Below are 142,765 nucleotides of genomic sequence, written 5' to 3' on the forward strand. Positions count from 1 at the left end.
TCCGTGAGTTCGAGCCCCGCGTCAGGCTCTGGGCTGATGGCTCGGAGCCTGGAGCCTGTTTCCGATTCTGTGTCTCCCTCTCTCTCTGCCCCTCCCCCGTTCATGCTCTGTCTCTCTCTGTCCCAAAAATAAATTAAAAAAAAAAAAAAACGTTGAAAAAAAAAAAAAAAAAAAGACCAGGAAACGAGTGAGTGAGAAGAGCCCCTTCCCCCCCCCCCCCACGAGTTGCCCCAGGGCACTTCCCTGGGAGCTTCCAGGCTGTGGCACGGATTTGAATCCTCTCAATAAATGAGGAGACAAGTAGACAGCAAATCAGTAATTTGGACAACACTGTCCCCCAGCTTGACCTAATTGACATGTAGAGGGTGCTCCCCCCACCCCAAGAGCCGAACCCAACAGGGCCTTGGGCTTTGGTGGCTCCTGGAGACCCAAGGGGCGCTTGGGGGTACAGAAGAGACACAGAGCACATAGCTGCCGAAGAGACACAGAGCACATAGCTGCCTCGGGCGCCCTCTGGTGTTCCTTCAAGGTGGTGGCGGCTCAGCCGGTTGACAGCTTCTCCCCTACATCAGAGGGAAGCCCCTCTTCCTTCAGCCCGCGTTCCCTGCTCTCTGAGGTGGGGAGACCTGAGCTGGAGAGGGACTGATGGGCTGGTGGGGGAGGTTCACCTTCTGCCTCACCCCCTTTTATTCCAGAGCCTGAGCACCCAACCCACATCACCCCAGGGGCTACCCTCCCTCCTGTTGAGTCCTGTATACCCTCCCCACTCCTATGGTCCGGGGACAAGGTTACTTCTCAAGCCCAGTTCCAGGGGAGCTCCTCCACCTCACCCCCAACTGGATCTAAGAAGAGGTGATCTGAGGCCACTGCCTGGCCTCTGGGGGCGCTGTGCCAGGGCAGGGAGATGCCCCAGGGTGAGACAAACAAAGCGATATTGACAGAGATGGGGAAGGTATTTGTGGGAGGTGGAGGGAGAGAGCCAGCTGTGAGGCAGACTATCAGCGACATTCCTGCCCCAACTCTTTGTCCCAAATCTTATATTGAGGGCAGGCTGACAGGGGGACAGTCGGCCAGGGTTCAAGTCCCTGTGTCAGTCAAGGCAATTCCCTAACCCTTTTGAGTCTCAGTTTATTTTCCTCTAAAATAGGGGACAACAAGGGACGGTGGGTTGAGCGTCCAGCTCTTGATTTTGGCTCAGATCATGATCTCAAGTTTCGTGAGTTTGGGCCCCAGTGGGGCTCTGTGCTGACAGCTCAGAGCCTGGAGCCTGCTTCGGATTCTGTGTCTCCCACTCTCTCTCTGTCCCTCCCTGCTCAGGCTCAAAAATAAATACACATTAAAAATTTTTTTTTAATTCTTTTTAAGGTTTATTTGTTACTGAGAGACAGAGAGAGACAGAGCATGAGCATGGGAGGGGCAGAGAGAGGGGGAGACACAGAATACGAAGCAGGCTCCAGGCTCCGAGCTGTCAGCACAGAGCCCGACGTGGGGCTCGAACTCACAAACCACGAGATCATGACCTGAGCTGAAGTCTGAGACTTAACTGACCTAGACACCCAGGCGCCCCTAAAAATTTTTTTTTAACGAGGACAACAAGAACACCAACCTCTTGAGATACTTGGAAGACCGAATGAGCTTAACACAGAGCTTGGCACGTAGGAGTGCCCGATAAATGCTAGCTATTGTTATGCCAGAGGAGAAATCGGAGGTCCAGATTAGCACGCAATGTACAAGTTATAATTATGGATGACTCAGACGTGGTCCTGCCCTCCATCACAGTCTAGCGGAAAAGGACAGCCCTGCAGACTGACGATGGCAGTATAATAGAGGAAGGGCCGCAATTGAAGGACCAGGTGAAGTCACATCACAGAGGACAGACGCGGGGAGATTTAGAGAGAAGCACGTACCGCACCAGTCTGTGCCATGCTGTGCCATTAGTATTTCACACAAACTCTTTTCGCCCTTGTGCCACCATAACGAGGTAACCACTATCTCCAACTCGTAGAAAAGGAACCTGAGCACAGTGCTTAGGCCTCTTGCCCAGGGCTACACAGGTGACATTGAACCCAAACGTCCAGGTTCAAAAAGTTCCATAACTCTGGCATCTGTGGATGTAGAAATAACCCCAATGCCCCCCAGAGTCTTCCAACTAATCAACCCGATAAAGGATGAGGTCATCTGCATAACCCCTCACCCAGGCCCACACGGACACAGGCAAGCATATGGGTGTTGGGTAGATATCCAGATATCACGTTTACCCAGGTGGACACATTAGTCTGTCCTGCCTGTGACAAGTGCCCAGAGAAGCCTCTGGAACCCCCCCCTCCCAAGTATGGTGTACATTGTTGGGGAAAAACAATCTGCCCGAGTGAATTCACAGACACACGCATCCATGCGCGAATTGGTGACCCCTGCCCAAGCCCTTGAGTGAGCATGGTGCCTGTGTGGGCGTGTACCGCGACCCATTCGTGCGCACACCAGCCGGCGTGTAAATTATTATAATGGTGTGTTTGTGGACGCATTGAGACCCTCAAGAGCGTATTTGCCCTGACTCGTATTGCCTCTCTTTAGCAGCTACATTTATTGAGGATTTGCCGTGTGTAAGTAAAAATAAAGCTCAGAGGGGCACCTGGGTGGCTCAGTCGGTTAAGCGTCCGACTTCGGCTCAGGTCACGATCTCGCAGTCCGTGAGTTCGAGCCCCGCGTCGGGCTCTGGGCTGATGGCTCAGAGCCTGGAGCCTGCTTCCGGTTCTGTGTCTCCCTCTCTCTCTGCCCCTCCCCCGTTCATGCTCTGTGGTTTGCCCAAGGTCACACAGCTAGTAAACGGCTGGGATTCAAACCCTGGTCCTGTAATACTGGGCAGCGGTGTCTGTCTCCACTGCCGAGCAGATGTGTTCAAAAGTGGGCAGCGCCGTGGTTGAATTTCCAGATGGACATTCCCTGTGACCTCGGACACATCATGTCCTGTTACAGGCCACGTCTTCACGTGTCTAATCACAGGTGTGCTCCGTGGGCTGGAGTGGTGGTGGGGCCAAGTCTCAGCCTGGGTTGGCATCACCAGGGGCCCATGAGCTTCCTGCCCCAGCCTCACCAAACCTCAAAGCCCATGACTCAAAGCCAAGCCCCGGGCACCAGGCCATCAGGAGTCTGGTGCTGGAAGAACCCATAGGATTTGATAAGCATCTGGCCCAGGACACGCGGTCAAGGCAGGGAGAGGGAGGGAGGAAAACAGGATATTCACCAGATGTGTGTCCAGGCGGGGCCCACAGGCTGAGTTCAGCAGAGGAAGAGTTGCCAGGCCTCAGCATCTAATACCCACTCAGTGGAGACTTGTGTGAGGGAAGGGGAGAGGGCAGAGGGAGGGATCGGGGCTGCGCCTTGCCTGATACTGGAGGCCCTGAGGGAGGCGGGGAGGGGGAGCGGGAAGGGTAATAAATAGAAGATGGAAAGAGGAAGGAAGCGAATGTATCTTCTCCACCGATCGTGAGTGCCCGCCCTGGGCTGGGCACCACGGGTGCCGGGTGGACTGAGCCCTGCTGTTGCAAAGCTCAGAGCTCACATGACACCAGTCAGGCCAGGCAGCTGGGAGGGCCCAGCCAGTCTGGGCAGTCATCAGTGTGCCTGCAGGGAGAAGAGTGTGCAAGAGGGGTGTGTGTGTGTGTGTGTGTGCGCGTGCGTGCACACACAAGCACCTGCGCAGCCTGGTGTCTACATGTGTCCTGTGAGCATGAGCGTGGCCTCGTTTTTTCCCCTCCCCAGGCCTCCGCCTGACCCCGTCCTGCCCCTTCCAATCACAGGACAAAGGCTCCCCTCAACTCAGACCTCGGAGCCCAGGGGTAAAGGTTTGCATTTACAGAATAAAAAATGCCCAGCAATTCTGAGCTTTTATGATGCTGAGCACTTTCACATTCATTCATTCTAGACAATCATTCACTGAACACCCAGTAAGCCCCCTCCCCCCCACTCTGTGCTAGATATAAGGATGCAACATTGTTGCTTTCTGGGTTCTTCCTTTCTGGTGGGGGCAGGAGGGACAGATGATACACAATTCACTACACAGGGAGAGGTCATCTCAAACCTTGGCAAGGGCTGTGAATAAATTAAGACAGGGTTACGGAATAGAGACAGACCCCAGGGACTGGGGCAGACCGATGCTTCATGAGTGGTCAGGGAGGGCCTCTCTGAGGAGGTGACATTTGACCTGAGACCCAAAGGAGGAGGAGGAAGCGGGGAAGATGTGGAAAAGTTCCAGGCAGATGGAGCAGTAAGGATGAAAACCTTGAGGCAGGAAGAATTTGGTTTGTACAAACTAGAAAAAAGGGAGCGCGGGGCGCCTGGGTGGCTCCGTCGGTTAAGCGGCCGACTTCGGTTCAGGTCATGATCTCATGGTCTGTGGGTTCGAGCCCCGCGTCGGGCTCTGCGCTGACAGCTCAGTGTCTCCCTCTGTGCCTCCCTGTCTCTCTGTTCCTCCCCTCCTCACACTCTGTCTCTCTCTCTCTCTCAAAAATAAAGATTAAAAAATTTTTTTAATTAAAAAAAAAAAGCACAAGAAAGGGAGCTGATGCTCAGAGAGGGCAGATGACTGTTCCAACAACATGGCTGGTTAGAGGCTAAGCGAGGATTCGAACTCGGGCCCGGTTAGGCTCCAGACTCAGGCATTTTTTTCCTTGACCGCAGGCTGCCACAGAGATATACCATCCGTGGAATATACACATCAATATACGCACATGGGCACGTACACGCTACACGACTCTGCCTGCCTCCCCCCACGACGAGGGGGTGTGGGCTTGACCGTCACTAAGTGTCAGAGTAGCAGAAATAGCCTACGATTCTATGGTTTTCTCCGTCTTGTGGGGCCAAGTAGAAGGGCTAGATGTCACCTTAGCCCAGCATTCCAGAAGCTCTGGGCCAACAAAAGGTCAAATGACAGGAAGAAGGAAGAGGTTTCCTAAGGGAGGGGGCAGGACCTTTGGGGTGGCCTGTGGAGATACAGACACCCTGGCCAGCCCACGAAGCACGTCTGGAGGGAGGGGGAGGAGAGAACGGAGGAAGCAGAGGGAGTTGAAACTGTTCTTAGAAGCCTAGTCCCTGCCAGGCCAACACCTGGCCTCCTCTTACCTCTGCTGGGTCACCTCCCAAGACGGGGTGCTCAGCGCCCAGCAAGGCAGGTGCCGGCCCTGAGAAGTTCCTCTTCCCCATCCGTCTTTGTGCCTGTAAAATGTGAAAAGATTCGTCCATCAGAACAAGAGAAACATACGGAAGCTGCGTGAAGACACTTTCGTTTTTCTGAATCAGATGAGTAAAGATCGAAAAACGTTGATAAGGCACTGTGCTGTTGAAGTTGTGGGCAAACAAGCAGTCACACGCTCTGTTAGCAGGGGGTAGATTGGCACACTCTCGATGGATGATCACCCAGAAAGTTCCATTAAAAGTGCAAATGCCCAAACTTTAAAAAAAAATTTTTTTAACGTTAACGTTTTATTTATTTTTGAGAGAGAGAGTACGAGCGGGGGAGAGGCAGAGAGAGCAGGAGACAGAATCCACAAAGCAGGCTCCAGGCTCTGAGCTGTGAGCACAGAGCCTGATGCAGGGCTCGAACTCACAAACTGTGAGATCATGACCTGAGCCAAAGTCGGACGCTTAACCGACTGAGCCACCCAGGCGCCCCCCAGGAAGTTTTTTTCTGAACCGATGTGAAATAATCCCCAAGACAAATTGTCAAATAGGAAGAAAAAAAGCAATCTGAAGGAGCGAATGTATGCTCCCGTCTGTATTTAAAGGGGAAAATAGTCATCCCTTACGTCTTTAAGGAAACATGAGAAAATTGGTTGCCCCCAGAAAGAGGCGGTAGGCGGCTGGAGATAGGAATGGGAGGGAGACTTTTCAAGTATTACCCCTGGTACCTTTTGAGTTCTGAGCCAAAACAGAAATAAATACAAATATTTAAAAATCTATCCTCCTGGGGCACCTGGCTGGCTCAGTCGGTGGAGCCTGCGTGACCCTTGATCTTAGGGTTGTGAATTTCAGCCCCATGTTGGATGTAGAGATTACTTAAAAAAATAAATTAAATAAATCAAAATCAAAATCTATCCTCTTGAAAGTGCCACATTCCTACACGCTCCTTGCTCCCAGCTAACTTCTGTCCCCTTGGACAGAACACCCTGGAAGAGAAAAAAAGACAAGAGGCCTGAGTGTGAATCTCCGTTCCATCACGGACGCACAGTGCATCCTGGAGCAAAATGCTTTCCCTCTCTGGTTCGTATTATACGGCACCCAGACCATGCCTCCAGCTCAGGCATTCTGTGTCCTCCTGCTGGACCCAGCACCTAGAAGACGAGCACCAGGTCTCCTTGCGTCTTAAATCATCCAATCCACCTAAACGGAATACCTCCTACGTGCCAGATTCCGGGGTCCCCGTTTCTTGCCCTACAAGCCCCCAACTCCAGTGCCCGGGCATAGAAGTTGGTACCCCGTAGAAATTCAGGACAGGTTTCTTAGCTTCCAAGTGAGGAAGGGATATTGGGATAGATGCATGATGGATAGCGTATGGTAGACGGCAACTGAATAGATTCATGGCTGAGTCGCAAGTGGATGGATCTTCAAGACAATGGCCTTCACTTGATCCTACAGCCCTCCCCACAGCTACCACTCATTTTTTTTTAGCCCCCTTTTGGCAGCAAAGGTCTTTGAAAAGGTGTCTATCCTCTCACTGTCTCTAATTCCTCTCCTCTCTTCAATCCACCTCAATCATGTGGCTACCTGCCCACCCCATCCCACACCCATTGAAACGGCAGTTGTCAAGGGTACCACGACTCAAAATTCAACACTCAATTCTCGGTCTTCATCTTCTCGACTGATCGACAGCCTTTGATGGTTGACCCCTCCCTGCTCCCTGATACATTTCTCCTCGCTTGGTGTCCAGAACTCCACACTCTGATGGCTGTCCCCCTTACTTCCCCGTCCGCTCCTTCCTGCCCATGGCTCCAGATGTACGTCGTCAGCCTAGTCCTCTGCCCTGAACTCCAGTGCATACATCCGATGGCCTGCCCAACGTCTCCTTGAAGACGTTGGGACGACATCTCAGACTCAACACAACCGAAGCTGACCTTCCAATCTGCCACCTGGCCCCGTTCATCGGACGGCAGATTCACACTTGCAGGTGTTCAGGCCCAGGAACCTCGGAGGCACCCTTGAGAACTCTCGTTTCCTCTCCGTATCTGCAACATCAGCGACCCTGCTGTCCCCACCTTTTACATATATCCAGAGTCCAATCTCATCTCACCCCTGCTCTGCTCTGAGCCACCAGCGTTTCCCAACGGAATTATTGCAACATCCGCTCCTTTCTCCCCAGAGTCTTCTCGAAGGCCTTCAAAGCTCCAGATGGTCTAAATCTGTATTAGCAATGACGTCATCTACCACCACCTCCCCTCACCTGTTCCACTCCAGCCACACTGACCCCCTTTGGCCTCAGCAAACCAGTCGAGCCTTCCCTTGAGAGCTTTGCGGAAGTGATTCCCTGGCCTGAACAACTTGTCCTCCAGATAGTCTCGTGGCATCCGGGGGACCACCTTACTGATTAAGATCCTCAGGATCCTCTTTACCCACAATTCTACTTTTACTTCTTTCCCCTAGCACCCAGCACCTTCCAACATGCCCTATCGTGTAAGCATTTATTGTGTTAATTGTTCCTTGCACGTCTTCTTTCTACTGGGAGATAAGCACCGTTTTTATCTGTTATTGTCACTGAAATATCCCCAGCCTTTAGAACAGTGCCTGACATAGAGGTGGGTATTCAATACATAGTTGTTGAATGAATGAATGAATGAATGAATGAGTGAATGAATATATAAATGGTTTGATTGATGCTGGAAAGATATGTAGCTGGTGGATGGATGAATGGATGGATGGATGATGATCAAATGGAGGGTGGATGGAAGGATGGAATAATGGTAGGAGAAAGTTGAATGGATAGATGGTGAGGAATAGGTCATAAATAAATGGTAGATGGATGGATGAGGGATGTATAGATAGGTGGAGGGATTTAATCCATTTCGCTACAATTTACTGAGCACTTACCAATATGCTGGTGAGCCCAACCAGCAGGTGCCTGCCCTAAAGGAGCTTACAGTTTCATGGGGGAGACAAACATATATATGTAAAATATATATGTGATGGTATCTAATTAATATATTTAATATTAATACATAATGATTATGTATAATTAAATACATGTGTAATTCCAAATTCTATTGTGTGTTATGAAGGGAATAAAGGATGTTCTGAGAAAGAATGATGTGGACGAGGGATGGAAAAATAGGCGATAAATGGGTAGCTGGAGGTGGATAGGACTTAGACCGGGCTGCTTTGGCTCAGTGGTCCTGGCCGGCCACACGCACCATCCATCTCCAGACCCCGGGGTCTCCCCACACTTCACCTGCAGCTCTAATCTCAGAAAGACTGTCCTCTCTCTCCCTGTACTGACACGGCACCTGCCCTAGCCCATCCCCTATGGCCCTGCTTGACTCCATGTCTTGCCCCCACCCTGCTGAGTCACAGTCTTGGGCTACTCAGAGGACACCTCCATGGAGCTGTGGTTTGTGGTTCAATCCAGCCCTTTGGCCGTCCTCAACCTTGCAGGGGGGCCGGCGGGGGGGTGGTGCGGGGAGGGGATGTGGTGGTGAGACTGCCAGAAGGGAGACCAGCAAGTGCCAAGCTCTTTTTTTCTTTAACTTTGTTTATTTATTTTGAGAGAGAGAGTGAGAGTAGGGGAGGGGCAGTGAGAGAGGGGGAGACAGAGTGAATCCTGAGCAGGCTCCAGCCCAACGCGGGGCTCAAACGCATGAGCCGTGAGATCATGACCTGAGCCGAAACCAAGAGCGGGACGCCAACCAACTGAGCCCCCCAGGCACCCAAGTGCCAAGCTCTTGACTTCTGGGCCTGAGCACCACTCTTGATTCTTGACAGACCAGGCCTAGGGCTCCAGTTGGGGGTTTATCTGGGGGCACTGGAGTCAGGAGTAAAGGATTAGAGCTAAGTCTGCCTGGAAGATTGTAACTCAGTCATGAGCAGGAATCGCAACTTAGGTCAAGGGTCAGGATGGGAAAAAGTGGGTGCCTCTTCAGTGACCAAGTCAGTGCTTGGTTTGGGGCCAGGGTCAGGATTTAGCTGTGGCTGTCAGCAGTGATGGGGGCTCAGTCTCCGTCCAAGTTTTTAGGTCAGAGTTCAGTAAGAGTGTAAAGTCTGGAACAGGGCTCAGTCTGTGACCAGAGTCAAGGATCAGGGCTCAGTCAGTATCCAGGGCACTGGCCTAGTCTTGGCTTTCTCCAGGGACAAAGTGGATGGGTTGGCTCCGGACCAGTCTAAAGTGCCATCATCCAGGTAGATGAGTAGCACCTGCCCCGAACCCTGTCTTCCCTCCTGCCACTCCATGCGGGCCAGGCCTGGCTCAGTGTCCCCACAAGGCCTAGCAGTCCTCATTCTGGCACCCAGGAGACCAGGGTCGGTGTAGGGGCTATGGGGCAGGGCTCTGTGCCCGACCTGGGAGGGCACCTTGCACAAGGCTTTCTGATGCAACTGGCAGCTGGCTGAACACCTCAGTACCCCCTCCTGCTCCCCACCCCGCTCCTCAAGCTTTTCCCAGAAACGGAAGGGCTGGACAGTGGCCTGATTCAAACACACGATCCCTTTCCTTCCTGGCCCTGACGGCTTCAGAGCCAGCAGGAAGCAGGCAGGGGGGAAGGAAGGCAGGGCAGGGATCGGATGACTCAGCAAAGACTCCAGTATTGGGAGGACTCGGATCTGGGGCTCCCTCCTCCTCCCAGCGGGAAGGCAAAGAAGAGAATGAGGATCTCTGGAAGGTTCCAGAGCCCCACCTCCAATACACACAAAGCCGTAATTATGTGGCTGAGCCCGGAGAGGGACTGGAGGCTGCCTAAGGTCATCCAACCGGCAGCTGCAAGGTCAGAACTGCAACCCAGCTTTCCTCCTGCCGTCTCTGGCTCCTCCTGCCACCAACTGGGGGAGAGCACCCTTCACCCTTTGAGGGAGGCATGGGACTTCCCCAGGAACTTCTGACCGATCTGGTGGAGGCTCCTGAAACAGCCAACGGCGAGGGCTTTGGAACCATACAGACCTGGGCTCAAACCCCTCTGGCTTGCTGTGTGATCCGGGACTGGTTACTTCTCCTCTCTGACACCTGGTTTTCTCACTTGTCAAAAGAGCATAAATTCGTCCTTAGCTCACAGGGTTGTGGTCAGGATTGTATGAGAAAGCAGACGAAGGGCACAGCCCAGGCCGGCCACATGGGGGATGCTCAGGAAATATGTCCCTACCTCTCCCTTCACCCTCAGCTCTCCAAGGGTGTGTGTTGGGGGGGGGGGGGGGGGGCGGGGAAGGGGTTAAGAGATGGCATCTTAGGCTTTGTGGAAACTACCACTTTGTGGTAAGTTAGCCACCTACCATCAAGTGCTTACCCTGTGCCAGGAACTCTTCTAAGCACCTTGTATTAACTCATTTAACCCTCCACTGAATCCAGTAACAGTTCCCAGCTGCAAGATGCTGTTCAACACCCCTCTCAGGAGGATAGATGTCAATTCCATTTTATAGACGAGGGCTCTGGGTCTCAGTGGCTAAATGACTTGCCCAGGGTCATACAGGTAGGGAGAAGGCCAAGGAGAAGGCACAAAGCCGTAGACAAAGGACACCTGGGCTTTGAGCCAGACTGACTGGCTGCTAATCTCACTACCTCCATAGACTAGTGATGTCACCTCTCTGAGCCCCAGTTTCCTCATCTGCCTCCAGGCATGAAAACAAGAACTGGGTGGGGAAGTTTCAGGGTGCAGTAAGATGATGGAAGGGGAGCATCCACACAGGGCCACGCTGCATCCAAGGGCAAAGAATCACACTCCCAAGCTCAGAGGACAGAGCCGGATGGCCCAGCAGGGCTCTGACTGTCAGTGGACCCCTGCTGGGCTGATGTTGTGCCCAGGCACTGACCTTCCAGCCTTTCCTGGGGCCCGGCCTGAGACAGATTCAGATGATGAAGGATCTCTGCAAAGCCCCAGAGAAGAAAGAGGTGCCCAGTCGTCTCCTAAGGGCTCCCGCAGCAGAGCTGAGAGCTGCAACCTTTGAATCAGCCACCGCCATTCCCAAATCCGTTGGCCCAGATCCGTTTACCCATTTGTATTATGGGTTCTGTAAGGTTTTTCTTGCAGTCAGCTCATTTTTAAAAACTTAGGGATGTATGGAAACCAATTTGGCAATAAGTTTCACGTTAAAAACTAAACTAAACTAAAAATAAATAAAATAAAAATGAAAAAAAAAAAATAAAAACTTAGGGAAATTTCTTTCAAATGGAAAATTTTAATCACTAACCTCAAATGGAAAGACACTATCAGTTTCCATAAAGAGAAAGTGACCGTAAAACTGAATATAAGAACAAGCAAGAAGAAGATTCTTAGATTCTAGCTAAGTCCTGTCTCTTGCTGAAGGCTCTGAACAGAGCCTGCTCTCCTTTCCTTAACAAGTGAGGCGTCAAAGACATAGAAGCCGTTACATGAGACTTTCTCCCTAGTAATTGGAGGAACAGGAAGAAAATCAAAAGGAAATGCCTATATTGCGATAGTCGGTGTTATGCCATAGAGTCTTGAGACCCTAAAACCCCATTGGTGTACGTTTTATGTTTTGGAAAACACTGACCTAATCCAACTCTCTTTTCCTATTTCCCAGGGAAGAACAGTAAGACCGCCAAAGGGGATGTGACTTGCCCACCATCTCACGGGATCGGGATGGGTGGCTTTAGCCAGACCTGGGATCCAACCAGCGCGCTAAGGCATTTTTCCACTTCTGTGGGAGGAACTTTTAAAGATGGAAGCTTTAAGGACACCTGTGGTGGGATTTCAGGCATGTGGCGGGCACCAGCCAGCTGGGGTGGAAAGGAAGGAGGCCAGCAGCTGCTGTCATTGGCCCTTGGACCCCCACGCCTCTTCTCCCTTGGAGCACAGCCTCTGTGTCCCTGCGCCCAGAGCTGAGGGCCAGCAGAATTACAGCAAATAGAAACGCAGCCTCCTTGGGGCGCCTGGGTGGCTCAGTCGGTTGGGCGACTGACTTCGGCTCAGGTCATGATCTTGCGGTCCGTGAGTTCGAGCCCCGCGTAGGGCTCTGTGCTGACAGCTTGGAGCCTGGATCCTGTTTCAGATTCTATGTCTCCCTCTCTCTGACCCTCCCCCGTTCATGCTCTGTCTCTCTCTGTCTCAAAAATAAATAAACGTTAAAAAAAAATTAAAAAAAAAAAAAAAAGAAACGCAGCCTCCTTGGGGTGCCTGGGGGCTCAGTAGGTTGACCATCTGACTCTTGGTTTCAGTTCAGGCCATGATCTCACTGTTGGTGGGATTGAATCCCGTGTCCAGCTCTGTGCGACAGTGTCTCTGTGCTGACAGTGTGGAGCTTGCTTGGGATTCTCTCTCTCTCTCTCTCTCTCTCTCTCTCTCTCTCTCTCTGCCCCTCCTCAGCTGGTGATCTCTCTCTCTCTCTCTCTCCCTCTCAAAATAAATAACAATTAAAAAAACCTTAGAAAAGAAAGAAACACAACCAGCTGGGCTCAGAAACCAGGGTAGGGGGATGTTCTAAGCCTGGAGAGAAGGAAATTCACGAAAGCCAAATTCTCTCTCTAGGAAAGTGCCCACGGTTTGCATTTAACTGGGGGAAGGGAGCTGGTCACCATTTATTCTCTTTACATTTTAACGAATACTTAGACAGCATTTATATTCCAGACACTTCACAGGTATTAAGTCATGTGATTCTCATGACGAACCTATGAAGTAGGTGCTATTATTATCCCCATTTTGTGGATGAGGAACCTGAGGCACAGAGAGCTTAAGTCATTTACCTAAAATCTCATCACTTGGAAGTGGTGAGATTTGAACCCGGGAAATGGGATCTGACTTGAGGGTGCCTTAGTGCATTTAATCCTGAGGACTACCATGTTAGGAAAGGTGTAATTAATCCCACTTTATAGGCGTGGAAACTGAGGCTCAAGGCTATTTGGCATCTATGCTGTAAACCCAACAGGTCTTAACTTCTTTGCTATTCTCCCTGGATCAGGTACCAAGAGTTCTTGCTCTAGGGTGCTACTCATTGTGGTAGCCGTTTACTACACGAAGCTATTGAGCATTTAAAATATGGCTAAGAGGCTGAAAATTTGCACGTGATTTAACTTTAATTTTAAAGCAAGTAAAACATGTTGTCCACTAAACACAATTTAATTGTCTTGGTAGAACAGCATTTTACTTTTTTTTTTTTTTTTTAAATTTATTTATTTTTGAGACAGGGAGAGACAGAGCATGAACAGGGGAGGGTCAGAGAGAGGGAGACACAGAATCTGAAACAGGCTCCAGGCTCTGAGCTGTCAGCACAGAGCCCGACGCGGGGCTCGAACTCACTGACCGAGAGATCATGACCTGAGCCGAAGTCGGACGCTCAACCGACTGAGCCACCCAGGCGCCCCACAGCATTTTACTTTAAGCCCTCACAATTTAGCTTCTGTTCCGATTTGTTTCCAAAGTATAAAACACCGGATATTGAAGACATTAGCGGGGAAAAAAAATTTTAGAGTATATCATTAATAATTTCGTAATTATTTGTTGAGATGATCACATGCTAGATATATTGGATAATTGAATATATTATTAATGTTAGTTTCACCTGTTTTTTTTTTTTTAAGATTTTTTTTTTTTTTAAGCAATCTCTACGCCCAACATGAGACTCGAACTTACAACCTTGAGATCAAGAGTCACAAATTCCGCTGACTGAGCCATCCGGGTGCCCCTCACCTGTTTCTTTTTATTCTTCTTTAAATTAAAAAAAAAAATTATTTGAGAGAGAGAGAGAGAGAGCAGGGAGAGAGGGGCAGAGAAAGAGAGAATCTAAGGAAGGCTCCATTATCAGCTGAGGGAGCTGGAGGTGGGGCTCAAAGCAGGGCTCCTGCGGCAGGGGGAGGGGGGCCCCAATCCCTCCACCCCAGGGATCATGACCTGAGCCAAAATCAAGAGTCAGATGCTTAACCAACAGAACCACCCAGGTGCCCCTCTTTGTATTCTTTAATGCATGACTAGAAAATGTAATCCTACATTATGTGGCTTATATTTTATGTTCCATTGGTCTAGAAAACCAGGATTTGACACCCCCCCCCCCAAATGTGACAAGGCCCTCCTGAACCTGGGGAGTCATTCCCAGGGTGCAGTTCCAGGAGCCATATCCACTGGTCCAGGTGGAGGCTGCCGGGTGGCAAAGCTTGTAAAATGTCCCTGGACGGTATAAGCATTGGCATTAGCTGCCCCAGGTTCAAATCTCAAATCTGCTTCATACCACGAGGTAGGTGCTTTTGGGTAAACCTCTCACCGTCACTCATCTGTAGAATAAAGGTCATAGTGTTCATCTCATGGTTCATTAGGTGCCTCGGGGTCTTTGCGGTTACTTTTTCTATGTCCCCTCAGATCTTTGCATCCTCAGCCCGTCTCTTCCGTAAGATCTTAGTGTAAACATCACCTTCTTGACGAGCCCCAATGAAAATAGCCACCCCTCAGTCGTCTGTGCTACAGAACAAATCTATCCTCTTTGTTTATTCAAGAAAACACATGACATGTATACTGAATTTTAAATGATCTTGGTTACTGATTTCATTTTCTTGATAATGGTCTGTCTTCCCACTGATTTATAAGAACTGTGAGGGCAGGGATGGGTCACTCTTGTCACTGCTGAGTCCCCAGCACTTAGAACAGGGTCTCATACAGCATGAACAAAGTAAGGAATGTATGAGCAAACCCAGCACAGTGCTGGCTGCACAGAGAAAACAACCAATTCCACTTTTCTTTGTCCCTTACTGCTGAGGGATTTTCGACCTGAGTCTAGACTTCCCAGGGGTAGAAAATGAGTTCACTAGTTCCTCCCTGGCAGGGGAGTCTCCAGGGTTAAATGAGATCCCAGAGTCCCCTGGTGTGCCCTGAAATTCCTGAAACACAGGTGAGCTGGTCCCTGGGGTTCTGGAACCTGAGCAACCGAGGGAGCTTCACCCACCTTTCCAACGCCATCCAACCTCTTCCTGGAGAAGCTATTTTTTGACACTGGTGCGTTCAGAGACATCAAGACCTAAAAGGGATTTCCAAGAAAGGTACTGGATCCCTGGGGCTGCACGGGGATGCTTCACCAAATAGGAAGTGGCACCAGGGTCTCTTAGGCTTGGGGTGTAAGTCCTGTTATGGGGTGACTTCCCCTCCCCGAGCCTCTATTCTATTTATTGAACACTTAGGTTGTGCCATCTAGTTCTAAGCATTTTGTCCAAGCGAAAACCTTATGAAGTGAGTACTCCTATAAGCCCATTTTACAGAGGAGGGATTTTCGGCTCTAGCAGGGTTTTAAGTAACTTTCCTGAGGTTGCACAGTGCGTCGGCGCAAAGGTGGGGTGCGCTCTTAGGCAGGTTGGGTCTAGGGCGCTGGCTCTTAATCATTAGGCTGCGCTGCCTGTATCCAGTGGACGCTGTGACGCCTGCCCGACCCCAGGCCTCCCCGGGGGACCACATCGGTTCTTCTGAGCCCCGCGACTCAGATCCTAAAGTCTGAGGTCTTTGCAAAACTCCCGGGCTGCTTTCCCATGCATGGGCCTCGGGCTAGGATGGGGCGAGCGGAGCTTCCTGCCTGCCCAGAGTCCTCCTAAAGGTTAATAAAGCATTGGTGGGAAGGTACTTTATAAAACAGGAAAGCACCCGGGGAACTGTCACGGTTTGCTCTTTTTCTCCTCTGCATCCTGAGAAGGAAGGACGTTCTCCCCATTTCGCATATGGGGAGACTGAGGCTCAGAAAAGCAAAATGCTCTTTCCAAGGAAGGAGGGAGAGCCAGTGGCTGGTGTCTGCGCGGGGCAGGTGGGGGAGGGGGTGGAGCCGAGACACACGTGGGGGGCGGGGCGCGCCGGGGCGGTGACCCCCCCCCCCTCCCCCAGGGGGCGGAGCGCGCGGGATGTTGCAATCTCGGGCTGGAGCGCATCAGGCGACGGCGGATTAGCGCAGGTTTGCATCACCCGGGCCCCGGCCGGAGCCGGCTCTGGAGCCGGGAGACACTTGCAGCGGAAGCGGCGGCGGCTCCACACGTGTCCGGCTGCGGGGACCGGGGTCCCGAGCGCAGCCGAGTCGCAGCGGGCCCCCGGCCACGTGGGAGTGCCCTGGAGACTCAGGATCCCGCCGCACGCCCGGGCAAGGTACCCTGCGGGGCCGGAGAGGGGTCGGGCCGGGGGTCGGGGGCGGACGGGTTGGAGGGTGCGGACCCGCGAAGGTAGAGCATATCCTGGGGGGCGGAGGGAGCAGGGGACAGAGGTGCGGGCGTGTGGCCCCGGGAGGTGAGCGTGGGGCGGGGGAGGCGTGTGTGTGAGGGGCCCGCGGGGGACGCCGGGGACCGCGTAGGGTCTGTGTCCCTCTGGGGTGTGTGTGCGGGATCCGCGTGGGCCTGCGGGGTTGGAGCGGATGTGTCTCGGCGCACGGTCAGAGCCGCGAGGAGCCGGTGGCAGGTGTGGGCTGTGCTGGGGCCGGGCTTGGGTACCTTGGGGGCAGATGCAGGGGGAGAGGGAGCGAGGGTGCAGCGCGCGGGGTGCGGGACCCCCGGAGCGTGCGGGGCGTCGGCCGCAGGTATGCACCTGGCGCTGCGGCTGCGGGTTGCGGGTTGCACCGTGCGCGCTTGCGTTTTGTCCCTGCAGACTCTGGGGCGTGAGGAACGAGGAGGGCCCCGGTCCGCCCCTTCTCACAGCCCTGGGGCCCAGCCTCCTTTCCTCGCCTCTCCCCCTCCCGCTGCTCGGTTTCCGCTGAATCTTCTGCCTCGGGACACCCGCGGCCCGCCGCTTCCGCTCCCACGGGAGGAGCCCGGCGGCGGCAGGCGGGGCGGGGCCGTCTAGGGGGTGGGGCACGTGTCAGACCTTGCCTGTGACCTTACAGGTATCGGTCAGTGGTGAGTGGGAGAGTTGGGAGGGCTCTGCGTGTGTATGCCTGCCCGCTTGCCCAAGGACGACGAGGTGTGTGTCCCTTAATGATGTGTGTGCCCCTCTCTGCCCTGGATGTGGTGTCGCAGCTGGCCGGCTTGGACAAACTGTGTTTTTGAGGGGCGTGTGCACAGCTGTCTGCTCTGGGTTCTGTGAATGTGTGTTTGGTATGACCTGCCCTTATTCCGCCAGAGGCGTCAGGGAACAGCAAGAGGTGGGTGTTAGGGGCAGCCTCCATTGCCCAGGGCTACCCCTGCCAGGCCGGGTCTGGGCCAGGATTCGAACCTGGGAATGTCTGACTACAGCCACCCGCTGTTGCATGCTTACTACGTTGGGATTATGGCCTTGCACGCCATTTGAGGTCTCCCTGCCTCCCTCCCAAGGCAGCCCACCGCTCCCTCGGACTTGGGAGTAGGTGGTCCTCAGTCTGAGAACCGACTCTGAGTGATGTTTCCCCATTGATCCTGGCTCAGACCTTCGGGAAGGTCTTTACCGGGGCTGAAGTCTATCTCCCTCTAATGTCTTATACCTTGGCTCCGTGTCCCTCATCTGGAGCCTGAATGGGTAGGCAGATAGATCCAGGAGAGAACCTCCCTGCTCTGGCATGCCAGTGCCCTCTCCTCCACCCACCACACAGTTATACAGCTGTGTCCCCCCCCACCCCGGGGGGAGGGTGGCTTCCTCCATAACTGAATGAATGAATCTTACCGCCTTTGAGAGACATCCCCTCCTTGCCTTACTTCTTACCTGATGGTGAAACTGCACTGTCTATTGTTGACTAACTCTGGACCTGTGATTCTGATAGCTTTGAGTCATCAGGCAATAGTAAAGTTCACATTTGAAAAAACAAAAAAAGAAATACACTCATTTTTGAAATACTCAAGCCATAAATGAGTGCAGGATCTTTATTTTAAAATACTGAAATTGAGGGGCGCCTGGGTGGCTCAGTCGGTTGAGCGTCCGACTTCGGCTCAGGTCATGATCTCGCGGTCCGTGAGTTTGAGCCCCGCGTCGGGCTCTGTGCTGACAGCTCAGAGCCTGGAGCCTGTTTCAGATTCTGTGTCTCCCTCTTTCTCTCGCCTCCCCTGCTCATGCTCTGTCTCTCTCTTCTCAAAAATAAATAAACGTTAAAGAATAAAATAAAAAAAATAATAAATGAATAAATAAAAATAAATAAAAATACCGAAATTGAAAATGCCCTTGCCTTTCTACCAAATCCCTTCCTCTCTTGGGCCTCCCAGGAGGCCAGGAGCTACTGTGGCCGGTTTAGTCTGGGTCCTTCCAAAACTTGTGCATTTACATACCGACATATAAGCAAGTATGGAGATACATTTTTTTTTGATATGCTGGTGGCGTTTTTTACATGAATGATATCGTCTCAATCATCTCAGGGTATATCTGTCCTATAGCAGCTTGCTTGGTGCACTGGACAACATATCCATTCCAGAGCCCGCATTCATATGTACATTCATACCTTCCTCATTCATTCATCATCCCTCCCTCCCTGCCCCAGGTAATAGCTCCCTGCACTACACCACTCAGCAGATAGAGTGCAAAGTCTCTCTTCCTCTCACCGCCAAGGCCAATTCTCCACTTTGCTTTTTTTAAATTCCACTTAACCGTTCACTCTGGAGGTTTTTCTAATCAGCACATAAGGAGTTTCTCTTTCTTTCTTTTTTTTAGGTTTATTTATTTTATTTTTGAGAAAGAGCGTGAGCACAAGTTGGGGAGGGGCAGAGAGAAAGAGAGAATCCCAAGCAGGCTCTGCACGGTCAGCGCGGAGCCTGATGCGCGGAGCCTGATGCGGGCTCGAACTCACAAACTATGAGATCATGACCTGAGCTGAAATCAAGAGTCGGACACTTAACCGACTGAGCCACCCAGGCGCCCCTCTCTTCTTTCTTTCTTTCTTTCTTTCTTTCTTTCTTTCTTTCTTTCTTTCTTTCTTTCTCTTTCTCTCTTTCCCTCTTCCTTCCTTCCTTGCTCTTTCTTTCTTTCTTTCTCTCTTTCTTCCTCTCTTTCTTTCCCTCTTCCTTCCTTCCTTGCTCTTTCTTTCTTCCTCTCTTTCTTTCCCTCTTCCTTCCTTCCTTGCTCTTTCTTTCTTTCTTTCTTCCTCTCTTTCTTTCCCTCTTCCTTCCTTCCTTCCTTGTTTCTTCCTTCCTTCCTTCCTTCCTTCCTCTTTCTTTCTTTCTCTCTTTCTTTCTCCCTCTCTTTCTTTCCCTCTTTCTTTCTTTCTTTCTTTCTCTCTTTCTCTTTCTTTCTTTCTTTCTTTCTTTCCCTTTCTTTCTTTCTTTCTTTCTTTCTTTCTTTCTTCCTTCCTTGCTCTTTCTTTCTTTCTTTCCCTCTTCCTTCCTTCCTTTCTTTCTTTCTTCCTTCTTTTAGTAAGCTTTTAAAATTTTGGGTCTTGAATTTACGACCCTGAGATCAAGAGTCACATGCAGGGCACTTGGGTGGCTTGGTCGGTTAAGCATCCGACTCTTGGATTTGGTTCAGGTCATGATCTCATGGTTCAGGAGATGGACCCCCATGTTGGCCTCTATGCTGACAGCACAGAGCCTGCTTGAGAGTCTCTCTCTTTCTCTCTGCCTCTGTCTCTCTCTCAAAATAAAGAAATAAACTGAAAAAAAAAAAAAGTCTCATGCTCTACTGACTGAGCCAGCCAGGTGCCCCTAAAGAGTTTTCTTAATCTTAAATGGCTACAGTTTTTTCGTGTACAGATGACATATAATTGACTTAACCAGTTCCCCAATGATGGACATTTAGTGGTTTCTATCACGTGGGTGCAGGATAACCGTGTACTGACATCATTATATTGGTGTGTACAGGGCTTGCTGGTCCCTTTCCGGGGCTGTATAATATTCCACCATGTGGCTTGTATCATGACGTTTAACCAGCCCCATACTGCTGGACGTTTGGGGGTGTTTCCTGCCTTTTGCTATTGGATGCAAGGCTCTGATGAACAGCCCTTGACATGTTTAATTTTTTGGTGGGCATTTTAATTGGAGGATAAATCCCCAGAAGCGGGACATGCAGTCAAAGTTAAGGGCGTTTGTCACTTTGATGCACACTGCCAAGTCCTCCTCCATAAAGACTAGGGAAGAGGGGGGGCCACCAAACAGCCTCACTTCAGTGCTTTTTCCCTTCTTCGCAGATGCGAGCCACCCCTCTGGCTGCTGCTGTGGGTGCCCCCTCCAGGAGGAAGCGGTGGGAGTTGGACAATGACCTAGACACCGAGTGTCCCATCCGGAAACAAGCGCGAATCGGGCCCCAGCCCAGGCTGCCCTCCTGCCCGCTGCCCCCGAGCCCACTTCCTGCTCCAGCCCATGCCTGTGCTGGGACCACTGCCTCCCGTCTTGGGCCCTATGTTCTCCTGGAGCCTGAGGAGGGTGGCCGGGCCTACTGGGCCCTGCACTGCCCTCAGGCACCGAGTACACCTGCAAGGTACGTTCCCCCAGGGTCATTCTCCCCCAGCATCACAGGGGGCCTGGAAAGGGCCTTGGCTCTAGAGGATTGCCAGGGCTGAGGGGTCCTTATATTACTTTATTCCTGTGTTTGTTGGGGAAGCAGCCAGTGAGCCTCCAGCTTTCCCCATCGCCTAGGCTTTTCTGGTCAGTGTGTAGAAGGATCACCGGCCTGTCTGTAGAGGATCACCTATTCATTTATTCAACAAACCTTCACTGAGCACCCTGCGTGCCATGCACCCTGCTGTGGCTCTAACACAGACCGAGTCCTGCTCTCATCAAGCCGATGCTTAAGTGGAGGACATGGACAGTAAACAAGAGAATAAGTAAAATATGTACCAGGGGATCGTAAGTGCTTTGGAGAGAAAGCTGGGAGCTGAAAGAGAGGGGGACAGGGATTATGGGGGAGCAGGTGATTTTAGTCCAGGAAGACCTCTCCGAGGAGGTGACATTCAAGCAGTGACTTCCGTGAATGGGGGGAGCCAGCCCTGTGGGTCTCTAGGAAAGAGCATTCCGGCGGCAGGACAGGCAAGTTCAAATGCACAGAGGCAGGAATGTTTACCCTGACTTAAAAAAAAGTAGTCTCTGGTTTTTTTTTTTTTTTTTTTAAATTTTTTTTTTTCAACGTTTATTTATTTATTTTTGGGACAGAGAGAGACAGAGCATGAACGGGGGAGGGGCAGAGAGAGAGGGAGACACAGAATCGGAAACAGGCTCCAGGCTCCGAGCCATCAGCCTAGAGCCCGACGCGGGGCTCGAACTCACGGACCGCGAGATCGTGACCTGGCTGAAGTCGGACGCCCAACCGACTGCGCCACCCAGGCGCCCCAGTAGTCTCTGTTTTTTGAATTCTTTCTTCCGTGCCACCCAGCTGTTTGGTTTTCTTTTCTTTTCTTTTCTTTTTTTTTTTTTTTAAACATATGCTTACTTTTTTTTTTTTTCATGAATTAAATATGTATGCACTTTATTTATTTTTATTTTCTGTGTGGGCATGGCCAAAATAACATGGGAAGGGTTTAAAGGCAGACAAAGTCAGTATACCAGCTCCGCCTCTGGTCAGCTGTATGGCTTCCGACAGGTGACCTTCCTTCTCTGAACATCAGTTTCACCATCGGTAAAACGGAACACACCTTTCAGGGCTGTGGGAGGTTTCCATCTGATGTCTGTAGAGCCCCAAGCACATTTTCCAACACCCTCACCACACTCACCACTGCCCCCTTCCCTCCCCTGCCCCACTCCAGCTGAACTGATCTTGGGCTGGTTTTTCTGAAGTGGCTCAAACACTTTCTTGCCTCAGGGCCCTTGCACTGCCCATGTCCCCCACCTGGAAAGCTTATCCCGTGGGCATCTCTGAATCATTCAGGTCACTTCCCCAGAGTCCCTTTTAGACCACACCTTTCCGGGTAGGTGCCCCCTTCCAAAATATTCTCTCCTCCAGCATCTTTCTGGTTCCTTTGTGATGCTCATGAGAATTTGTAAATATGTTGTCTGTTGGCTTGTTTCCTCGTCTCCTGTATTGGACCGTGGGCATCAGGAGGGCAGGGGCCACGGCCGTCAGCCAGGTTGGATCCCCAAGGCCGGCACAGGCAGTCGCCAGTATCTGCTTGTGGAGTGAATGAGAGGGCGGGCAGGCGGTGCATCCTAGGGAACGGTGTAGCTATGAGCACGGGATGCTATGCGTAAAGTGACTCGTGGGCTATCTACTCTTGTGACTCGTGGGCTATCTACTCTTCTGCATTTCCACGGCCTTGGGCTATTTCCTTTTGGGTTCCCTGTCATTTCCCAGTTGCGTGAAGTTTAAGGGCGTCTAAGGTAGCAGTTGAGGGCACAGACCGTGGAGCACGGATTCACGTCTCAGGCCTGCCACCCGCTGGCTGTGCGGCCTCGCAGCTTCGTCCGGGTGGAGCGGCTTGCTGGAGCGCGTGGCACAGTGCCGAGCACACAGTGCCTGAATGGTTGGCCGTGACTGCTTCCAAGGCCAGGCCGGGCTCCGCTGGGCGGCCCCCACCTGCGCTTACGCCCCGCCCCGCCCACAGGTGTACCCGGCCCGCGAGGCCCAGGCGGTGCTGGAGCCCTACTCGCGGCTGCCCCCGCGGGGACACGTGGCGCGGCCGGCCGACGTCGTGGCGGGCCCCCGCCACCTCTACACCTTTTTCCCACGGCCCCACGGGGACATGCACAGCCTGGTGCGCCGCCGCCGCCGCCTCCCCGAGCCCGAGGCCGCCGCGCTCTTCCGCCAGATGGCCGCCGCCCTGGCGCACTGTCACCAGCACGGCCTGGTCCTGCGCGATCTCAAGCTGCGGCGCTTTGTCTTCACCAACGAGGAGAGGTGAGTGTGGGCACAGAGACCCTGCGCACAGACACGCCTGAGAGGTGAGCCATGCTGGGGAAACCGAGGCCCAGGAGGGTAAAGTAACTTACGCAAGGAATGGAGAAGCCTGGACGAGCACCTCCGCCCGGGTCCCAGGGAAAGTTTGACTCAGACCGAATGCAAAGCCCCTGAGGTGGAGCATTGCCTCTGTGACAGTCACAGTAGCCGACGGCGATGAGCAGCTTGGCTGCCCTGTCTGACTTGGCTGGGATCCTTACGAATAAGGAGGCAGGGCTGATACTGCTTCCTCTAGGTCAGGGAACCAAACAGGCCCAGAGAAGTCAAGTAAGGCCCAAGACCCCCCAGCTAAATATATAGCAGAGCTGGGAACTGACCCCAGAGGTGACTCCAGAGAGGTCCTAATTCACCTTAAACTCGAGAGGCGGGAGTCTGGCTGGCCTTACCTGCTGACTCTGGGTGACCCGGAGCCTCTGGGCCTCAGTTTCCCCACTGGTAAGGGAAAGGGCCAGGTTGTCAAGATGCTTCCAGGATGTCAGGGCCACAGACAACAAGCCAAAACAGGCCCTGAAGCTCCTCACATGGGAACTATTTCTGTGACGCTGAGGATCAGTGATTTTTGGAGGGAGGGAACAGAAAGTGACCTGGCATTCTGTCCCCTCCCCTAGACTCCCCCCGGGGGGTGTACAGGACGTGTCAGGGAGCATGCCAAGCCAATCAGGTGCATGCGAACATCCATCAGGAGCATGAATTTCATTTCAAGATTTTTTTTTGGGGGGGGGTGGGGGGAAGGAGGGTGACCCCACCGTACCCTTTAAACTTTTTGAAATAGTTTTAGACTTGCAGAAAAGTTGCAAAAATAGTGCCAAGAGTTTTCATATTGTTTTCACCCAGTTTCCCCTAATATTAACTTCTCAACCACAGAACAACCATCAAAACTAAGAAATTAACCTGGGTCTAGTACCTATTCACTGAACCACGGATTGATTTCAATTTTGCTAGTTTCCCACTAATACTCATTTCCTGTCTGGCATTCAGTCCAGAAGCCCAGCTTGCATTCAGTTGTCATACTCCTTAGTCTCCCCCCGTCTGAAACTGTTCCTCAGTCTTTCCTTGTCTTCCTTGACCTTGACACTTTAGAAGAGTATCAGTCAGGGGGCGCCTGGGTGGCTCAGTCGGTTAAGCGTCCGACTTCGGCTCAGGTCACGATCTCGCGGTCCATGAGTTCAAGCCCCGCGTCAGGCTCTGTGCTGACAGCTCAGAGCCTGGAGCCTGCTTCAGATTCTGTGTTTCCCTCCCTCTCTGCCCCTCCTGCGCTCATGCTCTGTCTCTCTCTCGCTCTCCTTCAAAAATAAATAAACATTAAAATAAATAAATAAATAAATATTTAGAAGGGCCTTAAGGCCCCCACCCATCTCAGCCCCCTCTCCAAGGCACTACTGGGAAATGTGCTCCTCTCAGAGTCCTAGTTCGAACTGAATCACTCTGTGGCCTTGAGAAATGACTAATGTCTCTGAGCCTGGGCTTCCTCATGTGTAAAATGAGGTCGGTCAACCAGCCTCACAGGACTGGCTCAATTCTTTTTTATTTTTATTTATTACTATTATTTTTTTAAATGTATTTATTTTGAGAGAGACAGCATGAGTGGGATAGGGGCAGGGAGGGAGAATCTCAAGCAGGCTCCATGCCGTCAGCACAGAGCCCGACGCGGGGCTCGAACTCACGAACCATGAGCTCACGACCTGAGCCGAGGTCAAGAGTCGGCCATTTAACCAACTGAGCCACCCGGGCGACCCAAGACTGGTTCAATTCTGCCAAATGCCAGCAGGCACTCAGGAAGTGGGTGCCATTAAGGGTGACAGCGTGGGGCCATGTGGGGGCACGGGGGGCCCAATAGGAGGTGACCCTTCTGTCTCTCCACCTGCCACAGGACTAAGCTGGTGCTGGAGAACCTGGAGGATGCCTGTGTGCTGAACGGGCCCGACGACTCCCTGTGGGACAAACACGCGTGCCCGGCCTACGTGGGACCTGAAATCCTCAGCTCCCGGGCATCCTACTCAGGCAAGGCGGCCGATGTGTGGAGCCTGGGCGTGGCGCTCTTCACCATGCTGGCTGGCCACTACCCCTTCCAAGACTCAGAGCCTGCCCTGCTCTTTGGCAAGATCCGCCGCGGTGCCTTTGCCCTGCCCGAGGGCCTCTCGGCTCCCGCTCGCTGCCTGGTCCGCTGTCTCCTTCGACGGGAGCCAGCCGAACGCCTCACGGCCACGGGCATCCTGCTGCATCCCTGGCTGCGGGAGAAGCCGATCCCCTCAGCTCCACCCCGATCCCACCTCTGGGAGGCCGATCAGGTGGTCCCTGAAGGGCCGGGGCTGGAGGAGGCCGAGGAAGAGGAGGGGGTGAGAGAAGCCGGTCTATATGGCTAGGTAGCCTTAGACTCTCAGCTGCAGCAGTGGAATTGACTTTGGGGTATCTCCAAGCTCTCTCCTGCCTTTTTTTGTTTTTGCACTGAGCCAAACCTTAGTGCCTTCTAGAAGGGAGAAAGGAGGCATGTGTGGAGTGTGCTGTATGCACACTTGTGTGGTTCCGCACACCTGTGCACACAGGCTTGCGCATTTAACAAATCCTGGGAGCTCACTGCGCGCCGAGCCCTGTTCTCGGTGCTGGGAGCGCCGCAGTGAACAAAAGACGAACCTCCTGCGGACGACACATCTCCAGCCCACGGTCGGTGTCCACACTGGGCCCTCTCAGCACAGGTGTCCGCATCCACTCGTGCAGGTGCCCAGGCACTTCCGACCTGGGACAGTGCCTCTCACAAATCCCTGTGCCAAACAAAGGCTGCTGGCCTCTCCCTTGCAACTCAGGACTCCAGAGCCCAGGCTGTGCTGGGAATTGGGCTCCCAGCCGCTCTCTTCTCCGAGCCAAGGACTGGGCTGGAGGAGCCCCAGTTCAGACTATGAGGCTGGTCCTCGCCTAACTCAAGGAGCGGTTTGGAGCGAGGGCCCGCGCCTGTCCACCTCTGGCCTGAGCACCAGAGTTGGGGGATGGAGGGGGCACGGTCATCTCCCCCTGGCCTCCTGGAACGTCCCAAGCCCTGTTCTGGGTTTTGGATCAATACTATGGGTTTTGGATGCCAGAAGAATCTATTTTTACCTTGTGCCTAATAAAGGAGTGGTGAGATAGTTTAATGTCTCCAGGACATTCCTTCTAGCCTCTCACGGAATGGCGGCACCTGGGTGGTTCAGTTGGTGGAGCGTTGGGCTCTTAACATCTCGGCTCAGGTCATGATCCAGCCCCGAGTACGTGAGTTCCAGTCGCGAGTCAGGCTCTGCACTGACAGTGGGGAGCCTGTTTGGGATTCTCTCTCTCTCTCTCTCTCTCTCCCTCTCCTCCTCTCTGCCCCTCCCCCACTCACTCGTGCACATTCTCTCTCTCTCTCCCTGTCTCAAAATAAATAAACTTCAGGGGCGCCTGGGTGGCTCAGTCGGTGGAGCGTCCAACTTCGGCTCAGGTCATGATCTCACAGTCCGTGAGTTCGAGCCCCGCGTCGGGCTCTGGGCTGACGGCTGAGAGCCTGGAGCCTGTTTCAGATTCTGCGTCTCCCTCTCTCTCTGACCCTCCCCCGTTCATGTTCTGTCTCTCTCTGTCTCAAAAATAAATAAAACGTTAAAAAAACAATTTTTAAAAATAAATAAACTTCAAAAAATAAATAAAGGAAGGGGGCGCCTGGGGGCTCAGTGGGTTAAGTGTCTCACTTCAGCTCAGGTCCTAATCTCATGGTTCGTGAGTTCAAGCCCTGCGTTGGGCTCTGTGCTGACAACTCAGAGCCTGCAGCCTGCTTCGGAGTTTGTGTCTCCCTCTCTCTCTGCCCCTCCCCTGCTTATGCTCTGTCTCTCTATCTCTCTCTCAAAAATAAACATAAAAAAATAATAGAAATAAAAGAAGGAAATGTATTTCACACAAAGCAAGAAGTCAGGAGATGGGATGGGCTTCTGGGCTGGTTGATTCAGCTCTCAGAACCGTCAGCAAGGACTCTGGCTCTCCAGGCTCATTCCCTCTCTGCTCTGTTGTCCCTGGTGACTACTGGCACAATGGCCACAGCAAGTCCCAGGTGTCACATAAGTGATCCACGACCAGAGGAGGCAGGAGGGCGGCTCTGTAGTACCGAACAACTCAGTATTCTGGAGTCAGGTTGCCTGGAATTAAATCCTGACTCCCGCGCTCACTGGCGGTTTGACCCTCTGCTTCTTAACCACCTTATTCTATGCCTGAGATGATTCATCTCTGCGATGAGGGCAACAGTGCCTAACTCATGGGAGTTCAATGAGTTATTTCACGTAAAGCACTTAAACCCTCCATAAGAGTTAGCTGTTCCTGTGAGCCCCATAGCTCTCTCTCGGGACGGGCAAAGTTTTCCCAGAAGCGCTCCTAACAGACTTTCCCAGATAGCTCATTGGCCAGAGCTGGGTCACCTGCCCTTTCCTGACCAATCACCAGCAAGGGAAATGCAGTCCCGCTAATTAACCATGCCAATCCCCCAGCTGTAGGTGGGTACAGCCTCCCCGAGGCTCACGCTACATGTGGGAGGGGAGATAGTGGGAGAAAGCGCGAGCACTGAGGTCAATAGCCTGCTGGCTGCAGACATGTCAGGAAAGCCATCCCGGGATCACCCGGCCACCAGTCCGCAAATGCAGAGATCGGTCAGGCCGATGGAGGCCGGAAGACTTGCCCAGCCGACCCACAGAATCATGAGTTAAATAAAGTGATCGTTGTTTTAAGCCTCTGAGTTTTGGGGTGTTTTGTTAGGCGGCGAAAGCTAACTGATAGACTGGGAGAAGTCAGCCTCATCTGTGTGCAGCCAGCATTCCCCGGGGCAGGGCCCAGCTGTGTTTCGGGTCTCATGGGGCAGGCAGTCCCCCAAGCTTTCCTCTTTCCCCTCCCGGCTTACACCTAGAGACCCCCTTTAATTCTCAGGACGACCCTGTAAGGCAAATGCGCCGGTCACTTTACAGGTAAGAAAAATGTGGTTTAGAGAGAGAAGACTCGTCCAAGACGACACAACAGACAAAAAGACTCACCTGGTTTTGCCGCGAAGCAGGAACTTTTTGACAAGGCTGCTCAGTCAACGGACAGGTAAAAATGTAAAATCCACTCTCCCCAAGTAACGCACATGGCCGCAGTTACAGAGCACTTCCACGTTCCATTTATACCCAGATAATGATCATCATAAAACTTTTACAGAATCAAACGTAGTGCAAGTATATTCTGAGTACATCGCGAGTGAGGGGCTCTAGGAAATCTAACTGGGGATTTTCTCTATAACTGGGGGCTAAATACAAACGACAGTATTGCGGCCTGCCCTACCATGTATTCGCTCGCTTAGCCAGCCATTCAACCACTCTTATGGACGGTGGCTTAGGCCGGGCATCATGCCAGATGGACTCAGTCTAATGGAGAAGCCAGCTGTGGAACAAGTAACCACACAAATAAAAAACTAATGACATCTGCGGTTAGTGAGTTCTTTGTGGCTAAGGTAGGGCGGTGGGCGTGCCCAGTACTTCAAGGGCTCCCCTAGCTGCCCTGCCCCACCTTACAATCATGTGACCAGTTCTGACCAATGGGGAGCTGTGTATGCTTGGAAACGCCCACGGTGAGGGCGCTGAGAGGAGGTGAGGCTCCACCCCTCTAGTCCCTAACGCAGGCCACCTCGAGGCCCCGGTGCCCTTAGCTACAAGTTGGAGGAGGACCACCAGATCCACACTGGATTTTACTGAGCAACACACGAGGCTTCCTGTGTGAGATCTTGGTGATCTGGAGTTTGTCTGTTGGGCAGTTAGTGTTAATGACCGCGACTAAGGACAGTTTGCCCCGAGTGAAGGGAGGAAATTTCCCCCGCGCCCCCCCACCCCATAACTAGGCTGTAGCAGTCTTTGTTGCATTGCAAACCCCAAAACTTAATGGTCCCTGATTCTCTGGCTCAGCAGTTTGGGCTGGGCTCAGCTGGCTCACTCGCGCTGTGGCAGGCCGCCAATGCTTTTAAAAAACAAACATTTATTTATTTTGAGAGAGAGAGAGAGCAGGCGAGGGGCAGGGAGAGAATCCCAAGCAGGCCCATGCTCAGCGCAGCCTGACATGGGGTTCGATCTCACAATGAGATCATGACCTTAGCCGAAATCAAGAGTCGGACACATAACCAACTGAGCCACCCAGGCGCCCCAGGCAGCTGCTGCTTAGAGGGGCGCCCAGGCTCACTCAGAGCCCCGTTGTCTGTCAGTCAGCAGGCTGTAGGGACGCCCACCTGGGTGGGTCACCTCTGCTCCAGGAAGTCTCAGCCTCCAACAGGCTTAGCCCCGGGCCCCCTCCTGTCGTGGTCTTGGGTTTCAAAAAACAAGAGAGGGCAGGGGCCAAGGTGCTTGTTGTGCTTGTGTCGCATCAGCAAATGTCCCATTGGCCACAGCGTGCCCCGAAGCCAGATTCAGGAGGTGGGAAAATAGATTCTCCCTCTTGCTGGGAGTCCCTGAAAAGAATTTATGGCTATTGATTGATTGATTTAAATACACAACACAGGATATACTTGATCAACTAACTAAGCCGACCAGACCGCCGTGTGCTTCAAACTGCCCCTGCAGGCTGTGTGTCCCTGGACAAATTGCTCCGTGTCTCTGGGCTCCAGTCTGTTCCCCTCCTCTCTGTGTGGCTAAGCCCTGCCCCTCCTTGGAGGCTGGACCCTCCTTAAATTTTTTTTTTTTTTAACGTTTATTTATTTTTGAGACAGAGAGAGACAGAGCATGAACGGGGGAGGGGCAGAGAGAGAGGGAGACACAGAATCTGAAACAGGCTCCGGGCTCTGAGCCATCAGCCCAGAGCCTGATGCGGGGCTCGAACTCACGGACCGCGAGATCGTGACCTGAGCTGAAGTCGGACGCTTAACCGACTGAGCCACCCAGGCGCCCCAAAGGCTGGACCCTCCTTGGAGCAGGACCGGCCCTGCCCTGCATCACTGACTCACACAGAACAGAGTCTCAGAGGTGGTGGGTCAGTCGCCTGCATCGGTCCCCTGGGGTGCTTGTTTACAAGGCAGATCCCCAAACTCTCTCCTGACCTGTGAGTCGGACTGCCTCGGGTGTGCACCTTAACAAGCTCCCCAGGGCGATGCGACTGAGCAGCCAATTTGGAGAACCTCTGTGTTTGGTGAAATCCTGAACTCCTTGGGGACTCAGAGCTCATTTCGGCTCCTCGCAGAGCTTGTTTGACCCCGGGCCCAGGTATAAAATGGGTCGAAGTCCCACCTGCCTGTGAGGCCAGTCGTCATAGCACTTAGCCCCACGTGGCAGGACACTCTATGTCTGGGACTTTCATGAGGCCAGGGGCTATGTTTTGTTCACCGCAGTCTCCCCAGCTCCTAGAACAGTGCCTGGCGCACGGAGCTGCTCAATAAATGTTTGTTGAATGACTAAATGAAAGTGGTTGCTATATGCCCCGAACAAAGCAGGGCACTTGTTAGGGATGGTTAGTGTTTACTGAGGTCACATCACGTGCCAGGCATGGTTCTAAGCGCTTTACCCGCATTATCTCATTTGACATGTGATGGCTGGCCTCCAAGATGGCCTCCTATGATCCTTGACACATGGAATCCATGCCTTTGTGTAGTTCCCTCCCATCCTGAGCCGGGTCGATAGGTGTAACAAATAGGATATTATGAAAATGAAGGAATATGGCTTTTTTCTTTTCTTTTCTTTTCTTTTTTTTTTTGCTTCCCAGAAGAAGTGTATTATGTCTTCAAGACACTACAACGTAGGCTCTTCTCCCAGAGAAGGATCTTTCCGGCCCAGGGAGCCATCACCCAGATGAGTGGCTCGTCTGTCATTCTCATAAGCAGCCGGATTCTTCCGCTTGGCTTTCACAAACTCCTGGGTCCCCCGTGTGTAGATAAAACACTACAAATGGCGGCACGACATCCAGGCTGCATGCCCGAGTGTGGCACCGCCTGCTGGGGATGGCCTTGCCGAAGTGGTGCGGGAAGGCGGTGCTCGCAGGGCAACAAGGCTGTAGGTGGTCACGTGCTGCACCCGTGTCAGATCCCGAAACTCGTGGCCCAGGGTTGCGGCAATGCCTCAGTCCCGCACAGGGGTCACTCTGCCCTCCCCGGTCATGGGGACCACTGTCCGTCTGAAGGAGGGAGGCTGGGCCATAAAACATACCATGGCTCCTGCCTTGCTCGCCAGGATATCATCTGCTCTTGGGAAAGCCAGCAGCCATGTTTCAAGGACACTTAAGTAGCCCTTAGGGGAGGCACAGGTGGCAAGGAATTTAGACATCCCGCAAAGCAGCGCCAACCAGGTATAAGAGTAGCTTTCTCGAAGGCCGATCTTCCACCCTGGTCAAGCCTTCAGATGACTGAAGCCTCAGCTAACATCTTCACTAAAACCGCTGAGAGACTTTGAGCCAAAACCACCTAAGAAGCTCCTGAATTCTTAAACCCCGGAAACTGTGTGAGATCTACATGTTTGTTGTTGTTCTGAGCCCCTAAATTTTGGGGTAACTTGTTAGACATCAATAACCAGGAACTGAGACAGATCCTCAAAAGAGCCTTACGAAGGAGGGACCATCACGATCACCATTGTACAGAGGGGGAAGCTAAGGCCCAGAGAGGGGGGATCTTGTCCAGGGTCACGTACATCATGAACAGTGGGGCTGAACCCAGGTTTGAATGACCAAAGAGTCTCCCCACGGGGTTGAAGGATGTCCAAAGTGACTGCCAGCTCTGCCCTTGAAGGCCCAAGGGTAAGACAAGAACACCTGAAAGAAAATATCTGCCCTCAATACACATTTGTGCAGGTAACCTCAGGGCTGAAGGGACCACGACCGTCAAAAACCAGCAATGGTCACCAGAGGAAAACAAGGCAACAGAAGTGAAAATCAGCAGAAACAAACACTCAGAGTTCAGATGGCAATATTACCAGACACAGATCAGGGGCACCTGGGTGGCTCAGTTGGTTAAGCGAAATCAAGAGTCAGCCACTCAACCAACTGAGGCACCCAGGCACCCCAGTAGTATATGCTTTAGAAAAAAAAAAAAAATGAAGCCAGGAAGGAGGATATAAAATGCTGGAAAGGGGAATCTGGGTGGCTCAGTCGGTTAAGTGTCCAACTTCGACTCAGGTTACAATCTTGTGGCTGGTGGGTTCGAGCCCCACATTGGGCTCTGTGCTGACAACTCAGAGCCTGGAGCCTGCTTTGGATTCTGTGTCTCCCTCTCTCTCTGCTCCTCCCCGCTCACACTCTGTCTGTCTTTCTGTCTGTCTCTCTCAGGAAATAAACATTAAAAAAAATTAAATGCTGGATGTATGTGGGTATATGAAATTTCAGATAGAGTGAACAGGGAAGGGTTTTGGGTAACGACTAAACTAAAGGGAGAGAGCAAGTCATGACGATACTGGGGTTATGGCACATGCAAAGATCCCGAGGTGGAGTGTGTCTGCCTTATTCCAGGACCTAGGAGGCCAGTGGGTTTGAGTGGAGTGAGCCATGGGTTGAACATTCCTCCCGGAAGTGGAGTGGGGAATCCAGGAAGGGGAGCTCTGACAGGTACCACTGGGGAGGTCGATTACGGGAAGAATTGTCAATTACATACCCCAACAGAGTCCTCAACAGGAAAGACTCAACTACAAGCCCAACAGGGAAAAGATGTGCATTGGATCTCCTACAAGAAATTCACTACCTCTGTAACTCAGCCAATGAGAAAGTGTCATCACCCTGAACTCTTGCTTTTCTCCAATGGACTTTGGCTCAAAACATGTCTCTCAATTCCCTCCATCTCAGTAATGTTTCTATGCGTTGTTAGATTTGCCCATGGTTTTTCACAGCTTGAATGTCCCAAACTGCAACTCTTGGCTATTCCTTTTTTTTTTTTTTAATTTTTTTATTTTTATTTTTTTATTTTTTTATTTTTTAATATATGAAATTTACTGTCAAATTGGTTTCCATACAACTCTTGGCTATTCCTGAATAACCTTTTTTTTTTTTTTTTTGGAAAATAACTGGCTATTTTATTTTTTAGGCTTAAAGTAGTAAGAGGAGGGGAGACAGTTAGCAGCTGTGGAGAGGATCTCGGCTTTTACTTTGCTATGAGAGTGTTGGGAAGAACCGGGAGTGTTTTGAGGAGTGACGCGGTTTGATTTACACTCTAGGGACTGTCTGGCAGCGGGCTGGGGCCCTGTTGGGGCCAAAAGGAGAAGCAAGGAGCCTAATGGGGATAGAGCCTCGGTTTGTGTTTCGCAAACGGAGCTGAGGATGGGGCTGACCCTCCTGGGTGCCGGTGAGTATACAGGGCTGAGCCCCGCCCCCATACCGTCCAATCCCCGCCCCCGGCGGCCACTGCCCCGCCCCTCCCCTCCAGACCCGCCCCCCGCCCCTTCCCGCGGCGGTGCGGGCGCGGCCTGCCGGGTGAGTGAGGGTCGGGGAGTCCCGGATCAGCCCAACAGGGGTCACCCCGGTCAAGGTCCTTGAGCACCCCGGACCACCGCGACCCCGGCGCAGGGCGGGCGCCGCCGGGGACTGCGTAGGTGCCAGTCGCCGCCGGGTGTGCCGGGCGGTTGGGGGGGAGGGTGTCCGGATGTCCCGACAGTCTGCTGCCCCACTTCCGGGGCCTCCACTTTCACTTTCCCTTTCGCTGTAGCTGCTCCCCTCCCCTCCCGACTGTCTGGGGCCGCCCCGCAGGGGAGGGAGTGTGGCTGCAATCCTCGGCGCCAGGGGTGTTCCCAGAAGCGAGAAGTTGGGGGGAGGGCCCTCCCCAGGGACTAACAGCGCCCGGCTGTGCGGCGTCACCCTCATCCCTGCACCAGGTCTGTTCTGCTTCCTCTGTCGCCCATTGTGGGCTTGGCTCGGTGCCCTTTGCCCTTTCATCTCCCACGCAGGGTCCCAGCCGGTTCCCATACCCAGTCTCCGGTGCTTGTGATGTTACCCGATTCCATCCGGGGACACCAAGGCATAAAGAGGGTTCGGGCCGGGCCGGAGGCCACCGGCCGGGACTGAATTACTTGTGGTCATCCGCCCTCTCCCAGGTGACCCAGGGATAGCATTTCTCCGCAGCTGCTGCCCCCGCCTGGGGGCATGGGCTCAACCACGCCAGATGGATGAGAAGACCAAGAAAGGTGGGCACAGCCTGGAAGCGGCTGGGAAACTTCCTTTAGGCGGTGGGCCCCAGCAGGACCTGGCCTCCCCTGCCTTGAAGGGTGGGAAAGGTGGCTTTAACCGCACCTCCCTCTATCCACCTGCCCCTCAGTTTCCTTCTTTGGGGCCTGGTTGCTTCCAGGGGCTGGTCCTTCAACTATGGCGTGTCCCTGAGGCCACCACGAGCCAGCACTGTGTTGTGATGGGGGTGGAGAGCTCCCAGAGAACACAGGAGATCTCTCAGGCTGGTGCAGGAGACAGATCTCAGTTGACCTAAATACCAGGGGTCCTTGCGCCCCCTCTTGCCCCCCTCCACCCAGCATTGTAGAAAATGTCAGGTCATGTCATCACCCTGCTCAAAACCCACCCTGTGTCCCTCTGTGTTCTTAGGCCAGAGCCCTCGGTTAGCCCACAGTTCCCTTCTGGCTTCACTGACCTCACAGTCTTACCCCATTCACCCCCTTGTTCATTCTGATGGAGCCCCACTGGCTTCTTTCTGTTCCCATCCAATCATTTCTGGCTCAAGACCTTTGCCCTGACCTTTCTCTCCACCTGGAATACTCTTCCCTAACTGGGTTTGGACACATCTAGCTTCTCCTGGTCTCAGCTTCAGTGTCCCCTCCTCCTAGAGGCCTTCCCTGATCTCCTTATGCTGTTTATTTCCTTGCCAGTGTGGATCACAACCTGAATTTTTTTCTGTTGTCTATCTCCTTGCTGGGCCAGGAGGTCCATCAGCACAGGGACCCGTTTATCTTATTCACTGCCGAATCCCAGTTTCTGGGACAGTGGCTGGTACACAGTAGGAGCTCAGTAAATCCTTGTCACATAAATGAATGGAAGTTTGGGGGCCTGGGAGTCTGAAGGACAAATAGAACTACATGAACAGGGAGGGGGAATGGGGAGTATCAGAGAAAGGGACTTTTAAGCTGGGTGCTGAAGGATATGTAGGAGTTCACCAGGGAGACAGAGGAAGCAGTAGGTGCAAGGGACCACCACCTCCCTCTCCCCCAGCTCCTGGAAAATAAACCGTGTGCTAACCTGCTTCCATTGTACTGGATTTCAGCCGAGGAGATGGCCCTGAGACTCACCCGAGCAGTGGCAGGCGGGGATGAACACGTGGCAGTGCAGTGTGCCATCTGGCTGGCAGAGCAACGGGTGCCCCTGAGTGTGCAACTGAAGCCTGAGGTCTCCCCAACACAGGACATCAGGTGAGGAGGGCACGACTGGCCTAGGTCTTAGGGCTTCCTGAAACCCAGTGGGCCGCAGTATATTCTTGCCGGTTATTCTCCTTTTAAAAATTTTTTTTTTTTTTTTTTTCTTTTTCAACGTTTTTTTTTTTTTTTTTTTTTTTTTATTTTATTTATTTTTGGGACAGAGAGAGACAGAGCATGAACGGGGGAGGGGCAGAGAGAGAGGGAGACACAGAATCGGAAACAGGCTCCAGGCTCCGAGCCGTCAGCACAGAGCCTGACGTGGGGCTCGAACCCACGGACCGCGAGATCGTGACCTGGCTGAAGTCGGACGCTTAACCGACTGCGCCACCCAGGCGCCCCTTAAAAAATTTTTTAATGTTTATTCATCTTTGAGAGACAGAGCATGAGTGGGGAAGGGGCAGAGAGAGACGGAAACACGGTATCCGAAGCAGGCTTCAGGCTCCAAGCTGTCACCACAGAGCCTGACGCGGGGCTCGAACTCACGGACCGTGAGATCATGACCTGAGCCGAAGTCGGACGCTCAACCGACTGAGCCACCCAGGCTCCCCTCTCACCAGTTATTCTTAATGGCAGGTTCTGGTGTCAGGAGACCTAGCTTCAAACCCGAGCTCTGTCTGTCATCCACTGTGAGATCTATAGCAAGTCACTTCACCTCTCAGAATTTTCAGAGGTTTTTTGATTTTAAAAATGAGGCAATAATAGTAAGCCATCTCATAGGATTGTTAGAAGGTGTATTAGAATGTTAGTCCTCGGGGCACCCGGGTGGCTCAGTCGGTTAAGTGTCCGACTTCGGCTCAGGTCACGATCTCGTGGTTTGCGAGTTCGAGCCCGGTGTTGGGTTCTGTGCTGACAGCTCAGAGCCTGGAGCCTGCTGGGTATTCTGTGTCTCCCTCTCTCTCTGCCCTTCCCCTGCTTGTGCTCTGTCTCTCTCTCTTCCAAAAATAAGTAAACATTAAAAAAAAAAACCAACACATATAGAATGTTAGTCCTCATATAACAGAAAAAACATAGTAACGGTGGCATAAATAAATTTGATGGCAGGCAGTCTGTATGTGGGGGCTGTGCTTCCTGTAGGTCCCCGGAGAGTCAGGCTTCTGTCTTGTTGCTCTGCCATTCATGGGCTCCATTCTGAGGTTCGCTTCATGGTCTAAAATGGCTGTTCCAGCTCCGGCCATCCCATCAGCATTCTTGCCGGTAGGGAGGAAGGTGTGGTGTCTCCCAGCCAGATGGGGGCCCCCAAATGCGGGGCGACCCAATTGGGTAGAAGCTGGCTGTGCAGGCGCAGAACAAAAGAGATAGAACTGTATTGAAGACATCACCAGGGAGCGGTGGGCAGGACAGCAAAGCAGGGACTGTCTGTGGAGGGCTAGAGCTACAGGGGAGAATGAGAAAATATGGGGACGTTTGGAGTTTCCCCTTTTTTGGCCACTGTGCCTGGTGTGAGTGACCCCTTTGTCAGCGGGGGCTTAGGGATATTTCGAGGTGGGTCGCTTAATGAGCCTGTTTGCATTCAGCGCAGTGATGTGGCCCCTTCTGTCTGTCTTACTCAAGTTGCCATTCAAGCCTGTTGGCCAAAAGCGGCCTCTGCAGAAGGGAAGAGGGACCCCCGCTCCCACCCTTGAGGGCACAGCTCAGAGAGTTGCACACACTTCTTCCACTCAGTTCCTGTGGACCAGAAGGTATTCTCACAGCCACGCTCGGCTTGAAGGGAGGCTGCGAAACACGACCAGGCATCCAACTAGAACTCAGGGTTTCTGTTAGCAAGTAGAGGCAAGGGAGAACGGAGGCTGGTCATCTTTCCCCAGGAGACTGAATGGCTCTCGGAATGCTTAGCACAATGCCTGGCACATGTCACTCACTCAGTGAATCGTGGTGCTTATCTCCGCCCCCCCCCCCCACCTGCTTTTTCATTGCTGCCTAGTAACTTTCTATCGCCTTGTAAAGGACCCCGGTCCGTGCTTTTATTTGTAGTCTCTGCTCATCTCCCTCCCTTTCCCCAACCCCAGCCTTAGGCAGCCGCGAATCTACTTTTATCTCCAGGGACTTGCCTACTCTGGACATTTCGCAGAAATGGAATCATACCGCACGTGGCCTCTTGTGTCCGGCTTCTTTCACTTAGCATCACGTTTTCTCGATTCATCCGTGTGGTGGCGCGTATCAGAACTTTATTCCTTTCTGTTGCTCGATGGTAATCTATTGTACGAATATACCACATTTTCTCTATTAATCATTTGATGGACATTTGGGGTTTTCCCGCTTTGGGGCTAACGTGAATAATGATGCTGTGAACATTCGTGCTCAATCTTCTTTTTGAGTTTTACCGAGCTATAATGGACACAGGACATTGTATTAGTTTAAGGTGTTGTGATATTGTGATTTATAATAAGGAATATTTTCTTGGTCTTTGTCCTTTCCTGGCACAGAGCTCCTTGGAACTTCTTACGTTTTTTGAGTGGTAAAGATGCCTTTTGTTGTGCAAATGAGGTGACCTTTGGAACCTCCCTAGATCACTTAAGGATGGGGGCCGCTGCTCACCAGAGAAACCAGCCAGTGTGATTAGAGGGTTGGAGTGTTCAGTCCCATCCCCCTGACCTCCTGGGAGGGGACGGGGACTGGAGGTAGAATCAGTCCCCAGTGGCAATGGTTTCATCAGTCACGCCTATGTAATGAGATTTTCATAAAAACTGAAAAGGGCGGGGTTCAGAGAGCTTCTGGGTTGGTGAACACGTGGAGATCTGGGGACGCTAGAGCACTCCAGAGGGCAGGGAAGCTACCACCCTTTCCCGGATGGTGTGCCTCGCACTGTGCATCTCTTCCAGATTCTTCCATCGGGCTGTCCCCGAATTATGTCCTTCCATAACAAACCAGTGGTCTCGTAAGCAAAATGTTTGAGTTCCGTGAACTGCTCTAGCAAATTAATGGAATCCCAGGAGTGGGCTGTTGGAACTCCCGATTCTGTATCTGATGACTCAGTACCGGCTTACGACTGCCATTTGAGAGGGGGCGGTCTCGTAGGACTGAGCCCGCAAGCTGCGGACACTGCTGCTGTTTCTGGGTAGATCGGGTCAGAATTGAGTTGAAATGGAGGACGCCCTGCTGGTGCCTGAGAATTGCAGGAGCCTCCCTCTTCCCATCCACACGTTGGAAATCGAGTCTCAGAACCAGTTTAGATGCACAACATAATGACTTGGTACATGTGTGTAATTGTGCAGTGATGAACACAGTAAGTTAACATCCATTGCCTCACATACTTACGTATTATTTTTTTAAGTATTCTCTATACCCCACATGGGGTTTGAACTCACCACCCTGGGATTGAGAGTCACATGCTCTACCAACTGAGCCAGCCAGCCGCCCTTATTATTATTATTTTTTTTTGCAATGAGAGCTTTTAGGATTTATTGCCTGCAGTATTCAGATACATGAGGCAGAAATGTTAACGATAGTCACCATGCCTGTACATTACCTCCCTATGACTTGCTTATTAACCTCAATACCATTATCACATCTAAAAAATTAAGAATAATCCCTTAAAATCCCCTAATACAGTTTATAGTATAATTTCCCTGATTATCTCATTGACAGTTTTTATAGTTGGCTTATTCCAATTAGGAGCCAGAGAAGATCTACACGGATCCTTTCTTTCTTTCTTTTTTTTTTTAAACATTTATTTATTTTTGAGAGACAGAGCATGAGCAGGGAAGGGGCAGAGAGAGGGAGACACAGAATCCGAAGCAGGCTCCAGGCTCTGAGCTGTTTGTTAGCACAGAGCCCGATGCGGGGCTCGAACCCATGAACTGCGAGACCATGACCTGAGCTGGAGTTGGACGCTCAACCGACTGAGCCACCCAGGCGCCCTGACATGTATCCTTTCTTAATCTTGTCTTTTTAATTCCTCCTCTTTATTTTTATGCCATTAATTTAAGAACCTTGGTCTTGGACCTCCAGAATTCCCCCACATGCTGGATTTATTAACTGCCACCTCGGGGTGTCATTTAAGTATCTCCAGTTTTTCTTGTGAACTTGTAGTTGGATCTAAAGGTTAGGTTAGTCCGGAGTCACTTTGTACATTTCCAGGAACTCGTCCTCATTTACTGATTATTTCTTGCTGTTCTTGTTCTGTGCTCTGATGTGTCTGTTTCCTTTGGGATCCAGTTCTGGTTTTTTTCATCGTAGCCCTTCCCTTTCATGCTTTTGACCTTCCAGAAATGTTGAAGGGTCCTTCCTTGAGAAAGCTGGTGTTTCTCTGGAATAACACTGGGTTGAAGTCCTGCCTCTCACAGTCTCAGTGTTACTTGGTAACCTCAGCGTAACCTGTCCGTGCCTCGTGTTTTTGTCTGTAAAACAGCAGTGACAACAGTATCTGCCTCCTGGGTTTGTGGAGAGGATTAAATGGGCTAAAACATACTAAGTGCTGGGGCGCCTGGGTGGCTCAGTCGGTTAAGTGTCCGACTTCGACTCAGGTCACGATCTCGCGGTTTGTGTGTTCAAGCCCCGCATCGGGTTCTGTGCTGACAGCTCAGAGCCCGGAGCCTGCTTTGGATTCTGTGTCTCCTCCTCTCTCTGCCCCTCCCCTGCTCATGCTCTATCTCTCAATAATAAATAAATGTTTAAAAAAATTAAAAAAAGAAACATATTAAGTGCTTTGAAGCATCGTGGCATATAGTAAATAACAACGATTGGTGGTTTGGCTAAAGAGCAAAGGAGGGAATGACAGGAGGCTGGAGAGTAGGGAGGGGCCCGGATCACGGAGGCCCCCGTGTGCCGCAGTGAGTCCGGATTGGATTCTCAGAAGAGCGTGGAGCCACCGCAGGGGTTTAAGCAGCGGGTTCTGATTCAGGAGGAAGCACAGGGCTGCGGGAATCCAGGAAAGGCCCCCTAACCCAGACTGGGCGTCTGTGGGCGTGTGCGCGTGTATATGTACACGTGCAGCTGCGTGCACAAGCGTGCAGACAGGTACGTGCCAGCAGCTGGTGGCTGAGGTTGGACCTGTGACCTTCTCCGCAGGCTGTGGGTGAGTGTGGAGGATGCTCAGATGCACACAGTCACCATCTGGCTCACAGTGCGTCCGGACATGACCGTGGCCTCCCTCAAGGACATGGTGAGTTGGGGGGGGGGGTGCAGGCGGAAGTGGAGGGGGTACACGAAAGCGAAACATCAGGGCAGACGCTTCCCATTTTACGTCCACTTCTCTTTACTCTGGTCCTCCCTTTCCCCTCTCCCTCTCTCCGTGTCCCCGCCAGGTATTCCTGGACTACGGCTTTCCACCCGTCCTACAGCAGTGGGTCATTGGGCAGCGGCTGGCCCGGGACCAGGAAACCCTGCACTCCCATGGGGTGCGGCGGAATGGGGACAGCGCCTACCTCTACCTGCTGTCAGCCTGCAACACCTCACTTAACCCTCAGGAGCTGCAGCGGGAGAGGCAGTTGCGGATGCTGGAAGGTGAGACTCTGCCTCTGAGTGGCACGGGACTCATCTGAGGTCGCAGGGCAAGAGGGAGCAGAGTCCGTGGACTTTTGGTCAGGAACTCTCACCAGGAGGACCTTATCCATAGTGCACAAAGGACACCCCAGGAGGGAGCCATTTCTGGAGCCGGTGGTCTGGGGGAGAGGGGCTGAGTCCAGCCCCTGGCCCCAGCATTTATCAGCTGTGTGACCTTGGGCCAGTCCCTTCCTGTCTCCACTCCTCAGTTTCTAAATCTGTAAATTGGATACCATGATAATGATAGCATTTATTCTCAATTTTTAAAATTTTTATCTGGAAATAGTTCAGACAGACAGAAAAGTTGCAAAGTTGTACAAAGAATTGCATAACAAATTCCCAAGGACCTTTCGCGTGTATTCCCCCAAATATTAACATTTCACCACAACTGCTTTGCTTTATCATTCTCTATACACAACTGTTCTTATATGCATAAATACTTCTGTTTTCTGAACGGTTCTGAAGTGCAGACATGATGTCCCTCTCCCCTAAAAATTTCAGTGTGCATTTTCTTTAAAATAGGGTCATTTTCTTACATTACCACATACAGCTACCAAATTTAGGAAACCAACAATGCTAAAGTACTGTTATCTAATCCACACGTTACCCAGATTTGACCAGTTGTCTCACTAATGTCCTTTATAGCAGGAGACCTGGCCGTGGCGTCGTGTCTCCCAGGGTCTTTCAGTCTTTGGTGCCCTAGTCTTCCTGTGACTGTCCTGATACTTGAAGACTCCAGCCAGTTTTTTTTTTTTTTTCCGCTTTTCTGTCCGATGGCCCTTCATGAATGGATGCAGATTCAGGATTTAGCAGGAGCAGGACAGAAGTGTTTGTCCCTCTAGGTGCATAACTTGAGCATAGGAGGCCTGTCTTTAGGCGGCGGGGTTTTAACCCGGGAGCACGCGGGAGCATTCACGGGTGGAGGAGGGACTCTGACTTTGTGGGAGCCCGACACTCAGCCAGGTCTGGGCTCACCTGGCGAACCGAGCTGGAGACCCCCAGGGAGGAGGGAGAGGACCGAGGAGCGGAGCTGTGCGGGGCGCGCGGCTGGCACAGAATGTGCGCCAAGTGGGCTGCGTGGATCTGCCACGCCCTAAATCCTCCTCCCTAGATCTGGGCTTCAAGGACCTCACGCTTCAGCCCCGGGGCCCCCTGGAGCCAGGCCCCACCAAGCCCGGAGCCCCTCAGGAGCCGGGGCGGGGCCAGCCCGAAGCCGCGCCCGAACCCCCGCCGGTAAGCCACCCCCACCTCCGCGCGCGCCCTTGACCGCGCGCCCCGCCCCCGACTCCGCCTCCACGCTCCCGGACCCCTCCCCGCGCGGTGCTCAGCCCCACACCCTCCGACTCTGCCCCCAGGTGGGCTGGCAGTGCCCCGGCTGCACCTTCATTAACAAGCCCACGAGGCCTGGCTGCGAGATGTGCTGCCGGGCGCGGCCTGAGGCCTACCAGGTTCCCGCCTCGTACCAGCCGGACGAGGAGGAGAGAGCGCGCCTGGCGGGCGAGGAGGAGGCGCTGCGCCAGTACCAGCAGGTGGGCGCGGCGGCCTCGGACCAAACACCTGTGGACCGGGCGGGGAGGCGTACGGTGGGACGGGAGGCACCTCCGCATTGCCGCTCCAACCCCGTGGCTGCCTTGCCCCCTCCTGACCCCCCCGCTGCTGTTGACCCCGCACTTGACTGTGGCCCGCCCTCTCCTGGAGGTCTTAAGTGCTGAGACCCTGGTCCCAGGCTGTGATCACATGCCCCGCCCCCACTTCGGCTGTGGCTCCGCCCCTAGCTTTGACACACACCCACTGTGCACACGACTGCCCCAGGCTGTGACTCCCGCACCCTGTTTCCGACCACGCTCTTATCCACCTTCCCCTTATCCACCTGTGATAGTTACTGCTCCACTTAGACATGACCTCACCCTGGACCCTGCTACTCCCGACCCCCTCCCTCCCTGTTGGAGTTCACCCCTGACTTCCTAGGAGCCTGGACCGGGCCCTTCACTGCTCCCTGTAAGATTGGCCCCGCCCTCTGTCCTGCCCCTTCCGTAGTTATGCCCCCCGATCCTGACACAAGCCCTGATTACACAGATGCCAGACCCTGAGTGTCCCCCATTCTGATTGGATGCCCCCCACCTGCTTTCTCCTCGGACCCAGTGCTGCCCTTGCCCCACCCCAGCCGTGACCTCATTCGTGGTCTTACCTACAACCTTGGCCCAGACCCCGTCCTCTCTCCGGTCTTGCTTTGCTCTCTAGCTTTATCACCACCCCCATACCCCTGACCCACTCTGTGACCTTGACGGGCTCCGACTCCACCACCCCCCGCCCTGCTTCTGGGCGGGGATGTGAACCCTCTTAAGACCCCCAGACTACCCCCTCAGACCCTAGCTCCTTCCCTTCACTATTGCCATCACTCCCTCTCGTGGCTTGACCCCTGGTTGCATCTCCAACCTGCCTCTGCCTGGCCCGCCTCCTGTCATTGGCTTCCCCGCCTCCTCTCCTGCCCTGGCCCCATCCTTCCCATCATCTCGTCTCCCGCCCACTGCCAGGCCACCTCCACCCCCACCCAGGGATCCTGACTCTCCCCCAGCTTTGCCCCGCCTCCGGGGTCTGACCTGGCCCCCCTGGTCCTGCCCCCTTCCTGGTCTGACCCTCCCCCGAGACCCTGACCCGCCCCGCGGCCCCGCCCCGTGTGCCCAGCGGAAGCAGCAGCAGCAGGAGGGAAACTACCTGCAACACGTCCAGCTGGATCAGAGGAGCCTGGTGCTGAACACCGAGCCCACCGAGTGCCCCGTGTGCTACTTGGTGCTGGCGCCCGGCGATGCCGTGGTGCTGCGTGAGTGTCTGCACGCCTTCTGCAGGTGCGGCCCCCAACCCCACCCCCAGCAACGCAGCGTTTGTCGCAGCCGCCGATTACCGGAGGGCTGAGAGTGGGTGGGGCCTGTGCGCTTACATCTCATTGGACGCTCACAAAAACCTGCGAGGTAGGCGCTGTCTCCCCATTTTGCAGAGGGGGAATGTGAGGTTCGGAGGCCAGCCGCTTGCTCAAGGCCACACTGCTCAGGCATTCTGGTTCCAGAGCCTGCGCCCTTTGCCGCTCTCTGCGGCAGGCCCAGCCAAGGGCACTGAGGCCCTAGCGCCGGCAGACTGAGCCAGCCCCGCTCTCCGCCTGGCTGGTGGGCAGACCGTCCTTCTCTGAGGCTCCGCCAGGCCACCGGTCCTGGGCTGTGCAGACCATGTCCGCCTTCACGCAGCGGACATTCGCACGGCCCCTGGGTGCCAGGGACTGTGCTAGGCCTGGGGATCCAGGAGGGAACAAAGAAGCTCAGTTCCTGCCTCTTTGGAGCTTACGTTCCGGTGGAGAGAGTCTGATATTAATCGACTAATCGCTGATGGAATTGTAAATTGTGTCAAATGCTAAGCACCAGCGGATTGTGATTAGTGGATTCTGATCAAAGAACAGGGGCCCTGCTCCAGGAGCGGGTCAGGAGAGCCCCTAAGGGGGTAGCATTTGAACAGAGACCGGAGGGTCTGCTGCAGCGGTGTGCCTGGCCTGTCTGTGGCCAAGCAGGCATCAGTGTGGCTGGAGCAGAGATGGACGGAGAGATTAGTTCGAGAGGGCAAGTCCTCAGGGCTCTTGTGAGCCGTATTGAGGCGAGCAGGTTTGTTCTGGGCGGATCCGGAGGCCAGTGTGTTGGGAATGGTGTCGGAGGGCGAGGTGGGCCCAGGGAACCCAGGAAGGATGCTTCTGCTCTGCTCTGGCAAGGAGTGATGGGGGCCTGGACCAGAGCAATGGGGGGTGGCTGTGGGGTGCACAGAAGTGGACGCTTTGGAGATGGGTTTATGGGAGGGATATGAAGGAAGAGGGGAATTGAAGAGAAGCCCGCCTGGGGTCAGGCCTCACTACGTGAGGGGTGGAATCCAGGTGGATGGGGTTCAGATGACCCTAACCTCCCCCTCCCGCCCTTCACCCCCTCCAGGGAGTGTCTGCAGGGCACCATCCGCAACAGCCAGGAGGCCGAGGTCTCCTGCCCCTTCATTGACAACACGTACTCGTGCTCGGGCAAGCTGCTGGAGAGGGAGATCCGGGCGGTAAGGCAAGGGGCGGAGGGCGCACCCTGAGCTGGCAGGTGGGGATGGGGTTGGGGGCACCGGTCTCAGCACACATTTATCCGGAGCCTTCTGTGTGGGCTGCTGAGGGCCAAGCAGTGAACAGGACGGGACTTGGGGGAAGTAGGTGGTAAAGAAAGCACTCTTGGGAAGGAAAGACAGCAGAGCCATTAGAATGGGGAAATTCTGGGGCCATTGGCCTGGGTGACCTCCGGTCAGATCCTCACCCCGTGCCTTGGTTTTCTCATCTCAGCTAGGGTTGCAGTTAGCTTCTTCGAAGGTTGCGAAGAATATAGTAGAGTGTGTGTGTAAAAGACTTCAGAGTAATGGGTGAGCCCTCGTATCCGTTTGCTTTTGCCGCCTGACAAGTTATCCCAGACGTAGTGTCTTCAAACAACCACTGTTTATTTAGTTCACGAATCTGCAAGTGAGTCATCGGGGTTGGACTTAGCCAGATGATTCTTCTAGCTCCAGCTGGGCCTGGCTGGTCCCATGTGGGTTTAGCCGGTGGATCAGCTGTCACGGGCTGATTTATGATGGCCTTATTTGCAATGGCGGGGCGGCTGGGCCTGTTTCCGCTGTGCTCTGTCACCCACCGGCAGGCTGGCCAAGGCCTGCTCCCGGGCTGGTGGCTTCCAGGGTGCCCCGGAGCAGCCAGCAGGGAGCTCCAGTGCAAGAGTGCTTGCCACGTGTCTGCTCTTTTTACTTGCTGCCATCCCCGTGAGCATGCTCGAGCCCATAGTCCCCGCGAGGGCACCATCCAAGGGTGTGGAGTCAGGGAGACACGAATAAATCAGGGCCCTTTCTTCAGCAATCCATTCCGGTGCTGCACACGTCTGCACGAGTGTGTTCGCTGTTACTATTATGATTATCATCAAGATCCCACCCTTCTTGGAGTCTCCATTTCCCCACCTGGAAAATCGACTGCTGGGCCTGATTCGTGGTGTTTAAACTGCTCGGGACTGGCCTTCTCAGAATTGGGCATCTTGGGGTTCCCAGACCAAAACATGGAGGCAGGGTCAAAGTGGCTGAGGTCCAAATGGGAGACCCCCCCCCCCACACACACACAGGCACATCCGTAAGACCTCTGTACCTCCTGCCTCTCCCTTAGGATCCTGCTTCCGAGAACGTCCCTGACTGCACCACGTATTTCCTGGAGCCCAAGGGGTCTACCTCTGCTCCAAAAGGGGAGGCAGAAAGGGTAGAATTTGGGGAACTTCTCCCCACATCCAAGAACAGCCTCATTTTTATCTGTTGTCTGTGGGGCACCGGGGAAGGGCGGCTCTGGGTGGTTGCTGAGGCCTTCTCACTCGGGCCTGGAAAGGCCCCCAGACATAGGGTCCTTCCAGATGTCCCGGCACCCATAGTCATCATCCAGGGGTTTTTTCCCTTGAGGTCCACCCCTGCCAAGGGCATTGTGATGGGGCCAGAGCTCCTTCCAGGGGGCCGCAGGGCCCCGTGCTTCCCCAGAGGCCTTGGGAGTTGACCCAAGACTCAGAATGCTCAGGTGTGGCAGAGGGAGAAAGGGGCAGAGATCAGCAGGGTGACGCAGTGGAGTTTATCTTTACAAAAAACATGCCTAAACCACATAGAACCGGAACAGAAATCAAAGAGAAAAGTCACCCACAACGCCCGCATCCCAGAAAATCCCCGGATACATTTTTTCCGTTTCCCTTGGTGTCTGTGGGCAGACATGATTTTATTCCTTTTTAAATCAGCTTTACTAAGGTGAACTTTGCAGGCAATAAAAAGCGCCCATTGTAAGCATGCATTTGGGTGAATTTTGACAGACGTAACTCTCGTAACCAGCCCCCAGTCAACATGGGGAATGTAGGCATGATTTTTACTTGTGACCAGCATAGATACACCTTTTGCTATGTTGCTATAGAACTTTTCTGAGGATTATTATAAATCTCTATGGCATGTATCCTGCTTATATCTCTTCTCTTAATAATTCCAGTTTCTCAGTTTGTAATGAATGCTTCAAGAACTTTTTGAATGGTGTCTCTTCTTGTACATTATTTTCTTGGGATGAACCTGTAGATGGGGAGTGAGTCCTAAAGGGTCAGAGAAGTTTTGTTGAAACATAATTGCCACACGGCTGTCTCCCAGTGTGATGTACCAGGATACTATTTTAACCACATCTTCGCCAGCATTGCTGGTTATTATTTTTGTTCATTTTTCCTTTTTTTAAAAAAAAAATACATAACAGAATTTCCTATTTTTACTGTTTTTCTTTTCTTTTCTCCCCCCATTTTTACCATGTTAAGTGTACAGGTCTGTGGCATTAAGTACACTCACATTGTTGTGCACCTATCACCACTGTCCATCTCCAGGACTTCTAATCCACTTTTTGAATGGAGTTTTTATTTAAAAAAAAAAAATTTTTTTTTAATGCTTTTATGTATTTTTGAGAGAGAAAGAGACAGAGTGCCAGCAGGGGAAGGGCAGAGAGAGAGAGAGGGAGACACAGAATCCGAAGCAGGCTCCAGGCTCTGAGCTGTTAGCACAGAGCCCGATGCAGGGCTCAAACCCACGAACCGTGAGATCATGACCCGAGCCAAAGTTGGATGTTTAACCAACTGAGCCACCCGGGCGCCCCTTGAATGGAGTTTTTAAACCCTGAGCAGGGCTGGGTTGGACTTCAAGGGTCGAGGGCTTCCTGGAGGATATTTGGTGGCTGGGAGGGCCCTTGTCAGCTGTTCTGAACCCCGAGCAAACAAGGGTGTGGCCTCTCGGCAGCTGCTGCCCCCCGAGGATTACCAGCGATTTCTGGACCTGGGCGTCTCCATCGCAGAAAACCGCAGTGCCTTCAGCTACCACTGCAAGACCCCGGACTGTAAGGGATGGTGCTTCTTTGAGGATGATGTCAACGAGTTTACCTGCCCAGTGTGCTTCCACGTCAACTGCCTGCTGTGTAAGGTGGGGACAGGGGCCCACGCTGTGCAGTCACCCTAGTCCTGCCAGGAGCTCACTGCACCTCGGTGCTTGTTCTCCTGGGAAGGGAGCTGTGACCCCAGCCTGGTCATTTCACCACGGACAGCCGCATGTCGATGGCGGGGCCTGGTCCGGGCCCCAAACTGAGCCTAACCCTTGGACCAAGCCCTGGCTCCCGATGGAACCTCAGCCTAGCCTGAGCCTCGGCCCGAAACTGAGCCCTGACCCTGGCCTCCTAGTCACACACCAACCCGCCCCTGACCCCAGACTGATGCTCAACCCCTGTCCTGAATGGAGCCCGGACCCCAAACCCAGACTGAGTCTTGCCGGACCCTGACCTCAGGCCGCTCCCCGCCCTCATCGTCTCAGTGGTTGACCCCTAACGAGACTGGTCTCGAGACCAGACGAGACGATGCCCGTCTCTGGTCTCTCCAGACTGGTCTGGAGCCTTCTCACATCGAGCCCCTCGCCCGCCACAGGCCATCCACGAGCAGATGAACTGCAAGGAGTACCAGGACGACCTGGCCCTGCGGGCCCAGAACGATGTGGCCGCCAGGCAGACAACAGAGATGCTCAGGGTGAGGCAGGGTCAAGGCTGAGGCCTGGGGATTTGGGTTCTGGGAGGGTTCGGTCCGCGGGTTGGGGGCTTCTCGGTTCTCAGAAAGGGCTGTGGTTCATACAGCCCTGGACAGAGGCTCCGACCCCTTTCTGGCGTCACTGCCATCCAGAAGCGGGACTGGTTAGGACAAGCGGTCAGGGGGTGAGCGGTGGGGAGCACGTCTACAAAAGGCAGAAGAGCGTAGGAGAGTGACCCCACACCCCCAGAGGGCCAGCCGGTTTGTCCCTGCGGTGGGCCAGGGGTCAGGGAGGGCTCTGGCCGGCAGCCGCCCCAGCCCGGCTGAAGGCTGGCACCTGCCGTGCCCCAGTCCATGCTGCAGCAGGGCGAGGCCATGCACTGCCCACAGTGCCGCATCGTGGTGCAGAAGAAGGACGGCTGTGACTGGATCCGCTGCACCGTCTGCCACACCGAAATCTGCTGGGTCACCAAGGGCCCACGCTGGGGGCCTGGGGTGAGTCTTGGGGGCGGGCGGGGGGAAGCAGAGGCTGGGGAGCATGACGGGGGGGCGCCCGTGGGCCTCCCCCCAGAGTGGGGAACAGCCCCTGGGCCAAATCCAACTCCCTGCCGGATCCATCCGGTTTGTAAAGTGAGGACGGTTTTTACATTTTTTAAATGGTTGAAAAGTATCGAGAAAAGAATTTGTTTGGTGTGACACGTGAAAATGATGCGAGACGCGAGTTTCACGTCCACAAGCAGCGTGTTCTGGGAGCACAGCCACGTGCATTCATTGTGTACCGTCCGTGGCCGCTTTTGCACTACAAAGGCCGAGGCCCGATGGCCCCAGACACCTGATGGAAGCGGCACTTTGCAGAAAAAGTTTGCTGACCGCACCCTAGAGGGCAGTGAGTGAGGATTCAGTCTGGGCTCAGAGGCAGAGCGGGTCCCCGGCTCTGGTGCACGCTGGCTGTGTGGTTAGGCTGTTCTGAGCCTCGGTTTCTTCATCTGTGAAATGGAGATGATGGCAGGCGTCTTGCAGGCTTGTCCTCAAAACCAAATGAAAGCATGCAAGGGAAGGGCTCCGCCAAAGGCAGCTGTGTTTATCAGGGCTGAGTTCCTGGAGTCGGGGGCTCATAGTTGTATCCAGGTGGACCCCGGGACGGACGGAGGCAGAGGGAGCGTCTCTTAAGCTGCCAACGTGCTGACCCACCCAGGATTTGCAGAGAGCCATCACGTCCCTTGCCTGCTCTGGGTCTAGGGGAGCATAGACTGGGACCCTGTAATTAGGGGTGCTGTGGGAGCCCAGAAAGATCTTAACTGACTGCCTCTGCCAGGTAGCTGAGGCCAAGAAAGCCATTCATGGCAGGCGGCCCTGCCCGAGCGAAGAGCCGGAGTGGGGGTGTGCAGGGCTTTGAGGGTGTGATGGAGCAGCGGGGCGGGCTGGGGGCGGGGGCACTGTTTTCACCGCCATGACCTTCTCTCCTCCCCATCCTCTAGGGCCCAGGAGACACCAGTGGGGGCTGCCGTTGCCGGGTGAACGGGATTCCTTGCCACCCCAGCTGTCAGAACTGCCACTAGCTGAGGATGGTCCGGTCCCCACGCTGACCCAGCCCCCCATCCATCCCCATGCTGCTGTGGGACAGGGCTGGTGCTTTGGCTCTCATTTGTGGCCTGGGAGATGCCCGTTGTGCTTGGCTGAGACAGAGGCTTTGTGGAGACCAAGGCCTCTGAGCTACGTGGATGGCTTTGTTTGCAAGGGATGTTGCAGCCTGAGCTCCCAGTGCGTGTTGTCCCTGGCTGCATCTGCCCCAGTGCCTTTGCCCTCCCTCTGGGGCTTGCTGGCCAGAACTCTCGGCTCTTCGGAACTCTGCCTGACCCAGACTTAAACACGGCCCTGGCCAGAGGTCTTGCAGGATGGAATCTCTGAGAGCCTCGTGTGAGTCCACACTCCTCGCTTCCACCACCCTCGTCTGCCGAACACGTGTAGCCCACCGCTTCGCCAGCGGCGTTGTGGGGCTGGCTTTTCTCTGCCTTTGCGGTCAGAGGCCTGGGGCCTCTTATAGAACTGCTGCTAGTCCTGTTCAGAGCCCCGAGAGAGACCTGGCGGTTTCTAAAGCACAGCCCATCGGGTTCATCGCCCACGGCTCCCTCTTTGCTGCTGTGTAAGCTAATTAAAATGGCTTTTCAGGAAGGGATGAGTATGATGTCGTGAGAGGGAGTGAAAGGGCGGTGGGCTGGGACCCCTACACGCAGGCGGGATCCCCAGCCATCTGGGAATTGCAGCAGGAAATTGATAGGTTGGCCTCTGTCAGTGGTGGAGCGAAGGCGTGACGGAGCATTGGGGTCCTCGCTCCGTCTAGGCGCCCCTGTGCCCACCTTGAGGGGTAGGATGCTCTTGGGCCAATCGCAACTGGACAGGCAGTTTGCAGGGTGGCAAGGGTGCACAGAGCAGAGTCTGGCTGCAGCCAAGCAGAGAGGGTCAGGAGTACAGAGGGGTGCAGGGCTGGCCCAGGTTCTGGCCTCTAGCACCTTCCGTGCCAGCGGGTGAAGGATCCTAGATGGGCAGACTGCAAGTGCTCCCTACTGTGGGTCAAGTGCAGATGCCTCCACTCCCAAGGGGACAGCCCATTTCCGGGGGCCCTGACCACAGACAGCCCCGTGCCAGCTCACCAGGGCGGACTTGCAACCAAACCCCATGGGCTTTGGACTCGAGCCACCTGCCCGAGGAAGCGGCAGGAGGCCCCGTGGACTTGTGGGACTTGCGGGACAGCCTGTCTCTCCCAGAGCAGGGGAAGCCAAGAGGAAGCCCGCTGCTAAGAGCAGCTGCTGCTGGTACGGGCAGGAAGTGGAGGATGGGCTTCACAGCCCCTGCCGGAGGCGACACATCTTCCTTGAGGGTCTGGGGCGGGCATCAAAGCCACTCGCTTAAAAGGCAGGAAGCTGGAGGCAAGCCCACAGGCCTGCTGGCTCACAAAGGCTGCTGGGCAGATCCCAGCACATGGAAGTCTGGAGAAAAGACTCCGAGCAACTGGAGGGCCTTTGTAAGGACAGGAATGAAGGCTGCAGGAGAAGGCGGGGCAGGGAAAGAAGATAAAGCCAGGCTGAGCCTCAGGCCCCATGGTCTCTTGGTTGGATTTGGCACAAGTGGCTCCGGCCTGTTCTTCCCTGCAGGCACCGCCTGCTCCCTGGGTGAACTTGGGGGTCCTAGCTCCGGGCTGGCTAAAGGCGTTTATGGATCAATAAACGTTCACCCCCACCGAATTAAAACACTCGCAGCGCCTCACAGTTTGTACATTTCCACAAAGCTCGTCTCATTAAACCGCCCATGTGGGATGGGACTATCCCTATTTTACTGTTCTTGACATTGAGTCTCAAGGAGGGTGCAACTCAGAGCAGCTCACGCTGCCAGGAAGTGACACACCAGCCATCATGCCACCATTAGGTCTCTCACACCCAGTCCCAGCTCCCTTCTCTAGGGCTCAGAGCTGTCCCTGGCCTGGACCCCAAGTCCCCTTCCACTGGCATGACCTACTTCATCTCTATAAAACCACCACACTTTTCCCCAGTAAGCTCTCCACCCGGTGTGGGGCTCCAACTCACGACCCCTGAGATCAAGAGACGCACGTCCTCCGGCGGAGTCAGCCAGGCACCCCCCACCCACACTTTAGTCGGCTGTTGTTTTTACACTATTTCCCCCTCTACTCGCCTATCACGTGGCATTTTCTGACACCGCTTCTCCAGTTCCCCAACACCAACTGGCCCAACAATACAACTCAATTCTGACACTACCTGGAGACCTCACAGGTTAACTCGGTCCCACTTCAGATGCAGCCGCAAATGGGGCGCCCAGGCTGCCCACACTTCTCTCCGGTCAACCACAAATTCAAGGGTTTCTACAACACCCCCTCGGGTTCAATACTTTGCTAGAAGGGCTCACAGAACACTTTGCTTACGTTTACCGACTATAAAGGATACAACTCCCCAAACTAAAATGGAAGAGACGCAGGGGGCAAGGCTGAGGGGAGGGAGGTGCAGCGCCCCCAAACCCTCTCTGGGTGCATCGCCTCCTGGCACTGTGAGGTGTTCATCCAGAAGTTTTCCGAATCTCTGAATCCGGAGCTGGTATAGCCATGGCTCCCCAGCTACCGCCCCCTCCCCCCGCCGCCCCCCCCCCCCCCCCACCAGTCCCCTCGCCTCCTTGGAAGTCAGTGGGAAGGGTAAAAGTCCCACCCTCCAAACCTGTCCATTCTGGAAACTCTAGTGATCCCACCTCGTCACCTCATTAGCAGAAACTCACAGGGAATCAAACGGAATCACTGTGAACAAAAGACGCTCCTATCGGGAAATTCCAAGGCTTTTAGGGGACAAAACCCAGTTATTTCTTCTTATGCCACACATACGCTTCCTTCAATGTTGGAAGGACCAAAATTCTCCTCTTTATATTTAACCATCAACTCTGATGAAACGGACGCCAAATCTGCCTCTCAAAACAAGCTGCTTGTTCAATGTAGCAGTCTGATGCCTGAGCTCCCACGGGCGGGGCGGTTCCCAGACAGCCCCGTGCTCTGCGTCGGGTCAAGGGGCAGCTGGCCTGCGGTGGTGGGGCAAGGTCCAAGAGCTGAGCGGTGCCTGCTCCGTCTCGGGTGCCCCTCCCCTCTGGGCCAGGGAAACGCTAACGAGCATCCCAGACAACTCAGATGCTTCCTCCAGGATGGCCCCATCCTCAAGGTGGAGGCCACAGGCACCTGGCACTGCCCTGGGCCCCCACTACCCAAAGGCTGGGAGTGTTGAGGATGTTGGAAGAGCTTGGCAAGAACAGCTGTCGATGGCTCCTCTGTGGCTGGAAATCACATGTGGAAATAAAGTTACATTCACATCAGACTCCGATGAAGGTCCCAAACCAAATGTTAGCCTTGCCTTTAGAGCCAAAGGCATCTCCAGAAATATGTGGAGAATAGGCAAGACGACCCCAGACTAATACCCCACGTGGCCTGCGCGGTGACCAGTACCCCCAGGCAGCACCTGGTGTGCGGCTGAAAGAGAAACAGGGCGGCAGGTAATCCCCAAGCTCCCCAAGCAAGTCAAGGCCAACCAAGAGTCTGCAGACTACAGCGCAGTCCCAGGCCCGAGGTGGAAGAAGGGGGCGCCCCAAGGCCAGGTGCGTAAGGCCAGAGTCTACTCCCCACAAGTGGTATGCAGGACACCATGTCAGGAGACTGATTAGTAACCACGTATGGCTATTTATTTTATACAGGGCTCTGTACAAAATATTTACATATATTCTTTACAGAACAGTAAACCACCTGAAGGTAAAGGATAATGCTTTCCTCTCATTGGCAGGGGGAACCCTGATGTCAGCAAAGCCACAAAACAAACGAACCCCCTCCTTAGGCCATGGCGGGAGCATATGACACTTGCTTCCTGGCATCTAAAGGCCGTGGCCCTGGGATCCTGATCACATGCCCTCCTTCCCTCTTCCCCATCAATTCCTTCCAGGCCCCAGCGCCGGGGTAGCAGGCGTCCGTGCTGCCATCTGTCCCTAAAGATGACAGGGGACAAACTTGCTGGGGGGAGAAGACTGGGACTATCTGTCACATCACCACCTCGGGGGCCTAGAAGAATTTCCTTGGTCTTCAAGAAACCCCCACTGTCTAGATTAACCCACCCACATTACACTCGCCCCAAGTGGGGCTCCTGCTACAGAGAATGACCCATCACTTTGACCTTCTGTTTTAAAGTGCTTAGTGTCACTTCAAGTGACTTGGCGTAGACACCACTCCCCACTGCTCTGGGCCCGCTGGCTGCCTGGCACACTAAATGCCCTCCACTCTGTGGTCTGGGTACGCCGAGGGAGAGGACTTCTGGCATGTTCACGTTAAGAAAACACCTGCCAAGAGAACAGTGCCCCAGAGACCAGGGAAATGAAAGGACATTGCTGCTTCATACCATACGCCTCAACTCTTCAGAGCAGCAGAAGGCACTTTTGTTTTCAAGCCAGAGTTAATCTCAAAGAAACTTGGCTTCGCTTACGGGAAAAGCCGTCCAGGAAGGACCGAACGATCCATCTTGTCCCCTAAGTCCTGGAGGGTCCCCAAGAAGCTCAGGGAGGGAGCTGGCTGCTCTCGGCTTCCCCCAACCTCTGCAGGCTGCAGTGTGTCCCTTTCTGGTTGCTGACGAGTTTCCAGTGACATCTCCAACCAGGAGGGAGAGACCAGCAGTCGAGGGCATAAACTGAACCCCCCCAAATGAAGCCAGCGTGGTGAGCGGGTGCCTACATGGGAGCAGGAAAGTGGTCTGAGGGAAACAGGAAGGAAGGAAAGCTGGGCACGTGGGCACTCCGGAGGAGCGGGGCTGTTAGCACACAGCAACTTGAGCTCAAGTGAGGTGTTAAATAACTGGGGAGAAAGGAAGTTCAGGGTCTTAGAAGCTCATCCTTCTGATGAGAACTATTTTTCCCATGAAGGAACTATCATTTTTAAAGTGAGGGCACTTTACACGTTGGGTATGTGTAATTCTAAAAACAGTAATAAAAGTGTCCTTTAAAAGCAACATCATGTGGCGTGTGCAAGAGAACAGACAGGAAAAAAAGACACAAGGCAGGCAAAACCAGTTTGTATCTGGGCCCTACAACTTGATGTCCCTTCCTGTTCGACTGGAGATGCCCAAGTGCCTTCTAGGTTGAAAACAGGCAGGATTTACCTAGGAACCTAGTTCACGCCTGTCTGATCTCTGACCAGCTCCGCCAGCTAGCAGAGCTGCTCTTGAGAGGGGCCGGTCTTGGTCCCGGCCGGCAGCCTCTGTCCCTCGCCTTTGCTCCAAGGTCCGACTTCCTCAGCAGCGGCTCCCTCCGTCTCTGACCGGCCGCCGCAGACAGAACCGGAGGAGCCGCGAGGCGGGCGCTCGGTGGCCCAGCTTACTTACCACTGGGCAGCCGAGAGGGTCCCCAGGCACCAGGCCCAGCGGGTTCCCACAGCCGTGGGCAGCTCAAGAAACCCAGTTCCTCCAACACGAGAGGTGGCAGCGGGGGGGTGGGGGGGGTGGGGGGGGACGCTGAGTAACCCCCCCGGAAGGAGAGGAGTCCCGCAGCCAGGCCTCCAAGTGCTGGCGCCAGATGCCAGGCGGGCTCCCCTCTCGGCCTCTGAAGCAAAGGCAAACCACGGGCAGGGAGGGAGGGCCGGCAGGAATAGAAAACCCTTGACAGAAACCCTTTTAATAAAGGAAATTCCACCCCCTCCCAATCCTTCCATGGAAGGGTGAGACCTTAACGTCACGGAAGAGGAAGCGTCCTCTCTGGCGTCTAGGGGAAGAGCTGCAGTTGAAACTTCGGGGCCCACTCCAGGGCGCTCTTCACCACGGCCAGGGCGGCCGCTCCGAGCGCCACCGTCAGCCCCATCACCGCCAGTTTCACAAAGTGGTTGGTCCTTGGTTTGGTCAGGACGTCTTTCGTTCGCTCCTCAGGCCGCAGAAGGCCCCGAAACCGCTGCCGCAGCACCGTGTCAGGCCTCTGCTGGGCCGACGCCAGCTCGAAGTCTTTGAAGGTAGAGGCTGCCGTCCTGCAGAGGGAAGGAGACGGAAAGAACGAGATGGCGCGAAAGACGACAAGGAAAGGAAAACTGGATTATGAAAGAGGCTGAGGGCAGAGCCACCCCCTGCTTAGAAGGCTCTTCTTGATACAGACTCACGAAGACCCAAGTGGGGGTCCTGCTGGCGTAAGCTCAGATCTCTAGAAGCACGGCCCCGCCCTGTCCCCAGCAGACACGGTCTTCGCCGCTCCTGCTCACGTACGAACACCCCCGGTTCAACCGGAGCCTTGGCCTCACTCACCTCTCGGCCTGCTGCTGGGCAGCTGCATCCAGAGCCAGCTTGGACGGGGGAAACTGAACAAATAGGTCTCCGGCCCTACTGATCAGTGTCTCGTAGGGCAGGTCCTGAGGGATCTGGGACAACAGGTGGTGGACCGAGGCCATGTCGCAGTCGCAATCCAGGACCTCCTGCTCTCGATGCAACACGATCTGTGGGGAGCAAGGCCTTGCGTCAGAGACCAGAACATACGGGGCCTTCGCCGCTGGCACGTCATTCTCCTTAGCGATGAATTTAAATTGGTGACAGACTGGGCTGGCCCTGCACCTTCAACAAAGTCTCGTGCCCATCTAGGAAGCAATAACGCACGTATCTGAGTGCTTTTCCCGGTGAGCTGGTCCTTCCTACAACCGGCAAACTCCCACCCCGGGATGTGGAAGGCTGACCAATAAAATGAGCAAGGTTCTTTCGGGGGGAAGAAGAGGAAAGGGGTATCGGGGAGATGCCTGGAGCTCCAACACGGAAGAAATGGATCAAAGCAGTAGAAAGAACAGGCTTGCTCCCCTCCCCAAAACAGCGAAGGGTTCCCGTGTGCTTCCACTTCCACTCTGACCTCCACGATCCAGGCCCTCCTGACTGGAGCCCCCACCAAGCCACGTCAGTGTCCTCTTGTCATACCGCACCTCGCCTCTTCCCGAGTCTGGAGCTGCGGTCTATACCACTTCCGGAAGACCTCAACAGGAACACTGACCACCCCCAACGCACGCGAGCGTTTTAAAGGTTCAGAGGAGACATGCGGTCAACAGACTGGTTTCACTTGGTTCAACCAAGCATTTATCAAGCCTGTTTTACACAGAACCTTCGTTTCCCATGACACTCCCATTAACAATGCACGGAACGGTGTCCAGGGACGTCAGTCTGGGAAATGCTGTTTTTCCCATCTTTCCCTCGTCACCAGGTCTCCCTTGAGGGAAAATGATCGTGGACGGTGAACCTAGTTGCCGGCTCACGGCCTGTACTTACCACGGCTGCAAAGTAAATGGGCATCAGCGGGTGGCAGGCGAGGAAGAAGTCGTATAACCGCACAACGTGCCTGAAGTCAGACAGGACATGCCCAAACCAGGTGATGAGCCAGCTGAGGGCAAAGATAGTTCCCACCTCGGCACTAGGGACAAGGAAATCCAGATGTTAGGTTCCCTGCTGGGCTGTCCCTTCCCACTGTCGGGGGTGTCTTTGTCCTCCGCGCTTATGAGAAGAGTTTGGGAAAGACACTCTCTGGAAAATTCAGCCACCGAGGAATTCAGTGTCTTCTCACAAAATACAAAGTCCTTAAAACATACCCACCATCATGACACTAATACTATGATAGGGTACTGGTTGCCTTATCTCACTGGCTGTTTTCTTAATGGCCAAAAAATGTCATATACAGAAAGAAGTAGCTGTTTTCACAATGTACCATCATTTTCGTTCTGAGAAAGTCATATATCCGTCTGGGGGCACAGGCAATATACATATTCTCAGGCTTAAAGACATAATTGTATTAACTGTTCAGTTAAGAGATCACTGAAACACCTTAAGACACAGATATTATTTAAAAAAAAAAAAAAAAAAAGGGTGAGGTGCCGGTCAGACACATTGCCAGTTACACAGAAGAGAAAAAAGTCCCGTGAGATTTGCAAAGAAATATTTCTTCTCCTTGGTATCTGGTGAGTAAAACAACCCACAGCTGACTTTGTCTTTCACGCCTGGGCATCCCACAGTAGTTATGCAGTTCTCTGGTGGCAGTAACCTCAGAGTCTACCTCGGCACACGGACCTCACCGACCTCTCCTCACCCCTCACCAGATGTAAAGTCCTCAAGGGCCTGTGCTGTGACATCTCTTGTATCCCCACGGGAGCACGGTACCCCCCAAATGCTCCCAGAATGTACAGAACTGGATTATCCAGGTCGCTGGCAGACAGAAAGGACGACCTGAAGAACTTAACGCTCATCAACATACGATGATGGGGACACCGAGCCAGACTCGCGGGGAAGACACACGGGCCAAGAGAAAGCCGAAGGGGTGCGTCTGCGCGTGCACGGAGGGGCGTATATACCTCTGCATGAAGTCGTGGAGCTCTGGATTCACCTGGTCGATGATGGGCATCAGACAGTTTAATATGTGCTTGGTGTTGTCCATTGTGGGGTCCATGAAATCCCTAGAGGGAGACAATGCACTGAGCTCGGTCCGACCGGACACCCGGATCCGGGCTGAGGGGGCAGAACGGGGCTCCCACGCTGAAAACAATGAGCAGACACCGGGCCGAGGCATTCTCCCGGGAGCGGGGCGGGGGAGGGGCGGGGGGCCTCGGGCAGCGATCGCCTTCCTCCTCTGTTCCTCTGCACCGGTACCTGAGGTGGTGCGTGGACAATTTTTCTACCAGAGATGTCGCCAGCCCCTCGCCGACCACCAGCAGAAAGGTGACCACGATGTCATGGTAGCCCTGATAGTAGTGCAGCTGGGGGTTGCGTTCCAAGATGAGCAGGATGATGTCGATCAGCTCCTCCTGCAGCCCCTCCCTCTGTTCCTCTGGCATGCCTGCGGAGGGGGGAGGGGAGATGCACTTGAACACAGCAAGCAGCCTGGTAACCAGGAGGTTAGGACGGGCAGCAAAGGAGTTCCAAAGCGTTTAATTAAAAAACAAAAAACAAAAACAAAAAACCAAATTAGGAACAACTGGGCAACACACAGGAATCCATACACCATCGATACCACCTGGCACACGGGAAAGAGCCAGAGAGCAGCCACCTCACGGCGGGCGAGCCCGCAGACGCCGTCCTAACCAGGTCCCCGCAGCGGACACTGCCAGGGGTGTGGCTACGTGACGGCACCAGCCTCCTGATGTGCGCGCCAAGAACACAGGATCGCTTCCGTGGAATTCCCATCGAGAGCGCATAAACCCGGGGCGCCCGGGGGCTCAGTCGGCTGAGCGTCGGACCGGCTCGGGCCAGGACCTCAGGGCACGGGAGTTGGAGCCCTGCGTCAGGCTCTGCGCCGACAGCTCGGAGCCTGGAGCCTGCTTTGGATTCTGTGTCTCCCTCTCTGTCTACCCCTCCCTCACTTGTGCTCTCTCTCAAAAATAAATAAACAACAACAAAAAAAGCGCATAAACCTGAATCTAATCATAAGGAAATACTAGACAAGCCCAAACCGAGGGAAATTTTACAAAAATAACTGAGTCATAAAACACAAAGGAACTATTCCAGGTTAAAGAAGGCTAAAGAGAAACAATGACTAAATGGGAAATGAATGCATCTGTATCTCTTTTTCCTGTGAAGGACATTATTGCAGTAAACGGTGAGACCTGAATAAAATATACATGAGAAGCAGTATTTTTCAGTGTTACTGATTTTAATAAGTGCACTGTGATTATGTAAGGGCCTTGTTTTAGGAACCACACCTTGAAATATTTAGGGGTAAAGGGGCAGCAGGTCTGTAATTTATTCCTAAATAGTTCAGAAAAAAAAGTGTGTGTGTGTGTGTGTGTGTGTGTGTGTGTGTAAGAAAGACACAAAGCAATATGAAAACAGATATAGCAAAATGCTAACATATAAGGAAATCTGGGCAAAAGGTATCTGAGGAATTATTAGTCTTATTTTTGCAACTTTTCTATAGATATGAAACTACATAAAAATAAAAAATTTAAGAGTTGTGTGTTCCCCTCTAAGCCAACCTAAGCATCACAGGAATCTAACCTTTTTTCTTTTTTAAGTTTTTTTAATGTTTATTTCTGAGACAGAGCATGAGCGGGGGAGGGGCAGAGAGAGAGGGAGACACAGAATCCGAAGCAGGCTCCGGGCTCCCAACTGTCAGCACAGAGCCTGATGAGGGGCTTGAACTCACAGACCACGAGATCATGATCTGAGCCAAAGTCGGACGCTCAACCGACTGAACCACCCAGGCGCCCCCCCCTTTTTTTTTTAAGTTTATTTTTGAGAGAGAGAGAGAGAGAGAGAGAGAGAGAGATCGAACACATGCATGTGAGGCAGGGAGAGTTAGAGAGACAGGGAGAAAATCCCAAGCAGGCTCTACACTGTCAGCACAGAGCCTGACACAGGGCTCGAATTCCTGAACCATGAGATCATGACCTGAGCTGAAATCAAGAATCACGACACCTGACCAACTTAGCCACTCAGGCACTCCCCCAGGACTATATCTTGATCTAAGATATTCCAGAAACGGGGGAGCCTGCCTCAGGAGATAGTGCAGATAACGCAGCTGGTTCTGGCAGTGGTCAGTATGGCTCCTCTGCTCATGTGACTTTTATTTTTTTATTTTTTGGAAGTTTATTTATTTTGAGAGAGAGCGAGAGCTTGCATGAGTTGGGGAGGGGCAGAGAAGGAGCGGGGAGGAGAATCCCCGAGCAGGCTCTCTGCTGTTAGCTCAGAGTCTGAGTCGGGGCTCAAGAACCATGACGTTGTGACCACAGCCGAAACCAAGAGTCAGACCTTTAACCAACTGAGCCACCCAGGCGCCTCTCATGTGGCTTTTAGTATGAAAATGCCAAAAAAAAGCCCCTGGGTAGCAGGGTCGGTTAAGCCTCCGATTTCAGCTCAGGTCATGATCTCGCGGTTCGTGATTTCGAGCCCTGCGTCGGGCTCTGTGCTAACAGCTCAGAGCCTGGAGCCTGCTTTTGGGTCTCCCTCTCTCTCTGCCCCTCCCCTGCTTGCTCTCTCTCTCTTGCTCTCTCTCTCAAAAATAAACATTAAAAAAAATAAAAAAATAAAAAAATAAAAAAAGGAAAGAAAGAGAGAGATAGAGAGAGAAAGGAAGAAAGAAGGAAACTGCCAAAACGTGGCCTTGTGAGCTGCTTTGGAGGAGTGGCCCCAGCACTGCTCTCCCACACCATTAGCTCTTCCAGTTATGACAGACATTGAGAGAAAACAGTTCATGGAAGCGCCCAAACGACCCTGAACAAAGGGTTTAAGGTAAAAGCAAATTCATCTGTTGCTCGTGTTTACACCACCTCTTCTCAAAAAGGCATACTGTAAAAGATAAGCCAAAAAGAAAATGGAGCAGACCAGCTACAATGGTTAGGGAAAGTAATGAAGGAGGAGAGACTAACCTAAACTCTGAAGTTTCAGAGTAAGAGAGGTCGGCTAAGTTCAGAACAACACAGACACAAGAAGAATATGAAAGCACGTGGAAAGGTCAGCCCACACAAAGAGCCTCACGCACCATCGGTCCATAAACGGAAGAAGCAGAAAGGGTTCCAAGGAAAAGATTAGCTGGGGGGAAATGGGGCCTTGGCCCATGCGGTCTTATGTGGACCTGTAGCCTAGGGAAAGGGGACTGGGCCACGGGCACACGTTCTTCTCAAGAGCTACCGGCCACACAGGGATGGCGAGTGTCATCGCCTTGGAGCAAGGCTGCAAGGGGTGAAGAAGGCGCTTTAACGGGCAAAATCTGAGCCAGAGCACGGTTTTGGAAGAGGGAGGCAATGGGTTTAGAGGCTCTCGTCCCCTGCAGCAATTCTCCTTCCTCCCCAGACCTACGCAAAGGCGAGGCTGCCAGAGGGAGAGGATGGGATCAGAAGCACGAGGTCTGTCGCCCAGCTTCCTCTGTTGCGAAGACAGAGACCAGAGCCGGCCACTGTTCTCCTTCTCCCCAGCGTGGGAAGCAGTTTCTCAAACAGCCCCTTTAACCGCGCAGGGAATGGCCTCCCTTCCAGTCCAGGGACCCAACAGAGGCATGTGGGAGAAATCCCTACTTAGAAATCCAATCGGATGAAGGTATGCCTGGCTCTTGTTAGCGCCCACTGGTCAGCCAAGCTGCTCTTTAAAGCCAGACAATGGCTACAGCGGTCCCTACGGAGTCTCTCCCGTGGCTCTGAAGGGGGAAAAACCCCTAGGGTTTTCACCCACCACCTCTAGGCCAAGAGAAAGGACTTCTGGCTCAGACTTTGGCAGTGCGGGGTCTGAAGGTGACCCAGTCGTGAGTACAAGGTCCCCGACTGGGTCCCGCTGGGTGCAGTTGGGGCGGGAGCTCCTGGGGCGGCAAGACCGAGGGAGCACTTGCTTCTCACCGGGCGGGAAGCGCCGTAAGGACCGGCGGACGTCCAGCAGCACTTGCTGGTAGTCCTTGCTCATCTGCCGCAGGTCCTTCCCTGTGGGAGGAAAAGGAACGCGTTACCGCAGCAAAGTCTGAGAAGCCGGAGCAGGGACAAGAACATTCTGCTATGGCACCAAAGGCCGGGAGGGCACAGTTAAGCTTTTTCCTCAAGAGGACATATGACACAAGAGACAACATGGGGAGAGGAACCCCCAGGTTAGCTCCAAACCCGCTGTTTCATTCAAGCTAAAGTGACTGTAAGAGGAGGGACACGGACTGTCCAGGAGGCAACCCTGAGACAGAAGGAGCAGTGCACAAGGAGTCAGGAGGCCGGGGGCCTATTGGAGGCGGCTACCATGTGTCACCGGGGGACGGCCCTGAACTTCAAGGTCCACGTCTGTAAAATGGGGATATTTCCTTCCATATGCCCCTTTCAGGTTACTGCAAGGATCAGATGAGATCGTGGATGGGGAAACCACAGACATCTGTACAGCCTAGGGAGCACTGAGCCGCTCAGAAAGGAGTATTAAGATAAACGCACACAAAGAAGTACCTCACCTCTCTTGACCCTGAAATTCTAGGACTGAGTGCAAACAGGAGTGGGTACTTGTGTTCAGCTGCCAATCCAATACTGAAAATACCGTGGCAGCCTCTAGCTGCTGTATATACGCAGCAAGTGCACACTTTCCTCAACCAAACCGAGTGTTCTGTAACAAGTGCGCATTTCCATCACAACTACAATCGAAAGCTACCGAGGAGCAGGTGTAACACATCCCCACATACAGACTTCATCTTATAAAGATCTGGGAAGTTTGCGATCTGAGAGAAGGACATCATCTCAGGAGTAAAGAGTGTGAATATGGTGATGTAGCTTCCTTCCAACCCACAGCTGACTGCGCCGAGGCAGCCGGTTTCAAAGAGACGAACAAGAGGCGACTTAACACCCACTCGGCTGCAGTGTGCACCATGACACTGCGAGCTTTTGATCAGCAGAGGCTGTTCTAATCATCTCTAGTACCGGGCGCACAACAGGAGCACAAGGACCACCTGCCAAATGAGTGGAAGAATCTCCAGCACTGGACTTCTGCTATACACGGCAGGAAAGCCACCAGTGTTGAGTGAATGAATGACAAAGTGGATTGTACTTTCTTTGTACGTTGTGCTATATTCCAAGAAACTCCTTCGACTGCATGGGCCTTGCAAACTAGTTAAGGAACAGCTTTTTATACAGTTACAGAATTTGAGCTTTCAAAAGAATCTTAGTATTTCCCAACGAAGAAGTTTCGTTTGGCCTTGTTTTTCTTAAGGACCGGAGAAATATTCTCTCTCCCCATGGCCTAAAGTTTCTCAAAATGGAGTTCATTTGCACCAGAACCAGCTGGGGTGCTTGTTAAAATACAGATCCCTACAACCCACCTCTAAGTGAACACAGACCAGAATATAAACTCCCCCACTTAGCCGATAAAAGCTACCTATCAACCTCGTAAAAGCTCACTCCATGTTTGAAGAAAAGTCTTATCAGTTTGGCCTTATTTTCAGAGTGGGCCCAATTTTTAGCGTGGGCCCTAAAATTCTTCAGATTTACTCATCTACAACTGGTTTAAAATGAGCATTAAGAATGAAAGATCCTGAAATTCTTTTGTCCTCGCATCTTAGACAAGTTCCCCTCACAACCATTCCCCACCATTACCTGATATAGGAGGTGGGTCATTGGTATTGACATTGAGGAGCTTGGGCCACACTTTCTGCCTGATCTCATCAGTCAGGAGCCCTCCTTCACTGATAGCCATGCGTCTAAGGGCAGCCACGTCAGTGGGATCACTGTTCAGAGCCTGGTAAATCTCTGCCACTTTCTTTTTCCTTTTGGTGGTAAAGTCTGCAAAACAAAGGGGAAAAAGGCATTAGGCACGTATTCAGCATGTGTACATTTTCTGCGCAGGGCTCAATCTCCTTATTTGATTTGGGGTACAGGTAGATATTCTTAAAGTCCACCTACAAACATGTAATTAGCACATAATGTGCAAAACACTAAGGAGATATACCATGTAAGTAACAAGCAAGGAATTACAATTACAATAAGTGCTCATTAAACTCAGGCATATCTAACATTTACTGTTAATGTTTTAGGATAAGATAGAATAGGATAGTATAGTATAAGATAGGATAGGATAGGACAGAATAGAATACAATGCTTGTTCTTTCTTAATCCCAAACTTCACAGAACATATATATAATGGTTTTTCCTGTTTATATGCATATCGCCAAAATTCAATACTGCATTTTAAAATAAAACCACGAGACAAAAATTTCCCAGTTACATGCTAATACAACTGATAACATTTCAGAATTACGCAGAGACATTTTCTTTCTTTCTTTTTTTCCCCTAAGTTTATTTAAGAGACAGAGAGAGCGAGTGGGGAATGGGCAGAGACAGGGGAAAGAGAGTGCCCCCAAGCACATTCCACACTGTCAGCGCAGAGCCCGATGTAGGGCTCGAACTCACGAACCATGAGATCGTGACCTGAGCTGAAACCAAGAGTCCAATGCTCAACCAATGGAGCCACGCAGGCGCCCCTTTCTTTTTTTTTAAGCTCCACACTCAATATGGGGCTTGAACTCATGACCCCGAGATCAAGAGTTGCACAGTTTATTAACTGAGCCAGACAGGAGACCCTACATATTTTCAAAAACAGATCAAAGGGTATACTTGGGTCTCCAGCGTGGCTGGTGATAAGACAGGCATGATAGCTGCACACAAAGCAACTGTTTCCTGATGACCATATTAAGTAAGGGTGATGTTCTAAGCATCTTACATCCCTATGTGATAGTTTATTTATACACTGGCATTTTACTGTGTTTAAATTCCTTTTTAGGAAATTGGCTGAGATTTGTGGTTGGTGTGTATCATATTATAATTTTTCTATTGAAAATTATGTGGAGGGACACCTGGGTGGCTTAGTGGAAGCATCCGAATTGGGCTCAGGTCATGATCTCACGGTTCATGAGTTCAAGCCCCATGCTGGGCTCTCTGCTGTCAGCACAGAACCCACTTCAGATCCTCTGTCTTTCTCTGCTCCTCCCCTGCTGGTGTTCTCTCTATCTCAAAAATAAATACATCAACTTAAAAATAAATAAATAAATAAATAAATAAATAAATAAGCCATCTCTTTAGAAGAAAAAGAAAAGGAAAAGAAAATAACGCAAAAAACATGCTTTCACAATTTAATGTGGAATGCCTAACTTTTGGAACTGCGAACTGCAAACGCAAGTTAAACAAGACAATACCAAAGAGATGTTACAAAGCAGTGTACCATAATTGCCCCAAAAAAGGGATGTGCGGACACCAAGAGTTCAAAGAGACCGTTGTAGGTCAGGCTAACTTGAGAAGGCATTACCGGAGAGTGCAATTTCAAAAGGAAGGGGAGGATTTCAAGAGGCAGAGGGCAGGGTAGAGAGAAGAAAGGCCAAGAGATAAGAAACACAAGTCCCTTCCATCTAACAGTAAATTGACTCCTTAAAAAATGTTTATGTAGCAAATACAAGGTGCAAGACACTACACTTAATGTAAGTGGAAGGTAACACTGGAAGGAAGTTTGGGCTTTAGAGAAGATGAACGCTGGAAGTCGGTTAGGCTTTAGGAGGGCCACAAAGCCGCTCTCTCTCAACTATAAACATTAAAATTAAAAAAAAAGGGGGGGGGATGCCTGGGTGGCTTAGTCGGTTAGGCATCCAACTTCGGCTCAGGTCATGATCTCACAGCTCGTGAGTTCGAGCCCTGTGTCAGGCTCTGTGCTGACCGCAGGAGCCTGGAGTCTGCTTTGGATTCTGTCTCCCTCTCTCTCTAGCCCTCCTGGCTTGCGGCTTGCGTGCTCTAATATAAACATTTAAATAAAATTAAAATTAAAAAAAAAAAAAAGGAGAGCCACAAAGCAACTTTCGTGAGTAGTAGTTTATTCTGAGACAACAGTCTACAAACTGTTTCCAGGACAAAGACGCACATTATTAACACCAATGAAAGGTGGTCCTGGTAACGTACCTACCACAGTTGTGACACACTAACCACATAAACAGGTATCACTGCACTGCGGTCACATGTAACGGGAGGTGCAGCTACAAATGCAACACAGGTGACTCTTCACCCGGGGGAACCTGTCCTCCTGGCTAGACTGTATTTTCACCTAGTAGGATGACCGTCTGCTCCTGTTTGTCTGAGACATTCCTGGTTTGCGCCTAGAGTCCCAGGATAATCATCCACGTAAATCCCTCCTGCCAGCTGCACTCTCAGAAATGTCCCAGTTTGGATGCTCAGTTAAATGGTTACTCTACCTAGAAATCATGAAAAAACAAGTCCCAATGCCCTCTGTTAGCAGAGCACCTAGCTAGTCAGACGTTTGTTTATAAGGTGCTTCAAGTTCTTGGCTTGAGTGTGTGTCCGTCTGTCCGTCCGTCCGTCCTTCCTTCCTCCCTTCCGTCTCCCCAGCCACTCATTAGTCTATCCATCCATGTATCAGTCCATCACCCAATGAGCATCTACTGGTAGTTAAGCACCACACTGGGATAAAAAGATGAATATGACCCCTCAGCCTTTGAGAGGCTCACGTTGGGGAGGAACACAATTATTATAGAACAGAATCATGACGAATTATGAAAATCCAGAGGAAAGAATGCCTACTCCTGGGGCAATCAGGAAAGGCTTCAATGAAAATATATTCTGCCACCTTCTTAAAGCAAATTTTGCACATGGAAGACTGTGCTGGAGAGCATTCCAGGCGGAGGAAAGAGTACGTGCAAAGACCTTATCACATGAGAGAAACACCATGTCCAGAAAACACAGAGAGAGTCTGTGAGGCTCAAGTGTTAGGTAAAGAGAGAAAACAGAACCTGGGAGGACTGCAGGAAATGTGGGTCATAAATGAGTCTGGGTTTTATCCTGCACTCAAGAGGAAGACAAGGAAGGAATTTTAAACTATGGGTCAAAGGGCCATCCTTTGGAGGAGAAGACATGTAGACATGTGGAAGAAAAGAAGACTTTTTTTTTTTTTTTTAAGTTTATGTATTTATTTTGAGAGAGAGGCTGAGCACACAAGCAGGGGAGGGGCAGAGAGAGGGGGAAGAGAGAGAATCCCAAGCAGGCTCTGCACCACCAGCACAGAGTCCAATTGGGGCTCAGACCCATGAACTGTGAGATCACGACCTGAGCCGAAGTCAAGAGCCAGACGCTTAACTGACTGAGCCACCCAGGAGCCCCAGGACTTTTTTTTTTTTTTAATGTTTATTTATTAAAAAAAATTTTTTTAAATATTTATTTATTTATTTATTATTTTTTAAATTTTTTTAACATTTATTTATTTTTGAGACAGAGAGCATGAACAGGGGAGGGTCAGAGAAAGAGGGAGACACAGAATCTGAAACAGGCTCCAGGCTCTGAGCTGCCAGCACAGAGCCCGATGCGGGGCTCGAACCCACGGACCGTGAGATCATGACCTGAGCTGAAGTCAGCGCTTAACCGACTGAGCCACCCAGGCGGCCCTAAATATTTATTTTTGAGAGAGAGACAGAGACAGAGTGTAAGCAGGAGAGGGGTAGAGGGAGAGAGAGACACACACACAGAAATCTGAAGCAGGCTTCAGGTTCCCAGATGTCAGCACGGAGCCCGACATGGGGTTCGAACTCACGAACTGTGATCACGACCTGAGCCGAAACCAGATGCTTAACCGACTGAGACACCCAGGTGCCCCGAAAAGAAGACTTTTTATATAACAACATAGGCTGAAATGAAATATGGCAGGGATTGGATTAAGTTCTGGCAAAGAAAGAAAAAGCAGCAGATATTTTATATATATATATTCCCCCCCCCCCCCCCCCAATTTAGAGTGCCCTTGTACTTTCTACACATCACAAACTAAGAACACTTAGAATGATAACACTGAATGCTGCCTGAGGTAAACTGACATTTAGAAATCTTGTTAACCTACTTGTTAAGAGTGTGGAAAGATTTCCTCAATTTGTTTAGATATCTATCCATATCACCCCTCTTCCCAAGTAAGCTGCTTGGCAATCTGAGGGAAAGGAAAACTGTTGCTAGTAACTTGGGGGAAATAACACTGTCTGCAATCAGCCAGATTCCCATTATGCTTTGGCAAATAATCTGCCAGAACTTTAACTAATTCGGAACCACAGCTCCAACACTTATCTCTCCTAACACTCTACTCTGATTTTGTTTTTAATCCTGCATTTCAAAATGCACTCCTGTCTTCTTGGTTTTTGGCACTCTGTGGGAACCCAACAAATATGTGCAGAATAAAATAAATAATTTAGCTCAGCCACTGCTCCTCTGGAAAAACTGGCCTACAGCAAATGACATTCTTTTTCCCCATGCTCCTGTTAAGAACGGGCTCACTGCACAACTCTACCATAGATTTCTAGACTCTTTGGCCTTTTTCTAAAGTTACTGGTACTTCCCAGAGTAGGATACTGCTCCAATGTGGACTTGAGCTGCTGTCTGTTCAGGGTCCAATATCAAAGGCACGCCTGTGTGTGCCACTCCCCTCCTTCAACAAATATTTACTGCACCTAATATATAGGCTCTCGTTGTGATGTAAAAAAGGAGAAAACAGAAAACTCAAGTGAATTGCAGATGGAGAAAGCACAGAGTGATAAGGTCAACTGCTAAGCTACACAACAAGGAAGAAAAGGTTAGTGGTGTCAGCTAAACAGCTAATTTCACCTCAGAGAGAAAAATCATAGTCCTATTCTGGGGATGTGCAGGAAAACACCGAGGTTTAACATCTACGATCTACTTTAAGAGAAATTTTATGTATGGATTTTGGGGTGAGACACACATTGCTACACTTGAGACATCTGCATATAGGTCATCCAAAGTCCCTTGAATCCTTTCTTCTCCAGTTTCGTTTTGCCCCCACTTAAAAGAGAGATGTATTATATATATATTCTGAAGCTGATACTTTCCAAATTCCTTTACAGTAGAGGTCTTGGCTATCATAACCATGACAGAGTGAAGTAACTATCCTACAATTGGCTGCAAAATGTAAGACACTGCTATTAAAAAAAAAAAAAAAAAAAAAAAAAGCCTGATATCTGAAAAGTAATTCCCTCAACAAGGAGGGAACAATGATGTAAGTACTATTTGACCTGTTCTCCGTGAAAATTATTTTAATAAGAGAATTGAAACAGTGATTCTTAACAGTTCAGAGAAGGATGGCTGAACCCATTACTTTCTCACGCCTCTCTCAACTCTGGCTGCAGAACCCAGGTAAAGATCCTCCGAGCAATAAGTATCTCCCAAAACCATCTGATATATACAGATGGTATATTAAGATATATCTTAATATACAGGGAAAGGACAATGAGAAAAGATAAACAAACACTAGCTATGCTTCCTCTAAAAGTTTTTCCATATCAGCACAATACATGTTAGTGACTTAGATGAGGTAAATGATGCTAGACACTTAATAACGAAATCTGTGTGAGAGTACAAAATTCCATACTGATTATTCGGTTTAAGTTTGCATATCAAGAATGCTTTAGTCTTCTTTTTTTTTTTTAAGTAAACTCTACCTCCTCAAACTCACGACTTTGAGATCAAGAGTCTCATGCTCTACCGACTGAGCTAGCCAGGCACCCTGAGAAAGCTTGACAGTTTTTAAACAGAAGTCAAACTCAAATCAAGCCACGCTAGCCTTAATCAAAACAACGGAAGACACGGCCAGAGGGGATAGAGAGTCCCCCTAAACAGACACGCCCCTGCCCCATCCCTTGAACTCCTAATGTTGACACTGGAAAATAACTTAAAGTTTTATGTTTGAACTTCATATCTGTACCAGATAAAGACAGTGGGAGAGGAACACCTTACCTTACTTGGAGTAAGGTTCCTATTAAAAACAAAAGAAAACAAAGTAGCCTCTGTTTCTGGAAGTCCTAATTAGTTTCAACAAACAGTACCCAAATTAGCAGAGATCCATTAACTACCTGAAACATGAAGACAAGCATGTATTAAGAAAGACTGCTTTACCCTAACAATAAAGAAAAAATATTCTAGAGAGTAAACCACTCTGATCGTAAAGTCTACAAAGGGGGGCTTCCAGTATTAGTAACTTTGCCACCAAGTCTCCAATAGGATTAAAAACAGAACAAAAACATTTAACAAAAACAAAAACTCTCATCTCTAAATTCCTCCCATTCATCCAGAGAAGCAAAACATCAAGGAAACTAGGTCTCACAACCTAGGCACAGCCACACGATATAACAGGTCACAAAACCCATACTACTCGGGGCACTACTACGCCATGAGGACAGATGCCAGTCATACTAAAACACCAGCAAAGGGTTGACAAAGGCCAAAGAGCCCAAAGAAATAATACGAGTGAGCTCCACTTCCATCCAGGATTAGAACAGGAGAAAAAGAAAATAACAGAAAATGAGCCCAGAGAAACAAAATGTGGACACCAGGTGCTTCACCAAAAATATGGGTTGAATACGTGGTTGGTTCTATTCTGGGCAGCGCCCATCAGAGGACGGAAAGGTGGGAAAGTCACCTTAGTCTTAGGGGAAAAAGAGATTATTTTATTCGGTACAGAGTAAACGTGAATAATTTTAAGTGCCGTATTTTAACTGTACGTAAAACGTATTCAAAACCAGTGCACAATGAAACCATGGTTTCACAGAAATTACTGCTTGGTATGAAACTATGAAAATCTGGGAGAATCGCTTTCTCCTACAAAATTAAGTAACATTCAAATAGGTGGCACAGGATTGAGGCAGAAAGTAGATTAGTGGTTGCCAGGAGCTGTGGAGACTGGGGAATGGGGAGTGATGGATTTCTTTTGGGAATTAGAAACGTCCTGGAATCAGACAGCGGCTATGATTGCACAACACTGTAAATGTGCTAAGAACCAGTGAACTGTACATTTTAAAAGGCTGGATTTTTATGGCAATTAAAACAAATAGGTGGTACACGTACACCGCGTAAATCAAGCGGGTGAGCGATGAATGAAGTTTGGGAAACTTGCCTTACAACTAGGGAGGAGGCACCAGGAGCGTGCGGACGTGGCCGGACAGCCTCGGGCCGGGGGTGGAGGCTTGGCCTCAGTTCTCCGGGAGACCCAATTCTCTCCAGACGTGACGAAGCCGGACCAGATTCCCCCGCCCTTCCTTCGCACAGGGGACGCGAGTCTGCCAGCAGGGTTCCTGTGGTCTCAGCATCCGCTGGCTCCCCAGTTCCAGGATCGCTTCCCTTTCAGACGTGACCGGGCCCATCACCCTTTTCCTCTCCCGCCGTCCCGACCCCGGCCCGCGGCGCTGGGCGCACCCCGCGCGGTCCCTCGGGCCCCTCCTGGACGCCGCCTGCGCCCGGGGCCGCTCCTCCGACAGCTGTTCCTTGCCTCCCCGCTTCTCCACCCGCAGGGCCGCCCCTGCCCCTCGCGCCGTCCCCGAAGGCCGCTCCTCGGCACCCCCGCCGGCTTCCGTACCTGTCTTCTCGGCGCCGCCGTCCCAGCGGCTGGAGGTGGGGCCGTCGCCTTGCGCACTCCGGAGGGCCATGTCCCGGGGGCCCGGGCCCGGGCCCGAGCCCCGGCTGGTGGCAGAGCCGAGAGAAGACGCGGCTATGGCCGCGGGACCCAGCGCCGGCTCCGCCGGACAGGGTAGGGATCGGTCAGCCCGCGGCGCGCAAGCGCGCAGGCGCGCAGGCGTCCGCGCGGGCCCCGCCCCCGCGCCTGCACGTGACCAGCCGCTACGCTAGGCCGACGGCGGTCGGGGGACACGCGCGCGGGCGCCCTAAGCGGCGAGAGGAAGCGCGCGCCCCGGAGTTCTAGCCGAGCTATAGCGCGCGGCACACTTGAGTGGGTGTGTACGGGACCAGATTTTGTCATTTCTTTTGCTTTTCCTATCTGTAAAATGATAATGATGATAAAAGTACTGTCTTAACCAGGTCTTTGAATATAGAAAATCCCAGAAACCGAGACTCGTGATTGAGTGTAGAGCACAGGGACACAGCTCAATTCTTGCCTGCGGGAGTGATGGGACCGAGACAGGCTCTCCTGCCCGTCATAGCTCTAGGGCTAAAGTGTGTGGTCCTAGCAAGGCTTGGGCCAACTTTGATGCTCTGTAAAACAGGGGGGTGGCTGGCTCTCAGGGAAAAGGGAAAGGGAAAAGCTACTGTCAAATGCTCAGCAACTGGAACAAGGTGTCCCAGAGGAGGTAACCAGTTCTTGTCTCAGGCTGGTTCCTCATCTCTGGGCAGCACATTGTCTAACTACAGTTCATCACCGTGAAGCTCTAAGTGAGAGCAGGACCAGGAATGCCAGCCTCATAATTCCCCATGCCTACTCTTTTTGAAAGGAGCACTAGGTGGTGAACGAGAATTTTTAAAAAGCCTTCCCGGGCCAATAGAAAACAGCCTGTCGTTTGAACATTGTGATGGCCAATGCCCATTGCCCTGTGGCCTGGGCTTGGAACCTGTAGGTAAGCCAGGGCCTGCTAGACTGACCTGCCACAGGGCCCAGGACAGCGGGAAGTATGAATATCTTGAAAGATCCTAAATCACAAAATAGAGATGGAACGCATTTCTTTGTCCAACAACTATTCGTGGTCCTTACCCAGACCAGGCCAGTGTTGGGACCCCAAATAACGAAGCTTTGTTCTCTGCTCTCCGGGACAGCTCAAGTTGGTAGGGGAGGTGGACTCAACTTACAAGAGATAACGAGTTCTAGGAAAGGGGGAAAGAAGCTTAGAGGGTTATAGAAGCCCAAGGAGGGGCATCAGCCACACACAGAGGCAGGAGAGGGTGATGAAGAAAAATTTCCTGGGGTGGTGATTTCTGTTTATTTAGATGATGAACAGCAGGATTAAGTCAGTTGATGTAGGGAAGAGCATTCTAGGCTAAGGAAACAACTAAGCAAACCATAGCCTAGAAATGAAGTGGTTTAATGTTCTTTCTTACAGCATAGTATGATAGGGAAGTGGACTTTGGCAGTGGTGAGGGCAGAGAAGTGTGCATGGGGCAAGTCAGTAGGACCTCTTTTTTTCTTTTTTTTTAATTTTTTTTTTAACATTTATTTATTTTTGAGACAGAGAGAGACAGAGCATGAACAGGGGAGGGGCAGAGAGAGGGAGACACAGAATCTGAAACAGGCCCCAGGCTCTGAGCTGTCAGCCCAAGCCCGACGCGGGGCTCGAACTCACAGACCATGAGATCATGACCTGAGCCGAAGTCGGACGCTTAACCGACCAAGCCACCCAGGCGCCCCGAGTAGGACCTCTTAAACCATACTTGAGTTTGGACTGGATGCAGTCAGCAGGGTGGGATTAAAGAATTTTCACAATCAATGTGGTCCTTAAAGCCATCTAGATTAATCCTCATCCCCAGTGTAAGAATCACCTCCACTTATCCATACAACAAATGTTTATGGAGCCAGGTTGTGAGCTGGGATGTAGAATGACGAATATTCATTCAGTTTTTTAGCTTCTGATGGGGAAGAGAGACAAGTAACCAGGTAATTGTAAAGCCAAGTGAAAAGAGGTCAGACAGGAAACAACCTTGAAGTCTAGTAGAACATGGAAAATCCCAGAAACTGATTCATGACTGAGTGTAAGGCACAAGGGCATCAGGTGTCTGTGGTATGCAGAATTCTAAAGTGGTCCCCAAGATTCCCACTCCATGGTGTACGTGGCTGAATAATCCCTTCCCTTTGAGTGTGGGCAGGACTTGTGGATATGATGGGTTTTTCTCTCATGAATACATAATGTTACACGGCAAAGGTAAAGGGATGATGCAGCCATAATGAAGGTTCCAAATCAGTTGACTCTGAAGTAGTCAAAAGGGAAATTGGCCTGGGTGGACTTCATCACAGAAGTCCTTCAAAAGAAGGTGCAGGCCTTCCTGCAGGAGAAAGTCAAAGCAGCAGAGACATTCTCTTGTTCACCTTGAAGACGTAAACTTCCATGCTGCGGAGAGGGACACATGGCAGGGAGGCGAGCAGCCTCTAGGTAGGGAGGGGCTCGGTTCTACACCACAAGGAACTGAATTTGGCCAACAGTAAGCTTGAAGAGGACCCTGAGCCTCATTTGAGATCAGAGACTTGGTGGGCAGCTTGATTTTAGACTGGTGAGACCCAGGGCAAAGGACCCAGCTAACCCACACTCGGATGCCGGAACCGTGGGAAAGATAATACATTTGTGGTACTTTGTTACACAGCAAGTGACTGAAAATCGCAGCCCAAACAAACTCAGGCCAAAAGCCTTATTGGCTCACAGAACTGAAAGGTTCTTGCCCTTCTGTGTCCTCTCTCCATCTCTCAGCTGCTCGCCCCTTCCTGTTGACTGCACTCACCTACAGGTCTTGGGTCACAACAGGGCTCTGGCAGGGTCTCACGTACTTCTACGTCTGACTCTGTGAAATAACAGTGGATTTGTCTTTGTCCCAGAATTTCCGAGAACAGCCAGAACATGTCCCATTGGTGCTGCCACCTGCCTGGGCCTGGACCAGTCACTGTGGCCTCTACATGCTGATTGGTTAGGCCTGAGTCTCCTGCTCCACCACTAAGCCAGGGTGGAACCCTGTACCAAACTCTGGGGCTGAGAGTGGGAAAGAGATGGAGAGACTAATTTTAGTGATTGACCTCGGATTTACAACACACGTCTTTAACCAGTTTGCCTTCAAAGGATATCCTGCTTCGTGTACAGTATAAGGCCTTAAAAAAGTGGATTCCCATTTCTTCCCTTCTGTTCTTCATGCTGTGGTCATATACTTTATTCTTTATTACTAAAAAAAATTTTTTTTAATGTTTATTTTTGAGAGAGAGAGAGAGCGTGCGACTGAGCACGAGTCGGGGAGGGGCAGAGAGAGAGAGAGAGGGAGACACAGAATCCGAAGCGGGCTCCAGGCTCTGACCTGTCAGCACAGAGCCCGACGTGGGGCCCAAACCCCACGTGGGGCCATGAGATCATGACCTGAGCTGAAGTCGGCCGCCTAACCGACTGAGCCACCAGGCGCCCCTATTCCTTAAAAAAAAAAATAAAACTATGTTTATTCATTTTCGAAAGACAGAGACGGAGTGCAAGGAGGGGAGGGGCAGAGAGAGAGGGAGACACAGGATCTGAAGCAGGCTTCAGGCTCCCAGCTGTTAGCACAGAGCCCGACGCGGGGCTCAAACTCCCGAACCTCGAGATCATGACCGGAGCCGAAGTCGGACGCTCCACTGACTGAGCCACCCAGGTGCTCCTGTTCTTTACTACTTTAAATCCCTTCCTTCTCTTCCCCTTCTCCCACCCCTGGCCCCCACCCTGCACTTGCAGAGAACTACTTAACTACATTCTGTCACTAGAGATTAGTTTGCATTTTCTAGAATTTTACGTGGATGAACTCAAACAGTACATACTTTTGTCTGGCTTTCACTCAGAGTTATTTCAAAACCAATCCATGTTATTGGAGAAGGTTATTCCTTTTATTGCTCAGTATTTCATTGTACAGATATACCACCATTCATGTATACATATTTTTTATTTTTACATTCGCTATAAATACACATTCTAAAGGGTGGCCCATGAGTCAAGAATGGCTTTAAAACAATTTTAAATGATTTGGGGGAGAAAGTCAAAAGAATTAACTTGTAGCACATAAACATTACGTGAAACTCAAATCTCAGAGTCCACAGTTTTATTGAAACACAGTCATGCACATCTACCTATTGTCTAAGACTCATTTCATGCCACAGCGTTACAGTGCTTACAAGAGGACACGCAAAACCTAAAATATTTACCTGCTCCTTTATAGGCTTGCTGACCTCTTTAGTCTTAAGGCAATTCAAAACTTTGAAATTTTGCTTTCATTTATTCCATTTCCGGCACTCTTTATTTCACGGTAGGCTCGCTCACATTTCTGTCTGGTTTCATATTCCTTCTGCCTGAAGAACTTCAATATTTCTTGTAGAAACAGATCTTCTGGCAATGTATTCCTCCAGTTCTTTTTTAGTTAGAAAAGGCTTTATTTGTCCTTTATTTTCAAGGATATTTTCACCGGGTGTGGGACTCTAGGCTGATAGGTTTTCTTCTTTCAGCACTGGTCACTCCATTGTCTTCTGTCTTGCATCATTTGGTAATTTTTGGCTTCCCCGGTATATCGTATGTTATTTTCCCTCTGGGCTGGCCTCTAAGATTCTTTGTTTTAGCATTTTTGATATGCTTAGTGTGTGTATAGATTTGTTTGGTGTTCTCTGAACTTCTTGGATCTGTGGCCTGCTGTCTGTCCTTAATACTGGAAAATTCCCAACCTTTATTTCTTCAAGTATTTCTTTGCTTGTATGAATTCATTTGGCCTCTTGTGCTCTAACAACCCACCGTGAGAAGAGCATACCCTGGGTAGCTTCGGCATGGGTCCCAAAAGGAACCACATGGAGCAAACCAGAGTCCAAAAACACAGGAGCCCAGCCCAGCCTTAACCTGAAGCAGAGCTGTTTGGCTGAATCCAGTTTAGATCAGCTGAACTATAGTTATAGTTGACCTAGAGATCTGTGTGAAGAGTTAGTGTTTTTGGTGAAAGGAACAGAGAGCAAAAGAGAGAAAGAAAAAGTTTATAATGACTGGCTAGAAACCTGGACAGAGATTCTTGGCAGTGCAGCTATGGAAAGGCAGTCCAGGAAGAACTGGGCCAGGAGACATGGGGTCTGATCCCAGGTGCAGGCCGTGGTAGCTCAAACTTGCTCAGGCTGAGCCTCTTTCCTAACCAGCTCCAGCAGCCCTACCTCTGGGAAGCCTTCCTTGACTGTTCTCTCTGCCCCAAGTGCTCAGGATTCCTTTCTGCAGATTGAGTTTTTGTGACATTTATCTTAACCTCACCTCCCAGAGGCGACTACAGCTAGTATTTTATTTTCTTCCAATCTTTTTCTTAGGGGCAGTCTGTTTCAGTTTCTACCTTGAAAGGCCCTGAGGCTGCCTCCTATCTCCCTTGGGGCATTCAAACCCTACCCCCTAGCCTCTGTGGCCCATCTGTCTCCATGCCTGGGGTCTTGGGGGTCACTGTGACTTCCAATATCCACTTACCTTCACAATGAATGGTCTTCCCTTCTGCCACCTGGGAATTTCCATTTCTTTCTTTGAAATTGGCTATGTACTTGAAAGTAAAGTGTTATTTTAGTCAGCATCTTCATGTATTTAGAACAAGAGGCAGGTGGTTATCTGAGTTAGCTGGGTCTACTATGTTGATTGGCAATGTGATTTTTTCCTGGAAACATTTTCTTTTGAGTACAGTTGCCCCATTTGCACAGTTTTGTTTCCCACTTTTCTGTTTGACAAGAACACGTTTCCCCTTGGGCTTATGTCTCATCTCTTTCAATCTCCACTGTTTAGCACAGGGCCAGGTTCATGAACACCAACTAATGTTTGCTGAAGGGCCTCTCATATAAACACATGACGTCTGGAAAGACCAGTCAATCAGGTGAATGTATAAAGGACACTGGGCTGAGGGGGACGGAGCTGAGTGGGTGAGCAGGGAACGGAAGAAAGTATTTATCAGAGTGTGGAGAGCTGTGGGTATGTAAGCTTCTTCATAGGAAATTCACCGTGGGGTTCCCAGAACCGTTCATACAGAAAGAAGCAAGGTCCTCCCTTTCTGGGGACGTCTACAAATCTGTAGCTGAGACTGACTCACAGGGTGAGACCAGGAAATCATTTACCAGCTGCTGCTGCTTTTCCTTTTTCTCATTAGAGAAGGCAAGAAAACTCCGTCAAAGCGGGTGATGCAAGAATGAAGTTGACTCAGAAATACCCAATCCCCTCAGGAACTTCTCCAAGAAATGGATTGGCCATTTTATAAACTCCCATCTGGAGACATTATAGCGAGACCACGAAGAATCCCTGGTGATTATCCTGGCCACAGGGAGCCAAATCCACACTGAAATTTGCTATACTGCAAGATTACTTAGCTTTCAGAAGATTAATTAAAAATTCAAAGACACAGAATGATAGTCTTAGAGGGAAATGAGTGAGATGGGGTGGGCGCAGACAAGGTAATGCTGGCCTACATGCTAATTAGAAATGACTTACATTGTTAAAAATCTGTCACATTTAATGCATAGATTTTTTTTTTTTTAATGTTTATTTTATTTTGAGAGAGAGAGAGAGCGAGCATGAACAGGGGAGGGGTAGAGAGCGAGCGAGACGCAGAATCCGAAGCAGGCTCCAGGCTCTGAGCTGTCAGCACAGAGCCCAACGTGGGGCCCGAACCCACAAGCCATGAGATCATGACCTGAGCTGAAGTCTGACACTTGACCGACTGAGCCACCCAGGCGCCCTGGATTTTTTTTTTTTTTTTTTTCTTTCTTAAAGAAGACCCTTTACAATCATCTACTGTGAAACTGTAGGGATGAATGCACAAATCTATGGCCTCCCTATACGTGTGACCTTGTCTTTCTGCATATGAATCTGCACAACTGTACAATTCAGAGTGGAAAGGAGCACTGAGTCCGCCTGCAGCATGTGCCAGGCACTTTCCAAGCACTGACTGTTGAGTCTGAACCACCACCCTATGAAGCAGGTATTTAGACCTCAATTTTACAGATGCAGAAAACGTTAGGACTTCTGGGGCAGAGGGGAAGAGAGGAGGATATGATCAGGAAATAAAGGGCAAAGGGGGCTTCATCTGTATTGGTAATGCAGACCTAACCTGAACGGTAGGCTCACGGGTGTGTTATAGCTTCTTTGTAACTGGCACAGGTCCAAAGTGTTATATGGTAATTTAAATCACTTGTGAAGATGCAGAGAGATTAACTGACCCCAAACCATACACCCAGACAGAACTCTGTTTAGAACCAGGACACTTAAGTTCTACTAGGTTATTTCTCTGACATTTAGCACAGCATCATAGTAAGGTATAAAATCTAGAAAGTACTTGAATACGTGAAGATTGATTCCAGAACCAGACTATCTTGTGACACCCTCTATACGTCTATTTTACACAGAGAACAGCCTGAATTTCCTATTACTATATACAATGGTGGAAAGCAGGACTCTCTTAGCATCCAAGTCTACTAAATTGGTAAGCATCACTGCTTAGTCTTCAGCCACTTATGATTTCACCAAGGCCTCATTAAATAAACATCTTCTTGTCATGTTAGTTCAGTCTGGCCTGTGGCTCATAATTACAGCTGCAAACTTAAGAGCAAGATTCTTCTGATCTGAGATGCCCTTCATGCAACAGTACTTTCATTACTTACTGTGTGTGCGCGTGCACACACGTGTGGTGGAACGTGTGCGTGTGTGTGGGAAGGTGGAAGTGGGAGCCGAGGATGGAATTACCATTTACTGAGCATCTATTATGAGCCTGGTATGGTGCTAAGCATTTTCCTTGTGCTACTCTATTCAATCCTCTTCAATCCTCAGGGATATTGGCATACTTTCCGAAAAGTTTTTATGAGGATGCACAGATTAGTAAGACCTACAAGGTCAGCGGGAGTTTACGTGTAGGCCGAGAGAGACAACAATACAATCAACGTTCAGGTGTAACCAGGCAGAAGGGCAAAGGGATAGTTATGGCAGTGGGGGAAGCAGGCTGAGGGCACTTGAGATGGGGTGGAACATCTGCTCAGATCAAGGTTTTTAGACACGTGTTTTTTGAGGAGGGAACCGGGGACTTCTTTACTTCAAAGTCTTCTGGTTACTAACTTTTTCCTTAAGCAGGAAAAGGCCCCGGGAGACAGTCTCTCTAACAAGCATGTCACCAGGGACCATCAGCCACAGTCCCTATCGCTTAGGCACAAGGTAGGAGGGGATTACCAGCAGGGGGGGTAGGCAAGGACTGGTGACTGCACAATCACCCAACCCAACCCTAATCTTGGGAGAGAATCTGCTGGTGGGAATCTGCAGGCAGTGGTCAACAGCCAGATTTTTCCAAGAGATGTCTAACGGTCAGTTCTAATTATAACCACACTTGACAACAGGTGAGGCAAGATGAAATTTAAAGACTGAGAGGAAATGAAAATCCCCCAGTCTGTCAACCAATCTCCAGTTTTCTCAACTATTTTAGGACTATGGTAATTAGCCATACTCTGAAGACAATTTTAAAAACTAGATTGCTCTGTCTCTAACGGGCCCACTCCAGCAATTTAGTCTTCCTGTCTCCTGTGTAAAATGGAAATAAATTCATGAAATGAAGTTCAGGGAAATAAAATACAGTTCATGAAAGTTAGACATTTCAGATACAAGGTATTACACAATAGTTCCTTTCACCTAAACCACACGTTTCAACGCCCAATATTAATGACATGTGGATGTCATAAAATAGTATGCAGTGAACACTGAAAGGAAACTAGAAGTTTGGGATAACAGCACTTCCTCTGATTTCAATTTTTTAAAGCTGTGGTTAAACGAGAAAGATCGAATGGCAATTCAAATATATAATCTTACAGAATTTACTCATTTGGCAGTGGTAAGCAAGTCAACTAAATTTCACCTCTTTTACCAGCCCTTTGAGTAGTTTCTGCTTAAGCTGCCAAGTATGTTCCTGTAAGCTCACCAGAACATCTTCATTCCAGGCCCCAAGACTGCAAGTTGCCTCCAGGGCTAAGGTATCTCCAAGGCCAACCTTCCACAGGGCTTACTGCCATTCACTCAACACCGATCTTTTCTGCTAATGAACAAGCTGTCTCCATGGACCTTTTTATTTAAAACATCACTCAAAGCTTCTAAAATCAGTGTTAGAGCTGAAAAGGAACTCTGAAGACAACTCACCCAACCTCACCCTGACTGAACACACAGAGGTCCCGGGAGGTCCCAAGGATGGATAGTACTGTGAATCACTTGCAAAGTCAGGACCAAGGACCAATCCTCCATACCAGGGGGCCAGGGAAACTAGGTTTATCAAGGGCGTAACAGGTGCCAGATACTTGACATTTACTCTCATTCAATCCCAAGGCAGCAGTGGCCCCATTTCATAGATGATGAAACAGATTCAGAAGTTAAGTAACTTGCCAAGTGGCCAAGTATGTGACAAGGGCAAGAATGAAACCAGTCCTGTTTAGCAACAACATCACGCTCTCTTTACTGAATCTTGATGTCAAAAACGTCCAGACTTCAGTGCTCCTCAACCAATCTTAATCCATCCCATTTCACATCTCCATCAACCCAGTATTAAATTCAAAACACACGAGACCTAAGCCATCTAACACAGACGGTGTCGGTTTTTGAGAAGCATATTGCTCAGGCTGCAGGGACATTTCATGTTTAAATGTTTTTATTTAAAAAAAAAATTAAAGACCTTCATGGCACAACTTCTTCCCAGCACAGTTATGTTTTAGTTATACCAATTACAATACAATTACAACCAATAAATCAAGGGGACGAGGGGGAGCTTCTGACTTCAAACTTAAAAAAAAAAAAAAAAAAAAAAAAAAAAAGAGGGGGGCACTTCAAACAAAGTTAAAAATTACTTAAAAAACCTTTCAGAGTAATTGCCAACACAACTGTCTTATACTGGCATTGCGTTTCCTGCCATCTATCACTGCAGACACAGGCAGCCGCTGAGAAATAAAGTGTCCCAGTACAAGGTATACAGATGAGGTAATTTACAACAACACAGAAGTTGTTACTCTGTAAACCCTTGCCCCCCACCCACCCGCCCAACTGGGTCTTCTTTTTTTTCATGCTTCTGCAGTGACTCCTTAAGTAGCATTTTAAAAACTTCTATTTATTTTAAAAGGCTCTTGGGTGGCATTTCAGAGTCCTCTGCATTCACCTTCCGTCTCTTGCAAGGCCTGATGCGTGTTAGGAGGTCCAGCTGTCTGCAGCTCCCCACATCAGCCTCAGCCACAACTAGATTCTCTGAGCTACAAGGGTGGGATGTGAAGTCTCGATTTACAACCCTCCTCCCCACCTCAAAAGAAAGAATTCATTAGTCGTAAGTGTCCTGTTCAAATCACAATCCAGTGCAAACGTAATCACAAATTGCATCTCTGGCACATCCGGTGCTTTTAGCTTCTGCACAAATTCCACATGGTAACCCCCACAGCATTCTAGGGCATAAAAGGGTCAAGAACAATAAATATCCACTGTAAGTGGCCACAAGAAAGAAAATCACCCTGCCACACTGTCAGAATGTTTTCCCTATGGTTGAGAAGCATTACAAAAGGAGGCTTTAGCTTCCTCTAAAGTTTACCATTATTATTCACGAAAGCCACCACCTTGATAAAGTTACTAGAGCCAAGATGGGTTATAAAGTTAGATAAGTTCATTAAATTCAACTCCTGAAACAATTATGTTTGTCTATGGCGCCCAGGCGAGAAAGGCTTATGATCTATAAAGGTAGGAGAAAGGGGAACTAAGACTTTAGGCCTTAAAATATGTTGGAAGAATTTTTCCTAGTTCCCACAAGCAGCTACTGTAATGAAAGAATAGGAGAAAATACAGAGCTGATGGTTTTGCTATTGTGCTTAAAAAACTAGGCTTCCTCAGTGAAGCACCTGATAAACTTAGGTGGTTGGATTACAGTGGAAAATCCACTTTACACACACACAAACACACAAAAACTGGCGACTTTTCCATCCCCAATCCCTGCACTGCTGAGACACAAAATGAGTTTTATGGCAAAGGATCCTTAATCCCCAGAGACGCTTTGGCTTGTGGTGCTTTTTTAAGGCCTCTCTGCCCTGCCCGGTACCATGGGTCAAATGAGGGGTGTATAAAAATGGGGGCCTTGGGAAGCCTCCACGGTACAGGGCTGCAGGCCCCTCAGATGTGAACGTGAGACACCCACCCAGCGAGACCTTTACACAGGGAACTTAAATCTAACCTTGATAAATAAAACCAAACGTTTATTTACACCAAAGAATTCCAACACTGGATCTTTCACATGTGAAGGACAAAGTATTATATATATACACACAGCAAGGGGTGGCAGGGCTGTAACAAGAGAGTTTATAGTTTTCCCACAATTACAGGTCTACCATTTCAGTTTCACTGGAGATAGTGGCTCTGCTCCTACCTCTCAGAGACATTTACAAGACTGAGGGGCAGGTCTTCTCACTGGATGGCATGTGAAGGAAGGGGAAGAAAGGAAGAAAAGAAGGCAGGAAGCTTAAAATGAAACTCCGTGTGGCCACATCTTCCATTAGCTCTGAAAGAGTTGCTAGCATGAAACCTATATAGACAATGTTTGTTTCTTTTGCAAAAAGCAATAAGTTAAGCCCAGTAACTAACTGAATTCAAAATGGCCAAGTCAGAGAAAACTGGAAAAGATTTTGCCTCCCCCTCCCACCAGCTACAGAGCATGTGGGGAGATGAAGGCGGAGAGGACCAAGGTAAGGAGACTGGGAGGGAAGGTATTAACATTTTAAACTAAACTGGAACTAGAAGTCTAAGTGAGTTGGATTTAGGGCTCGGTTAATAAGACATGATTCAGATTGAAGTTTTCAGGACCTGTCTGCACTTTGGGTAGGTGATATTCAGCATCTCAATGAAACGAAGACATATTTCCACCAGATTCACCATGACAACCCCACTGAAGCACTTGGAGTAAAGTGATAAAAGTGACCAGCAGCACAACGCTCTTGTAGGTTGGGTCCTCCCTTCCTTCTTCCTTCCCACCTCCCTTGAAGAAGCTACATTTTTATAATCTCTGGAGAAGAGCATGAGATATAAATCCCCCAAAGTGTGGGATGGTGGGGGAGCAATGATGGACATGGGAAGAGATCTCCACCCAAATGCAGCAGCCGGGATTGAGGCTGGTTCATCTTTGTTCTTTAGTGATGAGAAATTAAATTTAAAAGGGGGGAAAAATTTTGTCCGTGAAATATTCCACCTGCAGGTAATTTTTCAGGGAATCCCCTGAGTTATGAAAAGTTCGAGTTAAAAAAAAAAAGAAAAGGAAAAAAAAAAAAGGAAAAAAAAAGAAAATCAGCCTATTATAATTTTTTTTTTTTATGACTGAACTACTATAAATCCACAAGCAACGGTTCAGACACGGTGCTTCTGAAGTATTTCACCCCTCCCCGCCAGGCGCAAGCTGCATCAAGGAGAGCGTCGACTCCCCCACCTCTGCTTAGGCATCAGGAGACAGAAGGGGCCGTTACTGCTGAGCGCCAGCGGCAGCTGGAACAGGCATCCCAAGGGGGTTGGCAGCAGCAATCACTGGTGAGCCTGCCAGAGGTCCAAGGGGTGAAGGGGTTGGCACTGAAGAAATCCCTAAAAGAAAACAGCTGACAATGAGCCAGACACCAACCATGGAAATCTTAGTCCCCGGTTTTTCACCTGTTTCAAAAGTGACACAACAGTTATTCTCTTTTTCCCTTTTTTAAGTCATCTCTACACCCAACATGAGGCTTGAACTTATGACCCGGAGATCAAGAGTCACATGTTCTTCCGACCGAGCCAGCCAAGCGCCCCAGTAATTCTTTTTTTTTCTGAAGGCCTCTACACAGCCAGATTTTTACAAATTAAATCTAATTTCAAGTTACAATTAATTTCTAAGTCAATTGAAGAGACAGGTAAAGAAATCTAAGCTGGGGGAGTTTAAGCAGTTTGTACAAAGTACACAGCTGGTAAGTAGCAACTATCCTTGAATTGAAAACAGAGGCCTGTCTCCAGGGCGGCGCTTTCCAACCAAACTTTCTGCTCTGTCATCTCTGTGAATATGGTAGTCACTAGCCACAAGTGGCTAATGAGAACTTGCAATCTGGCTAGTGCAACTAAGGAACTGTGTTTTAAATTGTATTCAATTTTAACTAATCTAAATAGCCACATGTGGCTAGTCTCGGCTCTACTGAACAGCACGAGGCTAGAGCCAAAGCTCACGTGTTCTTACATCATGACGCCTAGTTAGCTGGCAGCTTTCCAAATTACCAAAAGTCATTTTCGGTGGGGAAATGCGAAAATGGTGTTTTAGAATTTATTTGGTTTCTTCTACTCATCTAATGACCAGAATTACCAGTTAGACTGCCTTCCTCAACCATCCAGTTAATTTTCAAATTGTTACATATACACTTCTAGAACGGGTAATAAATTCTCATGGTTCAAAATACCAAAAGTGCAGAAGAGTATGTAGTGAAAAATTTCTCTTACCCTTTTGCTTGGCCAACTTATGGTACCATTTTTGGGGTGCATCCTTCCACAAATATTTTATGCATATATATGAATATAATTATGTAAGAATGTGCATATAAAAATCACATATAAAAATGTGATTATGTATTCTTGCCACTCCTGGCCTTGGACATGGTGCTGAATCTTGTTTTTATTCCACATGACTATTTTGGAATTAGAGGTAAAAAAGAACATGAAACATTTATTCTTTTCTCTGGCCATATAGCTTTCCACTGAATGGATATCCCATAATTCATTTTATTAGTTCCCTACTGAAAGCTGGAATGTTTTGCTCTTACAAATAAGGCTACAATCAGCAGCCTTGGATTTGGATATATATCATTTTGCCCATAGGCAACATACCTTGAGGATACCTCAAGATACCTTGAGTTCTAAAAGGTAGCTAGTTCTTTAAAAAAAGAATTGTGACAACAGTTCTTTGAGGGTGTCTGACTAAATGTCCTGACTACAAGTACACCCATATGGATGTTACCTACATGTAGAATTCTTAGGGGATAAGTCTACTGTTTCTTTTACAAAAGTGTGTATTCTACACACAAACTTGCTTTCAATCAAGAAGACTCAACAATAATGAAAAATCATTTCATACAAACCTTTACAATTTGCTAGGCACATGACAGATGCTCTGGGAGAAAACTGGAGAAGCATCCTTGTACACGTACAGATCTATACACCTTTACCCCCACCCTCAATTTCTTAATCTTGTTTCTGGGAATCATGCAACTACTGTCACTCTAAACTGTGAGACAAAGATCTCCTTTTACTTTTCATAGTTTACTGGGACTTTCAAGCCTCTCCGTGAGAAATTTTTGGGACTCTGGCCTAAAAGCGACTGTCGATACCCTACTCAAGGCAGTGTCACTAACATAACCAGGTGTCAAAAAAGCATTTGGAAGCCTGGTGAGGAGACCACACAGGTCAGTACTGTCAAGAAGAAGATCAGCATTATAGAAAAAAGAAGGGCCATAAGAAATCAGGCCACAAAGAGGGAGCAAAACTAAAAATAACTGATTTCTACACCACCCCCCCCCCCCCCAGGAAAGTTAGCAGAGAACTGACCTGACATCATATTGGCGCTGCTGACAGGCGTACTGCCCCCCGGCATGCTAGATGAGCCCATTCGAGCCTGGTCCTTCACAACAGTATCTAGAGAAAACAAAAAGGGTTAAGTTCTGTTACACTTGAAGGTAATGGTCTGGGGCCTTAAAGCAGCCATCCTCATTCTCTGTATGTATTTTATTTATAGTCCATGTTATTCCCAGAAGAACATAAAGTGGCAAGAACCTTCACCATGAATTAAACAACTAACATAAAATAGGATTATCTTTCCTACCAAACTGTGGTAAAGGCCAACTCTTAAACCAAATGGAAGGAAGATGTGGTCATTATCCATAGAAAAGCTGATTTAAAACAAAACGATCCTGTTAGTTTTTTTTTTTTTTGGATCTTGTTAGGTTTTAATGAGACAATACAATCTAACCTGGCCAAGACAGTAATATTTTATCAGAGTAAATTGCTTTTATTTCAGTCCGCAGCTCAGCTGGTCAAGCATGGTGTCAAATGGGCAAAAGCTACAGGTTTGTGCAGGTTGATGCTATTACCACAGACCTCACTCTCCACCTCAATCAGCCTGTCCATTTGCGTCAGGCACAGAAGAGTGGGCAGGATTATAATCAGTTCACTATAAAACCATCCCACCAATCCCCAAGGAGTGATCCAACGTTAAGGCTAATGTCACAGTGAGGATGGGGTGGGACTAAGTGGCATTTACATTCAGAACAGCACAGTTAGCTATGCTCACAAACCCAGGTCAAGATGTTCATACAATAAGATATTCAAACCTCTTTGACTCTCTCCAGTGAACGAGTGCCAGACAAGGCCAGATAAAAGGTTGCCGTTCTAATCCAACTACTCCAGACTAGCCACTGCGAAATATCTCCCACACAGGAAGTAAAGCAGTTTGTTTAGGAGTGATCACGGGTCAAGTAGCCTGTGAGAGAGACAACCACGGTCCTCCCAACAATTCTGCAAGACTGTTGCCATTACTGTCTCCCATCTGAAGAAACCGAGGTTCACCGTGAGTCAAGTAACTTGAAGGCAAGCTAAAGGCAGTTGGGATTTCAATTGTTGGGCCCAGAGCTTTCTCCACAACACATATTCTCCCCTGCCTTGCACAGTCTCCTGGGTGGGCCTGCACAGGCTCTGTGGACTGGACAGTTAGACTCACAGAAATAGGGGTGCTCCATGGCCTCTCTTGCGGTAAGCCGTGACTGGTGGTCATATCGCAGCAGCTTGTCCAAGAAATCCAAGGCCTCGGGGCTGACAAGGTGCTGGTTTTCACTGTGGACAAAGCGTTCCCATCGCTTACGGGAGTGTCTGTAGAGCCAAAGTGGGAATGAGAAATAGACCGAGGGGCACAGAAGCCCAACATTTCACTCCTACATTTTCTTTAGTGGCTAGGAGCCCAGCCAATAGCAAAGAGAGATCAGAACTCAAGAGAGTAGGTCATGTACCCTCTGCCACTAGGGAGACAACAAAGCTAATTGGAGAGACTGGAAATAGCAGTGTTGCAGAAAAGAGAAATCTGGGTCCTCACGATTCTACAAAACATAATTCAGGTTACTTGATAGGATTAAGGGCCCCTGTCCTGTGTAGCAAAGAGGTCAGGTGGCTGGGTCACCAGGCCTCTTTCCCACCCCCACAGCAATTCCTGGCATCTCTGCCACTTGGCCAGCAGAAGCCTTTTTTCATCAGGCAAGTCCACCTCCTCCAGTTAAGTGGCTAATCGATTCGTATTGTGTCTAATTCCTATTGTCAGCATTCACGGTTTGCAAATCAGTCTTGAAGCATGCATTTCCTTTTCCTATTTCTCCCTTAGAGAGGGCTTTTGTCATTTGGAGAAACAAGCTAAATCAAGAGATTTTGGTTTTTGACTCTACACATTTCATTCACTTGACAGGAATCTGTAACCATAATCTCCACACTCAAACTCCTGGTAAGTGAATCTGGGAAATAGGCCATTTGGTGCAATCCTTTTACAACAGACCCGTTCATACAGCACCCTGCATGGCCAGACCACCGACATACTTGCAGAGAAAAGTGTGTTGGCAAAGAAAATGTAACTATTTTGTTTTAGGACTTACCTGCCCAAGATATCATTGAAACGTGGATCTAATTCAATGTTGTATTTGTCAATATAGTCATATAAATCTTCTGTCCCCAGAACCTTGGCTATCCTCACCAACTAGGATTGAAGAGACACAAAAACCCACACCACAAACACATTACATAATTAAATCAACCGGCTTTAACTGAATTAACAGAAAGGGGTCACCATGACTACAGGTATGAATGCTGACTTCTAACAATATATTTCAAATTTCTTTGCATGGCAGGAATGGATTTCCATATAAAATTCCCTAAATTATCACTCAATGTGAAGGTGTCAGGAAAAAAGCAAAAAAAAAAAAAAAAAAAAAAAAAAAAAAAATTAACGTTTATTCATTTTTGAGGGATAGAGAGACACAGAGCGTGAACGGGGTAGGAGCAGAGACAGAGGGAGACACAGAATCCGAAGCAGGCTCCAGACTCTGAGCTGTTAGCACAGAGCCCGATGTGGGGCTTGAACTCATAAACCATGAGACCACGGCCCGAGCTGAAGTCGGACACTTAACGACTCAGCCACCCAGGCACCCGAACAAATGGTCTTATAACCTGCTTCCTTCCCCTTGAAATGTCTCCTTGATCAAGCACTGTCCTGCTTCACAGCCCAACTGAAGATGTCCCTTCTTCTGGGAAGCTGCTCTTGTACATTCAGACCACTCTCCCACCACAACTGCCTTTTGTACCTGGTCTATGATTCTGCTCTGACATTTATGACTGTAACTTATTTCCTTATATGTTCAGTTCCCTTACTGGATAGACTATGAACTATTTGAGAGAAGTGACTATTCTTTTTTTCTGTACTGCTTGGACTGCATGGTCCTGAGAATAGGGTTACTGATTTTTAACTGAATTCAGGTGGTATTCTTTGACTCATTAAAAATGGTCATTGTGCTCAAATAAGGCAACAGTACCTTCCACAATGTCCTAGAATCATTCCAGGTTCTTTTGAAAGAAATGGCCCCTTATTCTTTATGGGAAAGTGAAGCTAGTATAAAAAACATCATCTACAAACATCAACTTAATCCGTATAAAGAGACAAAAGGATCACAGAAACACTACATATAAAACCCAACACGTTGGAGGAAACAGTCCCAACATGTTGGGGGAAACAACTCTTTAATGAAAGCTTACACTAGGAGATTCTAAGGTAATGTTTTATTTCTTAAACCAGTATTCTTTTAATTGTATATGTTTTATAAAATAATTTTCAGGGGCACCTGGGTGGCTCATTCGGTTAAGCATCTGACTCTTGGTTTCGGCTTAGGTCACAATCTCATGGTTTATGAGTTCGAGTCCTGTGTCGGGCTCTGTGCTGATAGCCTGGAGGCCGCTTGGGATTTTCTCTCTCTCTCTCTGCCCCTCCCCTGCTCACACTTTCTCTCAAAATAAGTAAACTTATAAAAATAAAAAAATGAAAAATTTACACGTATATTTTGCAATAAAGCAAGCACTGCAAATTAAGATGACTAAGAGAAAAACTCTGATTTCAAAAGGCTCCCAAAACACCAGTCTGAAAATCAATGTCAGTTTGGCTGAATAAGCAATGAATTGAAGATATTATAGGGCCCCCCCTTGAAGATTCTGAATTAACAAGTCTCAAGTGGGGGCTGGTCATCCGTATTTTAGCAAGATCCGTAGTAGTTTCTAAATGGGTAGGCAGATCTAGCCATCATTAAGTTAAACCAGTAAGTTCCCTAATAGGAACAAAATTATCACCTGATCATAATTGTCATGTCCATGGAAAAATGGCTCCTTCCGGAAGATCATACTTGCCAGCATACAACCCAAGCTCCACATATCCAAACTATAATCATACATCTGCATTAAAGTAAAAAAAAAAAATAGTTATCATACATGAAATATCTTGCAATTCAAAATAAAATACTGCTTTGCTATTAAAAATATATATCACTCCACTGACCCAAAGTCCAAAAGTCCAAAAACCAGTTAACACCTTCATGTATTTCTTTTCAGTCTTTTTTCTATATACCCGCCCCACCCCCGTTTCAAAACAATCTGTATACTATTTGGAATGTACTCTTTTCACTTACCTAAGAAGGTCCCAAACTGTTACAGGCCATGGAAACCTTTTAATGTGTAGCATTATTTTAGTGCATAAATGTTTCAGAATTTAATCTTTAATTTCTCCTATAATTAGATAGTGTTTTGTTTTTCATCACCATTATAAACAATGTTGTGAAGAATATTTTTATGCATAAAATGTGTTTTGGGCTCTGCATTATAGCTTCAAGATCCCAGAAAAGCCATTTCTAGGACAGAGTTTGAACTTCTCAATGTGTCTGATAAAAACACCTGCAAGGAGCGGGCATGAAAGGTACTCCCAAGGATTTTGTTCCTGTGAGGAGAAAGAGGGCTTTTGTTCTTTTTTGGTCAAGGGGAAGGTCTTTAAAATACAATTTAGGAAAATCACAAGAGAACATTTTTGAGTTTATTTTAAGGTTGGTTAAACCTTACAATTCTCAATTTGACTCCAAAGAGTATCTCTGGTGTACCTTCTCTTCAGTTAGGATCAAATGCAGATCTATTCATATTCTCCTGACGTTATGAAAATAAGAACAAGTTATGATGGATGAACTGAAGTGACTCATGTTTTACATTCATATAAAAGGGACAGCCATGTATGTGCATAAATGGCCTACTCAAATGCACAAAACGACATTTTTACAAATTATGTGCAAAACACAGGACCGAAATTTTATCCGCCCTTCTCTTCTCACCTGATAGTCTACAAGTAGCTCGGGACCTTTGAAGTATCGGGAAGCAACTCTGACATTGTATTCTTGGCCAGGATGGTAAAACTCAGCCAAACCCCAGTCTATTAGTCGTAGCTGAAATTTAAAAAAAGGTAAGAATAAATCATGAGCAATTTTATCTTTCATGCTACCCCACACACTGCCATCAGAATACTCTTAAAAGGGGAGCCTGTGTGGCTCAGTCGGTTAAGCGTCCGACTTGGCTCAGGTCATAATCTCGCAGTTGGTGGGTCTGAGCCCCACGTTGGGCTCTGTGCTGACAGCTCAGAGCCTGGAGCCAGCTTCGGATTCTATGTCTCCTCCTCTCTCTGGCCCTCCCATGCTCATGCTCTGTCTCTCTCTGTCTCTCAATAATAAATAAACGTTAAATAATAATAATAAATAAATAAATTGGGGGAAAAAAAGAATACTCTTAAAAATACCAGCCATGTCACTACTGAAACCTTTCCAGTGACTACCTATTTACAGCATTTAGAATGAAAATCAAACTTCTTGGCTTGGCATACAGGGTTCTCCATGATCTAGTTCCTGTGCTCCAGTGAGACTTCTAGTTTCCGAAAAACACCATCTATTCTGCATTTCTGCACAATTTCTCAAACTGCTCTTCTGACTAGAATGTCTTCTGCTATCCAACCTAGACTCCTACTGAACATATCCCTACTTTTTGAGATATTTAAGTTAGCCCTTCAGTGAAGTCTTTTCTAATTATCCAAGTAGAACTAACCCATGCCTTTAGTCCCCTGAACCCCAAATATATTTCTTTAATAGAACCTACAACTCTTTACTGTATATTCGTTTTCTCTCTTTCTTTTTCAATATGCACTGTAAGCTCCTTAAGGGAAGAGACTGTGTAATTCATTTCTGCAATTTTTAGAATGCAACATAATGCCCAGTACACAAAAGAAAAATAAAAAAATATTTGCTGAGTGAACGAAGTAAGGGAAAAGCCACACAAACAATTCTGACCAAACTGTATCCTCAAAATGGAAAAAGCAGTAGGCAAGCCCAAGAGGCAAGCTTATTTGCTCACTGTGCAAAGCATGACCATGATCTCAAGTATAAGCAGTAGGGCCTGAGTAATGCCGATCACTCTGGGCCTGTCCATGTAAGTTCACTGTTAACTAGGTACAGCGTTTACCTTGTATCAGCAATGAGTGGAAATGTAATAAAAAGCACAAAAGAAAGCATAACCTTTTTATGCTTTTTCTTTTTAACCCCTTAACATTAGTGCCTCAGAGCTCTCCTTGACTTTTTTTTTTTTTTTTTTTTTTTTTTTTAAATCAACAAGTACTTCCAGATGACCATTTCTGGTCTATGGCTTCACACACAGCACCTCAGCCTTCCCCCACTAGACTCCCCAGCCTGTGCCTCCTGCCAACTGACTCTTTTAGCCACCCTATAGACCTATCAAACAAAACCTCCTGAACACTCCCTGCAAAACCTGCTTCACCCACAGCCTCTCCCCTCTCAGTTAAAAGTAATTCTATTCATCCTGTCATTCAGGCCAAAAATTTTCACCCTGGGTTCTTGTTTCCCTTACACCTCACAGCAAATCTGACAAATGGCTCTACCATATTCTGACCGTGATCATCACATCCACTGCCACCACCATCTCTTGTTTGACTTCCTGGAACAGTCTCTTTTCCTAACTGGTCTCCCTGCTTTCACTCTTGCCCTGCGCCTCTATTCTCTACTTTTGAAAGACCAAAAGCTTTTCATTTAAAAATGATTATGATTCAGGAAGATCTTATTTTTCAGTTTGATATACATGCATTTGTGTGTAGTTCTTGCAATTTTATCACATGTAGATTCAGGTAACTTCCAGAAGACCTTGACCTGTTTAATCACCACATATATCCCTTGTGCTATCCCTTCTCCTCACTTCCTAACCCCTGGTGCAACCCCTGTTTTCAAGCTCCAATTTTGTCATTTTGAAAATGGACCCATTAATGTAACTTTTTGTGACTGCTTTTTTTCACTCAGGATGAGATTCACCAAGTTGGTGCATTACTAGTAGTTCTTTCCTTTTTTTAAAAAAGATTTTATTTTTAAATAATCTCTACAACTAACACAGGGCTTGAACTTACAACCCCGAGCCCAAGAGTCACATGCTCCACCAACTAAGCCAGCCCCAGGAGCCCCTAGTTCTTTCCTTTTTAATGCTGAAGAATACTACTTAGTAATACTACCACATAATGCCACAGTTCAATTACCCATTCACCCACTGAAGGACATTTGGGTTTTTCTCCATTTTGAGCTATTACAAATAAAGCTATGTCCATATATAGGTTTTTGGGTGGACCTAAGTTTTTTGTTTCTTTGGGATAAATGCCATATTCCCGGACTGTTTGGTAAGCATATGTTTAGCTTTTTAAGAAACCAACAAAGTAGGGGCATCTGGCTGGCTCAGTTGGTTGAGTGGCCGACTTCGGCTCAGGTCATGATCTCGCAGTTTGTGAGTTCAAGACCCACATCAGGCTTGTTGCTGTCAGTGCAGAGCCTGCTTCAGATCCTCTGTCCCCCTCTCTCTGCCCCTCCCTTGCTTGCATTCTTTCAAAAATAAATAAACGTTAAAAAAAAAAAAAAAAAAGAAACCAACAAACTAAGAAACAATAGTCTGATATTTTCCAAAATGGCTGGGCCACTCCATGTTCCTGCTGGCAGTGCATTAGAGATGGAGTTTCTCTGCATCCTTGCCAGCATGTGGTATTGTCACTATTTTTAATTGTTCTAAAAGATGTGTAATGAATTCTTAAAAATTTAAGTGACAGCATGTCAACCCTCTGCTCAAACCCTGCAAAAAAAGCTCTGCATCTTCAGAGAAAAGGCCTGACAACGATCTTTAAGGTTTTACATGATGTGGTTCTCTATCTCTTTGATCTCATTTTGTTTCGCTCCCCCCTGTTCATTCTATCTAGCTCTATCTATCCAACATGCCAGGCACATTCTTGCCTCAGGGCCTTTGCACCTGCCATTTCCTCTATCTGGGACACATTTGTTTTTGAGATTACATGGCTGGTTCCCTCCAAATGTCATTCAAGCGTCACCTTCCCAATGAAACCTTCTCTTTTACAACCTTATTTAAAACCCTAACACCCTTTACGATTCCCTATTTATGATTTCTCTTCCACATCACCACAGAGACTATCAGCAGGGGAGGGGCAGAGAGAGGATCAGAGGGAACAGAGGATCCGAAGCGGTTTCTACGCCGACAAGTAGTGAGCCTGATGCAGGGCTCGAACTCATGAACTAAACCGTGAGATTATGACCTGAGCCAAAGTCAGCACCAGCTGGGCCACCCAGGTGCCCCTCTTCCAGTAATATCACTATTAACTTTCTATTCCACCAGCCTCCTGCAAATGCAAGCTCCCTACGGACAAGAATTTTTTTGTCTATTTGCCTCACACATATATCCCCAGCCTCTAGAACAATACTTATTAAACAGTGTGAGTCTAAATGAATATTAGTTGAATGAATAAATCAACTATGTCCCCAAAGTATACAACAGATAGCTATTACTGCCTATAAAAGGTGGGCTTGGTCACCTTAAAAAACTGATTATAAAGTCATGTGGTCAGTGTAGCTCTCATTAAAAGCATTTGTAAAGTTCGGGGGCCTCATGACACTTGCTAATAAGCAGCAGCATTTTTTGAATATTTTATCTATGTCACAGCCGTGTATACTTGACTCTCATAATAGTCTAGTGGCATGCAGAGCAATTATTATTATACCCATTATAAAAGAAAAAGGAGGTAAATGAGTTTCCCAAGAGATTAATTATTTAATAAATGAAACTAGAAGCCAGCTTCCCTGCCCAAAGTTAATGTTTTGCCCACTAATCTGTTGTTGTTGTTTTTCTAATGTTTATTTCTTTCTGAGACATAGAAAGACAGAGTGCAAGCTGGGGAGGGTCGGAGAGAGAGGGAGACACAGAATCCAAAGCAGGCTCCAGGCTCTGAGCTGTCAGCACACAGTCCCATGAGAGGACCAAAACCATGAACCATGAGATTACGACCTGAGCCAAAGTCGGACGCTTAACTGACTGAGCCACCCAGGCGTCCCCCTCCTTTCTTAAAAGTAATCTCTACACCCAACATGGGGTTTGAACTCACGACCCCGAGATCAAGAACTGCATGCTCCACCTACTGACTCAGCCAGGCGCCCCAAATCTATTTCCTTCTTGATAGCATTCTTAGGAATATGATAGTGGTTTCAACATTATGATTTGTTAATGAGTTCATTCGTTTACCAAACATTTATCAAGTGCCTAAACTCTATCATATTGATAAATAAGACTTGTCGGTCTATCACTTTACCTTTCTGTGCTCGTGATCAATCATGACATTATGGGGCTTCACATCTCTGTGCATAATTCCCATGCTGTGACAATAATCCAGGGCCTGTAGGAGGAACAGATAAGAAAGAAAGAGCCTGCTTAAGAGTGACTTTCTTCAAGTCTTCTACTTTTTTCACCATAGGTTTCCTTGTAGCCTCACAAAACCCCTGTGAGTCAAGAACAGGACAATCACTCCCACAGCTCTTATTCAGAGACTTCCTCAAGATCCCACAGTCAAGAAAACTCCTAGCCTCTGGACTTCAAGTTCTGTCCCTGCACTGTTGTTTCAACATCCTTTCTGTTGAAAAACACCGAAAGAATATACCAATTGCAACACTTCCAGTATCTCCCCCTTACCCAAAGGCTGGATCATTTTCAGAAACACAGGCCCCTCAAAACAAGAAAACTGGTCTGTTCTACAAACCTCTCATTCAAAGAACAATAATCTTCTAGCAGCTAAGAGCACACAACAGAGGTTGGCAGATCACAGCCCATGGACCAAATACGGCCCGCTGCCTCTTTTCGTGACTGTTTTATTGGAACACAGCCACACCAATTTGTTTACGTATCATCTCTAGCTGCTTTTGTGTGACCACAGGGATAGTGTGAGAAAGAACCTATGGCCCACAAAGCCAAAAATTTTATTGTTTGTCCTGTACCTGATTTATTACATCAAATCCGATTTGAAAACCATGTCCAATCTCAAACTAAGGTGAACTGAGTAGCATAACCTTTGGGGTTTGCTAATCCCAGCCTTTAAGCCAGCTGATGTCATTGGCTAAGTTCTTGTCCTTCCTGAAGGGCAACTTCGGTTCCTATGGTTTCCAGGGCTAGACAAGTATATCCTTTAACTTTGTGAAGTCACGCCTGTCACAATACTGCAGGAGCCAATGGAGAGATCAAATATCTCTGTTGGGATAGCCTCTTTAGGGTACTACTAAAATTCAAATGCAGGCTTTATAGCAACCCTCATTTAGTAAGAATCTTTAGCCACCTCTTCACAATTTTCTCATCTATAGAGATGATCTTAATGCTTACTAGGAGCAAGACAATTGGTGATCTCATGTTAGAAATCAAAGTCCACTCTAAATCAGCAATCTTTGAGCAGAGATTTACATAATCCTTAGGACGATGACCCTTTGAGGGCTGAGTTGGAGTTTACTGTTTTACTTGTAGAATTTTAAGTAAAATAAAGTATACCACAAGCCAGCATATCAGAAGTTATTTTTGTTAAGTTTTGACGATCTAATTGTAACTTTCACAGGAGTACGATGGAGATTACAAGCATTTTTTAAAGGGGCCCCAGCTCACTTCCAAATACCATTTCCAAAGCATTCTAAATTACGTTCCTACTAGACTCTATTCCATAATGCTTACATTAGCGCAGGGTTCTGATGCTATTAACTAACTAAACACTTACATGAAGAGGCCCCTTCTTTCAACATACTTTCCAAAGTTAATTCACTGGCTTCTCCACAGTTAACTGGACCATTTAACAAAAGGAAGAGCAAACTAAAGATATTTAGTATCCCAGGTTCCCTTACCTTCAGAATCTCATACATGTAAAATCGAATATCATAGTCTGTTAACGTCTGGTACAATTGCTGTTAAAGACAAATGCAACATATAAGCTGTGAAATAATGCTGATAGGAAGGCAATTTCTCATCTTTGTTTGTAGTAATTCAAACCAAGACTTGGCTCGTTTGCTACCGTTCCAGGATGTGTCTGTTCATCAGTCTCTACTTCTCCAACAGAAACTTACTTTTTAAAAGAGATACTTTGGGTATTTAACTCTATATGCAAAAGTGAAGACTTAGTTAAACTTGTATTGCTTAAGCTATAACCCACTGTTGGGAACGTACCAATTTACACATGCAACATGCACTGATACCATACATTTGAAGTTTAGTCTGCTTTGCATTTACCTCCAGACCTTCCGATATAAGGCATTTTGGCAAATACACACCTTTCCTTAGTAGGGAACTAACCCACCTTTGATGTATATAGTTATATAGGCACTATGGGTCACCAGCTGGTATGCAAGATGGCTCCCTGCCAAATCTGTCAATTTGACAGAACTATTCCCATCCCAAGTTGAAAGTAAACTCTGAACTGTTGTGTATCCTTTCCAGGTTCCAAGAAGCTGCAGATTTTTTTTTTAAAATCTATGTATCATTCAGCTGTTAGTGATATCCTGACAGTTTTCCTTCAAGTTATCATTCTGCTTCTAAAATACTTACTTTCCTTTTTTTCATCCTCCCAGCAAAGGGTTCACAGGATTCACCCGTTTACTGACACATAACATTCTTACTACAGGACTGTGAAAAGGCAAGTCAAGTACCTTTACAGCTTATAACCCCAGAGAGTGCCCACATTCCTCTGCTGTACTCGAATTGAGAACTGTTTGAAATAAGGAGGCTACCAGATGGGCTGGAAGTCAGAGATCTGTTGTAGAGGTCGGTGTTATGCCAGAGTTTGTACCATGCTTCTCTACCCACCCCCTTTTTGAGATCTATAGCCCAGAATTTCTGAGGGATCCCAAGGTATAAGCAGTCCTTGCTTGTACACACACAATGTATTCCTTCTCGAATACAGTTGTTTTAACGTGAAATCCCTACAGCCAGATCCTGACTGAACACGTTCTGTGGCTTTTATTAGGTTTGACATCTGTAGAAAGTGTCAAATGAATGGTAAAGGTGGTGAGAAGTAAATGTATTGGTAACTAAAAAGAGCACAAAACAAACAAAAGAGTGAAATACCAAGATGTGGAAAGTAGACATTGCTTCTACGTGAGTTTCCCTATCTTAAAATAAGGATAAATTCTCTATCTTAAGTAAGGATGAAAAGCTCTTTCGAAGCATGTTAGAAGGAAGCTCTTCTAATAGTAACATTGCTAAAAGGCTTTCTATGTGGTCTAAAAACCCAACACCTTGAAATGGTTGGTTATATATTATACCTTGAAGTCTGTGTTGTTTACGTGTTCAAAAACCAAGGCAGGGGTTCGTGACTAGGGGAAAGAAAAAGAAAACACACATTAGCAATAGCCCTGGCAGCTTTAGTAGGCACAATGTTGGCAGATACTACGTGGTGAATTTGGTAGTCCTTGCCTCAGTAGTAGGAAACCCTCTATTGCTACGAGCCCTCCCCACTCTGATCACCACCACACTTAGGTCATTTTTGGGATGGATTTCAAACAGAAGACATGGAGCTGAAGTCTCACCAGGCTCTAGGCAGCCCGACAATGCGCCCATCGCCCATCGGCATCGGACCTGAGTTTGCAAAATGGATTAACACATTTCAGTTTCCAGTGCTATCAGTCTCTTAGCCTAGAAGAATAAGAAATAGTCTGTGGGTGGAGGTCTCTTTGAAAGAAAGACCCAAGCTAGTTAAATGGTATAACTGATTAAGCACTTTTAAAGCAGGACTTAACGGTAGAGGGGGAAAATAAAGAGGCCAGTTGTGCTCCAGGTCAAACACCACCTCAGCCCTGGTGGGCCTTGCCAGCGCCTACCATACTCACCACAGGGTCTTTTACAATGTCTGCCAGTGTGATGATATTGGGACCGCCTCGTAAATTCTCCAAAATCTTTATTTCACGCTTGATTTTCTTCTTCTTTACTGGCTGAAAGGGTAAAAGTACATCGGTGAAATTATTTCAGAGTATTTCAACATGTAAATGTAATACATAAATGGCTACTTATGAGCTCTTTGAAGGAAAGGGTATGTGTCCATCTCCTCTCTGAATCCCCTTCTCCTAGCCCTGTGCCAGGGATTCTGCAGGGACTCAGCAAATGTTGAGTTGAAAGAAAAAAGATTTCATCCCAAAGAGCAAACCTCTGCAGAACTAGCATTTAATTCGTCATCAATCATAGCATGGTAACTTTTTATTTTTTTTTTAATGTTTTTATTTTATTTTGAGAGAGAGACAGAGTGTGAGCGGGGAAGGGGCAGAGAGAGAGGGAGACACAGAATCTGAAACAGGTTTCAGGCTCTGAGCTGTCAGCACAGAGTCCGACGCGGGGCTCGAACTCACAAACTGTGAAACCATGACCTGAGCCGAAGTCGGTCGCTCAACCAACTGAACCACCCAGGCGCCCCGCATGTCAACTTTTTAAAACTATACAAACTAGGACTGTAAGTTATTAGTAATACTAAGACATAGCTTGTAAAAGTCTCTGACAATTAGGATGAAACATGGGCTCTTTCCATTCCTTCCTTTAAGTCTATCGACTTCCCCCACCCTACAGAGGGGAAGTCGGGACCAACAGCAAGGATGACCAAATCATCTTTGTGTAGCATAACTTTGTGGTTAAATGTGGGACTTGGAATCAGACTACGTAACGTGAATCTTACATTCATTGCTGGCTGTGTGACTAGGGGCAAATTACCTAAGTTCTGTAAGCCTTTCATTATGGGTAAAAATGATCGACAAGAGCACATATCTCAGAATATGGCTGGGACACAACCCCTAATATCTGCCTAGCTTTATCACCAATATTCCTATAAATGAGCTGCTGCGTCCATTTTAAAAAGACCACTCTGCAGAGTCCCTTGAGTATATCTCCCATGTGCCTTTGTCCTCACCCATCATTTCTACATCGGTTCTCGTACAGAAATCCTTTTCATTTTTCTGGGGTGGGCTTTGGTCCAACTGCACTTCCTCCACAAAGCCTTCCTTCTAAATAGTCTAAAACAGTGATAGTCCAAAAGGAATACAATACAAGCCACAAGTGTATTTTAAATGTTCTAGTACCCACATTAAAAAAGTATAAAGAAACAGACCACATTAATTTTAATATATTTAACAAAATATATCCAAAATCTTATCATTTCAACCTGTAAATCAATATAAAAATTCTAATAAATAATTTATATTTTTTTTGTGCTAAGCCTCTGGAATCAATTATATTTTATCCTCACAGCATATCTCCATTTGTACTAGCCACATTTCAAATGCTCAAAAGCCACACGTGGCCCGTATCTGCTACACTGGACCATGAGGTTTTTCCCAGGGCATCAGTCACCTCAGACTATTGATATTCTGCATAGAATTCTTAGAAATTGTTTTAAGTATGTTTTGTCTCTTCATCAACAAGATCAGTGGTTACCAAACTTCATGATCAACAGTCACCTGGATTTTTTTTTTTTTTTTTAAGTTTGAGAGAAAGAGAGCAAGAAGAGGAGGGATGGAAAGAGAGGGAGAGAGAATCCCAAGGAGACCCCACACTGCCAGCACAGAGCCCATTACGGGGCTCGAACTCACAAATGGGGAGATCGTGACCTGAGACGAAATCAAGAGTCAGACGTTTAACTGACTGAGCCACCCAGGTGTCCCTAATAGTTACCTGTGTTCTTAAATATACAGATTCCCAGGTCCCACTTAGATCTGCTGAATCAGAATCTTGAGAATGGAGTTAGAGAGCTATTCTTAGATATTTCCTAGGTTGATAATCCAGGTCTAGGAACTACCAAACCATACTGTAAATTAACCTTGTCTTAAGTTCTAAGCAGGAGGTACAGAAACAAGCAAGTCTTAGAAACAGACCATCCTCAAAATCCAGCTTTGTAGTTATGCAGCTTTGGGAAAAGCACTTAAATGTATCTGAATTTTTTTTTTTAATGTTTATTTACTTCTTGAGAGAGAGAGAGACAGAGTGCAAGCAGGGGAGGGGCAGAGAGAGAGAGAGACACACACACACACACACACACACACACACACAGATCTGAAGCTGGTTCTAGGCTCCGAGCTGTCAGCACAGAGCCCCACATGGGGCTCGAACCCACGAACCTAGAGATCACGACCTAAGCCAAAGTTGGATGCTTAACCAACTGAACCACCCAGGCACCCCAAATGTATCTGAATTTATAACTTGCCTTGTAGAACTGTTGTAATGTAAATATCACAGATAGAATAGGGCCCAATGCAAAGTAGACAATATATGGAAACTGTTACTTATAGAGACTCCCATGGTCTACATTTAATTCAATCCACAGCTTTTAGCCTTGCTTCTGTTAGAACTCAGTACACTGACTGAGAAGCAAGCTGATGAGAAGTCTCCTCTTTTTGCTTCAACTATCAGATCTTTGTGATCTGCTAGAGTATCTGGGAGATCTACTTTCCAGGGACTAACCCATCAATCTATCACCTGTTTTCCACTAAATCACTATTTTCCAACTGCCAGCTATAGCTAAGGCTTATAGCTAAAACTTACAGCTAAGGCTACTGGTTAATGAAATTTTTTTCCTACAGAATCCTTAAAATCTGTGAACTTACAAGGCTGGTTTGTGATAGACCAGGCGGGTGACTTAAACTCTAATTTAATGTGATCAACGCAACTATTTTGTCTTAATAAATAGGTAGGAGAGATCAAAAATTTTAAATAGAGTTTATGAACGAACTTCATCTATATTTACAACCATCTTTCTATATAATTACAGTGAAATATACAGTACAGTTAGGAAAAGACTGGAATACAAAAAAAAAATCTTTCCAAACCCCCCTTCACTCAAAATCATCAATGACTCCCAACAACCTAGAAGAGAGAAAAATCATGTTACCTTTTTTTTTTTGTTTTTTTGTTAAAGAAAGAGCGAGAGCACGCACAGGAGCAGAGGAGGAGGCAGAAGGAGAGGGAAAGGGAGAGAGAGAATCCCAAGCAGGCTCCACGGAGCCTGAGGCAGGGCTCAATCCCAAGACCGTGAGATCATGGCCTTAGTGGAAATTAAGAGTCTGAAGCCCAACCTACTGAGCTACCTTTTAAGACTTGAAGGAAATGCAGAGATTATCTTTTCCAGCTGACCACCAATTAACTTTCCTTTCCAAGTTCACCTTCCATGCATGGTCACTCAACATCTTCCACAGGAAAGATTTCTCTCACTTATTCCTTCCTCTTTTCTTATCTTGTGGATTCTTCCCTTCTCTACTCCCACCCATACCTATCCAAATCCTCCCCCCATTCAGAGCCTGAAAACAGCTCCTGGGAGCTTTCCCTAACCACCAGCTTCTTCTGAACTGTGAGACCAACTATTTGTGCCTTTTATGACACTAGATAACACCTCACTTTATTTTACCATATCCCTCTCCACATACATATCATCCTACAATTTACACAGAATTTCAACCTCTGAAGTATATTTCTATATACAGATTTTTTTTTTTTTAAGTTTACTTATTTATTTTTGAGACGGGGGGAGGGGCAGAGGGACAGGGGAAGAGAGAATCCCAAGCAGACTCCGCGCTGTCAGCAGAGTTCAATGCGGGGCTCAAATGCACAAACCATGAGATCATGACCTGAGCCAAAACCAAGAGCTGGACACTTAACCTACTGAGCCACCCAAGTACCCTCTATATAATTTTTTATTTGATCCCCATAACAACTGAGAAAGACAGAGAAAGCAAGATTATCTCATTTGCACAGATGAACAAAACATCTTAGATTAAAAGGATTACCAAGGTTAATTACTTTTAGAGTTTGGGTTAGAATCCACATGTTCTAATTTCGGGCTTAGTTCTGTTCCTACATGTGACATATAAGACAGATAAACTTTCCGGTTCCCAAAAGGTATGCCAAGGCATCCCCCACAAATTCATAGGGGTTCTGTGAGATTTTTAAGTTTTGAGGGAGATATCAATTAATATCCAAATATGCCAGGGAAGGAGTATACTACCAACCTGAGGTTGTTCTTAGTTTCAACATTAGATTGCACTACATTCCTTTTGATGGTGTATTTTTGCAAAGCTGGGTTTTCAGCCCTTCCTGTGACAAAAAGTAAGTACTACACAAAAACCAATGTTGAAAAGGAAATGAGTCTATTAGTGTCCAAATGATTCCAACATTCGAGAAGCTGTGCAGTGATCAACAGATGTATATATCCCAAAGCTCATCAATTATGGTCATATAAGCATAAAATAAATTATATTGTCTTTCAATTTCTGTGTATAACAGTTTAGTTTTTTTAATTTTTATGAAGTTATTTATTTACTTACAGAGAGGGAGAGCGAGCGAGCCAGGGTGTGCACGTGTGCTCGAGTGAGAGAGAGGGAGAGAATCCCAAGCAGGCTCTGTGCTGTCAGTGCAGAGCCTAACTTGGGGCTTGATCTCATGAACTGTGAAACCATAACCTGAGCCGAAATCAAGAGTTGGACACTTAAATGACTGAACCATCCAGGTGCCCCAGTGTATAACGTTTGAAATGGCACCCAAGTTAAACATTTTTTTGTTTTTTGGACTTAACTACTTAAAAGTTACTGACTCAATATGGGTGGCTGTAAATTGATGAAGTCTGGGAACCTTTGCTTCTCAGTATCAAATATGGGAAAGTTCCTATAGCAAGGAACTATATGCTAAGTTCCTGGCATATGACAGTGCACAGTACAGTCGTAAGTAACTTCCAAGTTGCATGTTGGTAGCCCCCTGGCCAAACCTGGCCTACACAGTGTGTGTATGTATGTATTTGTTTATGTATTTATTTTAGAATGGAAAAGAGCAAGTGGGGGAGGGGCAGAGAGAGAGGGAGAGAGAGAATAACGAGCAGGCTCAGTGCTGTCAGCTCAACCTCACGGACCAAGAGATCATGACCTGAGCCAATATCAAGAGTCAGATGCTTAACCGACTGAGCCACCCAGGCACTCCTGTAGTGTTTTTAAAAACTCTTGAGCCAACATTTAAAAATCAGGGGAATTCGTATATAAATACAAATTTTTATTTCCTTTTTGGAGAAGAGTATCAAGCAACACTGGACCTGCACTACTGCGAAGTAATTACCAGCCGGAGCTGGAGCACACACAGCAGTGCCCGTCGCAGGCACTTACATCACACTAGCTGCGCAGACGGCAACTGCCTGCCATTTAAAGGCCTGCGTTTGGACTCCTTAGCCTCACACAGAAAAGGTAACAACTTACTGAAAACAAAAGGATGGAATATAACTGAAAATATAGGAAATCAGTATTAGGCAAGACCTGGGAGAGAGAAGACTGAACCTTTACTCCCTTCCTCTGCCACAATCTCGCTGAGCTGTATGACTTGAGCCAAATTGCTTCTTTTGCTTCAATTTCCTAATCTGTCAAATAAAGACAACCTCTTCTGGGCGCCTGGGTGGCTCAGTTGGTTAAGCACCTGACTTCAGGTCAGGTCATGATCTCACAGTTAGTGAGTTCGAATCCCGCTTCGGGAGAGCCCCACTTCTTTCTCTCCCTCTCTGCCTCTTGCTCACTTGAGCCCTCTTTCACAACAACAACAGATAACCTCGTCTATCAACTTCAGAGAATACAGTATAAAAGTGTTAAAGCATTATAAAAACCTTTTCAAACGCTACTTTAAAAAAAAGGTATCACTATTATTTAAAAATCTAAATCCCAAATACTCCTGAAATTATAATCTCTTTCTTCTTATACTCACCTTGAGAATTTTAACAACAACTTTTTCATTATTTGTGATGTTGATGGCTTCAAATACTTCACTGTATTTACCCCGGCCTAATTTTCGAACGAGTTGGTAGTCATCTTGATTACTGTGAACAAAAAAAGTCAAAGTCACAATGATTTTAAAAGTTCAAACTATAAGGCACTAATTAACTTTAAAAACTCTACTACCAGTAGGAGTAAAAGAAATAAAAGGCATTTCCAATAATTCCCAAATTGGTTTCTCTGTATTTTAAAAATCGGGCCATTAATTAAAAATGTGTGTTCTAAATCCTAGAATTAGAAAAGTTTAAGTCTTTCAATTATTTTTTCAAATCCCACACTGTTTACATTTCTACTGGCATGCCACACATAGCTACCTCATATTAGGGTTTGTTATGTATTTATATCCAACAACAGACAGCTTTCCCTTGGAGGATAATTTTTATATACCTCTGGCCTCTCGTGCCTTGGCCCGGTGTCGGCACCTAGCAGGAAGTCAATTCATGTTGTAAGAATATTTCAATTCAGCCACACATTAGAAGCAGATTTTTCATGGACCTTTTTGCAGGTAAGTGGCTTTCAAACATATAGGCTTGACTTCCCACTTGCCCTCCAAGGCAAACTCTGAGGACAGTCCATGTAAAAAGTTTGCAAATCACACTACAGATCATGAATCATAGTTAGGGGCCTCTTCCTCTATTTTTACCCATATTCCATGACCACTAGCAACATCAGAGGTAAAAAATAAGGGAAAGGCCAACATTTTATCCCTGCCTCTGATTACAATTTAGATGACTTTGCTTTAAAGAGTAAGTCAAAATTCTATTTACTCCTGCTGGGGGCACTGAAAATCCAACATGTAACAAATTAGCCATCCATTGTCCTCAAGCAGCCAAAAAGAAAGTGAAATGAACAGACAAGGCGGATGGTACTAAGGACAACGGACACTGTATTAAGGCAGGTCTGGGGAGGAGGCTCTTAATTCTGGTGGAGTTCTCCTGTGGCAGACACAGAAAACAAATGCATGTGAGCCAAGAGTGCCATGCCAAACCTCGGAAGGGCTGTTTAGTGTTATTTAAGCAGAACTAAGTGCAAAGCACTCAATTCAAAGACAGTGGTTCAAATTTTGTTAGCAAAACACAAGTATTCCTAGAATTTGAAGCCTGTGACAAGTGAGGAATTGTTAGGTTATCAATAACAACATTTATTGATATTGTACCACTGGTTCTTGATGGTATCTATGAAGCACACTGTAACTCCTTGTGCAGAGGCAATGCATTTACTGTTAAGAATCACGGCCCAATCAGGATTACATACCCCCTTGTGTCAATATTGGGAGACTATCTTTAACCACTTACAGGTTATATACATCACATGTGAATAGATATAAAATGTAGCATGTGGGAGCTACTGCTTTATGCATTTCCAAATTGCTTTCTTTTGCACTGGATGTCAAAATGCTTTTATCACAGTTAGTATGACCTGATCAATTAAATACCTACATGTTGGGACAAGAGATACAAACATCCAAATGAGACTGCAGAGAGAATAGGGGCAAACACAACTACGGAGGTAGACTGCAACTGTTCAAAATGGAATTGGGGCTTAAATCCACGTTACACATGGCTTGCTTCATGGTAAGAGTAAACGCTGATAAGGGTTTAATTTTGTTTCTATCAGAAAGAGGACATCTTTCTGGAGAACTGTTTCATCCTTCAGTATCATCATGGGACAACATTCTCTGACCTCAAAAATACTTTACGTAAGAGTATGGTTTTTAAAATCTCTCAAGTATTAATTCTCACCTAACTACAAAGCCCTTAGGTGAGACAAGCTGACATGTAACTCTTTGTTACCAGCCTTTTATCCAGAATATGTAAGTCCAAGGAAAGAATAAGAGACAGAAGTAATTTTTAAATGGTAAGCCCAACAAAACTGTTAATTTGCCAAAGCAATACGTTGCTTCTTCACTGCTGAAGAAAACACAAATCAGGTTTTAATCTTGAGGTTTATAAATGCAGTCAGGAAGGATTCCTAACACAAATTACTCAACAAGTATACAAGAATCAACCCTATGAGTGAGGACAGTGAAGTAAGAGGAAATAATTACCCCCACTCCACCACATGTGACTCATAATCCCAGTACTCTCGGGGTCTGTGCGTATTAACATCTGTGTAAACTCTGGCCCTGCTTGGCACGGGTCCCGACATGTCAGACAGGTTGGCGAATGAAGGTGGACTTGATGTTTGGAGATCTGGCAGTCAATGTGTTCAGAAGCAGCTGGGGGTATGACCTTGTTTCAGACCTGTTTTCTTCAAACTGCAAACACAAAATGCATAAAGTCCAAGGAATTATTTTTAAAAAGCATGTGTGAAGAAAAAAAAAAACCATCTTATAATAATGGCCTCAAATATACCTCTGACTCTGGGAATGCAAGCTGGTGCAGCCACTCTGGAAAACAGTATGGCGGTTCCTCAAAACACTAAAAATAGAACTACCCTACGACCCAGCAATTGCACTACTAGGCATTTATCCATGGGATGTAGGTGTGCTGTTTCAAAGGGACACATGCACCCCCATGTTTATAGCAGCGCTATCAACAATAGCCAAAGTATGGAAAGAGCCCAAATGTCCATCGATGGATGAACGGATAAAGAAGATGTGGTATATATGTGTATGTGTACGTACGCACACACACACGCGCGCACACACACACACACACACACACACACACACACACACACACACAATGGAGTATTACTCGGCCATCAAAAAGAATGAAACCTTGCCATTTGCAACTACATGGATGGAACTGGAGAATAGGTATTATGCTAAGTGAAATTGGTCAGAGAAAGACAAAAATCGTATGACTTCACTCATATGAGGACTTTAAGAGACAAAACAGACGAACATAAGGGGAGGGAAACAAAAATAATATAGAAAAAGAGAGGGGGACAAAACAGAAGAGACTCATAAATCTGGAGAACAAACTGAGGGTTACGGGAGGGGCTGTGGGAGGGGGGATGGGCTAAATGGTTAAGGGGCACTAAGGAAACTACGCCTGAAATCATTGTGGCACTATATGCTAATTTGGATGTCAATTAAAAGAAAAATAAAAAATACAACAAGCTAAAATAAAAAAAATATATACCTCTGACTCTTCTACCTATTAACCAATGACTAGATCCCAACTGTGTCAACCACAGTGTTTCCTATTACCCGGAAAGTAAAAGAAAAAGAAAAAAAGAGAAAGAAAACAAAAACAAAAAACAAGAAACATACTTAAAACCACGCTGGCCCTAATTCTATTCTGCATCATCTAAAGTTTGGATGCTCTTTACAAGACAGCCTGGAAGGGAAAAATGGCACTGAGGACAGACCTATCAACATTACTACCATTTATACATTCCACAGAAATCATTGGCAAGAGTATCTTTCCATAGCTCAAGTAGGAGTGCTAAAAGACTAGATAGAACAGTGGCAAAGCCGGGAGTACCAACTGTTAGCCTGACTCCAATGGTTATGAAACCAGGAAGGGAATAAAGACATACATCAAAGTTCAATGTCTTTTTGTAACAATCCAAATCATTCAGGAACCTTGCATAATAATCAGTAGATCCTTAATTATAGATCCTTAATCCCTCAAATTGTGCCATTTGAAAGTCATACTTGATTTCATTAAATTTAAAAACAAATAATTTCCTCCTGATTTATTTAATACAGGAGGAAACTTAATAGAAACTGGTAGAAGACAGTAATATATGTTACCTGAACTAATGCAAAATTTGACATAAAGGGAAAAGTGGTAAACTTTTAGAAACACGCTTTCTACCAAATCAGTAAACTAAGTCTAGATAATAGGTAAACTGTGATGTCTTCTCCTGACCATTCGAATCTATTTATCTTTTCAGAGAATCCTACAGCATTTGTTGATCCCCTTTACTCTGCATTTAATTAAAATTGTATTGGGGCGCCTGGGTGGCTCAGTCGGTTAAGCGTCCGGCTTCAGCTCAGGTCACGATCTCGTGGTCCGTGAGTTCGAGCCCCGCATCAGGCTCTGGGCTAATGGCTCAGAGCCTGGAGCCTGCTTCCGATTCTGTGTCTCCCTCTCTCTCTGCCCTCCCCCGTTCATGCTCTGTCTCTGTCTCAAAAATAAATAAACATTAAAAAAAAAAATTAAAAAAAAAATGTATTGAGTCTCCAGATTTTATAACCTGAGAATGTATCACTTATGTAGGTAGGTTTCTGGCTAAGGTTGTGTAACCTCAACTTAACTACAAGGAAACATTGGACAAACCGAAAATGAGGAAGCTTCTATTAAAAAGGAGCAGTGAGGGAATGGGGCACCTGGATGGCTCAGTTGGTAAAGGGTCAGACTCTTGATTTCAGGGTCATGCGTTCAAGCCCCATGCTGGACGTGAAGCCTACTTTACAAAGGTGGGGGGAGGGACACTTGGGTGGCTCAGTGGGTTAAGCACCTTAACTTCAGCTCAGCTCAGGTCATGATCTCACAGTTCATGAGATGGGTTCTTGAGTTTGAGCCCCATGTCAGGCTCTGTACTGACAGCTCAGAACCTGGAGCCTGCTTCGGATTCTGTGTCTCCCTCTCTCTCTGCCCCACCCCTGCTTGCACTCCGTCTCTTTCTCAAAAATAAATATTTAAAAAATTAAAAAAAAAAAGGGGGGATACACTATATCCTCAAAAATGTCAATACTATAAAAGAAAAAAAAGGCGGCTAAAGAGACATGACTATATACAATGTCCTACCCCTAGACTGTATCCTGTACTGGAGCGGGAGAAATGGTATAAAAAAAAATACTATGAAATCAAATGATAAAAACATTTAGATGGTAAATTACATGTGCACAAGAGTACAGTCACATAATAAAGCAAATGGGGTAAAAAAATATTACAATAGGTAAATCTGAGTAAAGGGGATACAGATGTTCTTTGTACCACTTTTGTTTTTTGTTGAAATAACGTGATTTATAAAAACTGGTAAAATACACATAACATAAAATTTACCAATTTAACCATGTTTTCTTTAAAAAAAAAAATACAAGAATTGCAGGAGCTATAGTTAACTCCCAGCCTCAGAGGGCCAATCATGGGTGGACATGACATTACAAAATGAGACCTCATTTTTTTCTCTGGGAAATCACCTGAGTCACGTGGAAAACATTCCCCAGTTCCCATTTACTAGTCCATGTATCTATCAGTCTTATCACCCAGTCTTCCTCTGCTTTCTTAAGGCCTTGGCATTCTCTGTGAAGAGGAGAGCAAGACTACTCACTAATGAAACTCCTGAGATTCTCAAGTACTTGTTTGACCCTTGCAGCTTTGTGCCTCATCAGCTGGGACCTAATTAATGAAACGGCGGACTTGATTCTCCAGTGGGAGGAACTGCTTGCAGTTTTGCAACACCGGGAAGACGTGCTTCACTTTACTATCATGCATACCAAATAATCTGTTTATAGTAAGACAGTCATTCACAGGAATTTCAAATGGTTGGCTTTCATGAACTATATAGGGAGAAGAAAAGAGAGAGTCCTTGAACTGTACCTCAGCAACCTCAGATAAATAAAATGGCACAAAGAGGGACAGAAGATCAGTGACAGGCTGGGGATAAAGAGGGGAAGTGAAAAGATAGGAAAGAGAACTCATTAAAGATAAACATTTTATTTAGAAATAGTATTTCACTTGCAACCTCTGTAAATATGTATGTATGTTCATATACAGCCTAACAAGAAAGAAATAAAGGGACAGCCTAATTTTCTCAATTACTGATTGGTTCTTTCATACATTCCTTCCTTTGTCCATCCCTTAAGTATATGAGCATCAACTATGAAAAAACATCCTGCTAGTCCTTGGAAATAGAATAGCAAGCAAGGAAGAACAAGGGTGAGACAAAAATGCCTTTAAGATTTTATCTGCAAACTAAGGATAATGGAAACTCATTGAGGAGTTGTTTTTTAAGTAGGTTACATTCACGCCCAATGCAGGGCCTGAACTCAGGACCCTAAGATCAAGACCCAAGCTGAGATCAAGAGTCAGACATTTAACTGACCAAGCCACCCACACACCCCTCACTGTTGAGTTTTAAGCAGAAAAGTGACCCATGTGTACATTTTGAAGAGTTCACTCTGGCTGGATGTGGGACAAGCAGAGGAACAGATTTAGGGAGAAAGAAGACTGTTAACAGTGACTTATGCAGGAGCAATGACGAAAGCTTGCCCAATTGTGGCAGCAATGGAGATAAGTGCACAAATTCGAGGAACAAAATTTGTGGTGTAAAATCAATAGTTCAGGGTCGTCTAGATAATGGGGTAAAAAGTGGGAGGTGACTTTTAGATTTCTGTTGATACCATTTATGGAGACAGAAAACATTCTGGAAGAGAGCTCATTCATCAGGTTTTGGACTTAAGGTTAAAATGGAGGAGACATTAAAAAGGATGCTGAACAAGCAATTAGATATTCCAAGTCTGGAGCTAAAAGAGCCTCTCAGCTTTAAATATCTAACCCTCACAGCAATTCTATGAGGCAGCCATTTCTCTCCCTAATCTACAGATAGGAAAACAGCCTAAGTAAGTTTAGTAGCTTGGCCATAAATATCCAGGAGAGAGTTGGGATTCAAAGCGAAGGTGGCCGACCTGCAAGGTTCAAGTGTTTGCATTCCCATAGAACTGGTCACTTTGTATCTCATATACAATAGTCTTCAAACCTTAACTTCCTTGGGGCACCTGGGTGGCTCAGTCGTTTAAGCATCTGACTTTGGCTCAGGTCATGATCTCAGAGTTTGTGGGTTTGAGCCCCATGTCGGGCTCTGTGCTGACAGCTCAGAGACTGAAGCCTGCTTCAGATTCTGTGTCTCCCTCTCTCTCTGCTCCTACCTCACTTGAGCTCTCTCTCTTTCAAAAATAAACAAACATTACAAACAAACAAAAAAACCTTAACTTGCTTATTAGACACTTAGCTCTCTGAAGTCAAGATGCATGTCTGATTTATCTTTTGACTTTACAGTAGCCAGTTCAAGGCTCTACATTTTGTAGGGTGTTCATGAAATATTATATGTTGACCAAATCAAGGCTGTTTCTTTTCAAAAAATGAAATGTAATGAAAATGAAATTTGCCTCCAAAAGGTAGGGTAGCCCTATTCTGGCAATCTGGTACAAAGCTAGGAGAATCGGGAGAACAACTCAAGGGTTCCTGAGTTGCTGTTCCCTTTGCATGCACGTTCTCTCTCTCCCAGTATTATAGTTTCCTCTGTTCATAACAGGGCCACAGTTAAAATTAAGAGAATATTGTAGAAACTTGATGTTAGCAATTTTTACAACAGCTTGTTTAGAAGTTGGTGAAAGTACCTGAGTCCTAGATATCCTGATGATCAATCGTCCTACCTAGTGTTCGTAATACAAGCATATCCTAAGAAAATCTGACTTGAAGAAAAAGTATTAACTTTCTTAATAATTCCATTTTAAATGACCTAACTTCATCCTTACTGTCTCGTATGATTGCATAAAAGGAGGTGTAATTTTAGCTGATAACAATTTCATAGGCCTAAAAAGCCTTCAGAATGACTCTGAATACATGGCTATGTTTTGTTTGTTCATGCTTAGCCTAACAGAAGCCAATTAATCAACTGAAAAATTATCTTGTTGGTAAAATTTTCTCTATTAAAGTCAGACCACACCTACAACCAAAGCCAGTTATATGGCTCTGTTTGACCTATTCTTTAATAAAATGCCAGTAAATGAAAACTCCATCTAACTATGAGGCTAAAACATGTACTGCCAAAATCATAGGTTTATCAACATAAATGGAATATAGAACTAATTAATTTCTATTAAAAACTCTTCTCGCCTTCCTCAATCTCTCCCTCTAATCTCTTCTACTCCATGTGATTTCTGTTTTTCAATCTGGCAACTAAAAAGAAAACTGGAGGCTTAGTAAATGATCCCAAACCAGAAAACTGCATGTCTGATTAATCATCGTACCAATGTATTTTTATAAATAAATTTCCCAGCAGAACTGGAAAAGATTATTCTGGAACCTTAAATTTAAAAAGTTAAGTCCATTTTCAAACTTCAATACAGTTTTACTAGTTCTTTTAACCCTAATGTTTATGAGGGTCTCCATCTTAAAAACAAAACAAAATAAACCCTCCCAACCCTAGATAAGCCATAGTGAATGAGTAATATCTCATAATCATCTAGACGGCAAAGATTTCTATGGTAAAAAATGAGGAATGTGCTTATATTGCACTGACTGCATGATTTAAGAATGCTTGTTCAGAAGAAAAGCAGTTGTATAAGGAAAACAACACCTTTTCAGCACTGCTGCAGAGAATCAACTCTTCTTCCTAGCAATCAGGCAGCATACACTGCAAAGAGATGATTTGTGGAACAAACTCAGGGAGAACACAACTAGATACTTGTGACTTGCAGAAGCAAAGACAAACAGTCATAGAAATTTGCCTTTTCCCCTTTCAAAGTGGCTATGAAATGAACACAAAAAAGCAGGAGTTAACACAATCGGAATTACTTGTTTCATACGTCCATAGTTCCCCTTAATTTCCCATTCTCTCTTCCTTTCAAATCAAGAGCAGAATGTCCACTCAGCAAGCATTTATTAAACAATTATTATGTATCAGGAAATGTGTGCCTATTGCTGGGAAGGGATTATTTCTCTAGGCCTTGGAGAATAAAGAGAAACTATCTCTGCCCTTGACAAAGAAAACAGACCATCACACTCTCAAGCGATTAGTGCTTGAAAGAGTGAAGTCTAAGATGCTCTGCAGGAATTGAAGGGAATTTAAGTCACCCACCAACCCAGTGTCATTCATTCAACAAATATTTATGGAGTACCTCAAAGTCTGGGGAAGGCTGCCAGGGAAAAAATAACATCTAAGCTTAGTTTTGAAGGATGCACAGAAATTACTCAGATGAAAAACAGTAAAACAAGAAATTGAAAAGCACAAGACTTTAAACAAGTTAAGAATTTTAAAGACCTGTAACGTTATACCCTAAAATTACCAAAGGCTGGCATACCTTGTCATTCCCTATAAGCAGCACACCAGATCAGCATTCCTTTTTTTTTTTTTAATTTATTCTGGGGGTGGGGGTGGGGGCGGGAGGGCGAGTGGGGGAAGGGCAGAGAGAGAGAGAGAGAGAAAGAAAGAAAGAGAGAGAAAGAGAGAAAGAGAGAGAGAGAGAGAGAGAGAGAGAGAGAGAAAACGAATCTTAAGCAAGCTCCACACTCAGTGCAGAGCCCAACACAGCCCAACGCAGGGCTGGATTCCATGACCCTGGGATAGTGATCTGAGCCAAAATCAAGAGTTGGATGCTCAACTGACTGAGCCACCCAGGCACCCCTCAGCAATCCTTTTATATCTGGTTTGAAGAACACTAGAGAACACTCTACTCGACTATGTGTGCCTTAACAAAAAATTATTAACTCATAACCACTGCAGTTCAGATCTCATTCTCTTCCTTTCTCCACTCATACAAATAAGTTCTACTACAGAGGTCACAAAGCAAAATGCCTAGAAAGGACAAATAAAGAGCTAGCGGGTGTAGATCCACGAAAGTGTAATTGGAGCTTCTCAAAGTAAGAAACCCAGATTTTTGCAGGTAATTTCCCTGTCTTCAGTAATGGTGGGCTAGGTTATTTGGGTCAATCTTTCCACTGAGAACAGCTAAAAAGAACGGATTAAACACACACACAAAACACACTCTCTCTCACACACACACACATATATACACATTCTTGTTTTCTCTCTCTTAAATAAAACAGATAAACAATTATAGCCTATAGTAAAGAGAAAATGAGAACCCAGAGAAGCAAGCAAGCCCAAAGGGTCTTTGTTGATCCCTGAAAATTAGAATTTTGTTCTGACAGGAACCAGAGCACAGGGCCCTCAAAGGGTAGAAGTCTAATAGGAGACTTTCATAATAAGCTGACTTCAGAGGATTAAAACTTTAGGGTGAGAGTGAATGAGAAGTGGAAGATCCAGGAAAGAAATACAACTCTATGGAGGGAATATCAGATTAAAAAAATTGTTTTCAGGTGGTTCCTGGACCTGTAATGTCCAGATACCTGATATGAACAAGCTCTCTGTGGGGGGGGGGGGAAAGCACCTTGCTATTATAGACCTCGAATGATTCCTACAAATAATTTTTCAAATAGAATACACAGCCTGTACTCAAAGATAACCAGGTATTGACAGAAAAGACTACAAGGGTAAGACCTGGCAGAAAAAAACCGAGAAAAGACATACAGAGACTTCTGATCTTATCAAACTCAAACCAACCACGTTGATGATCTCACGGTTTGATGATGAGTTTGAGCCCCACATCAGGCTTTGCACTGAACACACAAAGCTTGCGTCAGATTCTCTGCCTCCATCTTGCTTGTGTGTTCTCTCTCTCAAAAATAAACATTAAAAAAAGTTTTTTAAAAATTAAAAAAAACATGATTATGCTTATAGAAATATGAGATAAGCTTCAGAATACTAGCAGGGAACAGGATACTCTAGAAAGTAACAGATTTCAAAAAGTGAAAAGAACAAAATAGAATGTTTAGGAAGAAATAAAAAATAACAAGTGAATTGATTTAAGAGTAAATTCAACAAAGTTGAAGACAAAACTAAGAAATTGGAAAATAGGCCAGTAATTATCCAAAATATAGCAGAAAAGTCAAAACTATGGAAAAGGAAGAAAGGAATAATACTGTGAAATGGTTTAATATACTTTTGATCAGTACCAGAAGAAATTGAGAAAATGGGAGACAGCAAGGGCAATATATATTTGAAAGAGGTGTAACAGCTGAAAATTTCCCAGAAGCAATCAGACACAAACACATTCCAGAAGCCAACAAATTCCAGACAATAAATAAAAAGAAATCCACAACTAAACATACAATAATAAAACAGCAAAGACAAAGACAAATCTGAAAAGCAAACAGAGAAGTTAGATTACACTCAAAGAAGCAACAGCAGAACAGCTGATTTTCCAAAAGCAACAATGAAGCCTAAGACAGTTTAATACCTTCAGCGTGCTAAGGAAAAAAATCTGCCAAATTAAAATTCTACATCCAGCAAAGATCTCTAAAGAAAGAAGATAAAACATAATCCCGGGAAGTCCGCGTGGCTCAGTTGGTTGAGCATCCAACTTCGGCTCAGGTCATGATCTCACAGTTCATGAGTTTGTGCCCTGCGTCGGGCACTGTGTTTACAGCTTGGAGCCTGGAGCCTGCTTTGGATTCTGTGTCTCCCTCTCTCTCTGCCCCTCCCGACTCAAGCTCTGTCTCTCTCTCTCTCAAAATTAAACATTAAAAAAAAAAAAAAAAAAAATGGGTATATATAAGTATATATATATATATATATAAGTGTGTATACATATATATATATATATATATATATATATATATATATATATGTATACACACACACACACACACACACATCCATCCATCCCATTTGGAAGGTCTGTGTTGAAGGAGAAAGAGCAAAAAAAGAGAAAAACTATGGAAAAGTTCAAGCAACCTTTGACTATTAATATTAGACTTTGGTCAATTATGGCTCCAAGTTTAATACCTACAATGGTATCTACTTATATAACAAAAATACCATGTATTTCAAAACTAGAAAGTGGGGGGAAACAGAATGATAAAAAGAACCAAAAAAAAAAAAGGGGGGGGGAAGAAAAAAGAAGAAAAACCCCAGAACATAAACAGAAAAAAGTTAAACTGAAATATGGCTAATTATATTCAATATAAATGAAATAAATTATCCAGAAAAAAATAAAGACTGTCAGACTAATAAAAAAACACATCCAAATGAACTAGAATAACGAAAACAGTTCTGAGAAAGAAAAATAAAGCTGGAGGAAGCACACTATTTAAGTTATTTACTACAAAGCTACAGTTATTAAAAGTGTGGTAATGACAAAAGGATAAAACAGTGGAGCAGAATGGAAAGTGCAGAAATAAATCCCTACAAACATGGCCAATTGATTTTTGACAATGGTACAAAAGTAGGTCAATGGGAAAAGGGTAACCTTTTCTCTAAAAGGTTTTAGAACATTTTAACATCCATATGCAAAATCATGAACTTGACTCTAAACCTCACGTACCTTATACAAAAAACAATTCATAATAGAGGCACCTGAGTGGTTCAGTCGGTTGAGCATCCGACTTGGGCTCAGGTGAGCTCCAGGTAGGGCTTCGTGATGATAACGCAGAGCCTGCTTCAGATCCTCTGTCTCCCTCCCTCTCTGCCCCTCCCCTGTTTGTGGGCACTTGCTCGCTCTCTCAAAAATAAACATTAAAAATAATTCATAATAGATGGTGGATCTAAATACAAAATGAAACATTTTCAAAACTTTAGAAGAAAATATTGTGATCCAGTGGCCAGGAATTAGGATTAGGCAGAGGTCTTAAAACGTAACAGCAAAACACAACCCATAAAGATAAAAATTGTTAAACTGGACTTCATTAACATTAAAGTATTTCTCCTCTGTGAGAAGCACTGTTAATGGAAAAATAAGCCAGATGGGGAAAATACATTTGCAAATCACATATATGATAAAGGACTTATATGCATAATATATAAAGAATTCAACAATAAGAGAACAACCCAATTAACAAACAGGCAAAAGATCTGAACAGACATTTTGCAAAAGAAGATCTACGGATAAGCATATGAAAAGATACACAATATTGTTAGTCATTAGGGAAAGTCAAATTAAAGTAAAAATTAAATACACTACAGACCTACTAAAATGGTTCAAATAAAAAACTGAGAATACCAAAAGCTGGTGAGGATGCAGAATAACAGAAACTAATTCATTCCTGATGGGAACACAACACACTATATAGCCATTTGGGAAAACAGTTTGGTTGTTTCTTATAAAATTAAACACTTACCATACATTCTCTTAGGTATTCCCACTCTTAGGTATTTTATTCAAGTGAAAACCAATGTTCGCACAAAAACCTACAGGTGAAAAGCTGATAGCAGCTTTATTCATAATTGCGAAAAAATTGAAACAACCAAGATGTCTAACAGGTGAATGGATAAACGAATGGTGGTACAAGCACACAGTGGAAAACAAACTACGATTTAAGCAACATGGATGAATTTTAAATATATGTTTCTAAGTGAAGAAGCCATATCCAAAAAGCTACATAATATATATTTCCATTTGTAGGGCATTCTAGAAAAGGCAAGCCATAAAGACAGAGAACAGAGGAGTGATTGCCCCAAGCAACAAAATTGTTCTTTTTCATACTGTAGAGGTGGATTTATTGCTCTAAGCATTGTCAAAACCCACTGAACTGCACACCACAAAAGAGTGAATATTATTGAATGCAAATTCCTAGCTCTGTCCACTGACAGCACCTAGAAGCAGTGTCAACAAGTAGCAATGACGATGACTACGCCCAATCTTGGGTTTCTCAATAATTTTCTCCAATAAAAGAAATGACAGCTCCTTGGAGAAATGGCTGATTCAAGAATGGGGCAGGAAAAATACAAGATAGCCTGGCAAATCTTGTAGTCGAAGGGACATGAAAACCAATGTGAAAGAGCATCATTGCCAAAGCTTGAATGATAGAACGATGGAATTCGATCATAACCCTAAAGAGTAAAATAAATATCCATGAGTCCGCCCTATATAAATAATTACATAAATTTTGAAAATCTTCCCTACATAAGAATTCCAACTTACATATACATTCAGGAAGAAATAGAAAATCACCATTAGGACCAGCAACAGTAAATTACTGCGGCCAAGATCCACTGACAGATGCTTAACTTGGGGAGCAAAACTTTTAGGAGAAACAGGATTATCTGCATAGCCTCTAAGTATCTCCTCATTAATCTCTCTGGTGGTTTTAACACAGTCCACAAATATTCCCTCAAAGAACTGGAACTTAATGTTTCTCCCCTTGAAGTTGGGTTGGACTTAGAAAAGACTTTCTAATGAAGAAGTATGTAGAAGGAGAAATAATAACTCTAGAGTAGAGAAACATGGCAGACACGACATAAACATCACTAACGATAAGTTACGTTGGCATCATATAACCTTGATGCAATGTGATAAGAAAGACACGCCATCTCTGTGGTATTCTTAAAAATTCATAACCATAATCTAATCATGAGAAAACATTAGTCAAACCTAGACTGAAGGACATTCTACAATTTTACCAGTCTTTCCCAAAAGTGTCAGTCTTGAAAATCAAGGAAAGACTGAAAAACTGTCACAGACTGGAGAAGACTAAGGAGACATGACAACTAAATGTAATGTAGTATTCTGGATTGGATCCTGGACAGAAAAAGCACATAGCTGGTAAAATCCAAATAAAGTCGTTTAGTTAGTAGTATTGTACTGTAGTTAATTTTTTTAAGTTTATTTATTTGTTTTGAGCATGCATACATCAGCAAGGGAGGGGCACAGGGAGAGGCAGAGAGAGAATCCCAAAGCACCATGGAGCCTGACACAGGGCTCGATCTCACGAATCATGAGATCATGACCTTAGCCAAAAATCAAGAGTTGGACACTTGCTCAACTGAACCACCCAGGTGTCCCTTGTTAACGTCTTAGTTTTAATAAAGTGTCACAGTTGTGTGAAATGTTAACACTAGGGGGAACTGGCAACTATTCTGTAAATCTAAAATTATTTCAAAATCAAAAAAGTTAAATACTGGGGTGCCTGGGTGGCTCAGTTGGTTGGGCGTCTGACTTCAGCTCAGGTCATGATCTCTCTCGCCTTTTGTGAGTTCGAGCCTCGCATCGGGCTCTGTGCTAACAGCTCAGAGCCTGGAGCCCCCTTCGGCTTCTGTGTCTCCTCTCTCTGTCCCTCCCCTGCGATTACTCTGTGTGTGTGTGTGTGTCTCTCTCTCAAAAATAAACATTAAAAAAAAATTTTTTTTAAAGTTAAATACTGACAATACTTGATGTTAGAAAGGATGTGAAACAGGGGCACCTGGGTGGCTCGGTCGGTTAAGCGTCCGACTTCGGCTCAGGTCACGCTCTCACGGTTCGTGAGTTCGAGCCCCGCGTCGGGCTCTGGGCTGACGGCTCGGAGCCTGGAGCCCGCTTCGGATTCCGTGTCTCCTTCTCTCTCTGCCCCTCCCCAACTTGTGCTCTGTCTCTCTATGTCTCTCAAAAAATAAATAAATGTAAAAAATATTTAATAAAAAAAAAAAAAAAAAAAAAAGAAAGGATGTGAAACAACCACTCTCAGAAATGTTGATGGGAATGCAAAATGGTATAGTTGTTCTGGAAAACTATTTGGCAGTTTCTTATCAAGTTAAAATTACATTTTTCAGATGACCCAGCAATCCCAATCATAGATATTTACCCTAGATAAATAAAAACTTATGTTCATAATAGCCCATACATGTACATTTACAGCAGCTCTATTCATAATCAGCAAAAAATGTTAACTAAATGGATAAACTGTGGTCCATCCATACGATGGAATACTACTACTCAGCAACGGAAAGGAACCATTGATCCAACTTCAATGAAACTCAAAGGCAACATGTTGTGTAAAAAACAAACACAAAAAAAATCCAGTTTCAAAATATTATACATTGTTTGATTACATTTATGTAACATTCCTTTTCTAAATTTTTAAAATACTTTTTACAAATGTTTGTTTATTTTTAAGAGAGAGAGAGACAGAGCATGAGTGGGGAGGGATAGAGGGAGAAGGAGACACAGAATCTGAAGTAGGCTCCAGGCTCTGAGCAGTTAATATAGAGCCCAACACGGGGCTTGAACTCATGAACCATGAGATCATGACCTGAGCCAAAGTCGGACGCTTAGCCACTGAGCCACACAGATACATTTATATAACATTCCTGAGAAGATAAAACTATAGTGACTGAGAACAGAATAGTGGCTGCCAGAGAATACAGGTGGGTGGCTGGGAGTGACTACTGGGGGTACATGACAGAAGTGATAGAACTGCTCTATGTCTTGGTTGTGATGGTGGTTACCTGAATCTCTGTGTGTGTTAAAATCCACTGAAACTGTATGCACAAAAAGGGACCAATTTTACTTATACTGATATTAAAAATAAAAATTTTTAATGGGTAAAATATCATATGCTGTATACTAAAACAAAATTTAACATAGCATTAGTATGAACAACTTTATGCCAGTAAATTTGAAATTCTAGAGGAAAAAGAGTTACTAAAACTAATACAAGAAGAAACGAAAACCCCAAGTAGTTCCATAACCTGTTTAATCAGTACTGTAACTGTAACCGGTATCAGTTTACAACCTCTGTTCTAATGTCTTTTTTACTATTGTTTAACATTTCTAACACTTTTAAAAAGTTAAAAAAACTTGAGCGCCGACTTCAGCTCAGGTCATGATCTCACGGTTTGTGAGTTCGAGCCCCGCGTCAGGCTCTGCTGACAGCTCAGAGCCTGGAGCCTGCTTCAGATTCTGTGTCTCCCTCTCCCTCTGCCCCTCCCCTGCTCACACTCTGACTCTGTCTTTCAATAATAAATAAACGTTAAAAAAAATTTTTTTTAAGTTAAAAAACTTTTAAAATGTTAAGCAAATGCGTACTGAATATGCTTTTTCCTCCTTCTCTGTGCCTGTAATTTTATGACCTCCAATAATGCCGGCTAGGAGAAACTCTACTCACCCTTCAACAATCAGCCAAGTTTTATATCCACGATGAAGCCTTTCCATGCCTCTCCCAAACAAGCCAAACGTTCCTCTATTAGACCAAAGCACCCCCATATACTCATTACATTATCACATGTTTTGTTTATGCAATTCCCTCTCCTCAACAAATTATAAAACCAAGAACCTAGACCATAATTTATTTCTCTTGGTATATGCCTTACATTTATCAAAATGCCTAGCATGGTAATGTATTCCATACATGTTTGGCAGACTGAATATTAGGACAGTAACAAACAATATTTTGTCAAAAATCAACTTTGCTTGTGTACGGACCTGTTCATGCTCAAAATCGAGGAAAGAAGTTTGGCTCATCAAATATGATGAGTATTTGATCTACAGCTAATTTTATTTTTTAAATGTTTGTTTATTTATTTTGAGAGAGAGGAAGAGAGAGCATGTGAGTGGGGGAGGGGCAGAGAAAGAGAGAGAGAGAGAGAGAGAGAGAGAGAGAGAGAGAGAGAGTATATATATCCCAAGCAGGCCCAAAGCTGTCGGCACACAGCCTGCCACGGGGCTTGATCCCACGAACATCATGACTTGAGCCGAAGAAAAGAGCCGGATACTTAACCGACTGAGCGACCCAGGCACCGCTACAGCTAATTTTAAAGACGCTCTTTAGTCTTACAGAAATCACATCCATCACCAACACCAAAGGTAAAATAGTAATACTATTATTTCCCAATGAGATATGAAACCAGTCAACATGTGTGAGAGATGTTTCTTTGGAACCACAAGCTTTTATGAGGCTGTGTGTTACCCATGTGATGAGCACAGTGCCTGACAATCTGTGATAGAGCCATGGAAATAGTTATTACTGAAAGACCCGAACTTTGGATTTACAAGGCACCATGAGGTTACAGAAAGAGCGAGAACACTGGAACCACTAAGACTAAATATGACCTTGGATCTATCATTTAACTTTCCTAATTTCAGGAAGGAAGGTGCAGAATGTAAGGAAGAACACTGGCTGGCTTCCAACTCTCAAGATATGTGAATGCTATTTCTTAGAATTTATATTTGTCACTTTTAAACCTAACAAGTCCAAGACCTAGGTAATATCTTCCCCATTTTACAGAAGGCAAGTCAGAATAATCTCTATAAAGTCACAAAGAGATGGGGATTTATTGTGTAGATTCACAGCCTACTCATTCTGTTCTATAGCAAACGATGTCCCATTTGGCTCACACAGTATTTTTCCCCCAATTTTAAAAACTGATATAAAATCCACGCGACAAAGGTCACCATTTTAAAGTGCACAATTCAGTGGTTTTTAGTAAATTCACAATGTGCAACTATCACTACTATCTGATTGCAGAACATTTCTATCACATCAAAAAGAAACCCAATACCCCATAGCAGTCATTCCTGATGCCCACCTCCCAACTAATCTGTTTTCTATCTCTATGGATTTGCCTATCCTGGACAATTCATATAAATGGAATCAATCCTATAATGTGATCTTATGTGTCTGGCTTCTTTCATTTAGTATGTTTCCAAGGTTCATCCATGTTGTAGTTTCTGTCATAGTAATTTATTACTTTTTATGGCTAAATCCACTGTATGGAAGCACTACATTTTGTTTATCCATTTATCAGCTAACAGACATTTGGGTTGTTTCCTCTTTTTGGCCACTATGAACAATGCTGCTATGAACATTCATGTACAAGTTTTTCACACAGTGTTTTAAAAAAGCAATTAGCTATCGAGTTTAATTATGTGTTAAAATTTTTCATTATAAATACTTAAGTGTGACTTAGCTGCCAACACACACACACACGCACAAATTAACCTTCAATTTCTCAAAAGAAGGAAGATGAAAAGGTAGGTAGATCTGTCTGATAACAATAATCCTGTATTCTCGCGCTGATAAAATCACTTGGCTAGGGACGCTTGGGTGGCTCAGTCGGTTAAGCGGCTGACTTCGGCTTAGGTCGTGATCTCACGGTTAGTGGGTTCAAGTCCCGCGTCAGGCTCTGTGCTGACAACTCAGAGCCTGGAGCCTGCTTCAGTTTGTCTCTCTCTCAAAAAAAAATAAAAAATAAAAATAAATAAATAAAATTAAATTTTTTTTTTAATTTTTAAAAATTTTTAAAAATTAAAAAAAAAAATCACTTGCCTCAGCTATGTTATGCAACAATGGGATCGATCTAAACCCAACCATTGGAGATGCCACAGGTAAACCTGGACAACTCTATTCATTTATCTTACTGGTCTGATTCCTGTAGGTATTTGAGTTAGCAATCCCTGCTCTATACTAAATACATATATAAGATTAGAAAACTAATTAATACTACGTATTTTACAAAGGTAACTGGCGGGGGGGGGGGATACAGACAAAGAAAATGTTCAGCATTATTACATGCAATGGCAAGCACATTTACGTTCTCAATTTCAGACCATTTAGAATTCCAATTCACGAGACGCTTTTTGCCAATTAAGAAATGCAGAACCAGGGCGCCTGGGTGGCTCAGTTGGTTAAGCACCCAACTTCTGTTCAGGTCATGATCTAACCCCATGTTGGGCTCTGTGCTGGCAGCTCAGAGCCTGGAGCCTGCTTCTAATTCTGCATCTCCCTCCTCTCTGCCCCCCACCTCAAAAATAAACATTAAAAAAAAGAAAAAAAGAAATGCAGAACCAAACATGGATTTACAGAAAAATTCTAATGGTCGACGCCCTTCCTCTGCACTTCAACAGCACTCTTTGCGTACCCCTTCCATCTAGCATGGTCATCGTACACATCTTTTTAGCTGAACAAAACTCCAAGGGCAGAGAATAGTGCTTCTGTATCCTCAGGAATCTAACACTAAAGCTGACATATGGTCTAGAAATATTTGTTGAAAGACTAATAGTGTGACAAATGATAAATCAGGTAAATTGGTTACAGTACTTAAAATAATGAATGAAAAGGCAAAACTTATTTGGGCTACATAAATTATGGCATTGAAAATGGAGTCCATCAATGAGATCAGAGGTAAATGAAACTCCTAAAAGTACATACAAAATAGCATGTACAGGTGTATTTTTGTGAAGAAAAGGTCTGTAGTTTCTATTACAGGCCCAGAGGAATCTGTAAACCCCAGCAGAATTAATAATTTCAGAGTTAGGGGCCCTGGGTGGCTCAGTGGGTTGAGCGTCCTGACTCCTGATTTCGGCTCAGGTCATGGTCTCACGATTCATGATATCAAGCTCCATGTAGGGTCTGTGCTATCAGCTTGGGATCCTCTCTCTCCCTCTTGCTCTGCCCCTCCCCTACTCACTGTCTCTCAAATAAATAAATAAAACTTAAAAAAAAAAAAATCAGAGACAAAAGGTAATATCCCCTTTAAACATTGTAAAATATACATTTAAAAAGGTTAACTTGATAATTTTCATAAGTATTAAACCATTAAATTTCTCAAGCTAAGTACAATATATTATCCCACTCTTTCCTGAAGGGAGAGAGGAAGACAATGTATCCTAGGCTCCAATTTATGTTCTAGCAGGAGACCTATGCTTGATGAATGATTAACAAACTGTCAGTTTCAGAAAAGATAAGGTGGTATTCAGAGTCAGGTGAGGACAACAGTTCTAAGCAAGGACACTTTAGTTTTGCTTCACTGTATAAAAAAGTAAGAACCTGAATTTTTTTTTTTTTAATTCTTAATGTTTATTTATTTTTGAGAGACAGAGTGCAATCAGGGGAGGGGCAGAGAGGGAGACACAGAATTCCAAGTAGGCTACAGGGTCTGAGCTGTAAGCAGAGTCCAATGTGGGGCTTGAACCCACGAATCGTGAGATCATGATCTGAGCTGAAGTCAGTCGGAAGCTTAACCCAGGTGCCCCAGAACCTGAATTTCTTTCAAATGTCTAAATTTGAATCGTTTATGGTTGTTCATTTGTTCATTCATTCAGAGAAAGAGAGAGAAAGAGAGAGAGAGAGAGAGAGAGAGAGAGAGAGGGAGAGAGAGAGAAAAGTATGCCAGCAGGAGAGGGAGAGAATCCCAAGTAGGCTATCAGTGCAGAGCCCAAGGTGGGGCCAGAACGCATGGGACACAAGTACCATGAGCTCATGACCTGAGCCAAAACCAGTAGTCAAATGCTTAACAGACGGAGCCACCCAGACACCCCTAACTTTTAAAAGTGTATCTCTTCAATTGTATGTGGAAAGAGAATTACTTTAGATCTGAGAGATACTTTAAAATAGTCTTTTCTAAATTTAAAGCCAAGATTATCTTAAGATTGGCGGCCTTTTGCGTCTTAAAACTGTTAAAAAACTCAATTACCAAACTTCTAAATCAGTGCTTATTGCCTTTTTAAAATTCAAAACACCAAGAGAAAGTAGTATTTGTATGGCACACTGGGATGAGTGATCAAGACTTTTGGACCTAAAGACATTGGCTTGGATGCCCTGTATGTAGCCTGCACAAATGGCCAGAGGGCTGAGGGGACCAGTACCTCAGTGCATCTGTTAACTCACGCTAATACAGGCTAATATAGCACATTGGCTGAAAAACCCAAGTTTAAATAACATACAGAGATCACAAGCTGAAACTGTCAGAATCCATGCAGTAAGTTGAAAAAACTATTTCATAACTCCCCTTGTTTCAAGGGATATACATATAATCATCTTTTCCAACCTCTTAATCCAGATATAACCATTAATGAACAATGACTTCTTCTGAGAGACCATCTACTTGTATGTAGGTCATTGGCACAAAAAACAAAAACAAACACAAACTAAACCTCCTAATCTGAGTCACCTGGCTGGATCAGTCAGAAGAGCGTGCAACTCTTGAACTCAGAGTCGTGAGTTTGAGCCCCATTCTGGGTGCAGAGATTAATAAAAAAATAAAAAATTAAAAAAAATTTAAAAAAAATAAAACAAAATAACAGAAGCTTCATAACCCTAACTTGGAAGAATAAGCCAAAATAAACAAACAAACAGGTTAATGGTAAACATGAATGTAAGATTAAATGAAGTTACCTTTCCAGCTCCACTTTATAATGATTCTATTTTCTTATCTCAAGGTCATGGACAATATTCTCTCTCATCTATCAAGCTAATGCCATGTAAGTAGTGGTGTTTTGTTTCTTAAATTGGGGGAAATATAGACAAGGTTAACAATTAGCTCCTTGACAGTTCCCTTAACCCACTCTGACCTTCAAATCCTAAGACTCCAAGTACACACCGAATAAGCAAGAACTACCCATTCAAAGTCAACAGCCTAAGTTTCTTCTGGCCCTGTTAAGGATCCAAATTTGAAATATAAATATTCACAATAATACTCGATAACTCACATAGTTATTGCTTACATAAACCTGCAGGATATTTAAGACATTACAATCCTAACACAGTATGGGGCCTCCTGTCTTTATTCCCATCTACAAAATTTACAACATTTCTGTTTTAAAAGGCAACACACTCAAGCTTTCCCATAAAGCAAACCAGCAAGTATGAAATAACAAAAAACATTAGCATTTGGGCTCTGTGTGAATTTCATTTCTCTACCTTTAAGCCAGAAAAAGAATCAAAGTGTCAATGTTACATAAATAACATAGCAACAGTGGGAGGTCTTCCAATGAAGGGAAGTATCATAAGAAAACCCAAGCAGTTTGACTTACTTGAATTAAGGCAGCTCTACCTCAAACATCTGACATAAATTTGAAGTCCAGTACTGTCTCCAATAATACAGAATAAATGATGGGCAAAGAAGTCTTCATCTGTATATCATTTTACTAGGCAACATAATCAAAATAAAGTCACAATCTGAAACTTTGTTCCACTGGCCACAACCCTCTGGAACCCAAAGACAGAAAACTTCATTTGAGATCTAGAGTAAAGTATAATCCAGCATTTATGTATGTAATAATAACTACTGCTGTCCATTTGAATGCCTCTTATAAACCAAGCATGGGAGGAAATGTTAACTCCCATTTTAGAAATAAACAGGTTCAGGGGCGCCTGGGTGGCTCAGTCGCTTAAACATCTGACTTCGGCTCAGGTCACCAACTCACAGTTCATGAGTTTGAGCCTCACATCGGGCTCTCTGCTGTTAGCACGGAGCCTGCTTCATATCCTCTGCCCCCCTCCCCTGCCCCTTCCTGCTTGTGCTCTCTCAAAAATAGTTAAACATTAAAAAAAAGAAGAAGAAGAAGAAAGAAAAAAGAAACAGGTTCAGAGGTTATATGACCTGCCAAAGATCAAAGGATTACTAGGTGAAGGAGGCCAGATTTTAATCCTACTCTGTTTAGGATTCAAAGCCTAAATAGGTTATTTTCACTAATTAAACACTACTTCCCTAATTCTGCACACTGATTTAGTAACAGCCTACGATACATACTACAACGAAATGGGTTGCTTTAAATTTGGAAGCAAGGTGAAAGGTGGAGGATGTGAGTTTTAACAATCAGGAGCCTTCATTAGTCTCTTATCTGAATGGGATGGTCACCAGGAGACAATGGTATAAAAATCGGGTTTTAAAAGATGGAAGAGGCACCTGGATGGCTCGATCAGGTGTCCAATTCTTGATTTTGGCTCAGGTCGTGAGATGGAACCTCGGGTCAGGCTCTCCACTGGGTGTGGAGCCCGCTTAAGATCTTAAAGTTCTTTCTCTCCCTCTCTCCGGCTCAAAGATATAAGACCAACTCCAAAGCAGATGGCTATATATATATTCAGTCTATATAGTCATAAGTACATAGAATGATTTATGTACTTTAAAGTACTCATAAAGATAGGTTCCTGCTTTGCCTACCGAGTGTCTGATTGCAAAATTCAGAGCAAACAAGAAAGTTAAGATCATACCTGAGAGAATAGGACATAGAGAAAATGTTAACACAGGAAAAAGTTCTCCTCCAAACATATTCCTAACACATAATACACAAGTACAAGTAAACTGTGATCAAACCACTGGGGAATAAGACCTCTGATCCAGGTCCACAAGGCTACAGGTGAGCAAACCTTGAACTTTCCCTGAGTATGAGCTAGGCAGATTCACTTCTCTACCTAGAAGAGAACCCTAGATTCACCAAGACTAGATAACCACTCTGGCAGTGTATACTGTACCCCAGCAACCGAGGCAATCTACACTGGGTGTAACTTACATACCCGACCCACCCCTAAATAGCAATTCAGTACCTCACTCACCCAGCAGGACACACCAGAAACAGGAAGTACGGGTCAAAAGGCCTCATTAAAAAATAAGAACTCCTGGCAGCAGAAAATGAAAATAAAGAGCAGTAGCACTGCAATGAACACATGGTCTTCACTGACAGCAAAGAGAAAGAACTCACATTAGTCAGGCATCCAGTATTTTATAAAATAACTCTTCATCCTCACAGTAACTCACAGTAACTCAGAGAAAACATTAGCTGGTACTTTAGTTATTAATCCTCACAAGAACATCTGAGGTAAGTACTACTAACCCCCATTTAAAGATGAAAAAACTGAAGGTTAATAAATGGCTCAAGGTAGCTGCTACCCTAATTGGATAGCAAAATCCAGGTTTGAGAGGTTAAGTAACCTCCAAATATGGTCATCTCACTCCAAAGATGGAGTTCTTTCCAGCTATCCTGTTGCGCCCCCCCCCCCCCCGCAGTCTCAGTTAAAGAATTCCATTAAGAATGAGAAATTCTCAATCCCTCCCCCACCCAGATTTCTGTGTCCTTACCTAAGACACAAAGCCAGTAGGAGTTTTCACAAGAAAACATTTCAGAAAGGTACTACATTGTGGAATGATATAGGATTACAAAATGTCATTCAACTGTAAGCTTGGGAACAGGGACAATCTAGAAATTCTTAGGGGCACGTGGGTGGCTCAGTCGGTTAAGCATCTGACTTTGGCTCAGGTCATGATCTCACTGTTTGTGGGTTCAAGCCCTACATGGGGCTCTGTGCTGACAGCTTGAAGCCTGGAGCCTACTTAGGATTGTGTCTCCCTCTCTCTCTGCCCCTCCCTTGCTCACACTCTGTCTCTCTCTCAAAAATAAATAAAATACTCAATTTTTTTTTTTTTTAATTTTAGAAATCCTTATGATAGCACCTACCAGACATGTAGCAGGCATTCAGGATCTGCTGAACAAGTAACACCTTTTCACTGGTTATAAATTCAATAGCCTAAAATGGCTATTGTGTATTTTCTGATATGACATGATTCAATTTTTTAGGAAAATAATTTACCCACTCATTTTTCACAGGGTTGCTTTCTTAAAATTTATAGCACATTAATGAGATAGCTAAATTGAGAAATGCCCATTAGTGCATTAGTCATAACTTCAGAAAAATTCCAAGTGTTCACTTTTCCAAGCAGATTAAAATGTTTCAGCTAGTAAAAACCTGTCAGAAAAATCCACAAGATCAGAAAGTATAAAAGGAAAAGAAAAAAGTAGCCAATACAAGGGCATTTAAGATGTGACACATATAAATTATAAAAGATTATTCTAAATGTATCTGGGTATTTAATGCTAAAACCCTCACTTCAGATAACCCAGTATCTTCTATGCAAGAAAACACTATTACCACTAATGTAAAAAAAAAGCTTGCCCACCATAGCGACTGTTGCTAAGTAGGCTTCTCATGTCTAAGGCTGAATGACACAGAATTTGTAGAAACCAATGAAATACCGCTCCTAGCAGGATTCACCTTAAACTTTTAAAAAGACTTAATCCTTGATTTCTATGTGGGAAAAGAAGGGTATCTGGTCAACAACTAGGTCTGTTGAAATCTATCCCAGAGCATATCAAATATTTAAGAAAAACTACCAATTGTCTATAACCCAATGCAAATATACCCTTTGTTACAATGACAGCAATTCCTTTTCCTTAATCCTGAAGGAATTTCTTTGTTTGAAAAGCTAGCTGGCCCAGATTTCTATTAAAAAATAACTAAATGATATACCACTTTTGAAATTATCCATCTTAGGAGTTCAAAAAAATTTAGGTGTACAAACACACTAATACTCTTGGGAAACAAACTTGGCCCAGGTCACTCAATGAATTTAACAGACCAAGGATCAAATCCAGTTTCTCATTTCTTTTTTTAAGATTTTATTTATAAGTATGCTACACCCAATGTGGAGCTCGAACTCACAACCCTGAGATGAAGAGTTGCATGCTCTACCGGCTGAGCCAGCCAGGCACCCCAACCAGTTTCTCATTTTAAATCAAGTATCACAAACATTATCATTCCCTTAAAGTGCTAAGACCTTATACCTAATCCAGTGCTAAACTTCACCAGTTCTGTTTCTAAATTTATACAAACTAACGGGATTATGCAGAAGTTGTCATATAGTTGCCAAAACAACTATCATAAATGTTACAACAGTTAACATCCTTGGGGCACTTCATATGGTAGGTACTGTTAAATGTGTTACACTATCTCAATTCTCACAATGACTCCACAAGGAAGGTGAGGCAGAGAGAATCTGTCCAAGGTAAAACCTAGAAAAAGGGCAAGGCGGGGAGTGCACAAGGAATACAGTTCAAAAGCCATGTATCTCCACTGCCTGGACCAGGATTCTAGGCCAGCTCCAGGGCTGATACCAGGTTGAGCTACTTAACCTTCATGTGGCCCAATTTCCTTTACTCTAAACCCAAAAGTCAAATACATAATCTTAAAAAGGCCTTCATACCCTGAAATGTTCTAATTTTGTAATCATCTTTCTATTCAGGTAACTAAATTGAAAAGAAGTGGTCTCCTTTCCTCCATCCTCTGAAGTCCCCACTAAAGTTGAGAGTCTACATTTTATGAATCAAATCAGCAGGATACTGCGGCAGGACAGCCTTTCTTAAAAGTTAGAACTCCATACTGCAATTATAATTCCCAAATGTGACTCTTAACCTCAAATGACAAAGACAGGGAGAAAAGACATTACAACAACTTCAGGTTGGGGTGGGAAGGGTAAAAAGAACAGACTACTGTATATAGGTGGTTATCAATTCACAAAAAAAGATCACCCATTTCCATCTCCTCTAAAAAGTTAGAAATAAGTCTTTAAAAGGCTGTCATATAAACTTATTGCTTTATTCAGCCAATAAAAATTAATGAAGAAATTATGTCATTTACTCAAGACATTTATTATAGGCAAGGAAAAGTCATCAATTTATAGAAATCCTACCAAAATGGCCTAGAGCTCTAGAATCCACATTTTTCAATGCTAGTCATCTAGCCAATTCCAATTGTATTTAAGGGCAGTAACAGGATATTTAAACACTAAGGAAAAGGCACAGGTTCTACTCAACACAATTACTTTGTGAAGTCTTCTAGAACCAAATCACTTTGCAGAATAATCTTTACTACTTCTGTTCTTTACAAAACAATCCCCCTGAAATTTTCTTTTTTTATTTATTTTTTTAATGTTTATTTATTTGTAAGAGAGAAACAGAGCATGAGTGGAGAGGGGCAGAAAGAAAGGGAGACACAGAATTGGAAGCAGGCTCCAGGCTCTGAGATGTCAGCACAGAGCCCAAAGTGGGGCTCGAACTCACAACTGTGAGATCGTGACCTGCGTGGAAGTCAGACGCTCAACCAACTGAGCCACCCAGGCACCCCTATCCCCCCGAGAGTTTTAAATAAAATCAGCAAAAGGCCTCTATTCGTTTTCTACTGTTGCTGTACAAATTACCACAAACATAAAACAACACAAATTTATTATCTCAGTTTCTATAGGCCAGAAATCAGGTGCACTTGGCTGGATCTTCTGCTTAGGGTCTCCCAAGACCAAAACAAACAAACAAACAAACAAACAAACAAACAAAAAACCCTCAAGATGTCCACCTTGCTCTGTTCCTTGCTGACACTTGGGGCAGGGACAGGAATCTGCTTCCAAGCTCATTTAGACTGCTGGCTGAGTTCAGTTTCTTGTGGTTGTTATGACTGATGCCCCCATTTCCTTGCTAGTGGTCAGCAAGGGGCTGTCCACATGCTTTCCATGAGGCCCCCTCCAGTAATGGCGGGTTGAGTTCCCCTCATGTTTCAAATCTCTAACTTCTGACCCATCTCTCTGACTGCAGCTGGACAAAGTTCTTTGCCTTCATGTTAGATTGGCCCCACTCAGAAAATCCAGGATAATCTTCCTATCTTAAGATACTTAAACCATAATTACATTTGCAAAGTCCCTTTTGCCATATAATGTTAACATATTCAGATTCCAGGATTAGGGTACAGACATCTTTGGGGGGAGAGGGAAGGCAGGGTGTCATTTCATCTACCACAGCCCCCCCTCTGACCTCCATTGATTCATATCTTTCCCAAATGCAAAATACATCCATCCCATCCTAAGGTCTCATTCCATTATAGCATCAACTCAAAATCCCAAAATCTCACCTAAAGGTCATCAATTAAAAAGTCCCAAATCTCATCATCTAAATCAGGTGTGGATGAGGCTTTGTGTATAATACAATAAGAACTCCTGGGGCACAATTTCTGAAAACAAAAACCAAGCTACCTGCTTCCAATACACAAGGGTGGGACAGGTATAGGGCAACAGTTATAGAATTCCCAGTCCAAAATAGGAAAATGGAAGAGAAAACAGATCCATTGGTCCAAAGCAGTTTCAAAATCTGGGCAAACTCCATTCCATTTCAAAGTCAGGGAAAAATCCTCTGCAGCTTTCAGCTCCACCTCTCTGGGCTCTTGGTTCCAGCTTCTGAGTCACCCACATTTTAACAAAAAGCAGCACACTCACACCTGAGTTTACCAGCCCGTTTCCTGCCTAGACTTTGGGGGGTTTTAACAGACCTCTTTAACTTTCATACTATGTCTTTCAATCCAAGCTGGCATCGTTTTTGTTAGTATAAAATCCTCAAGGACCTCATGGACTTTACGTAAATTTCATAGGGATTCACTGTTGTTAGTCAGACTCCCAGGCACAAATACAGCAGGCTCCACCTTCCACACTTTGCTTGGAAATCTCCACTGGAGAGCCAGGTTTATTACTTACTAGTTCTCTTTTCCACATAACCACAGGATACAATTCTAAACTTACTTGCCACTAAGTAACAAGGATCCTCTTTCCTCCAGTTTCTAATACCTGCCTCATTTCCCCCTGAGCCCTCACTAGGAGTCAACATCCATATTTCTACCATCTGTTGTAGGTCTTTTCTACCACGCTCCTCAAAAATTTTCTGGCCTTCATCCACTTCCACATTTTGAGGTAACAGTACCCCACTCCAGGTACCAAAAATCGATACAGTGTTCTACTGCCGCCGTAACAAACTGCCACAAACAGGAGTGGCTTCAAACAACAGAAATTTATTATCTCAGGTCACAGAAGTTTCTGTAGGTCAGAAGTTACGCGGGCTCTGGCTAAGTCTTCTGCTTAGGGCACGAGGCCAGAATCAAGGTATATTCCTTGCTGGAAACTCTGGGGGAAGAATCCACTTCCTAGCTCATTCTGGCTGTTGGTCACAATCAGTTTCTGGCGGTTGTAGGACTGAGGTCTCCATTTCCTAGTGCCGGCTGTCAGCTGGGGCTGGTCTCTGCCACTGGAGCCGACCATATTCCTTCTCATGCTTTCCCTGTGGCCCCCTCTAGCAACAGCAAACGGAGTCCTTCTCATGGTCGCAACCTCTGTGTTCACCCTTCTGCCCTCCCTTGACTCCCAGGTGGGGGTCAAGTTCTCTGCTTTCAAGGTCTCGTGTCAGTAGATTGGGTCCATCCACGAAATGCAGAATCATCTTCCTATTTTCAGATTCGTGACTCTAAGGAGATCTGCAAAGTCCCTTCTACCATGTAACACATTCACAGATTCTGGGAATTAGAGTATGGACATCTTTGTCGGGGAGGGTATCATTCTGTCTACCACACACCCAAACCCTAAGGGAAGGCTTTCAACTCAGTTCCTGAAGAAAATTTCCCCTTTCTCCAAAGGAGTATGTGAAGTAAAGGTATCTGTTCAGAGACAGAGACAACAGTAAAATCAAAGACTCAGCCTGTAACAGTGGCTAGGCAACAGGAGAACTAAAAATACACTGTGGAAAGGAAGCTGCCACTTGTTTCATCCCCAAACAGCAAGGCAAGAAACCCATTACACAGAAACTAACCTAACGTTCCCCTTCAACGTGTGCTTCTCTTCGCTACTGTATTCCATACAGGAGGACATAACCGGGCATGTCGGGGTTTAAAAAAAAAAAAAAAAAAAGTTGCCCCAGGGTGACCTAACTTTGTAATCAGTGGATAAATCAACCCAAGCACACTTCAAATCTTTTCTTTCTTCAAGTTGTACACCCTCCCCCAATAGCAAATGAAAGTCAAGTATTTCAAAGTCACAGAAGGATAAAGGTGCCCAGGTCAAACAGCAGTTGACGTTTTTTGGTTTTTGGTTTTTTAAATGACACGAGGGAGACCCGCTATTGGCCCTGGTCTTTCAAGGGCCCACCAAGCCAGTTACGCCAAATCGACTTACAACGAAACAAAACACTGCAGCAATTTCCACAAGGGTAATATTCTGAAGTCTCGCCCACCGTTTGGTTCCTGACCACACCTTTTACGTAGAACAGAGGACCCCTAAATATACCAGCTGGTCCCTTTAACCTACCAAGCGCTTACTACCTGCCAGGTACCGCGTTAAGCACTCGACACAAAGTATCCTTTTTACCGCTCACCGTAAACGTACGACCTAGGAAATCCTACGGCCCCCACTTTACAGATAGGAAAACCAAGGCTCACAGAGATCAGGGCACACAGCTAAGTAGCAAAGGCACTGACATTTGAGAACCCAGGCCCTCTGGTTCTTTAGCCCTGGCCGACTCCGCCACTCCTTAGGTGTAATGCAGCCTCCTAACTCCTGCTAAAATCGTCCCCTTCCCGTTTTCTTTGCACGTCTTCTCCCCGTGCCCCCTTCTCGCAGACCTCAGCAGCTTCAAGGCAACCGAGTCCTTCCCAAGTCAAGGCACCACCTTCGTTTCGGAACTCTTCCCTTCCCACAATAGCCAAGAGTCAAGAAGCGACTTCTTCCCACCCTGACTTCGCTTTCCAAAAACAAACTACCGAAGCTCCACCCATCACCTGCTTAGACTAGAAACGTTCCGACGCTGCAAAACAACAAACAACAACAACAGCAGCAGCAAAAAAAAAACAAAATAGAAGTCGTACTCTTCCGAAAGGTCACAAACTAGGCTGGATACTGCTGGCCAACCTTCCATTCTACATACTTCTCTACCACCCAGGCTCCCAACTAACCCTGAACTCCCAACTCCACCCATTCGGCCCCACTTCGCGGTCCCTTCCCCCTTTCTTCCCAGCGACCTCGCCCGGGGTTCCCTCCTCTTTGCACCCCAGTCTGCAGGTGGGAAGCCCAGCCCGGCCCACAGGGACCCTTAGAAGGCCCCCACTCCAGCTGCTCCGCTTCCCGGGAGGGTTCACCCCACCCTACCCATCAAGCACCACTCCCCTGGGCACCCTCCCCCAGCATCCCCCTGTGGCCCCACCCCTCAAGCTCCCTTCCCCCTCAGGCGACCCCCTCCTCCAAGTTGCCCCCTAGTCCCCGCCCCAGTCCAGCCCTCTCCCCCGCCATAAGCGGGACTCCAGAAAGCCAGTTCCCACCCTCACATCAGCCTCTGCCCCGCAAGCCTCGCTCGCGGTCCTGAACGGTGGCCCCAGGCCTCCCCGATGGGCTGCAGGGGCCTCGGCTGGTGTGTGTAAGGGGGGGGGGGGGGCAGGGGAAGGCGATGGGCCGTTCGGGAGTCCGCTGGGAGCGCGAGGGCCGACCGCGACCCGTCGTCCTATCCCGGACCCACCTCCACACACCAACGACCTCGCCTGGCGGCTCCCACAGTACCTGTGGTGGAAGCGGCAGCGGCGGCGGCCGCTCTCCCCTCTCCTCACACAGACAATATGGCGGCGGCGGAGGAGGAGACACACGGCTCGGCCGCCAGCCGCAGGGACCAGAGCGAGGCTGCAGCCGCCGCTGCCGGAAGCGGAAACCCCCTTCCTACCAGGAGGCGGGGCGGGACCGCTTCCGACTCCGCCCCACGCAGAATCCGGCTGAGTGCGGCCATGCTGGGATGTGCTAAGGTGTCCCTGCGGGTGCCGTTCCGGACTGGGGGCGCAAAATGGGAGAAATTGTCGCCGGAAAGCATACTAACGAGATTTGCAGCGATTGAGCGCGTTTTGTCTCAGCACCTGTTAGGAACTGACGACAGAAAGAAGGCGAAACTCCCGTACGTGTACAGTTGGTTTGCCCCAAGCTAAGATGGCGGTCCCTATGTTTCCCGCACTTCACCCAGCTGACGAGTCGCCCCAGTGGACAAGCCAGCCGGCCTTTCCTGAAGCATGCGCGACCTGCAGAGCTGTAAAGCAAAGCATTTTGGGAGTTGAAGTCGGCTGCTCGGACCCCTCGTCTAGGGTTAGGGTTCCAGCAGTACATTTTGTCTACTCAAACTTTGAGTTCGCGACAAACGAACGGAAGTTGGACCCTCGGGGTGGTGTGATGCAGGAGTGGAGCGAGTGACGATCCAAGCCCTGTAGAGACTGAGACCTTATTCCTGCCTCCTGCAGGAGACCTATTTAGAACTACCCATCTAGAATGAAGTGTATTCTCTCCCTTCAGTCCGCCGCCCGCCTGGGCAACTTCCCCCAAAGCAGCTACAGGGCACTTTCTATCTTGCAAGCCTGATCACGGCGTCCTCGTGGGTTAAAATCTTCCAGGTCTCTCCTTTGGTGCACCAAAGATAGCCCAAGTTCTCTTGACATCCAAATTCCCGCATAAATTGGACAGCCCCAATTCCCCACCTTTTTTGACACTGCTCCCATTTCTAGCCTCCTATTCTGTGCCTCCACTCTCAGATTTCTGATGCTTCTACCCACGAAAGCTTGCAAACTATTCCTGCAGCTCATCTGTGTTGCCTCTCTCCCTTTGCACTGGCGGTTACTTCTGTTACTGTCACCTCCTGAACTGGCTAATCAAATTAATTCAGGGGTCCTTTTTTCTGGGGATCGTCCCTCCCTTGAACGTCCCCAGATGTAGGTGTGGTCACTCTGCAGCCTGACAGGCCTCTAGCCTGCCTCCTCCATCAGACTGTGAGCCCCCAGTGGACAGGGCTGGGTCTGATGATCACTGTCCTCTGCGCAGGCCCCGCTAAAACCTCGTGTGTTACTGAGAGGAATTCAAGTGTTAGCCTCACCTCTAGTGGGGCAGAGGTGTGAGGGCTGGAACAAGGGTGAGGAGACTGGGTTATTTTCGTACCAGCTATTATCCCTGAGCTGCCTCAGAACAGCTGCCTGGCCCAGGAATGGGCCTTCCCACCCTCTCCAGCCCTCCTTTCACAGTTTGTCAGCTTACTGGCACCTCTGTTCCCAAAGAGACCGATCTCCTCCCCTATAGGATGGGGGTGGCCACAGCTTCAGATGTACAGTGATGGCCTCAAGGAGGTGGCTGTGACCTTCTCTGGGCCTCATTTGCCAGGCAGGTCTGCAGCATTTGACCCCAGTGGGCTGGGCATCTATGGTAATGGCTTTCTGGGTGCTCTCAAGTGGGCCGATCTGTTATCTGGGCCTGTTTCCCCATCTGTGGACTGAGAAGGTTGGAGAAGCTGATCCCAAGATTTTCATGAAGGCCTTTTTTAGGAAATGACTGGCTTTCCACTTAGCTCTTGGACCATGGTTTTTGTTTTTTGTTTGTTTGTTGGCTTTCATGGCTCCTTTGTTCACATTTATTCAGTTCACAGCTAGCTATTCATCACTTGTTCTGAGCCAGACAGTGCTGGGGGTGGGGTATGAGCAAGACAGATACCAATTCCTTGTGGAGCCCACTTTCTAGAGTGAAAAACAATACGCGTGTAAGCAAATGAACAAATGTAGTTTCACGCAACAATAATTGCTATGAAGGAAAAAGATAAGTAGCTGTGAAAACGAATGGAAGTGGAAGAGCCATAGCATGAGTGGTTCAGAAATTCCCTCGGAGAAGAGAGCAGTGAGTACAAAGATCCGCGAGCAGGAAAGAGTTGGATAAGTTTGAGGAAGGAGGCCAGGATGGCTGAAGTGCAGTGAGTGAGGGGGAGAAGGGGAGGGCATATGGCGGGAGAGATGGGCGGGGCTTATGCGGTCCAGGGGGAGGAGTCTGAGATTTCACGTTGAGAAGAATGGGGATATTTCCCAAGGCTTAGCCCTCACACCCTTCCTATGGTCTCAGGCCCTCCTACAGTGTCAGTTCTTGGTTCTTGCACCCAGTTCCAGCCTCCACCCATGACCTCACACAGAGGGCTCACCCAGGCACACACATACAATCCTTGGCACTAAGCAGGGCAGAGATGAGCGCCAACCGCTGCCATCTTCCTGGCCAGCCTGATACAGATCTCTTGTCCCAAGTCCCATTCTCCGGTGTTCATCTAGTTACGGAGCCTCCAAAGACCAGCTCAGTTATCTTTGTCACTTATTCTTCCTGGCACCCCACATTATAACCATTCAGTGTAGACTCCCTTCAAACAACAAAAGCAATAATCACAGTTAAGAGTTGAAGTACTTGCCCTGAGCCTCACAGTGAATGTTCATCATCTCATTGAATCCTCACATCAGCCTGATGAGGTAGGAACTAAAGTATTCCATTCTCAGATGAGGAAACTGAAGTGAAGAGAGGTTATAAGACGTGACAAAAGTGACTTGCATTCCAACATGGGTCGTCCTCTCTGCACTAGACCTAACTGTATCAGCTTTCTGTTGCTGCTTAACAAAGCACCCCAAAACAGAATTGGTTAGACTAATAATTATTTATTTGCTTATTTATTATAAGAGCAGAGAGAGGGGGAGACACAATATCCGAAACAGGCTCCAGACTCTCAGCTGTCAGCACAGAGCCTGACGCGGGGCTTTAACTCACAAACTGTGAGATCATGACCTGAGCCGAAGTCAGACGCTCAACCGACTGAGCCACCCAAGTGCTCCTTTACTGAGCATATTGGCAAGCTGGCTGGCCCAATACAGGCTCATATACATGTCTGACAGTTGACCTGGCCTGTTGGCTTAAGTGCCTTGGTTCTTCTTCATGTGGCTTCTTCGGCAGCTAGCTCAGGCTTCCTCACATGATGGCCTCCAAAAGGGAAAAGAACAAAAAGCAGCAAGGCCCCTTGAGGCCTAGGCTCAGAAGTGCTGGACTGTCACTTTCACTGCATTTTATTGAGCAAAGCCCATCACGTGGCCAGCTCAGAATCAAGGAGAGTAGAAACAGACTCCATCTCTAGACGACAAATGCACCGAAGTCATATTGCAAAGAGTCATGCGTACCAGGATGGGAGGAATTGTTGTGGCTGTCTCTGCAAACATACCACACTAAGTGACCGTATGGGTGGAACTGGTTAAATAAATTATCATGCAGCTAAACATGGAGCTATTAACAACAAGGGTTACTTTTTTTTTTGAGTGCTTAGTATGTGTCCAGCACTATGCAAGATGCCTTGTATGTATGAGCGCATTTAATTCTCATAGTCACCCTGTGGGACCACTACATTTTATTTTATTTTATTTTATTTTATTTTATTTTATTTTACTTTACTTTACTTTACTTTATTTTATTTTATTTTATTTTACTTTACTTTACTTTACTTTTATTTTATTTCATTTTAATGCCACTACGTTTTAACCCCCAGTTAGAGATTAAGCACACCAAGATTCAGAGAGGTTAAACAACCTGTGCAGGGTCACACAGCTATTCTGTGACAAAACTGTTAAAAAGAATGACAATGTAATGTCCTGACGTGGAAAACTGGCTCTGTCATACTGTTATGGGATGAAAAGCAAGAGATGAAATGAAGATTTAGGGAGAACACATTTTATTTTATTTTTTTTTAACTTAAAATTTTTTTTTAATGTTTATTTTTGAGAGACAGGGGGAGCATGAGCAGGGGAGGGGCAGAGAGAGAGGGAGACAGAGGATCCAAAGCAGGCTCTGTGCTGACAGCAGAGAGCCCCATGTGGAGCTTGAACCCACAAACCATGAGATCATGACCTGAGCTGAAGCCGGACTCTTAACCGACTGAGCCACCCAGTTGCCCCTAGGCAGAACACATTTTAAAAGCACCTTTAAAAATGGATAGATGTAAGAGTGCCTGGGACACCCTGTCGGTTGAGTATCTAGCTCTTGATTTCAGCTCAGGTCATGATATCATGGTTATGAGATCGAGCCCCTCCTTGGGCTCTGGGCTGAGGGCAGAGCCTGTTTAAGATTTTCTCTTTTCCCCTCTCTCTCTGCCCTTCCCCCACTCACGCGCTCTCCCTCTCTCTGTCTCTCTCGAAAATTAAAAAAATAATAAAATAAAATAAAAAAATAAAAACGAGTAGATGTATGTGTGTTGTATAGTTGCAGACAAAGTTCAGGAATGATTTACCACAAACTATTAATGGAGCTTATCTCAGAAGAGAGGAAGAGGAGGGAACTTTTACTTTGAACGCTTCCGTCTGCGCTGCACGAATTTTTTTGCTTGAATTTTTTTTTTGGTAACAAACACAAATGTTTATTTCGACACTCCGTAAAGAAAAAGTGTTTTTAAAATGTCCTTCAACTTGTCTCTCACCTCTGTCTTCTTCTATTTGGTTTTGACGTTTACTGTTCCCCACCCCCCCCCCCTTTTTTGACACTGCTCCAGCCCAGTCCCTTATCAGTTCTGGCCTGAAGTTTTGTAACTACCTTCAGGAGCCCCTCCTCTCTCCCTCTCCCACACATCCTGCACACGCACTGCCACTGGAGGAAAGTTTATTAACCACTATGTTCCTTTCTTGCTCAAGAGTTTTCAGTGGTATTTCATTGCCTTCAGAGTAAGTCCAAACCGCTTGGCCTGGTGGCCATGACATTGATAAATTTGACTCCAACTTGGTTGGGTTCCAGCTCTGTCACTTAGCAGTGTAACCTCGGACAAGTTATTTGATCTCTCTGAGCCCTAGTTTCCTCATCTGTTTAGAAAGAAAGGAGGAAAGAAAGAAAGAAAGAAAGAAAGAAAGAAAGAAGAAAGAGAAAGAGAGAAAGAAAGAAAGAAGGAAACAAAGAAAGAAAGATGGAAAGGAAGAAGGAAAGGAAGGAAGGAAAGAAGAAAGAGAAAGAAAGAAAGGAAAGAAAGAAAGATGGAAAGGAAGAAAGGAAGAAGGAAAGGAAGGAAGGAAAGAAAAGAAAGAAAGAAAGAAAGAAAGAAAGAGAAAGGAAAGAAGAAAGAGAAAGAAAGAAAGAAAGAAAGATGGAAAGGAAGAAAGGAAGAAGGAAAGGAAGAAGGAAAGGAAGGAAGGAAAGAAGAAAGAGAAAGAAAGAAAGAAAGAAAGAAAGAAAGAAAGATGGAAAGGAAGAAAGGAAGAAGGAAAGGAAGGAAAGAAGAAAGAAAGGAAGGAAGGAAAGAAGAAAGAAAGAAAGAAAGAAAGAAAGAAAGAAAGAAAAAGAAAGAAAGAAAAGGAGGAAGGAAGGAAAGAAAAAGAAGAGGAAAGAAAGAAAGAAAGAAAGAGAAGATATAGCATGAAATATGGCAAATTAGGTTACTGTTCAGTGACTGTTGTGCTCCCCCCCAGTGAGGATTGGTTACACTCCCTCCTCCATTGATACTAAGCTTGGCCATCTGATTTGCTTTGGCCAGTGCAACGTAGATGAAAGTGACCAAGTGCAAGTTCCAGCCTGGGCCTTAACAGGTTTCACCTTTTCACTTGTCCCCCCGGGAATCTCCACCTCTATCACAAGGATGGGGCTATCAACAGTGCACTGTCTCTTTTGAAACTGAGTCCCAGTTGAAGGTTCTGTAGGAAAGTCTGGGTGAAGAAAGTTTTGTGTTTTGGTATTTAGTTGTATTAAACTTTGAATTGTTTTTCTTTCCCCCATCAACGCTACCACTTTTGTTTTTTTTTTTGTTTTTTTTTTGTTTTTTTTTAATTTTTTTTTTTAAATTTTTTTTTTTTCAACGTTTTTTATTTATTTTTGGGACAGAGAGAGAGACAGAGCATGAACGGGGGAGGGGCAGAGAGAGAGGGAGACACAGAATCGGAAACAGGCTCCAGGCTCCGAGCCATCAGCCCAGAGCCTGACGCGGGGCTCGAACTCACGGACCGCGAGATCGTGACCTGGCTGAAGTCGGACGCTTAACCGACTGCGCCACCCAGGCGCCCCAACGCTACCACTTTTGAATGACAGAAAGCTAAACAACTGGGAAGAGAATGTTCTGTGTCTGTTTAAGGAACCTAGAG

General features: G+C 46.9%; 4 protein-coding genes across 13 annotated transcripts; 2 read left to right on the plus strand and 2 right to left on the minus strand.

Annotated features, from left to right (window-relative positions):
• Window positions 1-16,036: 16,036 nt before the first annotated feature.
• Window positions 16,037-25,951, plus strand: TRIB3 (tribbles pseudokinase 3). The gene is given in 5 exon segments (XM_042930146.1): window positions 16,037-16,247; window positions 20,170-20,434; window positions 20,437-20,459; window positions 22,516-22,808; window positions 24,739-25,951. Coding segments are annotated over 4 exon segments (1,074 nt in total). The 5' UTR covers window positions 16,037-16,247; the 3' UTR covers window positions 25,232-25,951.
• Window positions 25,952-33,212: 7,261 nt separating this feature from the next.
• Window positions 33,213-50,451, plus strand: RBCK1 (RANBP2-type and C3HC4-type zinc finger containing 1). 6 transcript variants are annotated; one of them, XM_042931350.1, is made up of 13 exons: window positions 33,213-33,251; window positions 33,869-33,958; window positions 35,041-35,185; window positions 40,199-40,292; window positions 40,435-40,633; window positions 41,784-41,905; window positions 42,028-42,201; window positions 43,358-43,518; window positions 44,638-44,749; window positions 47,510-47,689; window positions 48,184-48,282; window positions 48,631-48,774; window positions 49,758-50,451. In XM_042931350.1, exons 2-13 carry the CDS (start codon window positions 33,937-33,939, stop codon window positions 49,836-49,838), a joined length of 1,533 nt encoding a protein of 510 aa, XP_042787284.1. In that variant the 5' UTR covers window positions 33,213-33,251; window positions 33,869-33,936; the 3' UTR covers window positions 49,839-50,451. The 6 variants fall into 6 exon arrangements, with proteins under 6 accessions (XP_042787284.1, XP_042787288.1, XP_042787287.1 ...); XM_042931354.1 differs by having other exon boundaries at window positions 48,670-48,774; XM_042931353.1 differs by lacking the exon at window positions 33,213-33,251 and adding an exon at window positions 33,262-33,370.
• A 2,224-nt stretch (window positions 50,452-52,675) lies between these two features.
• TBC1D20 (TBC1 domain family member 20) lies at window positions 52,676-71,855 on the minus strand. 2 transcript variants are annotated; one of them, XM_042931357.1, is made up of 9 exons: window positions 71,640-71,855; window positions 63,842-64,027; window positions 62,126-62,206; window positions 58,452-58,638; window positions 58,157-58,258; window positions 57,084-57,225; window positions 56,085-56,272; window positions 55,521-55,813; window positions 52,676-53,100 (listed from the first exon to the last, which is right to left on the minus strand). In XM_042931357.1, exons 1-8 carry the CDS (start codon window positions 71,707-71,709, stop codon window positions 55,558-55,560), a joined length of 1,212 nt encoding a protein of 403 aa, XP_042787291.1. In that variant the 5' UTR covers window positions 71,710-71,855; the 3' UTR covers window positions 52,676-53,100; window positions 55,521-55,557. The 2 variants fall into 2 exon arrangements, with proteins under 2 accessions (XP_042787291.1, XP_042787290.1); XM_042931356.1 differs by lacking the exon at window positions 52,676-53,100 and having other exon boundaries at window positions 55,455-55,813.
• An 11,090-nt stretch (window positions 71,856-82,945) lies between these two features.
• Window positions 82,946-136,527, minus strand: CSNK2A1 (casein kinase 2 alpha 1). Of its 4 annotated transcripts, none has more exons than XM_042931359.1 (13): window positions 136,398-136,527; window positions 107,044-107,253; window positions 104,929-105,040; window positions 99,051-99,152; window positions 98,487-98,537; window positions 97,074-97,133; window positions 95,510-95,593; window positions 91,158-91,268; window positions 90,136-90,237; window positions 88,398-88,498; window positions 87,482-87,630; window positions 86,314-86,400; window positions 82,946-84,336 (listed from the first exon to the last, which is right to left on the minus strand). In XM_042931359.1, exons 2-13 carry the CDS (start codon window positions 107,142-107,144, stop codon window positions 84,221-84,223), a joined length of 1,176 nt encoding a protein of 391 aa, XP_042787293.1. In that variant the 5' UTR covers window positions 107,145-107,253; window positions 136,398-136,527; the 3' UTR covers window positions 82,946-84,220. The 4 variants fall into 4 exon arrangements, with proteins under 4 accessions (XP_042787293.1, XP_042787295.1, XP_042787294.1 ...); XM_042931361.1 differs by lacking the exon at window positions 136,398-136,527 and adding an exon at window positions 136,357-136,378; XM_042931360.1 differs by lacking the exon at window positions 136,398-136,527 and adding an exon at window positions 127,246-127,347.
• Between the last annotated feature and the right edge of the window lie 6,238 nt (window positions 136,528-142,765).

The sequence above is a fragment of the Panthera leo genome, chromosome A3 (assembly GCF_018350215.1).
Source record: "Panthera leo isolate Ple1 chromosome A3, P.leo_Ple1_pat1.1, whole genome shotgun sequence".
NCBI lineage: Eukaryota > Metazoa > Chordata > Mammalia > Carnivora > Felidae > Panthera > Panthera leo.

Coding starts and splice junctions, on each gene's coding strand:
- RBCK1 (XM_042931350.1), top strand. CDS start 33,937: ATGGATGAGAAGACCAAGAAAG. Junction 35,186..40,198: donor TCCCCAACACAGGACATCAG/GTGAGGAGGGCA, acceptor CCTTCTCCGCAG/GCTGTGGGTGAGTGTGGAGG. Junction 47,690..48,183: donor TCAACTGCCTGCTGTGTAAG/GTGGGGACAGGG, acceptor CGCCCGCCACAG/GCCATCCACGAGCAGATGAA.
- TBC1D20 (XM_042931357.1), bottom strand. CDS start 71,709: ATGGCCCTCCGGAGTGCGCAAGGCGACGGCCCCACCTCCAGCCGCTGG. Junction 64,028..71,639: donor CGGCGGCGCCGAGAAGACAG/GTACGGAAGCCG, acceptor TTTGTTTTGCAG/ACTTTACCACCAAAAGGAAA. Junction 56,273..57,083: donor CCATTTACTTTGCAGCCGTG/GTAAGTACAGGC, acceptor TGCTCCCCACAG/ATCGTGTTGCATCGAGAGCA.
- CSNK2A1 (XM_042931359.1), bottom strand. CDS start 107,144: ATGTCGGGACCCGTGCCAAGCAGGGCCAGAGTTTACACAGATGTTAAT. Junction 88,499..90,135: donor GACATGACAATTATGATCAG/GTGATAATTTTG, acceptor CTTCAATCCTAG/TTGGTGAGGATAGCCAAGGT. Junction 87,631..88,397: donor TTCAATGATATCTTGGGCAG/GTAAGTCCTAAA, acceptor TTGGCTCTACAG/ACACTCCCGTAAGCGATGGG.